This window comes from Entelurus aequoreus, linkage group LG04 (genome assembly GCF_033978785.1).
Source record: "Entelurus aequoreus isolate RoL-2023_Sb linkage group LG04, RoL_Eaeq_v1.1, whole genome shotgun sequence".
Classification (NCBI taxonomy): Eukaryota; Metazoa; Chordata; class Actinopteri; order Syngnathiformes; family Syngnathidae; genus Entelurus; species Entelurus aequoreus.
The window spans coordinates 50,086,497-50,230,675 of record NC_084734.1 but is presented as its reverse complement, the minus strand read 5'-3'; the positions used below and the strand labels follow the sequence as shown (position 1 = coordinate 50,230,675).

At 41.1% G+C, this 144,179-nt stretch overlaps 2 protein-coding genes across 2 annotated transcripts; one reads left to right on the top strand and one right to left on the bottom strand.

The window, feature by feature from the left end:
- Window positions 1-42,934: 42,934 nt before the first annotated feature.
- On the bottom strand, window positions 42,935-107,912 carry LOC133647880 (uncharacterized). The gene is made up of 2 exons (XM_062043613.1): window positions 107,690-107,912; window positions 42,935-43,256 (listed from the first exon to the last, which is right to left on the bottom strand). The coding sequence occupies exons 1-2, from the start codon at window positions 107,882-107,884 to the stop codon at window positions 42,987-42,989; spliced, it is 465 nt and encodes a 154-aa protein (XP_061899597.1). The 5' UTR covers window positions 107,885-107,912; the 3' UTR covers window positions 42,935-42,986.
- A 13,923-nt stretch (window positions 107,913-121,835) lies between these two features.
- On the top strand, window positions 121,836-138,913 carry dll4 (delta-like 4 (Drosophila)). The gene is made up of 11 exons (XM_062045147.1): window positions 121,836-122,220; window positions 122,296-122,547; window positions 122,720-122,777; window positions 124,395-124,658; window positions 127,306-127,366; window positions 131,047-131,177; window positions 131,369-131,538; window positions 133,786-134,005; window positions 134,733-135,465; window positions 135,577-135,685; window positions 138,124-138,913. Exons 1-11 carry the CDS (start codon window positions 122,173-122,175, stop codon window positions 138,127-138,129), a joined length of 2,052 nt encoding a protein of 683 aa, XP_061901131.1. The 5' UTR covers window positions 121,836-122,172; the 3' UTR covers window positions 138,130-138,913.
- The last annotated feature ends 5,266 nt before the right edge of the window (window positions 138,914-144,179 follow it).

Here is a 144,179-nt window from a genome sequence, read left to right as displayed (position 1 = left end):
TACATCATTCCTCTTTGGACCATTGCAGCCTTTAAGTCTAATGGAGGTAATGGCATCATCACTCGCTTCGTGTACTCTCAATGTGAAGGAGGTTTGCAGGCATTCCACACAGGCTACAAGAATGACAGCTCGCCTGGTGATTGTCTCAATTGCAGTTTTGAGGAAAAAGGAAAACACACACACACACACACACACACACAGGCCAAAGAGCAAACGGGGAGGAATCACTACATGTAAAATTCTCATGAGATGAGATGAAGACGAGTTGGGAAATAAAACATACTTTATATTTCTGACAGCCACAAAAAGAATGCATTTCACTTTGCCTTTAAGTTGACAGGGAAGCGTTTCTTACCACTTTTAACCATTAGACACTCAGGAAAATACAACAAAATACAGTTACAACACATATTCCAAATTACTACTACACTACTACGAGCTGGTTGACATCTGTCAGTCGTTTGTTGTGACGTTTTTGTTGTGATAAAATCACAAATAGTTTACATGTCCTCGCTTATCAACATTGTTGTTCTTATCAACATGAGACAAACACAAGGACAATAAAGCAAGGGTGAAAACGGAACGCTGCCATCAATGATCGTGTGTGTGCACACGTGTGTATGAGAATACACACACGCGTGTTTGTGCAGGTGTGTGTGCATGTTTGTGTGTGTTTGTTTACGGTGATGACAATAAGCTAAGTCATTGTATTTTTTGGTAAATACTGCTCAGGGCAGAACAAGAGTGAAAACACAGGTGAATCACCTGCAAGGAAAGGTAAGTGAAAATTCAGTTTTTCTTTCAGTATTTTTGTAGACAACAGCAGAATCTTTAATGTTTCACCCAGAATTTGTTCCAATCTCCAAACCAGTTCACTTGTAGACAATTATCTGTTTATTGTTCAAACTATTGCCGTCTGAAAATTTGTATTAGCTGTCAATTTTTAAAGTCACATCTTAACTGTCGGCTCACCAGGGCATAAGTTGCAAATATTCTCTGCCTTTCTTATCAGTAAAAAATATTGTTCATAAATTAAATTGTATTTTACTTGTTTTATTGTTTTGTCTTATTCAATGCATTTTACTTTAATATTTGGGGGTTTTGACCTCTTTTTGTTTTTACACATACCATATATATTTATTTACATGTACTGTATATGTAAGAGTATGTATGACTCAGATAGATATCGGCCCAATATCATCGAAAAAACGAGTGTCTGATGATATTTGCAAGCATTTAAAATGTTTGTAAAGTGGGACAGCCAATTAACATTTAATATCCTCCAATAAGCACACAAGGTTGGTCTTGTCTTGTATTTTAGTCAAGTCGTTTACAAAATGTAAACATGGTGTTGCATTCAAGTCGCATTGCAGCAGTGGTCGTGTTCCCAGGATGTAGAATGATAAAAAGCAGTTTGCAGGTAAAAATAGTGTTGTCGCTTGGGAAACTTGCGGGAAGCCCAAGGAAAAAGCTTAGATTAATTAAGCTTAAACGTATGAGGTAGCTCTAAACTAACATAAAACAAAAACAATATGAAAAAGCAAACAACAAACGTAACCGCCGCCAAAGGTGAACAATGGACCTGAAACCATAGGTAGGCAGACACCGGTATACTGTAAAAAGCTATCTGATTAGTGATCAGGAACAGATGAGCCTCCTGATCACCAATCAATCAGAGGCAAGTACCATTGATGAGCGCTTCTAATAATGAAAAAGGTAAAAAGGAGGAAAAAAAGTGCTGGCAACATAAATACATACTAAACATATGGAATGAATACACCAAAAACAGGACAGGTCATGACAAATGGGAGGCTAAAGGCACTATGAACCAGAGGTGGGACCAAGTCATTGCTTTGCAAGTCACAAGTAAGTCTCAAGTCTTTGCCCTCAAGTCTCGAGTCAAGTCCCGAGTCAAGACAGGCAAGTCCCGAGTCAAGTCCAAAGTCAAGACTGGAAAGTCTCAAGTCAAGTCACAAGTCCTGCATTTTGAGTTTCAAGTCCTTTCAGGTCCTTTTAACCACAGACTAATATTTTTACACAGATTGTGTATGCTTTTAAACCGCTGTATTTATTTATTAAAACAAGTGCATTTGAAATAGCAGGAAAAAAAATAGTACTGACATTGCAATTCATAATAGCACTATTAACCAGTCATTTTAATAGTTTAAACAATTTTAAACATTTAACTCATTCCTTTACAGAATAAACACATTTGCAAAAACAAGTGCAACTGTACTTATTTGTACAAAAGTGTTAACATTGTATTTCCATGGCATATTGCATTGTAACTAGTTCCACAGCAGTTTCTATTCTGTTCTTACCTTATCTCATTGATCTCATCTCATACTGTATGTGTGTTTATGTGTGCGTACACATGAAAAACATAACAAATACATGAACATAACAATGAACAGAGTTGTACTTTTTAGATGTCAGGGCCCTATGCAATATGTACACATATTCTTAATATAGTATACATTTTAACTGACCTTTATTTGACTATGTTTGTCTTTTTGTAGGTGGCTAAAATATGCGGTGCTGCTGACCGCCGTCTAACGTTATGTTACTGTGTGTGATACAATGACTAACGTAACGTTGTGTAGGTACCACATGCAACCCTGCTTAAAAAAATCACTTGACAAAAAGTATGAATAAGGAAGCAAACTGCAGTGGACGCAACATATTGCTGTGTTTGAAATGATGTTATAACCATAGACATCTTATAAGTAGACGCAGCATTGGTTGCTGTGACGCGAGCAAATTGCATCTTGAAATGGTGATGAGGAGCCGGCGAGCAGCCTAAACTGACAGTTGACAGGTAGAAAACAAAGATGCCGGGTTGGTGTTCAGCGTTTTCCTGCTCAAATGAGCGGACTGTTGAAAATAAAATTAAATCTGTTAAATCTTACTTTTCACAAGTAAGATTTAACATTAATGTACTTTTGGTTGTATTTTATGAAAATAACATTAATACCACCGAGTTAAGAAGGAGCAAAGATCTTCAATATTTGTATGTGAAAATCACAAACAAATCTTCTGGGGGAGGATGACGCCCCTACAGGGGTTTGGTTTACAAACTTTCAGCCCCACCTAAAACAAAATTCACTGATTATGATGCATTCTCATTTTAGGCAAAATATAAGACAATACTTTCTTAACAGTATAATTGTAACCAGGAATAAGTCTTCAACTAACAATATTCAAATACTAACATTGTTGGGTAAGACAGCATTTGGTTTTATTCTGAATCCAGTGAAACAGATTGGTGGTTTTAGCTGATATAAAGACTTTCAGGTGTTTATATATGTTTAAGTATTTGGCAGACGCTTTTATCCAAAGCGACATACATAAAAAATACATATATAACAATCACTGTAAACATTATCATTTAAGGGAAGAATGTAATACAAAATATCTATACAAAGTGTCAAGACAGAATAAACTCTCTGCTGCTGCAGCAACAGAGATACGGTCTATAAGATATATAGATATCTAATGTATTCATACATTGTTTATGTAGGATATACGCATGTATATATAACGTAATTATATTGTTTCTTCAACTTAAAAATAGCTGACCGTTTTTTCCCCCTTCTCTGGGCTTATATTCCCAGTTTTGATCTCGGACGTCTGGTCACTTATAGCATATAAGAATATTCTATTACTGTTAAGCAAACTATGAATAACAAAACATGTGTCCGTTATCATAGCTACACGTATGACAAAAAAGCGCGTGAAAATGAGTGGTATTCAGTGAGGTAAAATGAATTAAATGCGCTGACAGTTCATTGCTCCTGCCAAATGAATTGCACTGAGTGGAGCGGATCACCACTCCAAGATGGCGGCCCCGCGTCTCGTCTGCGCCAGTAAGCAGTAGCGCTCGATGCTGCGTCTACTTATAAGATGTCTATGGTTATGACGTTAGCAGTGAGTTTACAGCCTCACTGATTTAACTACACAGCAAATAAAAGTCATGTTACTTAGCCAATAAACGTTAGCTTAAATTCAAAACTTACCCTTCTTTGTGCAACTTCAAATGTCGAACGAAGTTGGAAGTTGTTGCGTCTCCGTCTGTAATATTCGAACTGCGTGATTTGCATACGGCAATTCGTTTTTTGTTGACCAAGTCGTAGTTTTTATACCCGAACGAAACCAACTTTGGTATAAATCTTTCTCACTGGCGCGTTGTTTGACAACTCTTGTTCATTGGTTGTCCTGCAATTTGATTGGCTGAATGCTGTGTGATGAAAACAATGTAGATCTAATTTGATTGGCTGTTGTACTGAGAGCACACACGCTGACACGCAGCACACACGCTGATAGACGGACACGTACAAAATGAAAGCTACGGAGCGCTCCCAAATAACTTTTTAAACTTTAGGTTTTGGAGAAAGTAGCAAGTCATGTCAAGTCAAAAGGCTCAAGTCCAAGTGAAGTCACAAGTCATTGATGTTAAAGTCTAAGTCGAGTTGCAAGTCTCTTTACATTTTGTCAAGTCGAGTCTAAAGTCATCAAATTCATGACTCGAGTCTGACTCGAGTCCAAGTCATGTGACTCGAGTCCACACCTCTGCTATGAACTAGCAGCTCCTCAACAGCTGCTAGTTCGGAAAAGTCTGCTGCCGCTCGCTGCTGCGAAAAAGCTAGGTACTATCTCTGCTACATCCTTACTGTATTGTTACACACATCATTACAAAATGTATATTACACCTGGAAGGAAGAGAATATTCCATCTCGGATGGCGATGAGTCTGCCTACAGGAGAGAGGTGGTCCTGGTGCAGCCTCAACAACCTGGAGCCGAACGCCCATAAGACAGTGGAGATGATCATGAACTTCAGGAAAGTCACAGCCCCACCATCCCCCCTCACCCTGATAGACTCTCTCACCCCCGTCTCCATCGTGGACTCCTTCCGTTTCCTGGGCACCACCATCACCCAGGACCTCAAGTGGGAGCCCACCAAAAGCTCCCTCATCAAGAAGGCCCAGCAGAGGATGTACTTCCTGCGGCAGCTGAGGAAACTTAAGGTGCCGACCGAGATGCTGGTGCAGTTCTACTCGGCCATCATCGAGTCCATTGACTGCAGCGCATCGTACGCGCTGCTGAGAAGGTTATTGGCTGCAAACTCCCATCCCTCCAGGACCTGTTCTCCTCCAGGACCAGGAGGCGTGTGGGTCGGATCACAGCTGACTCTTCTCCCCCTGGACACACACTATTCTCCCTTCTCCCCTCAGGCAGGAGACTACGGTCCATCCAGACCCACACCTCCCGCCACCTGAACAGTTGTTTCCCCTCGGCCATCAGAAATATGAACAATAACAACATCTGATAGCTCAGTTACAGCTCGTTTTATGACCTATTCTGTGTTATATGTGTTTTATGTTGCACGATTGCACCAAGAAAAATTCCTAGTTTGTGAACCCGTTCTCAGACAATGGCAATAAAACTATTTTGATTCTGAAGACAAATGGACACATTTCACCTTTGCACAAGACACATTGTAAACCTGGTGGCTCCGTTTTCTCCGGTAAAAATACAACCAATTGGAAGAGCCAACTTCAGACTAATCACCACACTGCAAAAACTGAAATTTAAGTAAGATTAAATATCTCAAACAAGGGTGATATTTGCTTATTTTCTGTCTGATAAGATAATTATTCTCACTAAGCAGATTTTATGTTAGTCTTTTACTTGTTTTAAGGGTTTTGGTCCTAAATGATCTCAGTAAGATATTACAGCTTGTTGCTGAGATTTTGAGACCTACCGTATTTCCTTGAATTGCCGCCGGGAATATAGTATTCGCCTGCCTAGAATTACAAACTCGCCAAACTCGTTTCGCAAAATAATTAGCGCATGCATGGCACTTCCGCCGGGTCAAATATGAGTCATTAAATGACTCTCGCCTCCTGGTGGTAGAGGGCGCTAGTGATCCTTCTTGCGACTACTAGTACTGCAGAAGACCGGTGCTGCAAAAGAAGACAACAAGCAGCAAGCATGAGCAGCAATCGTTTGCTTGCACTTTTACCATGGAGGATTACATATCTAAAATAAAACCGTTTTCTAAACTGGACTTTCAATCGAAGCAGAAGGTAATAATTAAAGGAATATCTCCAGAGACTTTTAAAACTGAAGAAAGATAAGGAAGACTGCCTTTGATCAGAAGCAGCTGCACATGGACTCATTTACAAGTAAAGGTAAGACCATAATAAAGTTTTTTTTATTAAATGTGCTTTTCATGATAAGGTAAGCGCCATAGTGAGAAGAGGTTTTAAAATAATTAGCGCATGCTTGCCCATCCCGCATGGTTTTGGTAAGCGCAGGAGTTAGAAGAGGTTTTAAATTAATTAGCACCTCTGCGGCTATTCAAGGAAATACGGTATATTGAGTAAAACATGTTTGAAACTAGAATATCAAGTGTTGCAAAGCTGTGTCATCAACACTCACAAGTATAAAACTACTTTTTAAAAGTATTAATTTCTTATTTCAAGCATGAAAAAAAAATCATGATTTTGACACAATTGTGTCTCATAATTAAAACAGATGACAGTCAAATGGACCTTGCTGTTTTATTTTCAATGAAACAATAGAAAATGCGTACTCATATAGTAGTACAGTTGGCACAGTACAGTAAACTGACAGTTAATATTTAAACATTTAACATTTCAAACAATTTTGAACAGAAATAGTTCATGCACATTCAGATGAATATCTCAAAATTACAATTAAAAAGATTTTGGCCGGGGGCCGGGCTGTATATATGCGCACTAATTGACTGAAAGAGTACGCACTTGGCGCGATGATGTCATGTTATCGATGGAAAAATAAATTTTTAGACCATATGATTTGTCTGAGCGGCTAGTAGACCCCGAGAGTAACAAGCGGTTGCCTTGTTGCCTTTCCATTAAGAACAAAAATTAGTTTTTAGTATAAGTTTGCTGGTTTCAAGAAATGTAATGCCGAGCGCATATCATTATGTCAAGATAATGGCACTAGCATTTACTTAATTTAAGAATATTTTTCAACATATTGAGCAAAAATGTCTCTTTTTTTCTACCAAGAAAAGTGCACTTGTTATTATTGAAAATATACTTATTTTAAGGTATTTTTGGGTACATTGAGGTTAGCTATTTTTACTTGTTTTGGAAAGTCTTGACAAGCAAAATGTTCTTGTTCTTTTGGCAGATAATTTTGCTTAGTTCAGTTGATCTGCCGTTTTCTTTTCTCCTTTGCCCCCTCGCCGGGTTATTCCGGTTCCGGTGACCATGGATGAGGTGCTGGCTGTCCAGAGTTGGGACCCGGGGTGGACCGCTTGCATGTCCATCGGTTGGGGACGTCTCTGCGCTACTGACCTGTCTCCGCTCGGGATGGTCTCCTGCTGGCCCCACTATGGACTGGACTCTCACTGTTATGTGGATCCACTAGGGACTGTACTTAGAGGGGGGGTTACCCACATATGCGGTCCTCTCCAAGGTTTCTCATAGTCATTCACATCGACGTCCCTTGTGTGGGCTCTGTGCCGAGGATGTCGTTGTGGCTTGTGCAGCCCTTTGAGACTTTTGTGATTTAGGGCTATATAAATAAACATTGATTGATTGATTGAAATAAAATACCCCTAATTTTTGTATTTTTTGTTCTTGTTTTTGAACACTGACTTTTTGCAGTGCATGACATTTACGCAACAGTAAGTAGGCCTTAAACTAATATTTCCAAATGATTCATACTGTACTGAATTACTGTTACTATTAAAGACAGCAGAGAAGGAGCAAGACTGCTTACTCTACCACTATTTTTGTCGTACACATAGGCGAGCTTGCCCAACAATCTAGAACAGGGGTGTCAAACTCATTTTAGATCGGGGGCCACATGGAGAAAAAAGTACTCCCAAGTGGGCCGGACTGGTAAAATCATGGCACGATAACTTAAAAATAAAGACAACTTCAGATTATTTTCTTTGTTTGAAAATAGTACAAACACATTCTGATATTGTACAAATCATAATGTTGTTTTTTTTGTTTTTTTCAATTACCTATTGCGGTTAATGGTATATATACTTTATTTGTCGTTATTTTTATTTTCTGAATAAATTGTGATAATGTTCATCAGTCAACTCATTGGTGTTAATTTTCAATCTATCAAGATACAAAACTTATATCAAAATCAAATGACAGTATGTTATATATGTAGTTTGATCATTTTCTTTGACTGATGTACTAACATAAGTGGTTTATTTTGTACATATGTAGCATCATCTACAAAGATACAGAGAATTGCTATTGCGACATCTAGTGGACACATTTAGAACAGCTGTTTCTCTCATTCAAAAATTTCAGGTACATTTTTGTACTTACCAAACTCATCCCGCGGGCCGGATAAAACCTGTTCGCGGGCCTGATCCGGCCCTCGGGCCGTACGTTTGACACCCCTGATCTAGAATAAAACTAGTTTTTTTCTTCATGTGACCATTTTAGTCATGTAAGCCTATTATTCAACATTTTTGCAATCAAATGCTTAATTTTAGCTAAAATAGTAACACACAATAAGGTTTAGTGTGAAATGTACTTATTGAGTGCAAGTCTTGCTCTGCAATAATAATTAATGAAAGTGATTTCAAGACAACTTCAAAGTCCGTTATACTTTATATTTTAGTTCACAAAATTTACTGTCATTTTAGTCGACTAAAACTAGACTAAAACTAGAATAATTTAGATGACTAAATTATTGCTAAAACTAAAATACATTTTCGTCAAAAGACTGTGACTAAAACTAAATCAAAAACAGCTGTCAAAATGAACACTGGTTTCCACATTCAAGTGTCAGGTAAACAAAGTATTGGTCTTGTCAGCAGCAAGTGTCGGCCTCGCTTCAGTTGAGTCAAGCGACGCATGGCCGCCTGCTCGCTCCACCGTATCGCTGCTCACAAACAATCCCTGCAGTAGCGCACACTTTGGGAGGCGGCAATAAAGACGACAAGATTGGACATGCAGGATGAAGGGATGAGTTGAGTGTGTGGTAGAACCAGTGTGCACATTGACACTGATTGATGACAACCCACATACAGTACAGGCCAAAAGTTTGGACACACCTTCTCATTCAATGTGTTTTCTTTATTTTCATGACTATTTACATTATAGATTGTCACTGAAGGCATAAACACTATGAATGAACACATGTGGAGTTATGTACTTAACAAAAAAAGGTGAAATAACTGAAAACATGTTTTATATTCTAGTTTCTTCAAAATAGCCACCCTTTGCTCTGATTACTTTTTCGCACACTCTTGGCATTCTCTCGGTGAGCTTCAAGAGGTAGTCACCTGAAATGGTTTTCACTTCACAGGTGTGCTTGAAGCTCATCGAGAGAATGCCGAGAGTGTGCAGAGCAGTAATCAGAGCAAAGGGTGGCTATTTTGAAGAAACTAGAGTACAAAAAATGTTTTTTTGTGTATCAAACACAAAAATAATTTTATAACAGTAGATGTTCTCAAGGGACTATACAATACAGAGTACACTTAGAAATACTTTAGAGTAGTCAGTGTACAGCTTCGTAGCAACATGAGTAAGAGGGAAGATAAGGTTTGTAACATTCAGTAGTTTCAGCAGTGATGTCATCATGACAGAGTAGAAGAATGTTTTAATAAAAATAATTCTGATTAATTCCATGTCCAAGAGGATGAAGTTAGTGTCAGAAAACTATCCCTATAAACATTTACACTATTTAAACAAGTCGACAGGATATTAAATGTATAGTGTAATACACACTGTACACTGACTACTCTAAAGTACATCCATGGGTACTTATATGTTTGTAGTGTAGGTCATGTTCCCACACAATGAATTAACAAGATGGTTCGACAAAGACAGACTATCTCTGAATTTCAGTAAAACTAAAATAAAGTTAATCGGTAAGAGTAGAAGAGAAAGTCAAACACATATACACATAGACAGAGTAGATATTAACAGAATAAAATAAATCATTTTTTGGGTGTTATTATAGGTGATAAAGTGAACTGGAAATTCACATAAAAATTATACAACATAAAGGAGGCAAGAAATATGTCAATAATGAATAAAGCAAAATATGTTCTGGACCAGAACCCACTGCACACTCTTTACTGCTCGCTAGTGTTACGTTATTGTGTAGACATATGGGGAAATAACTACAAAAGTACCTTACATTCACTAACCGTGTTACAAAAAAGAATAATACATAATGTTGGATACAGAGAACATATGAATCCAAAGTATTGACGTTCTATGATTTGGTACATTTGCAAACAGCTGAAATTATGCAGAAACATGCTACCCAAAAATGTACAACAATTATTCTCATCAAAAGAGTAGAAATATAACTTTAGAGAAAAATTTAACTTAAAACATTTGTATGCACGTACAACACTTAAAACCCTCAGTATATCAGAATGTGGAATTAAAATATGGAATGCCCATCCATCCATCCATTTTCTACCGCTTGTCCCTTTCGGGGTGGCGGGGGGTGCTGGAGCCTATCTTAGCTGCATTCGGGCGGAAGGCGGGGTACACCCTGAACAAGTCACCACCTCATCACAGGGCCAACACAGATAGACAGACAACATTCACACTCACATTCACACACTAGGGACAATTTTAGTGTTGCCAATCAACCTATCCCCAGGTGCATGTCTTTGATTTAAGTACTGAGATTGGTAGGGGGTGAGTTCAAACCCCGGCCGAGTCATACCAAAGACTATAAAAATGGGACCCATTACCTCCCTTCTTGGCACTCAGCATCAAGGGTTGGAATTGGGGGTTAAATCACCAAATGATTCCCGGGCACAGCCACCGCTGCTGCTCACTGCTCCCCTGTGGAGATGGGTCAAATGCAGAGGATAATTGCACCGCACCTAGTGTGTGTGTTGTCACTTTAACTTGAACTGTAACAAACGCAAAAATAAAAAAATACTAATATGATCCGATTTAAGAAACTGTTCAAATTGCAAGTGTTTACGGAGCACCATGAAGAAGAAGACTAACTTGTTGAAAATAAGATATTATTTAACTCATTAGGTGAATTATAACTGACATAACAATGAAGAGAACTGTTGTATTTACAATTATTTGATGTTTACAAATTGAGAACAGGACGTGAATATATGTGTTAGTAATTACTATGAAGTAAAAAAGGGGTAGGATTAAATGAGCTTTGTTCCTTCCTACTCCTTTTCGCACATGCTACAAAGAAGAAAAAAAAGAATAATATATCAAATGTGTCATGTATCATATTGAAACTGTAAACAAATAAACCTCAACTTTAACTGTATGTGTGCCGCAAATGTGTTGCAGTACAATGAAGGTGATGTAAATACAACAATGTGAGAAATATCAAGTAGTGCACTTCTTGAGTGACAGGAAGCTAATTGGACATAATTGATAGCTGCTGCTGTTTGTGTGTCAAAAAAGAGGCCATGTGTTGCACTAAATGACGAGGGGCTGCCTTTCTCCCACCGAATCAAACTCTGCTCAATGTCACACTTGAGCCTCAGGGAGGAAAATAACCCTGGGAACTGAGGACCCCCTTACGCCCCCCTCCCCCCGCAACCTTTTCCCCTCCTCCGATGAGAACGTCTCAATACTTCAAGTCCTGCATGAACCTGACTGCTTCAAAAACACGCTGCGTATAATCAACATGTCGCGTTTAGGCTCCAAAGGCCGCGATCAGTCGTTAAACATCATCACAAGTAACTAGCAAGCCCACCAAAGAACGCAATCATCCTCTCTGCCACATTTGTCGTTGCTTCCAGCTTTAAATTACACTTTTTTGGGGAGGGGGCGGGCTTAGAGATTTGAAAATCACTTGGGAGTACAGAAAGTTCACTTTCACAGTCCATTAAAATACCTACAAGACATTTACAAAGCAAACGGCATCAAAGCATACCGTTACTCTTTTATCAAAGGGACTTACGCCAAAATTAACCCCAAGTCAACTACACTCATTTATTCTGTGTTGTAAATAATGTGTGTGTTAGTGTGTGTGGGGGGGGGGGGGGGGGGGGGGGGGCTTTGTGGCTTTCAAACACCTGCTAGTAAGGCTAGGCTCCAGCACCCCCGCGACCCCGAAAGGGACAAGCGGTAGAAAATGGATGGATGGATGGACAAGCAGAGTCTCATGACAAAAAGGCAACAAAGGACATCTTCCACGTCTTTGCAACAAAGCAGTGACATCATCACAACCTGTGGAGCTCCTGACGACACACTTTTATTGTCATGACAACCAGCTGCAAACAGCTGCATCCAAATGAAAAAGTCCTCCATTATGCAAATGAGATTGTGATGAAGTTCTAACAGCAACAGACTTGGAGTGTGAGAAGTGTGATAAATATCATCTCCCTCACGTGTCTGCTCCACTTTTGAGTGAAGAGGCGCTCAAAGCCTCGACTTTCAAGTTTTTTTCGCCATCAGGCTTCTTTACACGTCTTAAAACGAAGCCCGGAGTTCTGCCAAATATCCATCAATCAGCTGCAGATGTAGAAGCTGTGAGTTTTCTTCAGTGAATAAGCTAACCTCGCATGATGCTAATGTTAAAATGAAATGCTAGCATGTAGCATGTATGCAAAAAGAAGTAGAATGAGAGTAGACAGAATGAAAAGATAATTTATAAATTACATTTATGTTGGAGGAGTTGGACGTATACTGACACACCTTCTCATTTCAATGTGTTTTCTTTATTTTCAAGACTATTTATATTGCATGACACCTGTGAAGTGAAAACCATTTCAGTTGACTACCTCTTGAAGCTCATCGAGAGAATGCCAAGAGTGTGCAAAGCAGTAGTCAGAGCAAAGGGTGGCTATTTTGAAGAAACTAGAATACAAAACATGTTTTCAGTTATTTCACCTTTTTTTGTTAAGTACATAACTCCACATGTGTTCATTCATAGTTTTGATGCCTTCAGTGACAATCTACAATGTAAATAGTCATGAAAATAAAGAAAACACATTGAATGAGAAGGTGTGTCCAATCTTGTGGCCTGTATTGTACGTCAAAAGTGGATCAAGTACAGAATAGCACTTGAAATAGAAAAACTGAAAATAGATATAGAAATATAGAAAATCAAAATAGAAATGAAATAAAACTAGACAAACAGCTCAGTAGCATTAAAGCTACAGCCACGTAAAATGGTGTGTTTTCAGTAGTGATTACTAAAACACTTTTAAACAATTTAAATACTGGCATCACTGCTAACACAATTCCAAAAAACTATTAACACTATATAAAATTCTTGACAAATAGCGTTATATGGGAGAATTATGAAAACAATGTTTTGATAGAACTATGTCAAAGTCAGGTATTTAAATTAGTCTATAAATGTTCTCATTCATCCAGGCCGCCAGGATCTAAATTAGCCAATTACCACTACATTTGTGTAAATTCAAACTAAAATATCAATGCAGAGTATTGAACATTGTAGTTACTTTGCAGGTGTACTTATAATAATAATAATAATAATAATAATGTTACCGTGTGGTTTGATTCCGAATCACAAAAAAAAGACAATTTGTCAGTCACAGAAGATGAGGTCATGAAAGAGGTCAACTACAATATTGTTGTCACTGTAACCATGACGACAAAGCCGGCCTCAATTAAGCAAGCAGGTGATGTTAAACCAGTCCTTCTGGATTGTACTTAAACCTCTTCATTTATTTTTCACTTTGTATATTATACAGCTGACAAAAAACATGCAGAACATACACAAAACATTTTAATGATAAGAAACATGTGATTGCTGCCTTGCAATGATGAATAAATTACATGTTCTATACACAACAACACTACAGTATTTAGTTCACATGACTTTTTCTTATTGGTGGAATTTTGTAAGGTTAACAAAAAAAATGAAGTTAGTTGTTGTGCGCAACCATCACAAAAGTCATTCTGTATAAAATAATAATTTGTTGAAGTGGATCGTTTAAATTGGCTGCCTCTCATCACTCATCTTTGCACCGTGTAACAACAGGCGCCAACTTCCAGGTTTACGTGAGGTCATAACAAATAGTGTGATTGATAACGCGATAAATGTGTTTTAATAATCACATTTAAAATTCCCCTTAATGTAATTGAATGCGGCAGTTTTATTACTGCCACACCTTGACTTTTTTTTTTACTTGAAAACAAATTAAAGTAATATAATATATTGCAGCCCCCAGAAGAAATCAAACAAAGTCTGACCTTATTATTAATTTACCAATCTTATGATAACAAATGGCACAATTCCACATATATATTGTATATTATATTATATATATATATATATATATATATATATATATATATATATATATATATATATATATATATATATATATATATATATATATATATATATATATATATATATATATTGTAAATAATTTCATTGTATTGTATTGTATATATATATATATATATATATATATATATATGTATATATATATATATATATATTGTAAATAATTTCATTGTATTGTATTGTATATATATATATATATATATATATATATATATATATATATATATATATATATATATATATATATATATATATATATATAAACATACACACACAAAATATGTATTAATCAAATAAAATATTCAGAAGATGATAACAGGCATAAAAAAAATATAATTTTTGCTAAATAATTTGATACATTGAGTTTACTTGGAAGTAGTTTGATGTGGATTTGCTCTTGCAGGTAAACAAACATAGCAGATGACTAAAGAGGACCTGTGAAAATTAAGAATACACACAATAACAAGTTTGGAGGCTTTTGCTGAAATAACTACACGCCAAACGCATGTCAAAATATCCAGTACCTTAGAGCAACTTGGTCAGTCAAACATATATGAGTACAAACAACATCTGGGGGAAATCAGCTATGAGTTTACAGTATATGCTTGTTTTCTATTTACCATATTTTCTATATGAAAAACTGGATTATAAATTGTGAAAACTATGTAAATATTTGTTTTTTAGCTTGTTTTTCCATTTGAATCCAACACTAGAAAAACAAATATACAAATGATACGCGGAAATAGTTTTCCCAAAGCTTAGTTTTTCTAAAGACAAAAAACAAAGAAAAAAAACACCTTTTTAAAATATCCATGTTCATGTGCATGAAGAAAACCTTCAAATCCAAAACGATGTCAAGCACTTTGAAAAAAACAAGCCAAAGCTGATAGCTTAACTCCCACTATCTTTTGCTAAGTGCTATTTTGCAGGCACATGAGAGCAAGGTTAGCTTGTGTCGCGCAGCAAAGTAATTGAATTCCTGCCTTGAGGCCATTTTGTATTAAGCCATGTTATTACTGCCACTCCTAAATGCACTTAGGTGGGCCGTCCAACGGGTGCATTTGTCAAGGCAGCGCCGCTCTTAAGGAGTATCACTTGGCATATTTTAGCAATGTGGGATTGTGGGCGAGCAGTTATTGTCGGAACACATTATTAGGGTGCTTATTTTAATACATTTTGAGGCCAAGAAAGGGGGCGTTTGTCCTTGTCTGGACAAGGACGGTGAATAAAAAGGTTTTTCAACTAAATGATGATTGCCGTCGACTTTCTCGCGTCTGCTGCTCCCCCTCCCGTAACCTTGGCGATGGCGCCAAAGCTTAGCAAAGAGTATGAACGACACGGGCAGTAAAAGAATATGAGAAGGATGTTGTTTCTTGCGATCATGTCCTGGATGTGCACTGGTCCCAAAACGGGCGTAATCTCATCAGGGTGATCAATAGCGGATGACATCATTAGGGTTGGAAACACACGTGCAAATAATTGTGTCTGCTGGGTGGAGGCCATGAGGGGAAGGAGGATGTCTGCTTTTTGCTGCTCATCATTGTCGCGTGGGTCTCTGAACATGACGCGCTCTCCAGGAACCACCAGCTGCTGGGATCGCAGCACACAGCAGACCTTGCTTTGAAGGATCAAGGAAAAAAGTCAACAAACAAAGTTCAAAAACCAGACTGGAAAACCAGAACGCATTTGTTTGGGAACTCATTTGAAAAGTCAGGAGGTTACTTCAACGACAAAATGACTAACATTTTCACGTAGACTTTCAAAACACCTTTTTGTTGGTTGATGCAGAACTTCACCATTGATGTCCAGGAATTGATTTTAGAGTTATCCACTGAAACTCTTCAAATGTCTGTCTTATTTTACTCTAAAAAATATAAAAGTCACATTGAACTCCTCAAAAAATATTTAACCCAATTTGCATTCATTTTGTACAACATTTATAAACTGCAGATGACGCATCTTAATAACACGAGTGAGTTTTTAAACATAGTATTAGCAAATACATACAATATATCCATCCAGCCATCCATTTTCTACTGTTTGTCCCTCTCGAGGTCGCGGGGGATGCTGGAGCCTATACCAGATGCACTGGGGCGGAAGGAAGGGTTACATGCAATATAACCACAGTGTATTTGTGCTAATAGAATGTGGATAAACAATAAATGTAACAACTAACATCAAATAGATAATTTAGGAAACAAGATTGTGCTGATGTTTTAATTAGGGGTGTGCCAATCCATTGGCCACCGATCAGTATTGGCCAATATTCATAAAAAAGTAAGTGATCACCATAGCCGATTTATGGCTAATAATACTGATCACAAACATTTATCTCCTCTGGCTGACATTGTGTGTATTTTTAGTCCCCCGGATGACAAATGACTTGCAGTTAATTATGTGTATCCATACACAGTGTGGAGACGCCCCTCTACAGCCAAAATAATGACCTACAAATAAACTGCATTTCTTAGTATCTTATCTATCATTATCACTGGAAGATGAGGCTTAACCTGTGTGAATTTTGTTGACTAAATATTTTTGTTATCGTCAAAGACTTTTTTGCCTTGACAAAATAAGTCCGATAACGAATGAAAACAAAAGCATGTTGACTGAAACAATGACAAAATTACAAAACCAGTGAAGTTGGCACATTGTGTAAATCGTAAATAAAAACAGAATACAATGATTTGCAAATCCTTTTCAACCTATATTCAATTGAGTATAATGCAAAGACAAGATACTTAACGTTCGAAATGAGAAACTTTGTTATTTTTTGCAAATATTAGCTCATTTGGAATTTGATGCCTGCAACATGTTTCAAAAAAGACTGAGAAAGTTGAGGAATGCTCATCAAACACTTATTTGGAACATCCCACAGGTGAACAGGCTAATTGGGAACAGGTGGGTGCCATAATTGGGTATAAAAGCAGCTTCCATGAAATGCTTAGTCATTCACAAATAAGGATGGGGCGAGGGTCACCACTTTGTGAACAAATTTGTGAGCAAATTGTCCAACAGTTTAACAACAACATTTTTTTTCATTTTATTTTTATTGACATCCAGCATCAGAAATTCCTATCCATTACATCATATTCACATACATCTTATATCTGTTGTCTGCCCTAAATGTCCAAATGTTTTTTGTTTATATCCCAACCATACCACCCACCCCCCCCCCCAAAAAGAAAGTAACAGCAAAAAAAAAAAACAAAGTAATATCTACAAATACAACAATTGAATAAACAAAAAATAAATGATAATACATTAATAATAATCAGAAATAAAATAATAAAAAAATATATAAACAGATACATATATGTATATATATACACACACATACACATATACATATACATACATACGTACCTGTACACATATAGAGAGTAATCCTTTTTTTTTTTTTGAGCAGTACAATCACTAATTCGAAAAATTAAAGTCAGGTTTATGGGGCGTGACAGAATTGACCCAGTTTTCCCAGTATGAAGTAAATTTGTCCAATTTATAATTAATAAAGGCAGTTATCTTCTCCATTTTATATATGTCCATTGTGATTTCCATCCATTGCTTCAAAGTTGGGCTATCCTGGGATATCCATTTCCTAGTAATGGTCTTTTTACAGGCCACCAGTAGGATATTCATTAAGTGTTTATCTTTCTTCAGCCAGTCCTGAGGTACATGTCCAAAAAACAAAGTTTTACTTTCAAGGGGTATTTCACGTTTGATAATATCCTGTAGAGCTTGGTGTATCTCTTTCCAATAGTCCTTTATGATGGAGCAGTCCCAGAAAACATGGTGGTGGTTTGCATTTGAATTCCCACAATTTCTCCAGCAGGCAGGGGAGTTGTTATCATAGTGAGACTTCTGAGAAGGTGTAGTACCAGCTCACCCACTTGGGTGAGCTGGTACAAGTCCATTGATATTTCCATATTATTGTCCCTCCTTCCTTCTCCCATTTTATTTTAATATATGAAGTTGAATATGATTTCATATTCAACAGACCCTTATACAAGCATGAAATACTTCTATCAATAGTTTCTGAATTGTAGGCTTTTGTAAACAATTCAATCAAACATATACTCGTCTTTGTGACACTTTTCACCTTCATATTAACAAAATGTCGCAACTGCAAATATCAATAGAAGTCTTGGTTTTCTAATATATATGTCCTTTTAATAGTTTCAAAACTATGCATTTTTTCATCTTTCATTACACTACATAAAGCTGTTATACCCTTAGATATCCAGTCCTTAAATCTTGAGTCTAATTTATTAGGTGTAAACTCTGTATCATAGGCACACCATTTAAGAACTGCAATATCACTCTCGAGTTTGTATTCCTTTATAATCATTTTCCACACTTTAAGGGTCCATTTCACCCATGGGTTATCAGTGTTATTTATGTGGGTCTGTAAATTGCTATCCACCAGGATTGCTTGTATGGGGATGGAGGGCATTTCTTTTTCAATAATTTTCCATTGAGCAATGTATGACGGGTTGCACCAGCATATCACTGCTCTCATCTGGGCTGCAAAATAATAATATCGGAGGCAAGGTAAACCCCATCCTCCCTTTTGTTTCACCAATTGTAAAGTTTTGAGACTAACTCTTGGCCTTTTACTTTGCCATATATACCTTGATAGCATTTTGTCCCATTCATTGAATTGGTTTTGGTTAATCTCTATTGGCAGGGTTTGAAACAGGTACAGCAATCTTGGCAGTACATTCATTTTGATGGAATCAATTCTAGAACTAAGGCTAAAAAAAGGAATTAAGTTCCATCTTGCTATGTCATCTTTTATTTTTTTATGTATGGGTAGATAATTGTATTCTGATAATTGTGTTAGATCTTTTGGCAAATTAATGCCCAGGTATTTAAAAGACTCTGTTTGCCATATCAAAGGGTAACTACTTCTGATTTCCCCTGGTGGGTTATAATTATATGAGAGTAGATGGGTTTTACCTATATTGATTTTATATCCCGATAGTTGACCATACAGTTCAAATGATTGTATTAATTTAGGGAGCGAGTATGTTGGGTGTCCGATGCAGACCAAAATGTCATCCGCATAGCAGGCCAATTTATACTCGCTTCCTTTAATCATGATTCCCTTAATATCTTCATTTTGTCTGATAGACTGAGCTAATGGCTCCAGATATAATGCAAAGAGTAATGGTGACCATGCACATCCCTGTCTAGAGCCCCTTTCTAGGGTAAAACTGTTTGATAAATATCCATTGACTTTAATCCTAGCAGTAGGATTGTTATATAGTGCCTGTATAGTTTTAATGATTGTATCCTGAAAGCCGAATTTATGTAGAACTCTGTAACGAAAATTCCAATTAACCGAATCAAAGGCCTTTTCAGCATCCACACTTATAACAATTGCTTCAATGTTTTTTCTTTGTATATGATCCATAATATGTAGTGTCTTTCTTATATTGTATTGTGTTTGTCGTTGATGTATAAAACCTGTTTGATCATTATGTATCAATATAGGTAAGAAATGTTCTAATCGTTTGGCCATAATGGAAGTAAATAATTTATAATCTACATTGAGAACCGATATTGGCCTGTAAGATCCACATTCAGTTATATCGAACAACAACATTTTTCAATTAGCTTTTGCAAGGAATTTAGGGATTTCACCATTTAAGGTCCGTAATATCATCAAAAGGTTCAGAGAATCTGGAGAAATTACTGTCCGTAAGCAGCGTGGCCGTGACCTTCTGCATACACAGACTTACTGTAAATCTAAAAAGGCGGCCACTGTTATTTTTACAATAAAATTCTGGCAACTGAGCTGCCACTTCTGTATCGTAAAATCTACGGTCACTATGTTTACAGTGCATTACTATAAATGGAAAAACGCGACCACTCTTGTCTCTCAGAAACGTCAACACAAGGTAACGTAGTAGAAATAATCCGGGTTAGTCCCAAAATCGAATCAAGTGTTTCGTATCCCATTTTGCACATTTTATGAAAGCTTAATGAACATCCGGCCATAACATTTTAAATAATTTTGCTAACGAACTAAGAAACTAACAACAACTGACAGACAACCTGATGGCAACGATTACATAACCTCTTGGCAGAGATAAATATGCAATCATACAAAGCAGGAAACTGAAACTAAAAGTATTTCACAGATAATTTTATCTTGAATACATTATATTTTTTGGAGACGCAAATGGCAATAAATCGGTGGAATGGCGCAAATATCACACACAACAACTTAACTTTTGTTACAAGAGGACATGAATGTTAGCAACACTAGCATAGCTACATGAGCTATGTGCTAACATTACACTTTAAATAGCACTGCCATGCATCAAACTCATTTCCCACAGCTGTAGCTGCCCGAGTGCTTTATTTTAAGACGTGTAGCAAAGACTGTTTTTTGTTTATGAAAACCCGGAACTACGACATTTAAGCAAAAATAGCCAACCTATCTTGTTTTGACTAAAGAGATTCCACATTAGGATTCTAACAAGAATGGGAAGAACAGAAAGAAAGAAGGGAAGAGCATGGTGTTTACCAGATGCTGACAGAGGGAAGTTGAATCTATGGTAGAAGAAGTGACTACCTTTCTTTGTTTTGTTTTTAAACTAACTCATAAAATTCACGCAACTGCATTGAACTGTATTTTTGGACGTGTGAGGCAACTTTTTTTAAAAGAGGTGTAAAAGTCGGGCCTTAAGAACGAAGCAGGAGAGGCTGGGGTGAGGGCGGCCCTTTGAAAGATCATCGAGGGCCCGCTGCGGAAGAGGCGGAGCTTAAAGCCCACCAATCACGGCCGGCTGTGTCTGACGCAAGCCAGGAAGCCACCTGATGTGAGAGGGGTCAGATAAAACGCAACAAAACCGACGGCCACATTGGACAGGTGCTTCCTCGGGCATGCACACACAAACACACACACACACACACACACACACACACGCACACGCACACGCACACACACACACACACACACACACTATATTAGGCTCAGCTGTGTCAGAGGCTTTCCCAGACACATACAAGTTGGTGTTAGGGGGTTGGAGGGCCAAAAAAAGACGGTGCACGCGCGCACGCACACACACACACACACACACACACACACACACACACACACAACACTTCTACCGGCAGGAAACTTTTGAAGAGCATTCTTGTCTCCTCCATGATCTTCCATTGCCGACAAACACACTAAAAAAGCTTTTTAAAGGAATGCGCTAAAAAAAGAAAATATTGAGTTTTACGTACGAGAGGGATTTGCAGGGCTCATCCTTCCTTTCTCGTTTCCTCCTTGAAAGGCGGCTTGAAAGCAAGCATCAAACAGCAGACTTCCAAACAAAGCAAAACAACATGTGAAGACTGCTAGAACTTAATTTAATAACACACATTTGGAACCAATCATTACTTCTGGACTCAAGAGGGCTGCAAGAAATGACAATAAAAAACTTCATTAAAAGTGTTAAATAAAAAGTGATGTGATTCACCAATTCCTTGGATGCCGCTCATAGCTTTATAGCTTAGTTTGGACAGACTTGTTAAGGAAGTGAAACATATCTGCGATTACAGCTGTTAGCACTCAACACTCAATTTATGCTAACACGGGATAAAAATGATTCGGGCCACAAATCAACGCAGCAACAATAGTTTTCCTTGAGGAGCCATCTGAACTTTTCAAGAGTGTCGGAGGGGGGAAACTTGTAAAAAGTCACAGCCAAGAATGTTCGACTGCTTTTGTACCAAAGCTAATTACGGAGCGAGCCAACGAGGGGAGTTAGCAGTAGGCTGCTTGGCGAGCTAACGCCAGCAAAGCCAGAATCAGTTGAGAAAAAGTGTAACTTTTTAGTTTTCTTGCCAATGAAAGCCGTCAAAAAGCAAAATAGTCGTTAGCGGTAGGATTGTAATAGAAAAAGTCAATAAGTTGCTAAAATAGCGTGGAAATTTTACAAAAAATGGTAAATTAGTTATACTTGTATAGCGCTTTTCAACCTTCAAGGTACTCAAAGCGCTTTGACAGTATTTCCACATTCACCCATTCACACACACTTTCACACACTGATGGCGGGAGCTGCCATGCAAGGCCCTAACCACGACTCATCAGGAGCAAGGGTGAAGTGTCTTGCTCAAGGACACAACGAACGTGACAAGGTTGGTTGGATCGAACCAGGAACCCTCAGGTTGCTGGTCCACACTCCCAACCGCACCACTCGCCCTAAAAAAAACGACCTATAATATTTTGAGAACGGCTATTTTACAAGATAATTCAGTTATAATTTAATTTGAATGTAATTTTAAGAGAAAAGTCAGATTTGATTACCGTATTTTTCGGAGTATAAATCGCTCCGGAGTATAAATCGCACCGGCCGAAATAATAAAGAAGGAAAACAACATATATAAGTCGCACTGGAGTATAAGTCGCATTTTTGGGGGAAATTTATTTGATAAAACCCAACACCAAGAATAGACATTTGAAAGGCAATTTGAAATAAATAAAGAATAGTGAACAACAGGCTGAATAAGTGTACGTTATATGACACATAAATAACCAACTGAGAACGTGCCTGGTATGTTAACGTAACATATTATGGTAAGAGTCATTCAAATAACTATAACATATAGAACATGCTATACGTTTACCAAACAATCTGTCACTGCTAATCGCTAAATCCCATGAAATCTTATACGTCTAGTCTCTTACGTGAATAAGCTAAATGATATTATTTGATATTTTACGGTAATGTGTTAATAATTTCACACATAAGTCGCTCCTGAGTATAAGTCGCACCCCCGGCCAAACTATGAAAAAAACTGTGATTTATAGTCCGAAAAGTACAGTTGTAATTTTAGAAAATTAAAGTAAAAACTGTGATGAAAATAGTCACAATTTTCTAATAAAAAAAATCGTAATATTGTGAAAGTCATAACTTTTATAAGAAAAACTCATAATCAACCAATCAAAGTGTATTTATAAAGCCCTAAATCACGAGTGTCTCAAAGGGCTGCACAAGCCACGACATCCTCGGTTCAGATCCCACACCAGGGCAAGAAAAAACTCAACCCAATGGGATACAATGAGAAACCTTGGAGGGAACCAACCCCATCCCCCTTGAGTGGAGACAAGTCAGCAGCACAGAGACGTCATCAACTAATGCACAGATGAGTGGTCCCAACTTTGAACAGCTAGCGCGTCATCTGTGGTCACCTAATAACCTCTTCACGCAGGATAGGGGGGCAGAGCAGAAAAGAGACGGCAGATCAACTGGTCTAAAATGGGGGTCTATTTAAAGGCTAGAGTATACAAATGAGTTTTAAGATTGGACTTAAATGCTTCTAATGGTGTAAGAACGTGAGTCGCAACTAGACAATGAAAGATGAAGAAACGCTTCATGAAAAATGATTGTTGTGAGAAGTATCAGATTTCATCGTTTGGTGGTAGATCACAAAAGTATAGTCACAATTCTACGATAAAAAGTTGTTATTTTGCAAAGTCGTAAAGACTGAAAATACTTACTCTGGCAATGTTTTTACCATCTTGGGGATAACGTGAAAATTGATAAAAATCAGAAAACGCAAACATCATCATAACTTTCACAAGAAAAAGTCTTAATCATACAAAATGTGTACTGTATCTGTGATAAAAGAAATGTCAATGTTTGAATATTTTAAAAATAAAAAGTTGTCGTAGGAGAAGATGAGTCATCATTTTATGAGTCGTGCTTGAATAATTGCACATTTAGAACGGTCATTGAATGATTGGCTATGTCGTTCGCAGCAAACACTGGGATTGTTTTGAGCTGTCTTTCGGAGGAAGGAAAGCGGTGTGAGAAAGTGGCTGTTTTTTCGGAGCGGACAGGAATTGCCCTCACGGTGCACGGTTCCTCTCCTCGCAGCGGGAACAATGCCGTTGCGTCACACCCCAGTGCTGACCCTCGCCGTTTCACATGGAAAAATGCTTGCAGAATTCCGCTCCCAGGCTTTGGAGACTTAGGCCCGTGAGCAGCGAGGGAGTGTCATAAGGCGAGGTAAAATGTGCCTTCGGGGCTCATTTGTTGCCATGACGACCACTCTTCAGGCTGATTAGTCAGACGGAGGCGTGGCTGCTTCGGCAAAGTGAACTCCAGATTGTTGCATTGTCACAACACCACACCCTGAAACGTTTGCTTGCCCTTCCCGCTTCTTTGTGTGAATGGTAATTAGCTTTTAAAACACTCCGTCATGTTGTGTCACTGTCTGCTCACTACAATGGACTTTAGCGCCACAACAAATAGGAGGCATGATAAAGAGCAAACGGATAATTATCAGGCCAATGTGAGGAATTATGACATGACCAATCCAATAAGACTAAACATGTTCTCTATTAAAGGGGCTGTTGGCAACATTTACACAAATGTCTAGAGGGCGCTAACTTTCCAGTGTTATATCACGCCCTCTTATGACCTCTTGTACGTAATGATGTAACTACGTACGTATGTAACACATGCACACGCATTAGCTTTGGGTGATGTAAGCTAATGATAGCAATTTGGATAGCTCGCTTTAGCTGTCATTAAATGTATATCCTATCATATCAGCGAGCAAGTGGCGAGGCAGAGCGCGCCGAAATTGACGCCGTAATTATTACCAGGTGTGTGGAGTGCCCAGCTGGGCACAATTTAATAATCATCTCCAACCGTGTAAAAGGGCGGCAGCCGGAAACGTGAGAGAGAGAGGCAGAGATCAGAGAAGAAGCCAGAGAGAAGCGGATGCTGAGCGAGAGCGCAAAAGAGCCCAAGGGAGACGACACACGCAGCTGAAAAGCTGGAGCGGAGAAGGAAGCAGGACACGGCAAGGCTGAAAAGCAACCCGGTAGAGACTTTTACTTATTGAAAAATAAAATAAGTCTAAACCTGCTCAACAATGTCCTTCCTTGGTGGTCCTGAGAACTTGCACGACATGAGGAGACTTTCACAGTATTATTACACAAACTTAGTAAGCGGTAAAAATATAGACAGTTTTAAAACAAATGTGTTCCGCTAAACCTCTAATGGTAACACGAGTTAGCCAATGGTGTCCTTGTTATATGTTTTGCTTGAAAAAAATATAACTGTGAGAAAGTTGGAAACAGTCCCTTTAAACCAATAAAAAAACAATGCTTAATTCAGGTGAGATTACCTATGGGCTACTGTGCTGGAGGTGGGTTATGGTGAACAAATCAAGTGCTCCTTTTCTCCTGCTTATTTACGTTGTAAACTTCCCCTGAGCTCATCACTGTAAACCAGGAGTGTCAAACTTGTTTTAGATCGGGGGCCACATGGATAAAATCTACTCCCAAGTCGGCCGGACTGGTAAAATCACGGCACGATAACTTAAAAATAAAGACAACTTCAGATCGTTTTCTTTGTTTAAAAATAGAACAAGCACATTCTGAAAATGTACAAATCATAATGTTATTGGGGTTTTTTTACACTTACATGTAAATAGTATTCTACCTTTATTTGTCGTTATTTATACTTTCTGAATAAATTATGTGATAATGTTCATCAGTCAACTCATTGTCGTTCATTTTCAATCTATCAAGATAAAAAAAATAATATCAAAATCAAATTACAGGATGTTATTTTAGTAGTTTATGTGTTTTTTGTTTTTTTTTACATATGTAGCATCATCTACAAAGATACAAAGAATTTGTACTGCAACATCTAGTGGACACATTTAAAACATCAGTTTCTTTCATTCAAAAATTTCGGCTCATTTTTATACTTAGCAAACTCATATCGGATAAAGCCTGTTCGCGGGCCTGATCCGGCCCCTTGGGCCGTACGTTTGCCACCTCTGCTGTAAACAAACATGGTGTCAATAAGTCAGTATATCATAAGTTATCTTTTAAAAAAATGCAATAAATATGTTTGCTAATTTGTACAGTAGGCCTGTCTCGATTCGATATGAATATCGGATTTCGAGCCAATATCAAGCAGTCCTGCAGTGTGTTTATTTGTGCTAATCTAGTCAGCCAGTTAACATCTAAATGTCCTACAATAAGCACACAAGGTTGATCAATTCCTGTATTTTAGTCAAGTCATTTACAAAAGGTAAACTTGGTAGGCTATAGGCTACTAGCTAGCAGCTACACAACAGCTAAGCACACAAGTTAGACATAATTAATAAGTGTCCTTAATTGAACAATATTGCTACGTAAAACAGCACAATTGTCAACATAAATAAGTATCAAATAATTATAGTTGCATATTACTTACACATACAAAGCCTTAAACAGAAGCGTATTAAAAAGTATCTAGTAACAAATGTGTCCGCATCATTCAACTTACAGCGACATCAGCTTAACTTCAAAACTTACTGTGGCCACTCGGTGTCTCAAAAAAACAAATTACCACTCCACTCCAACCTAAAGACAGCATAAGTCTATTCCAGGCGGTTAATAATAAATACTGTATGTTAGCGTTTTTCATACCTACCATTTTTTCTGTTTTACTAATTTCACTTGATCAAATCTTTTCTTACATTCTACACTATAAAATAATAAATGTGAAATTCCTATTGATATCGTATCGGGTCAATACCAGTAGTGGTCAATATTCCAATATTTGTATTGTATTCGAAGTGAACACCCCTGCTATTGTATTGTATATTTCAGTATAGTTTTTAAAATAATTGACAGCAGATGAAATGTAACATGTGATACTGCTCGTGCTTTGGTCTCTAAGAGTCTCGTTTTGCAAATAAAGTCAACCTCATCCAAGTGCAGCAGGCCACTTAAGAGTATTAGGTCATAATTCTTTTTGTACAAAACGGAGCTTTTTTTAACGTTTTTTATAGCCTCCCCTCCGGTAACGTTATACCCCCACTTTGGTGCGCCATAAACAGGTTTATACGCCTTGTGAACTTACAAACATCTGAAACAATCCTGATGAAACGACCTCTAATCCATTGGAGACAAATAAGTGATGTGTTCTCTATTGCAGCTTTTTGCTAGATAAAAAAAGGCTGATGATGCAAATACTGTATATCAATGTTTTATATGAAAGTTCAAATTTCATACATGGTGTATAAACATGTTTGCAGCCTAATGCATAAGCTAGTTGAAGTAGTACAACGAAACGTGCAGTGTTTCTTCAGGAATTTGTAAAAAAAATCACACTTGTCAGAAAATGTGGTTCACTTACAGTACAGCATCTGCAACATTGTGTCCGCCTTTCTCGACATATTTTGGGGAACTCCTTTACAAATGTCTGACTTTTATTGATTGTGAAGTGACCGAGAGAAAATGGTAAAAATAATACATGCCAGCTGGGTTTTTACAACATGCCTCAGAAGTACATACAGTACATAATGTACACTATGGAATTCATCATATTGGCAGCAACATGTCTGTCTATAAAGTCATTGAATCTGCAATAACTGTTTACTTGTTAAAGTTTATGGGATCGGGCAGATGCCCATTAAGTTTGAAAAGGAAACGCTTGTTAAGTTGTTTATTGCTCATTAGTTCTTAAATATTTAGTTTGCAGAAGTAAATGGATTGCTACTGTGTACACATTTACAGTACACAATTTCAAGCACTGATAAAACTTGGGATGTGGTAACAAAACAATACTATAGCAGTCTTTGAGAGGGTCAAAGGTTAAACGATGTCTTCACACTATAGTCAAAAATAGCTCACCTTGGTTCCCACACCGTAAACAACCATGTGATGTCAGCGATGATCCCAGGGCCAGGATGAGGCCAATACACAGGAAGTGGCTCAGCAGCAAGCTGCATCCCACAATCACGGCAACAGATAACCCGAAAAACCACAACAACAAGCATGCTAGCAACAGATTGTTTAGCAAAGACGAGCAAACAACACGACTTGTACGTAAACACAGAAGGTGCGGCAAACAACATTGACGCGATGTTCCGCAATGTTCTTTCAACTAGTCGTCTACGCCTGCAAACAGCTGGAGTCCATGTTTTAATTCAGTACAAACACACAGGAACGTTGGAACGCCAACCATTTGTCACGTTCCGCCCTTTGGATGACAGCAACGTCATAGAAATCATCTGCACGACATCCTTATCACCTCAGACGAGATGCAACGTACACTTTTACACTTAATTACATCTCAGATTAGAGGCGTACAAACTTTAAACATGTCAAGAACTCAAGAGTGACTATCAATGTCCAGGTTGTAAATCATGTGGCAACATCTTCTATGCTTGGGCTTATTCTTACAAAAATCTAGTTAAATTTACCACAAAGCTTTCGTACAAAAACAAACACATTTTGAGGCATAAAAGCTTTGAAGTCTTGGGCTTCTTGTGACTGTTAATATGCCATTTAGTGTAAACAAACATGGCATCGATCATGTGAGGCTCTTCACTGTTTCAGAGGAAGACATTCCGTGTGCTATTTGCCAGAGGTGGGACCAAGTCATTGCTTTGCAAGTCACAAGTAAGTCTCAAGTCTTTGCCCTCAAGTCTCGAGTCAAGTCCCGAGTCAAGACAGGCAAGTCCCGAGTCAAGTCCAAAGTCAAGACTGGAAAGTCTCAAGTCAAGTCACAAGTCCTGCATTTTGAGTTTCGAGTCCTTTCAAGTCCTTTTAACCACAGACTAATATTTTTACACAGATTGTGTATGCTTTTAAACCGCTGTATTTATTTATTAAAACAAGTGCATTTGAAATAGCAGGAAAAAAAATAGTACTGACATTGCAATTCATAATAGCACTATTAACCAGTCATTTTAATAGTTTAAACAATTTTAAACATTTAACTCATTCCTTTACAGAATAAACACATTTGCAAAAACAAGTGCAACTGTACTTATTTGTACAAAAGTGTTAACATTGTATTTCCATGGCATATTGCATTGTAACTAGTTCCACAGCAGTTTCTATTCTGTTCTTACCTTATCTCATTGATCTTATCTCATACTGTATGTGTGTTTATGTGTGCGTACACATGAAAAACATAACAAATACATGAACATAACAATGAACAGAGTTGTACTTTTTAGATGTCAGGGCCCTATGCAATATGTACACATATTCTTAATATAGTATACATTTTAACTGACCTTTATTTGACTATGTTTGTCTTTTTGTAGGTGGCTAAAATATGCTGTGCTGCTGACCGCCGTCTAACGTTATGTTACTGTGTGTGATACATTGACTAACGTAACATTAGATGTAGGTACCTCATGCAACCCTGCTTAAAAAAATCACTTGACAAAAAGTATGAATAAGGTGGCAAACTGCAGTGGACGCAACATATTCCTGTGTTTGAAATGATGTTATAACCACAGACATCTTGTAAGTACACGCAGTATTGGTTGCTGTGACGCGAGCAAATTGCATCTTGAAGTGGTGATGAGGAGCCGGCGAGCAGCCTAAACTGACAGTTGACAGGTAGAAAACAAAGATGCCGGGCTGGTGTTCAGCGTTTTCCTGCTCAAATGAGCGGACTGTTGAAAATAGGAATCGGGGGATTACTTTTCACAAGTAAGATTTAACATTAATGTACTATTGGTTGTATTTTATGAAAATAACATTACCACAGAGTTGAGAAGGAGCAAAGATCTTCAATATTTGTATGTGAAAATCACAAACAAATCTGCTGGGGGAGGATGACGCCCCTACAGGGGTTTGGTTTACAAACTTTCAGCCCCACCTAAAACAAAATTCACCAGCCGCCACTGATTATGATGCATTCTCATTTTAGGCAAAATATAAGACAATACTTTCTTAACAGTATAATTGTAACCAGGAATAAGTCTTCAAGTAACAATATTCAAATACTAACATTGTTGGGTAAGACAGCATTTGGTTTTATTCTGAATCCAGTGAAACAGATTGGTGGTTTTAGCTGATATAAAGACTTTCAGGTGTTTATATATGTTTAAGTATTTGGCAGACGCTTTTATCCAAAGCGACATACATAAAAAATACATGTATAACAATCACTGTAAACATTATCATTTAAGGGAAGAATGTAATACAAAATATCAATACAAAGTGTCAAGACAGAATAAACTCTCTGCTGCTGCAGCAACAGAGATACAGTCTATAAGATATATAGATATCTAATGTATTCATACATTGTTTATGTAGGATATACGCATGTATATATAACGTAATCATATTGTTTCTTCAACTTAAAAATAGCTGACCGTTTTTTTCCCCCTTCTCTGGGTTTATATTCCCAGTTTTGATCTCGGACGTCTGGTCACTTATAGCATATAAGAATATTATATTACTGTTAAGCAAACTATGAATAATAAAACATGTGTCCGTTATCATAGCTACACGTATGACAAAAAAGCGCGTGAAAATGAGTGGTATTCAGTGAGGTAAAATGAATTAAATGCACTGACAGTTCATTGCTCCTGCCAAATGAATTGCACTGAGTGGAGCAGATCACCACTCCAAGATGGCGGCCCCGCGTCTCGTCTGCGCCAGTAGGCAGTAGCGCTCGATGCTGCGTCTACTTATAAGATGTCTATGGTTATGACGTTAGCAGTGAGTTTACAGCCTCACTGATTTAACTACACAGCAAATAAAAGTCATGTTACTTAGCCAATAAACGTTAGCTTACATTCAAAACTTACCCTTCTTTGTGCAACTTCAAATGTCGAACGAAGTTGGAAGTTGTTGCGTCTCCGTCTGTAATATTCGAACTGCGTGATTTGCATAAGGCAATTCGTTTTTTGTATAACCAAGTCGTAGTTTTTATACCCGAACGAAACCAACTTTGGTATAAATCTTTCTCACTGGCGCGTTGTTTGACAACTCTTGTTCATTTGTTGTCCTGCAATTTGATTGGCTGAATGCTGTGTGATGAAAACAATGTAGATCTAATTTGATTGGCTGTTGTACTGAGAGCACACACGCTGACACGCAGCACACACGCTGATAGACAGACACGTATAAAATGAAAGATATGGAGCGCTCCCAAATAACTTTTTAAGCTTTAGGTTTTGGGGAAAGTAGCAAGTCATGTCAAGTCAAAAGGCTCAAGTCCAAGTGAAGTCACAAATCATTGATGTTAAAGTCTAAGTCGAGTTGCAAGTCTCTTTACATTTTGTCAAGTCGAGTCTAAAGTCATCAAATTCATGACTCGAGTCTGACTCGAGTCCAAGTCATGTGACTCGAGACCACACTTCTGCTATTTGCACTGAAAAGATTTTGTGAGGAGCAAAAAACCATCATGCTTTAACATATTTAACCTTATCAGCCACCTGAAGCGTCAATATCACCACACTCTCACACTATTATGTTAGATCCACTATGGACTGGACTTTCACAATATTATGCTAGATCCACTCGACGTCCATTGCACCGGTCGCCCAGGGCGGGGGTCCCCACATCTGCAGTCCCCTCCAAGGTTTCTCATTGTCATCCAATTGGGTTGAGTTTTTTCTTGCCCTGATGTGGGATCTGAGCCGAGGATGTCGTTGTGGCTTGTGCAGCCCTTTGAGACACTCGTGATTTAGGGCTATATATGTAAACTTTGATTGATTGGTTGATTGAAGTGTTTTAAAAGCCTACGAAGACTTCTGCTGCTAAACAAGCTGCTCCAAAGCCAGCCCCAAAGAAAGATGTACACAAACTACACTCAAATCTACCTTTTCAAAATAATAGATATAAAATAAGTTAATGGTGATTAGTATCAGGAAGTTATTTGTATCAATATTGGCTTGGGAAAAAAAAGTAATGCGCTGTACAACTTTATATAAACCTGCTCAGTGGACCTGTGGTTAGAGTGTCCGCCCTGAGATCGGTAGGTCGTGAATTCAAACCAAAGACTATGAAATGGGACCCATTACCTCCCTGCTGGGCACTCAGCATCAAGGGTTGGAATTGGGGGTTAAATCACCAAAATGATTCCCGACCGCAGCCACCGCTGCTGCTCACTGCTCCCCTCACCTCCCAGGGGGTGGAACAAGGGGATGGGTACATGCAGAGAGTAATTTCACCACACCTAGTGTCTGTGTAACTATTAGTGGTACTTTAACTTAATACCTTTTTGGGGAAATAGTCTATAACCCAAAAAATTGTTTTTAGGACAAAGTTACGACCACTGTATCGTTTACCAGCTTAAGATAATTTAACAGGTTGCACTGTAATTACTAAAAAAACATGTTTTGAATAGGTTCTTTTGACCTGAAAAAACACATCTACTGTTGGTTGTTTTTAATAACTAATCGTCCACCAACTGCAAAAAACATATAAATGATCCCAAAAAGTTTTGGCAAACCATAAAAGCTTCTTTAAATCATGTGACAACAAATAACTTTCCAAGTCCTTTAATTAATCAATCTGGTACTTTGTCTGATAAGACAACTATATGAAATTGTTTTAATGAGTATTTTGTTTCTGCCGGATCCTTGTTTGAGTCATTGAATCCTCAATTGTCAAATGTTGGTTTAACTAATGTTAATATACCAAATACACCACAGGCTGTAAATAGACGCAGCACCTGCACTTTTGAGTTCACACCTGTATCAATATCCGAGGTAAACAGTGCACTAAAGAGCCTGGACACAACTAAAGCAGCAGGACCTGACCAAATTGAACCCTTTTTCTTAAAATTGGCTGCTGATTTTGTTGCTGAGCCTCTCTCGCATATTTTTAACCTAAGTCTAACAAGTAAAATCATTCCAAAAATCTGGAAATCGGCCTTTGTTCTTCCCCTGCTAAAAGGGGGTGAACCCACAAATATAAATAATTACAGACCAATTTCTAAATTATGTATTTTAGCAAAATTGTTTGAGAAGATCATCAGTAACCAGCTAGAGGATTTTTTAGAATCAAACAATATTTTATCTCCATTTCAATCTGGTTTTAGAAAACAGCATAGCACTATTACAGCTGCTCTTAAGGTCTTCAATGATTTAATCGAGGCTGTAGACGGCAAGAAATATTGTGTCGCCCTATTTATTGATTTGTCAAAAGCATTTGACACAGTAGACCACAGTCTGTTAATTCAAGCCCTTCATCACGTTGGATTATCTAAAAATGCAGCTGCTTGGTTCACAGACTATCTCTCCAGCAGAACACAATGTGTACAGGTGGCTGGGACCACCTCTTCATTACTGGACATTACCAAAGGCGTTCCACAAGGCTCAGTGCTGGGGCCCATTTTATTTTCTATCTACATAAATAATCTTTGTAATAATTTGTCAAATGCAATGTACCATTTTATGCAGACAACACCATTATTTATTGCTGTTCAACCTCCATCACTCAGGCTTTTGAGTTCTTACAAGCTGCTTTTGATGTCATCCAGGCTCGCTTATTTGATCTTAAATTGGTTTTAAATACAGATAAAAGCAAGGTAATGGTTTTCTCTCATTCAAGGGTGCTACTGGAAAATATTCCAAATATTGTAACATCAAATGGAAACCCTATAGAGCAGGTCTTAAATTACAAGTACTTGGGTTTTACTCTTGATCAAGAGCTTTCATTTAAAGCCCATATTAACAACTTGGTCTCTAAGCTTAGGGTAAAGCTTGGTTTCTTTTTTAGAAATAAAAACTGCTTCTCTCTTAAAGTCAGAAAGAAATTGGTGACAGCAACTATCTTGCCTGTAATTGATTATGGAGACGTGCTTTATTTTAGTGCTTCATCTAAATGCCTCCAGTCCTTGGACACTGTTTTTCATTCAGCACTAAGATTTGTTACTGGCTGTCGTAGTCTCACCCACCATTGTCAACTGTATATGAAGTCAGACTTATCTTCATTGAGTGCACACAGATACACACATTGGCTGACTTTAATTTATAAGGCTCTTTTAGGTTTAATACCTCCATACTTGTGTACTCTGTTACAAAGAAAAAGCAGCTCTTAAGCATTACGTTCTAACAATTTGTATGTTTTAACTGTTCCTCATGTACGGACTGAATTTGGCAAAAGAGCTTTTGGCATTGCTGCCCCTATGGCATGGAATGAATTGCAGACGAAACTGAAACTTACAGAACTACTTCCATTTGGAGCCTTCCGTTCTGTCCTGAGGGACAAACAGCGAGAGACGTTTGCACGGTGCCTGTGTTTTTAAAGATGTAAATCTCTGTTGTTTTACAGTTCTCTTATGTATTTTAAAATGTATGTCTTAATGTATTTATTTTGAAACTGCTCTGTGACATGTGCTGTTGACCTCTTGGCCAGGTCACCCTTGTGAAAGAGATCTTGATCTCAATGGGTTTTCTTATCTGGTTAAATAAAGGTTCTAACTATTGCAGCCTCTGCTTGGGAATTCTGTATAAATGTGTTTAATTAATACCTAAATTAGTATTCGTATGACATGGCGCAATTTGCAAAGTGATGCTCATATTTGAATAATTTATTTTTGTGGGATTTCCTACTAAATCACATTCTAAAGACAACACAAACAAGCCTACCTAACGAGGGAATGGCAATTAAAGATGGTTGCTGGTCAGAGGAAAGGAATGGAAGGATGCTCGGACCACTTTGGTTTATTAAAAACACTAAAGCAATCAAATATGGTTCACTTAAGTCTACATTGGGTTTGAGGGTGGTATACAGGTATATCATCATTCCTGTCATTTCTGCAGCTGTAATTTCCCCCCAGCACTAGGACTACAGTACTGACCCCATTGGCAGCAGGAGAAGTGATGGGAGGATAACTTGAAAGACCACCTCAATGACTGTACTTCACACCTATAACACACGGCTACTGTCATCAACGCACTGCAGCCTGAACGTTGAAGATAAGGAGCTGTGAAAGATGGAAGGATGGGGGTGTTTGTGTCTCTTTGTGTGGGAAGGGGGTGGGTGTACGCGACAGAACGTCCTGAGAATGGTGAGTTTCTGAATGAGAACGTAGCTACAGAACAGAAACAATGGTCACAAAGCCCATAAAGGTTGACTTGATGAGCAGTCAAAATAAAGTTATTAAATTATTATTTTAGATCAGCAAATGTAGCAAACCTACAACGTCCTTCAAATACCTACCTTAAGTGGGCCACTTTTTTGATAACACATCCTTTAAATCAGAGTACCAGTAGAGTTGAGTTGAGTTGAGTTGAATTTGAGTTTATTTTGAACATGCGAGCATAAAACATGATACATCACAATTTCCCGTTTCTCTTGGAAAACAAGAGTGGAAAACAAGTTGACTTTATATGCTTTATTGTGTTTCATTGTATCCATTAAACTATATCCAACCGTATTTACAATCTGCAAAGTTTGTAAAAACACGGTTTAAAGATCACAAAATGCCACAAATTTTGTCAGCCATTTTGATTATTCCGCTCTAAATACCTTCGGCCATTTCCGGAGATTGACGTCACAATGGTACCACTTCTGAATTCTGACCATATTATCAGATCAGTCCAGTGGCGTGCCGTCACTAGAGGCAGGGGAGGCACGGCCTCACCTGCCATCATGGAAAGAAAAAAAAAAGTAAAAAGAAAAAAAACTTAATTAAATTGTTATATGTATCCAGTGATTATACTAAAGTTATTTTCCATTTAACTTCACCAGTTTTAGATTATTTTTATTTTTATTTTCACATTTGCCGTTCAAATACTGAGAAGAGACGGTGCGGTGATCAGCAGCCAGTTGAGGCACGTCACCGTGTGGTGCCTCAACATGGATTGTGCACAATGACTCGGCTAACTGCTGGCCTGCTGTGCAGTGAGACTGTATTGCTATATGAATTATATTATACATTTCCATAGTTTAGTTAGCTGAGGTATGTAATGTACAGTGTATTTTGTCAACAACTGTATGTGTGTAACGTATTTTTAGTTCTGAGCATTCATAAAACTCTGCTGCGAAGACACACTGTGTGAGGCTCATCTCATAACCCCGCCTCCTGGTGCCAAGCACGACGAGAGCGCCGCGGCCACACCAACCAAAGCCCACACCCAAACCCTCCACGTGCAAGACCGAATCCACCCAAAAAAAGTCACTTAACAAGAAGCCAAAAAGTGCAAAAACAACAATGCTCGCGCTGCAGGAGCCGCGAACGACCGCAGGGACACAACATTAGGTACACCTGCACTGCAGGTTCATATGTTTGTAAATCTGACTGTGATGATGCAGTCGTGCCTCACCAGACATTAACCTCACCGCACGCCACTGGATCAGTCATACTGTAAATACGCAAAAATGTAACAAACTAGTCTATCATTCACAATCTCTATATAAGACATGATCACATATGTTTTTCTTTTTCATGCATTCTAAGTCGTAAATGAATAAATACATAAAAAGTATAGTCACAATATAGCCAATGGGGGCTCTCTATTTTGCCCACAAAACCCTCTGTAACTATCCAAAACTCGCCAATAATACTCTTTATACATATCATGACCTGAATATTAACCAAATATTAGCAATGTTGTCATTATAAGCGCTAACACAAACAAACTATTTCTTAGCGGTGCAACGGTACAGACAGCTAAGTAGCGCTCTGCTGCTTTACTGTGAGCTGGCCGCGATGTCCTGCTGCTCGCGCATTATCGCATCTCGGCTCGTCAAAGTTATTCTACATTATAAATCATGCCTCTCATTTTGATATGTGGAGGATTTAGCCTTGAATCTATACGTTTTTCATCTGTGACAGTCAAAGTATACCCGGAGAGGGAAGCAAACACACACAACCAAAGACGGTGTCTGCAGGGAGACTTCCTTGTTAACCTTTCGAGTGCATCCTGATTTATTCTTCATATAAACAGGGAGATATGGAGATCCTATCAGTCATCATCGCAGTGAGAGCAGACATTGTACAGTAAGCTATCGTTTTATTATGTTTGTAGTTTGTATTTCTTGTTTAGCACTTAGCAATACTGCTTCATGATGCTTAGTGTTTCACTAAAGCTGGATCTGTTTAGCAGGACTTCTAAAACTTGTAGCTGATCCTCCTTATATTCAGGATAAAAAATACAAGGTTCTGGATCATCATTTTGCCCAAAGTGATCGTTGTTGGCTCTCACAAAGTCTGCACGATTTGCATTGTTTTAGGTGGGGGAGGGATCTGCGATTCCTACCTCTACGTCACACGATCACATCAATCAATCAATCAATCAATCAATCAATCAATCAATGTTTATTTATATAGCCCTAAATCACAAGTGTCTCAAAGGGCTGTACAAGCCACAACGACATCCTCGGTACAGAGCCCACATACGGGCAAGGAAAACTCACCCCAGTGGGACGTCAATGTGAATGACTATGACAAACCTTGGAGAGGACCGCATATGTGGGTAAACCCCCCCCCCCCCCCCCCCCCCCCCTCTAGGGGAGACTGAAAGCAATGGATGTCGAGTGGGTCTGACATAATATTGTGAAAGTCCAACACATCAGCGAAAGTCCAGTCCATAGTGGGGCCAGCAGGAACCATCCCGAGATGTCCCCATCCGATGCACAGGCTAGCGGTCCACCCCGGGTTGGGAGCAGAGTAGAAAAGAAAAGAAAAGAAACGGCAGATCAACTGGTCTAAAAAGGGAGTCTATTTAAAGGCTAGAGTATACAAATGAGTTTTAAGATGAGACTTAAATGCTTCTACTGAGGTAGCATCTCTAACTTTTACCGGGAGGGCATTCCATAGTATTGGAGCCCGAATAGAAAACGCTCTATAGCCCGCAGACTTTTTGGGGCTCTGGGAATCACTAATAAGCCGGAGTTCTTTGAACGCAGATTTCTTGCCGGGACACATGGTACAATACAATCGGCAAGATAGGCAGGAGCTTGACCGTGTAGTATTTTATACGTAAGTAGTAAAACCTTAAAGTCGCATCTTAGGTGCACAGGAAGCCAGTGCAAGTGAGCCAGTATAGGCGTAATATGATCAAACTTTCTTGTTTTTGTCAAAAGTCTAGCAGCCGCATTTTGTACCAACTGTAATCTTTTAATGCTAGACATAGGGAGGCCCGAAAATAAAACGTTACAGTAATCGAGACGAGAAGTAACGAACGCATGGATAATGATCTCAGCATCGCTTGTGGACAAAATGGAACGAATTTTAGCGATATTACGGAGATGAAAGAAGGCCGTTTTAGTAACACTCTTAATGTGTGACTCAAACGAGAGAGTTGGGTTTGAAGATAATACCCAGATTCTTTACCGAGTCGCCTTGTTTAATTGTTTGGTTGTCAAATGTTAAGGTGGTTTTATTAAATAGATGTCAGTGTTGAGCAGGACCGATAATCAGCATTTCCGTTTTCTTAGCATTGAGTTGCAAAAAGTTAGCGGACATCCATTGTTTAATTTCATTAAGACACGCCTCCAGCTGACTACAATCCGGCGTGTTGGTCAGCTTTAGGGGCATGTAGAGTTGAGTGTCATCAGCATAACAGTGAAAGCTAACACCGTATTTGCGTATGATGTCACCTAGCGGCAGCATGTAAATACTAAAGAGTGCAGGGCCAAGAACCGAACCCTGGGGAACTCCGCACGTTACCTTAACATAGTCCGAGGTCACATTGTTATGGGAGACACACTGCATCCTGTCAGTAAGATAAGACTTAAACCAAGACAAGGCTAAGTCTGACATCCCAATACGCGTTTTGATACGCTCTAATAAAATATTATGATCAACAGTATCGAAAGCGGCGCTAAGATCAAGAAGCAGCAACATAGATGACGCATCAGAATCCATTGTTAGCAATAGATCATTAGTAATTTTTGCGAGGGCTGTCTCCGTAGAGTGATTTGCCCTGAAACCGGATTGAAAAGGTTCACAGAGATTGTTAGACGCTAAGTGTTCATTTAGCTGCTGTGCGACAATTTTTTTGAGGATTTTCGAGATAAACGGAAGGTGGGACACCGGCCGGTAGTTTACCAAGAGATCAGGATCGAGGTTAGGTCTTTTGAGTAGAGGATGAATAACCGCTTTTTTGAATGCTAGGGGAACAGTGCCAGAGGAAAGTGATAAGTTTATAATATTTAACACTGATGGACCTAATAATACAAAAAGCTCCTTGATAAGTTCCCCAGGAATTGGGTCAAGTAAACATGTTGTTTGTTTTGTCCCATTTACACATTTTAACAATTCCTCCAATGTTATTTCATCAAAGAGAGATAAACTATTTTGGAGGGCAGTGTCCGTCGTATATACAGTCGTATCTGTGTTAATAGAACCCAGTTGTAGCTGAGATGCATTGTCTTTAATCTCTTTTCTAATGACTTCAATTTTCTTATTAAAGAAATTCATAAAGTCATCTGCTGAGTGGGTGGAGCTACTGGGAGGAGTCCCTTGTTGGGTTAGCGATGCTACTGTACTAAACAAAAATTTAGGATCATTTTTGTTGAGGTGGATGAGATTTGAGTAATATTTAGCTTTAGCTGAGGTAAGCATGCGTTTATAAGTTATTAAACTATCACTCCATGCTTGATTGAAAACCTCAAGTTTAGTCGCACGCCATTTGCATTCCAGCTTTCTACATGATAATTTCTGGGCTTTAGTTTCTTCTGTAAACCATGGGGTACGCCTTTTAGGGGCCCTTTTTAGCTTTAGCGGTGCTACACTATCAATGGTGTCGCGTAGGGCGTCGTTAAAGTTGTTAGTGAGGTTATCAATAGAGCCCACATAATTTGGGAATGGTGCCATTACCGAAGGCAGTAGGTCAGTAAGAGTCGTCGTTGTGGTAGCATTAATGTTGCGGCTGCTATAGTAGTTATTATTATTATTATTAGTTTGTTGACAATGAGTCAGAACTTTGAATTTTATAAGGTAATGATCGGACATTACTTTAGTGTACGGGAGTATCGTAACTTTAGAGGTGGTGACACCCCTGACAAGCACTAGATCTATCGTATTACCGTTGCGATGCGTGGGTTCATTTATTATTTGTGTAAGACCACAGCTATCAATTATAGTCTGGAGCGCCATGCATGGAGGGTCCGATGGGGTATTCATATGGATATTAAAGTCCCCCATTATGATTATATTGTCGGCGTGCGTCACTAGATCAGCAACAAACTCTGAGAATTCACTGATAAAGTCCGAATAGGGCCCAGGGGGGCGGTAGATAACAGCCAAGTCAAGAGGTAGCGGTGTGACAAATCTCATAGTGAGCACCTCAAACGAGTTATATTTATTATTTAGGTTAGGTGTAAAATTATAGTTTTCATTGTATATCAGTGCGACACCCCCTCCCCTTTTAAGAGGACGGGCAACATGTGCATTCGTATAGTTAGGAGGAGATGCCTCATTTAGCACAAAAAAATCGTCTGGTTTGAGCCAGGTCTCGGCGAGACCAACGACGTCAAGTTTGTTGTCTCTAATGACCTCATTAACTAATAACGTTTTGGAAGATAATGATCTTATGTTTAAAAAGCCCATATTATAGGTAGTGGGCTGTTTTGAGGATTGTTTGTTGAAATTATCCGAAGTAGCAATATTAATAATGTTGCGTTTATTATGCGTAGTGCACTTTAAATAGTTTCGACCATATCTAGGAATTGATACGACGGGAATTTTCAGATTGTTTGCTTGATGCTGCGATAAACTGAACGCATCATAGTTAGCCACCTCAGTACAATGTATGTCTGCCTCTGACTCGGTCACAAAAGAAAAAACATTATGTGAGTTGTGTTTTATTCTAAGAGAATTGCTATGTGTGCAGGGATTATCCAGCCTGGCGCCGGCTAGTTCTAGTTTAAATGACTTCTTACCCGGACACTCCACGCTTCTTTGAGGATTAGCTTTTCCCTTTGTTGTTAGCCCCGCTCGGCATCCCCGCTTCTGCTTCTGCTCACACCGCTTACGTCTCCTCCATTGACGGTCCCCGCTAGCACTTGACTCCGCTGCTACAAAGGCCGCTCGATGTAGCCCGCGAAGTATTCCCATGCTAGCGAGGAGGTCCACCATACATGCATCTTTCAGTCTATAACGACCCGATCTATCCACATCCAAAATTGTCTGTCGGTCGTATGTGATCACAGAGTGTCCACGCTTTGAGCCAGCCATGAAATTGACAGAAATGACGGGTGTTTTTTGCCAAATCGCTCTACACTCCCAAGAGCGTCTTCAAGCTGCTGCATTTCAATGCGCCGCCATTTTGAATACATGTCTGGCTTTCTCATTATCTCTCAAAATGGCTCGGTTATCTCTATGAGATTGATACTATTTTGATCATATCTATTTATTCGCAAACTTAGGTGTCATAAATCAGATATATATGATAGTTTCAATATAGAGGCAATTTGTTTTTCTATTCTACTAGTACTTTAAATGAGGGGTATCAAACATACGGCCCGTAGGCCTAAAACAGGTTTTGTCCGGCCCGCAAGATGAGTTTGCTATGTATAAAAATTAGCTGAAATTTTGGTATGGTGACGGTATGCAAAATGTGAATAGTTAAAATCATGCCTTGATATTTCTACACAAATAAAGGATTTTGATAATCTGCACATTTTTTGTTGTTCTTGTGACTGTGAACACATTTTCTGGGTGCACATGAATATGCTGAAAGAATATGTATTGCCTTCTAACTTCATGTGTCATTAATGAAATGAGTGCAAATTCACAAGATTTGTTGTAGATGATGCTACATATGTATACATACTACAGAAATAAAATTTGTATATCATATTATAACATCTTGTAATTAAAATTGTTTATTATTATTCCTTTAATCTTCCGATTGATTAAAAAATAACAACAATAAGAAAATTTAAAAACTCTGCCAGACTGAATTCCACCTATTTGACTGATGTGTCACAAATTGTTGGTGACGAACCCCAAGATGCAGAGAAGACAGGCTTGGTGCAGGAAAACATAATTTAATGTCCATAAAATAAAGAAAAAAACACAAACCAGGAACCAGGAACCAGGAACAGCAAAATTGGAAAACTGGAAACAGGATCCAGCAAACAGGAACTAGGAACAGCTAACGGGTAACTGGATATAGCTAAGGAAAACAAGAAGCTAGGAGACAGCAAACTACCCGGCGCCGCTGCTGCCCACTGCTCCCCAAGGGGATGGGTCAAATGCAGAGGACAAATTTCACCACATCTAGTGTGTGTGTGACAATCATTGGTACTTTAATCTTTAATCTTTAATCTTAATCAATAGCTATAAGGAACAGTTTACCGCTATGACGACAGCGACAAGGACAGGTAGTTATGACATCGACATTCACATCGACAATACTCCAGCACTGACTGGAGGTCAAAGCGGGTCTAAATAGCAGCTGGCTGATTGACACCAGGTGTGGCCAGGTGCCAATCAGCCGCAGCTGAGGGGAACAGCGCTCAGGGAGACTAGCAGGAAACTGAACCAAAATAGGAGCGCTTACAGGATATAAAGACAGAGGGGAAACCAAAACATAACTAAACTAAAAAACTAAACTGTCAGTGACAAACCTGACAGTAGCCCCCCTTCCCATAACGGATACCAGACGTTCTACAAACCCCCCCACCCACGCAAAAATAGTCCAAAGTCACGGAAGGGTGGAGGGAGGACAAGGCGGTGGGCCGCCAGGCCAAGTGTCCCCGCAACCAGCGGGGAAGAGTCAGGTGGCGACGGCAAGTAGAACGCCGCCGCAATTGGCGAGGCGGTTGCCCATGAAACGACCACATCCGTGGCTGACGAGAGGTTGGTGGCGCCCTCTGCTACTGGCCCACCGGAGAGGATGGTGGCGCCCTCTGCTGCTGGCCCACCGGAGAGGATGGCGGCGCCCTCTGCTGCTGGCCCACCGGAGATGATGGCGCCATCTGTTGCAGACCCACCGCAGTGGATGGCGCCCTCTGCTACTGGCCCACCGGAGAGGATGGTGGCGCCCTCTGCTGCTGTCCCACCGGAGAGGATGGTGGTGCCCTCTGCTGCTGGCCCACCGGAGAGGATGGCGGCGCCGTCTGCTGCTGGCCCACCGGAGATGATGGCGCCGTCTGTTGCAGACCCACCGCAGTGGATGGCGCCGTCTGTTGCAGACCCACCGGAATGGATGGCGCCGCCTGTTGCAGACCCACCGGAGTGGGTGGCGCCGTCTGTTGCAGACCCACCGGAGTGGGTGGCGCCGTCTGTTGCAGACCCACCGGATGATGTCAATGAGGGATTTTTAATCACTGCTATGTTGAAATTGTTACTAATATTGATACTGTTGTTGATAATATTAATTTTTGTTTCACTACTTTTGGATTGTTCTGTGTCATGTTTGTGTCTCCTCTCAATTGCTCTGTTTATGGCTGTTCTGAGTGTTGCTGGGTCAGGTTTGGTTTTGGAATTGGATTGCATTGTTATGGTATTGCTTTTATTATTTTGTTGGATTAATTAATAAAAAAATAAAATCCATCCATCCATCCATTTTCTACCGCTTATTCCCTTCGGGGTCGAATAAAAAATAAATAAAATATATACATAAATAAAAATCGATTTTTTAAAAATGAGAATCGATACTGAATCGTACAAAGTGAGAATCGCGATTTGAATTCGAATCGATTTTTTTCCCACACCCCTATCAGAAAGTATAAAATACAAAAAAGGAAGATAGAATACAGTTAACCGCAACATGTAAGTGTAAATAACAAAAAAAAAATTATGATTTGTACATTTACAGAATGTGCTTAGTCTGTTTCTAAACAAAGAAAACAATCTGAAGTTGTCTTTATTTTTAAGTTATCATGCCATGATTTTACTAGTCCGGCCCACATGAGAATAGATTTTCCTTCATGTTGCCCCTGAGCTAAAAATAGTTTGACACTCCTGCTTTAAATAAATATGTTTTTTTAGCATCTACAAGGTCTATTTGAACAATACAAATAAAGTAAAGACTTTGGCGGTCATTGCAATCGTGAAAATTAGGGGTGTCAATCTTGACGCTATAATAACAGGTTAACGTTTATTTTCTTCAAGGGCACTATTTTCTTCAACACACGATTGAAGTGTGTGAATCATGTATGGCCGTCGGCCTACACTATCACTCCAGCCACAAGCGAGAACAAATACAGCAGAAATGGACCAAAAAAAGTGCACAATGAACAACAAGCCTAACCCCAATGCTCCGTACACCGTGGGTGTTTTTTCGCTCAAGATCAAAAGACATGCCGAGGCATCACCGGAGCAAGTTGTGTCCCAAAAGCCGCCAGCAGCTACCTGCTCACAACCGAGGCAGACCACACCAGAAAGTCCACAACAAACATCTGGAACCACAGACATTACCAAATGGGTGTCAACTCCCCTAATCTATATCAATATTATAGGCGGACACTCAGATATTTTTCTACTGTCATTTATGGTAGTTGTGATAATTTGTGCTAGATCTCTATTGGTGTCCGCTCCAATATCGGTATCGTATTGGAAGAAAAAAAGTTGCATCGTGACACCCCTACTAAAAATGTCCGGACGTTTCTGTGCCGTAAGAAGAAAAGACACATCACCACAGCAATGCTTTTCATTGTGGGAGTAGGCCCTGGGAAACAACATGTAACAAAAAGGAAGAGCAGAAGGGAAACAAGAACCGCTCCCTGTTGGACAAACATGGTGGACGTGCACGCATTAACATGCACGCCTCCCCCTCCGGAAGAAACACCTTTATATAATTTAACATTCTAAGAGACTGCGTGGCTCGTACACCTCCATCTTGGAACTGATGGAAGGTGGGTGTATGATCAGGGTGTTGGCAGACTGCCTCACTGGAGCAGGTGCAACAAGACTTGTTGATAACAGATCAAGAGCTGGTTGAGATTTTTGGAAGAAAGGGGTGTGTGTGTGTGTGTGTGTGTGTGTGTGTGTGTGTGTGTGTGTGTGTGTGTGTGTGTGTGTGTGTGTGTGTGTGTGTGTGTGTGTGTGTGTGTGTGTGTGTGTGTGTGTGTGTGTGTGCGTGCGTGTGTGTGTGTGTGTGGCCATGTCAGGGTGGGATTAGAGGACAAGGGGTGCTATATAATCATATGCATTAGTGCGGTCCATGTCAGAGCTTCTGAGCAGCATCGTGGAAAATCCTCAGTGGTTTCCTGTGGGTCCTCATTATCAGACCTTGTTGATAGACCTCCCCTACCCCCCACCCGCCTTTCAACTTCCTGCCTCTCTTCCTCAACCTTTTCCCCCACACTTCCCCTCCCACACTCGGCTCAATCCCATGAATCACCGCTGCCACACGGAAGGCAAAGGGTCTTGGTTAGGGTGAGGGGTCTTCAAACAACCACCAGCTCGACTGATTCATCAACGTTAATTCACATCAATCAACAAGCGTTTTAAGCCAACATCCCCATCGGCGTCCGTCATATCGCTTTGTGACAGACATTGAGTCACTTTAGCATGAGCTCACTCCTGCTCAAGATAGCAGCTTGGATGGAGTTTGTCACATTAGTGAAATACTGACCAGACTTGCAGATTGTGGGTCACAGCTCACATCCAAATAACTCGCATCCAAACGAACATTAAAAGCAACAACACCACATGTGCACGCAGTTTGTTAATAAATACAAACACAACCAAGCATAAATTTAGTTTGCACCTGCAAGAAAGCAAATGACCCTCCGGGCCAGCAGGTGGCACTACCCTTGTTCAGGACTCAGAAAGACTTGATTGTAAAAAACATTTTGTTTAAAACATAATTCAAGTGAGCAATCAAATAAATTAATCCGAGAATTTAGCAGATCTTGTGCAAAATAATTGTATCATGTGGATCCTGTTCTGACAATAATTTACTAGAGATGAGGTCCTTTAAAAAAATGGTTTCTGAAAATTTTGAATCGAATCAGAATATAAATAAATAAGAATTGCTATTCGGATGTGAATACATTTTTTCAACATCCCTAGAATTTAAAAGTGGTGTCTTAGAATAGTCGACTATTGATTTTGGAGAAGTTTGATTGGATTATCAACCTTGCTGTTGAATTGTCGGACATTGAAAACACAGAGAGGAAGGGGAGTTGAGTACCCGAGAGGCTCTGCGTTCAACCGCTGTGTTTGAATGATGCTGCGAGATGGGAGATACACGGCCAGACTGGACGCGCTGCCGCCAGACCAGAACCCCCCATCGGACCTGGTAGGACTTGCGTCCTAGCTGTCGCTTGGTCCATTTCACTTCGACAGGTAGCCTCTCTCACAGTTCTCTTCTGGCAACGGTAATGATCCTTCCGTTGGTTCACCTACCCAAACCTTTTATGTTAACTCCTCTAAATCAGGGGTTCCCAAACTTTTTGCTTCAAAGAGCCAATGTGAAAATGTGCCAATGGGCTGCAGGCCAAATACAGTAATTTTAAGCGTACAGCACTACCATGAAAGAAAAGCTAACCCCATAACACCATATGTAAGGCAGTTGAGATCATCACATTTGATAGATGGCAACTAGTTAGCCATACGGACATGCCAACAATGACTGTGTGCTTGAATTATGTCAGTATGAGTATGTATTACATTTGGGAAGCCAACCTTAGATGAGCCAAACGAAACAACTCTGCTGGCCAAATATTCTCTATGCACCCCTGCTATGGATGGTCAAGTTTAAATGTTTTCTCTGGCCGTTAAGTGAACCTTGCCAAACAATATGAGTAGTTTGTTTATCTGAGAGTTTTAGCCTTTTTGAGGTGGAAAAATTCGCAAATGACATTCCTAGGTATCCCCATTACCTTTGCTATTGCTAGCGAACATGTTGCAAAACATGCTAGTATACCTGTTGTTAGTAAACCTCACTCTGTATTACCATAGAAATTTGCGCTGGATATTGGGTTGATAGCTTGGGCTTTTAGGTTGATGCCTAACACTCTCATCCGAAGGACTTTAGTTTGAACTCCAGGCGGAGCAGGAGCAGATGCTGGACCGGGCGGGTTACACTAGCATACAGAAAGAAAAAAAATGTTGTCAAAGGATTGTTTATTATGAGCAAAATGTAACGAATCAGATGTCTTCGACCAAGGATTTACAGCCGAAAACATCCTTTGAGTTTAGTCAATTGTGTATGGTTAAGATGTGTCGCATGATTGGTACAAAAATCGTATTTTAGTGGGGGTTATCTCAGGGTCTTGCACTTATGGCAGCCAATGCCCTCCTGAGATCTTACAATAATTGTGTCAAATTTGGCACACAATATTTGTAAGTAACACCCTGTACAATTAGTAGAATACTGATTTATCTTTACATGAAACAAACTTTTTGATGCAATAACAAAGCTTTGGAATTGTGTGCTTGTTGCAAACACTCTGTTAGAGAGTTTTCTTGCAGGGTTTAGTTTTGCATTAAAAAAAAGAAAATATGTGAGGTGAATGCATTTTTTTTAACAGAAGTGTCCTCAAAGGTATTGGGCACTATGTATGTTTAATGGAAAAAAATCCATGGACTCAGAAAAGGACTAAGGACTTTTTGTCCAACCTCACTGGGACCACTCGGGTTCCTTTAGGACCTTCCCAGGACCTAAATTGGTCCAATATGGACCTTGTAGATCAAACGTCTTCACCAAAGAGTCCAGAAACCCCAGGGGTTCAGCAGAGTTTGTGAAATTGTTGGTTGATTATACTTTTTTAAATATATTGTTTTACATTCCATCTGCAATTTTTCCACAAATGTACAGTTAATGTTTTTAAATACACATTAACATTGATCCAGCACAATGTGGTGTACTTTATGAATGACACCATAAAAACCTGCATACATGTCATTTGTACAAAACACATATTTGCAAGTACTTCATACCTATACTGCAAATCTAGAGTCAAATATTTGGGGTTTTACTCTTGTTGTGACTCTCTATTCATGACAATTTAGTAGAAACGTGTTCAAAAAATAATGCACAGAATCTATTAGAGAGCAACTTCCTACTTGCAATGTTTAAAATGTGTGGAAAATACTGAGTGAGCACATTGTCCTCTGTTACCAAGACAACATAAACAAGCACACCTAACAAGGAGATGGTAATTAAAGATGGCTACTGGTCATTAAACATGAGAGAGCTTCAAACCTCCTAATCTATTGTAAGAAATGAAGGAGGGGACAGAAAAAACACAACCAATCTTCGAAAAAAATTCCCTTAAATCCTTAAACTTTGTCATGTATGCACGGAGTAGATTGATGTATGCACTGATTCCGCCTTCCAGGGAAGCCCGGGCGGCCGCTGTCCTGTACAGGACGTGACACGGAGCATGTGCGGCGCGGCTGATAGAGCGTCCGAGGCCGGTGAGAAAGAGGAAAGCAAACAGAGCGAGGGAGGAAAGGGAAACACTTAGGTGTGCTTGATATCCTATCAGCACCCCCCTAGCCATCTTTGGGCATGGACAACAACAGCCTGAACGATGTGAAGCCACGTTTCAGATCGTGAATGAGAGTGGAGCTCAAATGGTGGACACTTAAAAGCTTTTGAGCGAGGTAGTAATCAGATGTTTAAGTTTCTTTTTGTTCTTGACAATGCTGCTCAGATGTTTGACAAAGCAGCGTAAGGGACGGTGAGGGGGAGACAAAACAAACAGCAATTAAGGTACTTTTTGTTTTTGTGATTGTGTCAGAAAAGACTTCATCATCCATCCTTTAGGAAACATCTGCCATATTGATGTGCGAGCCCCGGAAAAGACAAATTCCTTCTATCCCTGTAAAAACCTCCAGGTCTAGGCTGGTCTCACGTTTATCCATCAATCGCTGTGGCCGACACACAAAGTAGACACACAAAGTAGATTCAAACACACACACAAACTGTGTTGTTTACAGCACTGTGAAATATATCCCTATTAAACATTGATAATCTAAACACAGATAAACCTGTCCCTATCACTCGGCCGGCAGGTCGGGAATTCCAGACGGATCGGGAGGAAGGATACGAAGATATTTCTGAAGAGCTTGTGCCCATCCAGCAAAGAAACATTTTTCATAATCTGCAGCAAACACAACACACATTCCATTTGCCACCAAGATAACAATGAAGAGAGTTCAGGAGAGTCCTCGCCTTGTCTGACCAAATATCTCTGAATGTCCGCGAGACAAAGCAGACGGCGAAGGAGGGGTGACTACATCAGACAGATGGAGCAGATCCAAACAATAATGGTGGAAATTTATCGTGCACTCTTTCACGATGGGTGAAATGTTTTTTCGGTCGCCCTCAGGCAAGACTGGTCTCAGTATAATTTGGAGAAACTGTACCAAGATTACCACACTTGCTTCAAGTGACACGATGCTGATGTTTTTCCTATGATGTGACCCAGAAAAGCATAGAATCAAATATTTATATTTACATGTACAAAAAAGGGCCCTAATAATAATTTTTTGGAGGCGCCACACACATCCCCTATTACAACATTGTATTTATTTTTTTATTTGTGTGGAACATTTTCCTACCATTTGATTCTAACTTTAATGCATTGTTTGATTAATATTTTACTGCACAATAACATTCATCCATCTATTTTCTACTGCTTGTCCCTTTCAGGGTTGCAGGGGGGTGCTGCAGCCTATCTCAGCTGCATTCGGGCGGAAGGCGGGGTACACCCCGGACAAGTCGCCACCTCATCGCAGGGCCAACACAGATAGACAGACAACATTCACATTAACATTCACACACTAGGGCCAATTTAATGTTGCCAATCAACCTATCCCCAGGTGCATGTCTTTGGAGGTGGGAGGAAGCCGGAGTACCCGCAGGGAACCCACACAGTCACGGGGAGAACATGCAAACTCCACACAGAAAGACCCCCAGCCCGGGGATCGAACCCAGGACCTTTATATTGTTAGGCACATGCATTAAGCCCTGTCCACCGTGCTGCCCTATTGCAAATCCCACATTCTTTTTTTTCATGTACATTCTGGGTGTCTCATTACGTAAAAAACAGGTGGTCTAACATATATAATGTTTAGCATTCAATCAGACATTATTGTGATTTTTTTTGTATCAGTGTTCCTGAAAAAAGGGACCCAAGCACATATACTGTACAGAAGATTTTACAACAAACGCGTTAACGCATGTGATTAATAAAAATAAATGATCGCATTATCAAATATGAATGATGAATAATCACTTCCGGGTTAAGGTTTTACCCGGAAGACGTGCGCATTTTTTACAAAGTCTGTGATCACGATGAGAGGCGGCCAATTTCGCTTTAAAACAAACCTTGAGGACTTTATAAATGTGGAACTTGGATACAACCTATTTTGACATAAATGGAATGCTTACCCAAATAAAACATCCCTGGCCAGCTGGACCAAATGCACAACTGTCCATCGAGTGAGTCACACTTTAAATGTTGATCATGTTACACGCAACACGTTATGCTTGTATCATGACAGACAGCATACGCTGTCAAGCAAGCTGTGTACAAAAAAAATATGAAATGTGGGCTAATACTTTACAGCCACTGTAATATGATTGTTCAGGTTTTTCAGTCAGTACAGATTGGTGTCTTATTGCATTATGTTGTGCATTACAAACTCAAACGAGATTTAGAGGTAGAATTGATTGCTCCCTTTACCTGCATTGCTAGCCACCAATAAGGAGCCGATTTTTACGTTAGAATGCCAAAAAAACAAAACAACTTTTGTCTTCTTGTCTCTCGTAATGATTGTGAACAACAGGCAAAATTCCAAAAAAAAGTGCAGTGCCCCTTTAAGTGAATCATGCTTAACTTTATTTATTCATTTATTTGTCTATTTTTTTGTGTTACAGATTGAGAACAGGAAGTGAACAAATGTGTTCGAAAATGCTATGAAATGGAAAATGGGTATGATTAAATAAGTTCTGACTCTTCCTACTCCCTTTCGGACATTTTCAAATGAAAAACTAGAAATATGTGATGTACCATATGGTAAAAGCATGTTCAAAATAAACTGAAACCATAACCAGAAACATAATTTTGATTCCCCACAGGTGTTTTTTGTATCTTCTGTGGTGTGTTGTTCGGGTGTATGCATCATCATTGATTGGTTGGTTTTGATCCTTAAGAAATCAGAATTGTGTCACTTGAAGTGTGTGTAATGAATGCCAGCTCGTGTGTAAACCTCACTCCTTTAAGACTCATGCTGGACAAGGAGCTGACAGCTTTTGGCTTGTTGGCCAGTGTAACGCACCTGGTTCAGTCCCTGTTTCTGTTCCCTGTTTCTCAAGCTGCGGCAACGCGGACTGTCAAGGCTGTGATTGGCCAACTTGTCCAACACTATATTTCCTGCGTGTACAGAGGGCATACAACCCACCTCAGCAAGCGCCTTGTCCTCTCATTTTGTATCAACATTTGCAAATGACTGGTATAATTAGTTATCACATCAACGTACGTGGGGAAGCACAGTGACACAGGGGTTAGTGCTGGTGCCTCACAAAAAGAAGGTCCTGGGTTCGATCCCCAGGCTCTGGGTCATTCTGTGTAAAGTTTGCATGTTCTCCCTGTGACTGTGTGGGTTCCCTCCGGGTACTCCGGCTTCCTCCCACCTCCAAAGACATGCACCTGGGGATAGGTTGATTGGTAACACTACGTGGTCGGGGGGGGCGTGTTTGGGGCGGGGGGGCGTGGTTGGGGCGTGACCAAGGGCGTGGTCAAGAGGAGAGTATATTTACAGCTAGAATTCACCAAATCAAGTATTTCACATATATATATATATATATATATATATATATATATATATATATATATATATATATATATATATATATATATATATATATATATATATATATATATATATATATATATATATATCCATCCATCCATTTTCTACCGCTTATTCCCTTCGGGGTCGCGGGGGGTGCTGGAGCCTATCTCAGCTACAATCGGGCGGGAGGCGGGGTACACCCTGGACAAGTCGCCACCTCATCGCAGGGCCAACACAGATAGACAGACAACACTCACATTCACACACTAGGGCCAATTTAGTGTTGCCAATCAGCCTATCCCCATGTGCATGTTTTTGGAGGTGGGATATGAAATACTTGACTTTCAGTGAATTCTAGCTATATATATATTTTATTTTTATTTTTTATTTTATTATACATATAAATAAAAGACATACTTGAATTTCAGTGTTCTGCAGGCTATCCGGTAGGTGGCAGTATTGTCCTGTTTAAGAGTGTCACAACATTGCTGTTTACGGCAGACGAACTGCTTTACAGTAGACTAAACGTGACTGCTGTTGTTGTGTGTTGTTACCGCGCTGGGAGGACGTTAATGAAACTGCCTAACAATAAACCCACATAAGAAACCAAGAACTCTCTCTGCTTGTTGTACACTCTACTCTCTAAAAGCCGTAGATGTTATGACGTCATTGGGCAGGCAAGCTGCTGGGAAAGCGGACGTAAGAACGGCTGTCCCCACTCAGGTCCGCATTGAGCTGGAGGGGGCGTGGCCTCCAGCTCCGGCTGAATACCGGGAGTTTGTCGGGAGAAGGGAGGTTGTCGGGAGAGGCGCTGAATACCGGGATTCTCCCGCTAAAAACGGGAGGGTTGGCAAGTATGATTTTTTTAGCTTCGCAAAGCTGAAAATTACTAGTATTGTTGATCTTCTGTCTATCCTTCCAGTCAGGGTTTTTTTTTAATTTAGTTTCTATCTGCATTTGAGACTGATGCTATCATGTTAGCTCCGTAGCTAAGTTAGCTTCTATTTTTTTAGCTTTGCCAAGCTGAAAATTATTAATTGTGTATTTACATGTTCATGGTTTAATAGTATTGTTGATCTTCTGTCTATCCTTCCAGTCAGGGCTTTTTTTTAATTTAGTTTCTATCTGCATTTGAGACTGATGCTATCACGTTAGCTCCGTAGCTAAGTTAGCTTCTATTTTTTTTAGCTTCGCCAAGCTGAAAATTATTAATCGTGTATTTACATGTTCATGGTTTAATAGTATCAATCAATCAATCAATCAATCAATCAATGTTTATTTATATAGCCCTAAATCACAAGTGTCTTAAAGGGCTGTACAAGCCACAACGACATCCTCGGTACAGAGCCCACATACGGGCAAGGAAAACTCACCCCAGTGGGACGTCGATGTGAATGACTATGAGAAACCTTGGAGAGGACCGCATATGTGGGTAACCCCCCCCCCCCCCCCCCCCCCCCCCCTAGGGGAGACCGAAAGCAATGGATGTCGAGTGGGTCTGACATAATATTGTGAAAGTCCAACACATCAGCGAAAGTCCAGTCCATAGTGGGGCCAGCAGGAACCATCCCGAGCGGAGACGGGTCAGCAGCGTAGAGATGTCCCCATCTGATGGACAGGCTAGCGGTCCACCCCGGGTTGGGAGCAGAGTAGAAAAGAAAAGAAAAGAAACGGCAGATCAACTGGTCTAAAAAGGGAGTCTATTTAAAGGCTAGAGTATACAAATGAGTTTTAAGATGAGACTTAAATGCTTCTACTGAGGTAGCATCTCTAACTTTTACCGGGAGGGCATTCCATAGTATTGGAGCCCGAATAGAAAACGCTCTATAGCCCGCAGACTTTTTTTGGGCTCTGGGAATCACTAATAAGCCGGAGTTCTTTGAACGCAGATTTCTTGCCGGCACATATGGTACAATACAATCGTCAAGATAGGCAGGAGCTTGACCGTGTAGTATTTTATACGTAAGTAGTAAAACCTTAAAGTCGCATCTTAGGTGCACAGGAAGCCAGTGCAAGTGAGCCAGTATAGGCGTAATATGATCAAACTTTCTTGTTTTTGTCAAAAGTCTAGCAGCCGCATTTTGTACCATCTGTAATCTTTTAATGCTAGACATAGGGAGGCCCGAAAACAAAACGTTACAGTAATCGAGACGAGATGTAACGAACGCATGGATAATGATCTCAGCATCGTTTGTGGACAAAATGGAACGAATTTTAGCGATATTGCGGAGATGAAAGAAGGCCGTTTTAGTAACACTCTTAATGTGTGACTCAAACGAGAGAGTATTGTTGATCTTCTGTCTATCCTTCCAGTCAAGGTTTTTTTTAAATTTTGTTTCTATCTGCATTTGAGCCTGCTATCACGTTAGCTCTGTAGCTAACTTAGCTTCTATTTTTTTAGCTTCGCAAAGCTGAAAATTATTAACCGTGTATTTACATGTTCAGTCACTGTGAATGTCCATTTCGCGTTCTCGACTCTCATTTTCAAGAGGATATAGTATCTGAGGTGGTTTAAAATACAAATCTGTGATCCACAATAGAAAAAGGAGAGAGTGTGGAATCCAATGAGCCAGCTTGTACCTAAGTTACGGTCAGAGCGAAAAAAGATACACCCCGCACTACACTGTAGTCCTTCACTCTAAAGTTCTTCATCCACGAATCTTTCATCTTCGCCAAATTAATGGGGTAATCGTCGCTTTCTCGGTCCGAATGTCTCTCGCTCCATTGTAAACAAAGCGGAATTGTGAGGAATCCTTTGTCTTGTGACGTCACGCTACTTCCGGTAGGGGCAAGGGTTGTTTTTATCAGATACCAAAAGTTGCGATCATTATCGTCGTTGTTCTATACTAAATCCTTTCAGCAAAAATATGGCAATATCGCGAAATAATCAAGTATGACACATAGAATGGATCTGCTATTCCCGTTTAAATAAAAAAAAAATCATTTCAGTAGGCCTTTAAGATTGAATCCAAAGAGGTTCATTAGGTGTTCAAAAAACTATGCAATTTTGTTCTTCTTATAGCCAGACCTGTTTGTTTATTTCCATACCTGACGGTTTCGGCCACAACTGTTGCCTTCTTCAGAGGTTGTCGCGTGAAGATTTAGTTAGACAAAAATTGTGTCACAAATAAAATCTATTATTATTATTTATTATTGCTGGCGGGCATTGTGGCATCCTAATCTGTTCAGTGGTCCTTGAACGCACCATGAAAACACCTCCATCCCGTATTCCTTATTGTATAGAACAATCAGGCAGCTCTAACCCCATATTTATTGGCTGCTAAATGGAGCTGCGACCAAATGTCTTGCTAATCCCCACTGTCATTCTGATGTGCATTGTTGTGGCTGTGGCGTGCAGTGAGATTTATGAGATTTCGCAAATGTGCGCGTAATCACGTGATAAGGGGAATTGTAGAAAAGCGAACCACAAACAATTAATTCTGTCATTCTAGAGGAGCAGAAGCAAATAAACTCAGTCCTGCCATTCCGTTCAGTTCAGTTACCGGTCGTTAAGTTCATTTATTTATTTTATTTATTTAAAAAATCAAACAAAGGAATAAAATTAAAATAAAACTATCAACTTAACATAAAAAAAAAAATGAATTAAAAGGAGCAGAAAGATGTTAAAAATGTGTAATATCTGCTCCCTATTTTCACAAATACAAAAATTGACTTTCAATGTGGCGACTACAAAGCCATATTTTCATTGTACAACAATTAAACCATATTGAAGAAAAATTCTACTCAGCCATATTTTTTTCATCATTCTGATTTTTGTATTTGTTTTAATATAGAAAGAAATGTACACTGTTTTATTCCACTGTCAAGGTTGTTCCATAAACTAACACCTCTGATTGAAATACTTGTTTCCATTATCACTGTTCTAAATGTAAATGTATTAAAGATTTCAGTTACTAACAGATTATAATTACTTTCTCTTTTTACAAATCTGTTTTGAATGTTGTTAGGCAGAATTGTTGCATGTGCTTCATACATGATTTTTAAGGTATTATACTCTACCAGTTCATTCATTTTTTCAAATACATTTCACTGTTTGAATGGTGAGTTTATGGGTTGCCTGTATGCATTTCTCTTTTCTGCAGAAGGAAGATTGGATTTAAATACAGTATGTTTTACAGGCACTACCCCGAACTTCAATACAGTATGTTGGATATGGAACAATCAGTAAGTTATACAAAATAGACAATGCTTTTTGATTTATCAATTCCTTCACTTTGTGTTAAATAGCAATAGTTTTAGATAAATAGCCTTTGTATCATTTATATGTGATTTCCATGACAAATGTTCATCAATCTAGTGGTTAGAGTGTCCGCCCTGAGATCGGTAGGTTGGAGTTCAAATCCCAGCCGAGTCATACCAAAGACTATAAAAATGGGACCCGTTTCCCTCCCTGCTTGGCACTCAGCATCAAGGGTTGGAGTTGGGGGTTAAATCACCAAAATGATTCCCGGGCGCGGCGCCGCTGCTGCCCACTGCTCCCCAAGGGGATGGGTCAAATGCAGAGGACAAATTTCACCACATCTAGTGTGTGTGTGACAATCATTGGTACTTTAATCTTTAATCTTAATCATAACACCCAAAAACTTGATCTCTTGTGTTTTTTGAATCTCAATTTCTTCGACATATAATGAGCCATCCACACTTTTCCTACTACTGCAAAAAATCATAAATTTTGTTTTTCTAGTGTTCAAGGATAATCTATTCACATCAAACCATCTTTTATTTTTGATTAATTCATTTTCAACCACCTCTTACACATCTGTAATATTTTGTCCTGAAAAAAATAAGGTTGCGTCGTCCGCAAATAATATACACTTAAAGGTGCCATATGTAATAATTTCATGTCAAGACATCATTAAATGGCCCTGATATGTCAAAAGGCATTAATAAATAATGTTATTTTCGAATACCTTTATAACTGATAACAATAGTTCAGCTCATTTAAAAATTTGATTTACAGCCCCGAAATCTTGTTATTGTTTTCATTGCGATGCCCCGTCCTCGACCGTTTGACCAATTAAGAAGTCTGTGAGTGTGTCACATCCAGGTTGCCAGTTACGCACTGCCACCTTCGTCGAGCTACTATCACTGGTAAAGTTACTAAACATGTCAGACCGTAGTAAATCTAAAAGGCACCTTATGATTCTTAACTTATTCATGACAAAGCCAGCAACAAAACGAGGATTTGTATCGGGGATGCCTTTCAAAAATGGAAATGATTGAAGGCGGAGAAGATTTTTTCATCTGACGCCAAACTTGCTAATTTCCTCCTTGATAGGTAAGTCAGGCATTTACGTTTTCTTATTGCTTGTAATAAATGGAAATGGACATTTCGTATGTAAACTATATTGATCAATACAGTCTATGAGCTTGTCTAACAAAGCTAATATGTTCATGCAATGAATGATTAGCATGCTAGCCTGGTCAATGACACATTAACGGGGGAAATATATGCCCGTTAGCCTGTATGTCGATGCGTAATTGAACTGAGGGCAAAATATATTTTCGACAAATAAAACCTATGTGGATATGGGTAGTGTCAGTGCCTATTTCGTTCTCAATATGCTGATACGCTGAGGAAATGTGTTCCAACATTAGCACGGCTAATTGCGGTTTCTGGTACATATAAGGTGGTATTTGCTTGGCACAATATATTGCATTACATGTAATGATTTTCTACTTTGTGTATTGACATGGTAGTAGGCTATATGTTTTATGAGTAACTTGGTTTTTGCGTATTGTGGGTTGGCTCGTAGAATTGCACTCTGCACTGAAAGATGGTGATGTGCGTACATGGAAGAGAATGCAGTGTGTCAGGTTGGATGCAACATGGAGTTATGCTGAACGAAATGTGGCGATAATTTTACTGTTGGCCTTGACTTGCCATCGAAGTAGGCCTATGCGATATATAATATATTATTATATATCATTACATATAACATTATTTCGATGGTAGTCCGTGCGGTCAAACTAGACATTTTAGCAGGGTAATGACAACAATCTGTCCCGACTCCCGACAAAAATATTGCTCCGTAACTTTACAAATACATTTGGCTAATCGACATTAGTAAATGTGGCATAAATACCTAGTAAACCATCTTGCTAGAAGCATAAACAAGAGAAACCTACAGCGTAGGACTCGTCGATTGCCATTTGAAGTTTCTTGAAGGATTCGGATTCGGCTGCGTGTCTGGCAACCTCAGTCATAGAGAGTGGGAGGGGACTACAGAACTTTGACCGTGATTGCAGTACCATTTCTGACCACATTACTACATCTGGCTCCTTTAAACAGTTTGGAAACCATGGTAATTTGCGTACATGAGAAACAGTATTAAAGAGTCCAGTTGCGATCGATTGAATGCCCTGAGATGACAATGATCGTGATGAATGAGAACATTCATAGACGAGAAACAGTATTGGTCCAAGGACTGATCCTTGGGGTACTCCACAACTGATATTATGTAACAAAATGTATTCTGTCCTTCAGGTAACTTTTGACCCACTCATGAGCCACTCCTCTTATTCCAAATGTATACAGCTTGTCCAATGATAGCTTATGATCGAGCATATCAAACGTTTTTTGAAGATCTACAAAAATACTTGCTAAATATTGTTTTCTATCTATTGCAGTTGAAATGTATTATACCAAATCAATTATTGCTGTTGTTGTTGAGTGATTGGGACAAAACCCATATTGGCTATTACTCGAGATACGCAACAGCTGCTGAACGGCAACACCACGAAACGTCCCAAGCTTTTCCGTCCATCAATACCCACAGTTGGGCATCAGTGACTGCACTGACTTGACTTGACTCGTGGAAAAGTTTTGCCTTGCAGAACGAGAGCTTTATTTTTTGTTTGATTGTAGCAAGCACAACATGACAGTAACATCATCTCTGCCAAGCATTGTACCCTCATAAACACACACACTTCTCATTCAACTCCCGCTAACCACTCCCCTGTTTCTCCGGCCCCTGTGTCATCTGGTATTTGACACAGGACCCCATATAGCTGTTCAGGATATGCTTATTTGGTTTTGGATCTCCAGAACCAGCATGTCTTTTACATCTGAAAACCTTTGACAAGTTGACTTCTGTCCCCACCCATTAGGATGTTTCAAAGTGTAAAATATGATCCGCCTTGAACATGGAGTATTTTATTTTAAAAGTAAACCAGATAATTTATTGTATGTTTGTGCATGACTTCCTGTCCCAGAAAAGCAGACTTTAGCTAAATTGATCCGCCGTGTTGCAGCGACCAGTAAAAATATAAGCTCTACGTACATTTAGCACAGGGATGCGCAGTGCCAGGTGCAGGTGGTCCGCTAGCAATGGAAACTGACACACTGACTAGAGTGGAAACAGAAAGCCGTTATGCATACAGTGGAAATCCGGGGTAAGAGAGCACAGCTTGTAGGTTCAATATGCACATATACTGTAAATATCACAGTTGCTCAGATGGCAATGTGTTTATATGAGTTTCTTAATGAGGAAAGACATTAATGTCTTTTGTTTGCATGTTAGCATTTAAGCCAGCGAGCTGGCACCAGTCAGTCCACGAGTTTCTCAAAGTGCAGTTATCAATCGCGGTTTTTCTACAATTTAAGGCGGTAGTACTAGCTGTCCAGAGTTTTTCCACGGTTATCATTAATACCGTTTACCGTTACATCCCTACTTGGACTAGTGTATTCACTGGTAAAGACCACTGGTAAAGTTTTGAGCAAAGTAACATGCATTCTAGAAGAGCTGTAATAAAAGCAGTGCGGCACAAGGGTACACTTGCAGACTACAGCTCGTTTATTGGTTGGTTGGTTGATATAGATGGTAGTACCACGTAAACATTTCAATTGTATGATATAACTATCTCTTGTTCATATTGTACATTCAACGTCTTGACTGCAGTTAATGTAACTGCAGCAACACTTGTACTTTCAGGTAGCATTTTTACGTCACTTGAAAGAACTTTCACTTTACAAGTGATGAAAATAAAAACACACCAAGCTAGCCTAAGAGAGAAATGACATATCCATCTCTAAATTTATATGTGTGGACATGATCTAGGACAGTGGTCCCCAACCTTTTTGTAGCTGCGGACCGGTCAACGCTTGAAAATTTGTCCCACGGACATGATTGTATTCATAAAGAAATACAATCATGTGTGCTTATGAACTGTATCCCTGCAGACTGTATTGATCTATATTTATATATAATCTATATATTGACTTTTTTATGTTGATTTAATAAAAAAATTTAAAAAATGATTTTTTTTTTTTTAATTATTATTTTTATTTTTATTTCTTGTGCGGCCCGGTACCAATCGGTCCGCAGACCGGTACCGGGCCGCGGCCCGGTGGTTGGGGACCACTGAACTAGGATAAACCGTCCAAACTAAAAACAATTGTTATTGTTTTTAATTGACTTGTCCTTTTTGTATATATATTAATACAAAATAAGTGTTTTACAAATAAAAAGAGAAAAGATGAGCAGAATTGGCATTCATTTCAAACGTGTATGTATAGGTATACCATATAGTCATATATATTATCGGGATACACAATTAACTATATCAGGAAATCTAATGAATAAAGCTAAATATGTTCTAGACCAAAAATCACTTCATATTCTCTACTGCTCACTAGTGTTACCATATCTGAGTAATGGTGTATAAATATGGGGAAACAACTACAAATGTGCGCTTCATTCACTAACTGTGTTATAAAAAAGATCAATTAGAATAATACATAATGTTGGATACAAAGAACATACAAACCCTTAATTTATTAAATCGCAATTATTGAAATTCAATGATTTGGTGCATTTGCAAACAGCTAAAATTATGTACTAAGCAAACTATAACCTGCTACCCAAAAATGTACAACAATTCTTCTCAACAAAAGAGGAGAAATATAACCTTAGAGGAAAATGTAATTTAAAACATTGGTATGCTCGTACAACACTTAAAACCTTTAGTATATCAATATGTGGAATTAAATTATGGAATGGATTAACCAAAGAAATCAAACAAAGCACCAATGTGCAGGACTAATAGACTAAAAAACTCCTTTGTCCCACACGCCATTAGACTGTTCAACTCCTCTCTGGGGGGGAGGGGGGGTACTAGGATGACAGGGGATGCAAAACAATAACAGTGGAATACGTTTTCATAACATGGTCACTACTGCCTAGTTTCTCTTCTTATATTCTTATTTTACTGTTATATTTTTATTCTCATTGTTGCTTTTTATTTTTATTCTATTGTAATATTTTTCTATTTTGTTTCCATTTATACCCCCATTATTTACTTTTTACTTTTTAAATTCGATCTCAATTTTGTACACTGCTGCTGGAATTTAAATTTTCCTGAGGGAACTCTCCTGAAGGAATCAATAAAGTACTATCTATCTATCTAATATGATTCAGTTTAAGAGACTGTTCAAACTACAAGTGTTCACAAAGTACACAGAACAATAATTATGATGAACATCTTGAACCCTTTTTTTATTTAATTGAGACCAAGATTATTTATGTATTTAATATTTGTATGCTTACTATGGTATATTATTTATTTATTATTTATTTGTTCACTGTTCTGTTACAGAGAACAAGGAAATGGGATAAAAGTGCTATGGTATGAAAAGGGGTAGGATTAAATAAGCTCTGCTTCTTCCTACTCCTTTTCGGACTTGTTGTAATGAAACAACTGGAATTGTGTGATGCATTACGTTGTACCGTATGCATGTTCGAAATAAACTGAAACTGAACTGAACGGAGGATATCTGTTTTTGTCCATATCGCACTGACTTATATGCAGAAGAATTATCCACGCTTGAGTGAGCAGTCAGGTCTGTTTGTGTTGATACTTTTATATTGAAACACGTCATGACTAAGAAGCTAAGAAGTGCTGACTGAGAGAGAAATGCAATATGGTTGAGGTTTGTTGAGCAGTAAACAGAGCAGTGTGTCTATGTTTTTATATCAACAAGTGTTGCTCACACACACACACACACACACACACACACACACACACACACACACACAAACACACACACACACACGCACACACACACACTCAGACATCTTTACTTTTAAGAGTCTATCTTGACATTCTTGCCTTGAATTACACTCCATCTTGTGTCTTGAACTGTTTTTCTGAGGAGTTTAAATCCAAATCAACAGATCTGAAATACTCCCCCCACGCATTTACAAACCAGCCCAAAGTTTGTGGAATAAAAGTCATGTGTGGCGATAGGGAGGAGAAACGTCCCACAGATGAGGACCAGAAATGCTGGGCTTTCAATTCAAGCACTAAAGGCTAAACGTGCGGCAATCAAGAGCCAAGGTCACATGTCTGCACACAAACTCACATGTCTGCACAACACAACTGGATGTGCAAACATTTGTCCACGAAAGAAAATACACAAACTATTTTGTTTTGTTTCATTCCAGACTTCTCCAGGCTGAATGTATACAATCATGTTCTGTGTTTATAACCAAACAAACGCATCTGGCTGATGTTGTATCAACACACAGTTCAAATAACAACTTTGTGTATTTGGAACATTTAATGTTAGTTAACTGTTAGGTCACACTTTCATTTATGAATGAGGCATAAACATGCGATACTGGCATTGAGTCCGCATGCAATACGAGAAACTCCCCAGTTCTTTTGTGAATTTAGTGAAGTTTTGGACAAAAATGTGTGCATTAATTACAGTGATGGGCAGTAGCAAGCTACATGTAGCTAAGCTACGTAACTTAACTACATTTCCCAGTAGCTTGAAGGTAATTTTGCTACTTTTTTAACAAGTTTACTCTACTTTTAGACCCATGTAGCTTACATCAAAGCTACAGGCTACAAAGAGAGAAAATGTACTGTGAATCCAGGCCCAAAAAAAATTGAGAAAATACAATAACCTGGATGAACGAGAACATCCATACATACGGAGAAAATCCATGATGTTCATGGATCATGTTGGTGTTCGTATGATGAGTCACAATTGGCTAAGGTTAGGGCAAAACATTACGGACTGGCCAATCAGAGGCAAGATAAGGCGGGTCATTGAAACCAGGAAGCAAAATTATAACAGACACACACTCATGTCACATGACAATAAGGGAGTCAGAGACAGAGGGACGCTTCAAGCTGACTTAAGAAGAAAAACATACTTGAAAATGGCAGAAGGATTCTCTTCCGCAGATTAGATTTTTCCTTTAGTGGTGAAGATGACGTGCAGGAAATAATGCTTGTCCTTGATCGTATTTAGACTAATGTATGCGTTTAGAGAAAACAATGCCCAAAACCTTAGTTTTTAGTTGTTTAGTCTGTAAAATCTTACATTTTAATAGCTCCTTGGTCATCTTACCTCAACAAATCCAAAAAGTATCTCGTAGCATTTACTACTTTGTTGGCTGAAAGACTCATCATGTTGAATTGGAAAGCAACAGCGCCTCCATGCCACACCGGCTGGATTAGAGATAGTCTTTATTTCCTCAAATTGGAGCAGAATAGGCGGACATTGAATGGTTCTTCTTCAACATTTCTAGAAGTATGGGGTGCTTTTTTTTTTTAAATATGAAAATAAACCCAATAAACCCAACTGAAACGCCATGTAGAAATTTTTAAAAAGTATCAGCAAAAGTTGCGATGTGTTTAGGCTTATTTTTTTCAGTTACTTTGCATCATCATCGCAATCTGCAGTGATGATTTTTGTTGGTCAAGAGACGATAAAAGGATCATCATCACACATCTTTAATGTAGTTCACCTGCCCGGTTGAGCGCTCCTCATGCACAAATTAAATTGTCGAAAATGCCGATGATTGACCAAAAGTGCTTAGAAACTGCAGGGATTGGATAAACTTGCAAGGGGAATCAAAGTGATTGACTGAATTTGCATGGTTTGGCACAGTCCCAATACTTCCAATTCCTAGAGAAGGGTCTGCTCAACAACTTAATGGACAATTAGTGGATCACTTTCTCCCCAATGTTCTTGCAAAGTCGGTTAGCTTGATGGCAACTATGTTTTTTTAACTGATCTTTCCCAAATTGGACACACTTGTTCTTGTACGTCCTTTAAAAGTTTTTACTAAATCCCATGGTATAGTTCCTGGTGATTGGGCTAAATATCCTTAAGCAGGTTTTATGTAGCATACATTATGCTGTGTGAGAAATTTCAAGTTTAAGGGTCAAAGTAGGGGATTTAATAACAGTGCTACCACGTGGTGTGTTTTTCAGAAAAATAATAGCACAGTCAATACAATATAGGTGTTGGTTTTATCTCATTTTTAACTTTTTGTGTGCAGCATTTCAGGAGTAGAGGAAATAGCTTACACAAATACAAAAAAAATGTGCGTATAGCGCTCAAAGGAAAGCGCTTCACTTTTTCCACATGTTATGTTACAGATTCATTCCAAAATGGAATGAATTCATTTTTACCCTCAAAATTCTACAGACAATACCCCATTACGACAATGTTTTTTTTTAAATTCAGCCTATCCGATCCGAAATTATAACAAATAAAAATTCACATGAGCATAAGTATTCACAGCCTTTGCTTAATACTTTGTTGATGCCCCTTTGGCAGCAATTACAGCCTCAAGTCTTTTTGAATATGATCCCACAATTTTGGCACACCTACCTTTGAGCACTTTCGCCCATTCCTCTTTGCAGCACCTCTCAAGCTCCATCAGGTTAGAAAAGAAGTGTTGTTTTTCATCCAGGATGTCTCTGTACATTGCTACATTCAACTTTCCCTCTATCCCGACTAGTCCCAGTTCCTGCCATTGAAAAACATCCCCGCAGCATGATGCTGCCACTACTATGCTTCACTGTTGGGATGCCATTGGCTTTGTGATGAGCGGTGCCTGGTTTCCCCCAAACATGATGCTTGGCATTCAAGCCAAAGAGTTCAATCTTGGTCTCATCAGACCAGATAATGTTGTTTCTCAGAGTCTTTCGGGTACATGTTGGCAATTATTTTACTAAGAAATTGTTTCCCTCTGGCCACTCTACCATTCAGTCCTGATTGGTGGTTTGCTGCAGAGATGGTTGTCCTTCTGGAAGGTTCTTTTCTCTCCACAGAAGAATTTTGTAGCTCTGGCAGAGTGACTATCGGGATCTTGGTCACCTGCCTGACTAGACTAAGATGAATGCAGCAATGTACAAAGACATCCTGGATGAAACCCAACTCTTCCCATCCAATCTGATGAAGCTTGAGAGGTGCTGCAAAGAGGAATGGTCAAAACTGCCCAAAGCTTGTGGCATTGTATTCAAAAAGACTTGAGGCTGTAATTGCTGCCAAAGGTGCATCAACAAAGTATTTAGCAAAGGATGTGAATACTTATTTTTTGTTGTTGTTGTTGTTGTTGTTTTTTCAGTTTTAATACATTTTTGAAAAATAATTTTTTAAAAAAACTTTCATCATGTCATTGTGGGGTATTGTTTGTAGAATTTGGAGGACAAAATTGAATTTCTTCCATTTTGGATCAAGGCTGTAACATTACAAAATGTGGAGTAAGTGAAGTGCTGTGAATACTTTCCGGATGCACTGTAAGTGTTCAAAGCAAAAAAGGATTCACTAAAGTGTTAGCCATGATTCTAAAACCAGCTAGCTTTTCTAAGTTCTTGTGATGGACGGACACAAAAATGAGGAATTTCCTACTAAAAGTCGTGAAAATATTTTGTGTGTATTGAAGTTGAAGTGTGTCTTCCGATTTGGACGGCCAAGATCCATGTGTCGGCTCCGTGCTGAAAGGAGTAACACACGCACACACACACAGACACACACACACCTCCCATCGCCAGCTGGATCGGGGAAAGCAGCACTCGGGGAACAGTTGACACTCTGATCTCCTTAATGGTTACATCCTCCACGCCCGACACCAGAGACGGTGCAACACACCAGCTTTCTTTGCTTGGAAGAGGAAAAATATAAATTGCAACATTCCCTCGCACACACTCACACACACACACACACACACAAACAACACTCCAATCGCATACGCTATCTTGTTTAGCGCCCCCCTCCTCCTCCTTGTCCTCCACGCAATCAGAGGCTCAGAATAGGAAGCAGGGAGAGGAAGCGGCCCTGCATTCACAGGCTGGGAACAAGGAGAAGGAAAAACAGCCGGAACCTGGAATTTACGGAGGAAAAAACAGCAGCCATCCCAAAATACCCCAGGACCATCTCGACAGATAAACACTCTCATCCTTTTTGAGACCCTTTTTTTTTTTTTTGCTAGTTACGCTCCAGCGTCACGACGGAGGAAGCACTTTTCCTCTAAAAGCCATGCGCAACAGCCTCATTAGTAGACCCTCAGCTAATCAAGGCTGCAGCAGACCAGACACGCTCAGCACAAGTCTGGCCATGTGATGCCTTCCAATTACCTCGGAACTTGGAAGTTGGAGCTCGGAATGACGTCACAGTCGAGTTGTGAGCATTCCCATTACGAGGTCGGAAATCAAGATGGCCACATTCACAAAAGCTATTTTTGCGCTTGCCTTGTCTAATACAAACAACTTATTGGAAAAAATGTAGTCTTTCTGCAACCTTTAAACATGGGGGATGAAAGGGAAACACAAACACTATTGCTAGCAATATATAATGTATATACCACATAAAATAAACGTAGTTTACACTACAGTAATCCATCCATCCATTTTCTACCGCTTGTCCCTTTATTGGGATCGCGGGGGGTGCTGGAGCCTATCTTAGCTGCAATAAAGCGGTAGGCGGGGTACACCCTGGACAAGTCGCCACCTCATCGCAGGGCCAACACAGATAGACAGACAACATTCACACTCACATTCACACACTAGGGACCATTTAGTGTTGCCAATCAACCTATCCCCAGGTGCATGTCTTTGGAGGTGGGAGGAAGCCGGAGAACTCGAAGAGAGCCCACGCAATCCCGGGGAGAACATGCAAACTCCACACAGAATCGAACCCAGGACCTTCGTATTGTGAGGCACTTGCACTAACCCCTCCCCCACTGTGCTGCCCCACTACAGTAACGTTACCATTTAAAAACATCCAACAATACATTGTATATGGCTGATTTAGTGCGACAAAAACTAATGAGAAGTTCTAATAACAGATATTATAGAAGCGGATATCATTGTTTACGTCTAGAGCAGCCATCATTGAAACGAACTGGGGGGAAATCTGTCCTCGAGGGGCGTTCCATTTGAAATTCTGACTAGGAACTTGAAAAATGTTTACTTCCAAGTACAAATGGAACGCACCAATAAACTCAAAAAAATGTGGCATCATTCTCTTCTCTGACTGGTTGTAAACACAAATATATGTTTTCACTGGTGACTGAAACAGCATAAATAAATGCAAAATACAGCAAAAAGAAAACGTACACAACATAAGCGCTATGGGAAAATCTTCTCTTATTGGTTGCAAGGATGTAAAAGGAAATATAGTTTTGTAATGTGTGAAACAGCGCAAATAACATGAAGTAATATTATTAATTATCGGGTAATTCTACCAGGCTAGTGCAATAATAAATACAACCATTGATTTACTAAGTTCCAAATAACAGGCCCTAGACAGCGTGTGCAAAAATAACATTGTGTGTAGTATGAGTGGGCGTGTTGCATGTGATCTGTTAACAATGTGTGTGCAACGAAAAGTGTTGCAGACCGCCTTATTTGAATGAGGATTTCGCGTGCATGCAGGGCTTATTCCACAGAGGCGACCATTTTCTGCACATTCATGTTATCATGCTCCTACCTGTGAGCAATGTGTTGAACTGGCAGCACACATCTATAATCTGTAACATCTTTTCTGAATCGCAATCTAGACAACATAAACATATGCACACCGACACTTAATTCTGTGGGCGAGGCTGTGGATCACATCACCAGCGCATTTGTGTGTCTGGAATGACTGAAATGTAAAACAAATTGTACAATGAAAGTATTTTCATGTAGAAGATCTATTACAGAAATATATTTCCTAAATTTAAAAAAAATGAAAGACATTTTTAAAACAAAGAAAAAACGCCAGCAGACACCAAAATGCATCAATTAAATTAATTTTAATCCGCTCAATAAGTCACCGAGCAGCTATAAAATTATGAAAGGAAATTGCTGAATAGACGATATGTCTAATAATTTTTTTTTTCTGACGTGTTAAATAAAACGCAAAATAGGGTTCGCAAAACGGTGATGAGTGTTGATAAATCACAGTGCGCATGCTAAATAACTATAATAGTTTATTCTCCTCCCAGTATTGTGGGTGTTTTGATGTTCAGCATATATCTTGCATATTAATGAAGACAGAAACGCAAAATGGATTGAACGCCTTATTCTGCCTACTTAACAGACACAATCCTCTTTGCACACGTTCAGTAGATCCGCTTTGCGTGTGCTATCAGGTTTGCACGTGTTTTAGTACACACAAATCAGGCCCTATGTGTTATGATGTGTCATTCTATGTTAGAGTCTGTGCATCTCCTTAGTTTTGTGGCCTGTTATGTTTTTCAATGCTCCTTTGCTCCCTTGGTTTCGTTTTGTTGTTACCAGGTGGCTGATTAGCCGCACCTGCTTTCTGTTTGTTGATTACCGTCCGCACCTGTTTCTGCCCCTAATCACTCAACTTTATATTCTGGTGTTTTCCCTGTCTTAGTTGCTGGTCCATTGTTTGCTGTACGCTACAGTTTGTTTGTTGGTTTTGTTGTTTGTTTCATGCTACCTCTGTTCTCACTTTGTTATTCTTCATTCTACGCCAAGCGAGCACCAGTTTGTGTTACATTGCCTTGTGTATTGAAGTAAATAAATCTTCTTACCTGCACGCTGTCTGAGGTCCTCCGCATCTTTGTAATCGCAAATACTTCACAACATGCCAGCATACGACACTACGTGTCCCTAGAGCCCATTTACGAGCACGAAACATGAAAAAGAGAATCATGAGGCCTGATGCACAGACCTGCACAAACAAACAAACTTAAACACTTTCAAAATATCCCCCATTATGCTCATTTCAAAAAAATGTAAAAATGTGTCAAACGTAAAAAACTACCATCTCCCTCAATTGTTTGTCTTACTTTTGAGACATGAGGCCCTCAAACACTCAATTTCAAAGTTCCGTTTTTTAATGAACGAAAAACTTTATTCTCAAGAGCTTTGCTGTCCATCCATCCATCCGTCCATCCATCCATCTTCTTCCGCTTATCCGAGGTTGGGTCGCGGGGGCAGCAGCCTAAGCCATGAAGCCTAGACTTCCCTCTCCCCAGCCACTTCGTCCAGCTCTTCCCGGGGGATCCGAGGCGTTATTCTGAATCCAGTGAAACAGATTGGTGGTTTTAGCTGATATAAAGACTTTCAGGTGTTTATATATGTTTATGTTTAAGTATTTGGCAGACGCTTTTATCCAAAGCGACATGCATAAAAATACATATAAAACAATCACTGTAAACATTATCATTTAAGGGAAGAATGTAATACAAAATATCAATACAAAGTGTCAAGACAGAATAAACTCTCTGCTGCTGCAGCAACAGAGATACAGTCTATAAGATATATATATATATATCTAATGTATTCATACATTGTTTATGTATGATATACGCATGTTTATATAACCTAATCATATTGTTTCTTCAACTTAAAAATAGCTGACCATTTATTTCCCCCTTCTCTGGGATTATATTCCCAGTTTTGATCTCGGACGTCTGGTCACTTATAGCATATAACAATTTTCTATTACTGTTAAGCAAACTAGGAATAATAAAACACGCCAAAACATGTGTCCTTTATCATAGCTACACGTATGACAAAAAAAAACATGAAAATCAGTGGTATTCAGTGAGGTAAGATTAATTAAATGCGCTGACAGTTCATTGCTTCTGCCAAATGAATTGCACTGAGTGGAGCGGATCACCACTCCAAGATGGCGGCTCCGCGTCTCGTTATGCGCCAGTAGCGGTCGATGCTGCGTCTACTTATAAGATGTCTATGGTTATAACGTTAGCAGTGAATTTACAGCCTCACTGATTTAACTACACAGGAAATGTGGGCTCTGTACCGAGGATGTCGTTGTGGCTTGTACAGCCCTTTGAGACACTTGTGATTTAGGGCTATATAAATAAACATTGATTGATTGAAATAAAAGTCACGTTACTTAGCCATTAAACGTTAACTTACATTCAAAATTTACCGTTCTTTGTGCATTTTCAAATGTCGAACGAAGTTGGAAGTTGTTGCGTCTCCGTCTGTAATATTCGAACTGCATGTTTTGTATACGGCAATTCGTTTTTTGTTGACCAAGTCGTAGTTTTTATAAGAAAGCATCTGAGAGTGTGTCTGCAGCTGTCTCTCCTTCTCTGAAATCCTCTGCTGGGGATTTCAATAGCATAACTTTCAGCTACAGCATGATTGCAAAAGCCACAATACAAATGACAAAACACAATGATAAAGCTGCAACACAACTTTAAATCTACAAATAAATACAAGAGCTGAATCAAAGAGGAAGTTAGAAAGTAAGGGACCAATGCCCTCAACAGGGATGAGCTTCCTGCTGTTAACTATCTGTGTAGCTGCACACGCTTGAATCGAGTAGCGAGGGCAGAATAAGGGAGTTTATTGACAGTGTTGTGAGAAAACTGATGTGTTTACTTTGCAATTAAGTAAATGCAGTCTCAAATGAATATAACCTGCAGAGGCACTTTCTGACGAAATATCCATATTTTGATGTGTAGCGCCTGGACCCCTGTATCTGTGGCCCTCTTTATAATTGAATAGCCCTGCTCTAAAGGAACGGTACTCAAGTACAATTTTTGGTTACTCTACCCACCTCTGTTTATAATGCCCTTGAACTATAGTGGGACGACAACAATAATTGTGGGATAAGTCTATCCTATCCTATCCTCTAAAATGAGACATGTAATGGACTTAATGTCATATAGAAATCTCTGGCAATGCAAATATAAATGAAGTGATTCATTTGTCCTTCCTGAGGTCATTTCCTCTGACCTTTCCTTTCTAATTGATTCAATTTCCTTGGCAATGGCGTCCTATTAGGATGTCCTAATCCACACATGCAATATCCCTGACCTTTGTTTCCAAAAAAGAAAAGAATGTTTAAGGTTGATCTTCCACTGTGGAAACATTCTCTGTTGTAATGACGTCATCTGTTGAGCAGTAAATGTTGGCTGACGCATGAAGGTGACGCTCACTGAACAACTGTCAATCAAAAGCTTGTCTGCTGTCGAACAACACAACAAAAAAGGCACATAAAAAATTCCTTCTTGAAAGCAAGTCGTCACAAGTCATCAAATCACGCATGTCTTAATTAAGTTAGCAAAGCAGTGTCAAAGGTCACCATGTGACCACTATTTTGCCCGCAGAAGACGGCGTGTGCTCGGCTCCAGAATGACGGCGTTCTGAGTGGATCACTGCTCTTTCCAGCAGCACCAACAGAGAAGTTTAACTTCACATGCGAACTTAGGTTTCAAGCTACGTTATCAAATAAAAGCTTGAAAAGTCTAATGGGCCATTTTACTAAACCAGTGCTATTTCTCAAATAAGCAGAAACGTCTGTCGTTTTTTAACTCTAAATTTGATAAAAAACACATTGAACTGCAGTGGTGCCTCGAGATACGATTTTAATTGGGTCTGTAACATGGACTGCAACAATGAATCAATTAAATCAATTAGTTAAACTACAAAAAAGCTTCAATGTAAATTATGCTTCTTCAATTAATCATTTAATTTCCGGCCACTCCATGGCCGGAAATTTTAATTAACATAGTTTCCACATGGCCGCTGTAATGGAGCACCAGGGTGTGTGGTTGCCATAATTGTGTGGCAGTGGACAGCAGTTGTTTTATTGTTTTTTTTTAGCACAAATGTTAAAAGTGCAACAAATATTTAAGGTTATGGCAAACAAAATAATTGTTGTTTATTTCAACTATTTTTTCTTATATATGTAATGAGGCTTTAAAGTGTGTTTTATCTGATTATTTAAGCAAATTAAATTATATATTAGTCAATTATTTAAATGATCAATAGCTGCAGCCCTATCTGTGACACAGTTTGTACCTGGAAAAACCTGTACTGTGAAACAACTTTGTCTATTGAGATGAAATGAAATCAATTAAATTGGTGCTTGGTTCCCAAAATATCACAAATGTAACATGTTACACACCTTTAAATACAACTTTTAGATAACACATATACAATTAAATGTAGTACAAACAAGTACAGTTATTTCATAATGTAATGTAATACTATTGTACAATATTTACATTGTAGAGTGGATTCTTACAGTATCTCTTCCAGATGCTTCTATGTCAAAGACACCATTAACAGCTTCTCCATATTTTCATGCATAAATGTCCACCATTTAGATATTATTTTAACGTCCTTTGCTGGTGTTAGCGACTCACTCTGCTTCAGTACAATGCAGACTAGCAGTGCTACGCTTCAACTGCTTCACCAAGTTAGCGGACTTCATGTCATATTGTTGATAATTTCTTTCTTTAATTTAATAATAAATAATGATAAATGGGTTATACTTGTATAGCGCTTTTCTACCTTCAAGGTACTCAAAGCGCTTTGACAGTATTTCCACATTCACCCATTCACACACACATTCACACACTGATGGCGAGAGCTGCCATGCAAGGCGCTAACCAGCACCCATCAGGAGCAAGGGTGAAGTGTCTTGCCAAAGGACACAACGGACGTGACTAGGATGGTAGAAGGTGGGGATTGAACCCCAGTAACCAGCAACCCTCCGATTGCTGGCACGGCCACTCTACCAACTTCGCCACGCCGTCCCCATCATCCACTTCTTCTCAGCACTCTCCTTCACAACCACTTTCTTCCTTTCCACAGTTAGAAAAACTAAATGATGTCAATCTCTAGCTACAAGCTGAAGCCAGTGAGTAAGACCAGGGGCCGTATTTATCAAGCTTCTCAGAATTACTCGTAAGAAGTCTGCTAAGAGTTGACTTATGAGTAAAGAAATTCTTCGCTGAAAGCTGCACTTAAAAGTTAGTTATCAAGCGTCTTACTCACACTTTCAGCGAAGTGTAGGACTGAATCTTAAGTGTCACACTCAGAGCTGAATTACGACATTACTATGTGCCGTAAACGGAATTTTAGGTGACGTCATTTCTGTGTCCATAGAAATGACCAATCACGGAAGGGAATCCCTTGTCTAAGAATAAACAAATATCTTAGAAATATTTAAGTAGACAATGGGAGTGTATATTTTGACAATAAACTACAAAATAATACAAAACAAACAAACAATATTGGCAATGAATCAAAAATAAATGTTTCCTTTTCTTTCCAATTCATTAATTAGGCAACTAATTTCAAACTGGTGTAGGTGGCTCTATATATACTAGCCCACTGCAGCCACATGCAGAAATCAACATGGAATCGAAAAGAAAACCAAACTGGCGAGAGGAGGAGACACTGTTGCATTTTCCCAGTGGCGAGAAATCGAAGCATTGTGATGACCTTTAGTTCTGCTGTGAAAGCTCTGCTGCGTGATGTTGCTGATGAGATGACGCCCCTTATTAAATCTGTGACAAAAATAATACCCGCTCTGTCTAAACGATACCGTTTGATCAGCTGCTCGTCATCAAACAAAGCCAGGACATCCTTCCACTCCCTGAACGTTCGCGCACGTCTCTCTCGCCTCAGTGCCATCCCCCGCTGGCTACTCCTAACCACTTAGGACACCTCTGAAGGTCTCTTAAATATCGTGGAGAGTAGGAGTGATTTTTAGACTTAAGAAAGTTGATAAATAGCTTTTATTCTTAAGTTTGAGAGTAGGACTAAATTTCGCAAATTCTCAGGACTTAAGTGTAAAATGGCACTCTAAGACGCTTGATAAATACGGCCCCAGATGTTTTGGTTGGACCTTGCGGGGTTCAATGTAACATTCGCTACGCCAACTAATAGTAGGGAGGCTCGTAAGCTCAGTTTTTGCTTGCAAAACAATTAGCCAAGAAACTTCATATCTAGAAAAAACTTGATTTCATTTTTCTACAAGGTTCCTAAGGCACAGATCATCATCATATATTATTGGACCAAACAGAGCCATGTCTAAGCCAATAGTGTGGCTTTTTTCAGGTCTTAAATTCTTGGATTCTAAACTCAAGGTCGTTTGTAACATGGACCTGGTTTAAAGAGCATTGTTCCTTCATGTGGTGAAGGTTTTATTGGGGTTCAGTCACGGCCCGGGCGCACGTCTGTGCGCATTCATGTGTGCGCTGCGCTGAGCACACTTCCAGGGGTGCGCCAGGCGCGTGTCAGTCCGGCGGCAGCAAGCAGCTGCAAACAATCGCCAGCAATCAGCGCACCTGTGGCTGATCAGGGGACCTGCTTTCATAAGCCTGCACAACCTGTTATCCCGGGCCAGAACGTACCTACCTGTCCAGTACAGTAAGCCTAATTGTTGTCTCTATGCAAACCTGCTCTCTCTCTGTGTTTTCTCCCCCGTCATGTTTATTGTCCCATGTCCTCCTTGTCGTTCCAACAGCAAACCTCCGTTCCTGGGTGACGAGCAGTGCGTCTCGTCTCCCCTTGTTCCTTCTGCTTCCCTGACTGCTGCTTGACTCTCGACCTCCCGCCTGGACACGGACCTCTGACGTCTCACTACTGCCCCGACTACCTGCTTGTCTCACGGACCTTTGAGCCTGTTTTTCCCCTTCCGTCTCTCGCTCAACACTCACGGTAACACTCAGTTAATTCCCACACATAGTCGCGCACCATACACACTTTTGGATTTAGTCCCACTCCATTTCCCTTGTTTATTTAATATTATTATTTGTTATATATATACATAAATATATATATAGTGCATATATATTATTAAAATGCAGTTAAACAACGCCCCTACTGTCTGTGCTGTCTCCTTCCTCCTGTACACACAACAGGTTCACAGGTTTTTCGGCCCCCACCTTGCCATGTTTGTGCCGGTTTTGCATACCCCTGCACGTGCCTCGTTCATTGCGCACCATTATCTCCTGTTTAGTGCTTTTCTTTTACATCATGTGGACTGTGGGATTGATTGTGTTTTCCAGGTGTTTTTCCTGGTAATTCCCTCTGGCAGTGGCTGGGTTAAAACGTTTTCTGGCCTTTAGGCAGTTTGAGATTGCAATGTGTTAGTGTAGGAGGTGTCTGGGGTCCGTTAGTTGTTTTCTTTTGATACATATGACTCATTGGAGTAACAGGACTCAGTTTTTAGCAGATAATTATAATATAGGCACAAAGCATGCATGCTAATAGCCTGTTGACTCTAAGCACATTACATTTTTCTTTTTTTAATTAAACAAAACATCAACACAATACTTCAGGTAACAGAACTGATATTGTAATCATCTCAGTCATAGTAAACATACACAACAATCAATGAGACAACTGACTTTTGTTCTTCAATAGCCCACAGAGGATGTGAATGATGCAACTTCCTGTGTGGACCATGTGACTTGTTGAATATTCCAAATTTTTCAGAGGGGGTAATGTTGTTCTAGTTCTGCAGCTATCAATTATTTTAGTATGAATAGTATGTAATAGTTTGATCAATTAACAGAGTAATCGGATAAAACACACTTTATAGCCTCAATGCGCATTTTAGGGAAAATAGTTGAAATAAAAATTGTTTGTGCTTGCCATAACCCTCATTCTTTTTATCGAATAAATGCACATGATGAACATGAAACTTCACTTTTAAAATGAGTGCATTATTATTATTATTATTCTTATTTTAATCCGGTGTTCCCCACCACACAGATCACGGCACCCTTCACATCAATGCTCTCATGTGCGCTCTATTGCAATGGCCGAGTGGAAACTATGTCCGCATATTTAAAGTTCAGGGCACTCCATGTGCGATTAATCAAAACACTGGAATATAAATCAAAACTCTTTTTTTTTGTTTTTTTAAACAATCGATTTACATGCTTTATCATTGCAGCCCTACTGTGTTTCATTACACATTACCCTGAAAAGACAATCAAACTTGACTAGCAAGAGTAGGGGTGTCCAAAATGTGGTCTCAGGGCCATTTGCAGCTCGCAGCTCAAGTTTTGTTGACTTGCAGCATACTTTGGAAGAAAATCAGAGAAAAAAGAGCAAAAAGACATGATTTAATACAACTGAAATGTTGATACTAGTAACTAATAATATGTAGATGAAAGAGAAGAGAGTGTCATGAAAGAACAAGTGATATCCATGGAAATAAGAAGACTGACAAAGAGAAATTATAGAAAGGAGTAAGGAGTAAGCATTAGAAAGGAAAGAATAGCAATATTTACCCGCCTGCTATCATTGACCGTCTGCCCTCACTCGCACTGACCACTTGGAGAAAGATGACAGCGACTAGTCGGTGACAATATAATAATTTGGATCGTAGTAAATCAGGCCCCATGTGTATTAATTTAGGTTAATAAAATAATCACTTTACTACCGAAAGTATGTACACAAAAATATTTATTTAATAACTTTGGATGTTACCGTTGTACTTTTTGCCAGAGTTGTTTTTTTTTGCAGATTTTGTGTGCTTTAAAGGGAATATTGGTGAATTCCATTAGCAACAAAGTTAGCCACATCTTGCAAGAATCTTTTTTTTTTATGTTGAGAATGCACAAAACAAAACAAAACAAAACATCTGTGTTCTTGTCCAATATAACCATGATAGGCAAAATTCCCCCAAAAATGCAATTTCCCTTTAAATATATGTATAGCACTTTGTTAGCTTTTCAAACAAAATATATGCATCACAGCCAATTGTGCAAATTATACAATGATTTCAACTTTGACGCCGCCCGCCCCCATCACAACCCTGGCCATGCCCCTGCCGCCACAAATTGATTACTGGAAAGAGAGTCGACTATCAAGTTCTTGAGTAAAAGTCAGTGCTAATTGAAAGCAGAAAATTGGTTAATTATACATGTACACTATATTGCCAAAAGTATTTGGCCACCTGCCTTGACTCACAAATGAACTTGAAGTGCCATCCCATTCCTAACCCATAGGATTCAATATGATGTCGGTCCACCTTTTGCAGCTATTACTGCTTCAACTCTTCTGGGAAGGCTGTCCACAAGGTTGCAGAGTGTGTTTATAGGATTTTTCGACCATTCTTTCAAAAGCGCATTGGTGAGGTCACACACTGATGTTGGTCGAGAAGGCCTGGCTCTCAGTCTCTGTTCTAATTCATCCCAAAGGTGTTCTATCAGGTTCAGGTCAGGACTCCGTGCAGGCCAGTCAAGTTCATCCACACCGGACTCTGTCATCCACGTCTTTATGGACCTTGCTTTGTGCACTGGTGCACAGTCATGTTGGAAGAGGAAGGGGCCCGCTCCAAACTGTTCCCACAAGGTTGGGAGCATGGAATTGTCCAAAATGTTTTCGTATCCTGGAACATTCAAAGTTCTTTTCACTGGAACTAACGGGCCAAGCCCAACTCCTGAAAAACAACCCCACATCATAATTCCTCCTCCACCAAATTTCACATTCGGCACAATGCAGTCCGAAATGTACCGTTCTCCTGACAACCTCCAAACCCAGACTCGTCCATCAGATTGCCAGATGGAAAAGCGTGATTCATCACTCCAGAGAAGGCGTCTCCACTGGCGACATGCTTTACACCACTGCATCCCATGCTTTTGCATTGGACTTGGTGATGTATGACTTAGATGTAGCTGCTCAGCCATGGAAACCCATTCCATGAAGCTCTCTGCGTACTGTACTCGGGCTAATTGGAATGTCACATGAAATTTGGAGCTTTGTAGCAACTGACTGAGCAGAAAGTCTTTGCACTATGTGCTTCAGCATCCGCTGACCCCTCTCTGTCAGTTTACTTGGTGGCTGAGTTGCTGTTCCATTCCACTCTTCCATTTTCTTATAATAAAGCTGACAGTTGACTTTGGAATATTTAGGAGCGAGGAAATTTCACGACTGGATTTGCTGCACAGGTAGCATCCTATGACAATTCCACACTGGAAATCACTGAGCTCCTGAGAGCGGCCCAGTCTTTCACAAATGTTTGTAGAAACAGTCTCTGTGCCTAAGTGCTTGATTTTATACACCTGTGGCTGGGCCAAGTGATTAGGACACCTGATTCTGATCATTTTGATGGGTGGCCAAATACTTTTGGCAATATAGTTGTATGTTGAAATACATCAACAGCACTGACGCAACCATTGCTCCAATCCGACTCTTGCACTAGCTTGGCAGGTCTTCCTGCACAGACGTCTCTATTTATTAGTTTTACTTGTCGACATTTCACCCGTACAACATCTTATTCAAACAAGCACGCTGCAGCTTTAACCACAAACGCCTCATTTAAGACGAATACCACCGGGCAGCATAACAAGTAGACGTGTCGCAAAACCAACGTTTGCGGTCCCTGGCGTATGGCAGCCCGTGTGTGTTTGTGTGTCCATGTCCCATTGAGAGTGTTTGTACAAAGAGCCAATCGCAGCAAAAGACCTGACTCGAGCACATCCTGTTTGACTTGACCTCAGAGGATATTCTCCTTTCCCAAGCAAACAAACTGCCAGGATTTTTGGATCGTACCAACGTCGCAGGGGAAGGGAGGCGACGGGAGAGGACAGGAGCTGAAGGATAAATCTGGCAGGTATCCAGTGGCCACAAGTTTGCAGGGTGTACAGTTCAAATCCACGGAAACACGCAAATGTGTGACATTGTCGGCCATAAACCAGCTGAAATGTTGGACCTTGCCGACATAATAACGAGGGACAGGATTGTCTAATTATGTTAGAAAGTGTGCCAGGTTGAAAGGAAGTGAGGCTGAGCAGACAAGCAAACCTTTCACCTCAAGTGCACCCTACGTTTGCACCAATGGGATTTGTTAAACCCATTTTTAGGTCAAACCCTCCAAATTGGAGCTGATTATTTTCAAACATGTTATCTTCTGCTGCTATCACATTCGGTAGACTTCATGTATTATGCATAAAAAGACATGGCCGCCTCCTCTGATTAATCCATTATTAGGCTAAGTCGCCACAGCCCTGTGCCCGCGGCGTCCCTGCCGTCTTTTACTCGGCTAATGGCGCTTGCCGGGAGACGATCGGATTAACACTGCCGACTGACACTAATCTCATTGTGCCAGAGGATTTGAAAGAGACGGCGTGCGACTTTGCTGCTTCACTCTCTCACAAACATACCAGAGTGTCATGATTCGTGGTCGGATCATGTTTTCTTTAGTTATGTTCTGTTAGTTTTGGACTTCCTTAGTTGTTTTGTGCACTTCGGGGTTTGTTTTGGTCACCATGGGTACTATTTGGTTTCACCAGTCTTTGCTTAGTGTTCGGCCCGTTCACCTGCTGTTGAGCACTAATCAGAGAGCTGTTTATTTACGTTGCTCGCCACACTCGGTCTGACTTCCTTGTTTGCGGTATGCTATTGTTACGTTGGTTTATTCATGTTCTCGATTCCTGTGCTAAGTTGTTGCCTTAGCTTCCCGTGCGTTCGGCACACTTTTCTTTTGTTTGTTTCTGTCTTTTTGGTAGGGTGTATTATTTATGATTAATAAATCATATCCTACCTTCACGTTTTCGTCCGGAGTGTCCGTGTTGCATCTGGAGGAACGATCCCGCATAAAGATGCGACCCCCACGTGACAGAAGGAAGCCAGCAGACAGTTCCTTCGCCACGGACTCCGAGGAGGTGGAGAAAGGTACGTGGAGGGTGTTAAAGGCGAGGGAGGACATCGCTACACTCCAGTACCGGACGCGTCAGCGAGGACGGGAGTCGCTTCGCTACCGGGACGCGCCACTCCCTCAGACTCCTCCTACGGCACACAGCACGCCTCAAGCAGCCCACTCTTCCCCTCAGTTGTTTGGTAATCCTGTTACACATTTTGCCAAACAATTTTCCGATTGGGCTGTGAGCCAAATGAACTCCGGCAACAACTTCGCTCCATCCACTTTTGATGACATCACTCCGCCCACTTCCGATGACATCAGAGACCAGGACCTTTTTTTTCAATCTTCTAACTCTTTCTGTCAACCGCCTCCTAAAGACTTCATTCCAAAAAGAAATATTATCAGGACATTTTTTCGCTGTTTAGATTTAGTCAACCCTAGTCACCTTCTGATTTTCGGACTCCGCCCCTAAGGACTCTAGTCCCGCCCACGACATATTTTTTTCCTCCTGTCCTCTCACACAATCTCAGGTGGGGGGGGAATAACTTCCTGGACAATTTAAAGGGGAGGATTCTACCCCCCTCCTGACCTCCCTCCACCCACCCCTAAAGACTGTTCCAGACCGCAAGGAGCGCGTCTGGTATCCGCTTTTTGAGGGTGAGGCTGGTGCCGGGAGCTGTGCTAGTGGGGTGGCTCAGCTGCGCCCAGCCAGGCAGCAACCTCCGGCCCGTCCACCACCACCAGTCCATCGGCATGCCAAGCCGCAACCCCGAGCTAGGCAACCTGCCCCAAGCTCATGGCTAACCTCAGCCCAGACGCCATCCTCGGCTAGCACCAGTTCCAGTTCCTGCTCTTCGGCTGGCACCAGTTCCAGTTCCTGCTCCTCAGCTGGCACCAGTTCCAGTTCCTGCTCCTCGGCTGGCACCAGTTACAGTTCCTGCTCCTCGGCGGACACCAGTTCCTGTTCCTGTTCCTCGGCGGACACCAGTTCCTGTTCCTGCACCGAGGCGAGCACCAGGTCCTGTACCAGATCTACGCCAAGACCCAAGCTGGCAAGACCCCACGAGGTCTGCTGCTGCTTCCACGCCTGAATCGTCTGCTGCTGCTTCCACGCCTGCCTCGTCTGCGTCTGCCTCCACGCCTGCCTCGTCGTCTGCTTCCACGCCTGCCTCATCTGCTGCATTCACGCCTGCCACGACGACGACGCACTCGCCTCCTCATCGGCCACGGATGTGGCCGCTCCATGGTCGTCCGCTGCGCCGGGTGCGCCGACCTCCTCGTCAGCCATGGATGTGGCCGTTCCTGGGTCGCCCACCTCGTCAGGTACAGCAGCGTTCTACGCGTTGTCACCACCTGACTCTGCCTCGGTGGATTCGGGGACTCTTGGCCTGACGACCCACCGCCAAGTCCTCCCTCCGCCCTCCCGTGACTTTTGACGCTGCTTGTTTTTTTTGGTTTTTTTGGACATCTAGAATCTGCCCTTAAGACATCTAGAATCTGTCCTTAAGGGGGGGTGCCACACATCAGATTAAATAAGGGAGACCCACCGCTCATTGTGACATCTTTTCATCGACTAGCTGCCACTATACTGTTTCCATGGCAACCGCAGTGTGGTGAAGGATTATAAAAGTTGAGTGTCATAGTAGACTGATCTTTACAGGATTGGGACCAACAACAAAAGTTTATTTTACCCGCACAGTGCAAGATGTCTGCTGAGACTTTCTCTGTTGCAACATCACCCACACCCACAGACACACTACAATATGACCTAAGACCAAAAGAACGTCACCTTCTTGGCAAAGTTGTAGATGATGACGTTCATGTTGCCACAGTGGAAAGAACGGGGTCAGTGCTGGCACGTTGTTGTTTGGAGTAAACAAAGGAAAATTGAGAGAGCAGAAAGCAACGTTCCAAAGCAGAACATGGAGGAGAAGCATTAGCATGATGAGATTTGAAAACGGGAAATTATAGTCCAAAAAAAAAGAAACATCCAAAAATTGGAGACTTGGTTAGGGACACCACCTCAATATTTTATCATATAGTCAAATATATATACACTGTATATATATACTTTGTATATATATATGTATATATTACGTAGATGAAAAAGGCTGTTTTTGTAACACTCTTAATGTGTGACTGAAATGAGGGAGTTGGGTCGAAGATAATACCGAGATTACAGAGTCGCTTTTTGTAATTGTTTGTCAAATGTTAAGGAGGTTTTATTAAATTAGTGCTGGTGTCCAGCAGGACCTATAATCTGCATTTCCTTTTTCTTAGCGTTAAGATGCAAAAAGTTTCTGGACAACCATTGTTTAATTTCATTCAGACACGCGTCCAGGTGACTACAATCCGGCGTGTTGGTCAGCTTTAACAAGGGATTATTGCACTGTGCTGTAGAATACCTTAGTGATGATACCGTTTCTAGACAGCATACTGCGCATCCTTTTCCTTTCGTGCATATAAACCTTTCAGAACCGTCACTTTACAATCCAGCGTTGATCAACTTCCATCAAAAACGTCCGTGGGTTGTTCTCTACACCTGTAAGTCATACAAACGACAAACACAGCCTAGAACTTTCTTTCATGTCACTGACTTCCTGTTGGGAGCACGCAGAGGTGGGGATAAAAAGTGATCTCGCTCCTCCAGGGGCAGCTCGTAAATCCCTCCTTCTGGGCCGAACGCTGGCGTCATCAGCAATCTGCAGCAGCACATTGACCTGGCTCCTTAAATCACAGTTTTTTATGACTTTTACGGTATCGAAGCCAAGCTGCTGCAGAGCAAACAGTCATCAGTACAACAGGTGGTCTGTTAAAGATGACATACTGTACAACAGAGACAATACTGGCAAATACACTTTGCACATTTTTCATTTTTGCAGCATTTAACTTCAGAAAAATAGTTTGTAGTGGATATGTCTTGATCCTATATAGATATCAGATATCGGTGCGGTATCAGCAAAAAAAACAAGTAGCGAATTATATCGGCTTGCATCTAAAATCTGATATAAGGCTCCAATATCCGATACAAGCAGTCTGCAGCCTCCAATAAGCACACAAGGTTGGTCATTTTCTTGCATTTTAGTCAAGTTATTTACAAAAAGGTAAACATGGTAGGCTTGGAGCTAATAGCTACACAACAGCTGAGACCGCCTTCCTCATTCGAACGGAAAACTGGGCCCCCCTCCTGGTGACTGACGACCACCACCAACTCCTCCACACCAAAGTCTGCCGAAGACTAAAATGCACTAAAACATCTTTAAATTGCAGCATGATTTTGTAACAGTCCACTTTTTTCTTAATATCCTGAAGTTTAGCATATTTAACTATTTTAACACCATTAAAACATCAATTTAAAACCCGAGATCTTCTGGTTTGCACTGCAAGTACGAATGACGTCCGCTACGGAGCCACCCGCAGTAATGTAGGAAATGTTTTTATTCCTATTAAAATTAGTGACAGAGCATGACGTGGCCAGGAATTTGTTTGGGGTAAAATGTTATATGTAGCACTTTGTCATTCAATAATTTACATTTTAATGTGCTTCTTCACGCAAAATACCCCCCTCCACACTGATTGCTAATCCCTACGCAGAGCGTGTGTTCTGCATTTAGGGTGGGGCGGCACCTGACTGACGCAACGACATAATTATACCGACAGTATTTCACATCAATTTCATTCAGGTGGAAGCAACATTAGTTACATCAGTATGATTTAATGTCAATGTTATGTTGACAGCACATGTCGGATCGGATAATTATGAAATTAAAAGTGGACTTCTTTGCGTTACTATTGGAGTTGTAGCGGGCTGTGCATGACCAAAGATTGTATATTGAGAGAGGATCATCTACCTCATGGTGATGTACAGCGCACACGATGTCCTACACAAAGTACATTTACAGTCAGTCATATCGTCATTCTTTTGTCACCTAAAAATATTACAGAGGACATGACATCTGTGTCCTCAATGGTAGTTACGGACATGGTTGCAAGGATCTGTACACAATTCCTGAAAGCTGAAAACATCCCAGTTCTTACACGGCCAGCATACTCACTGGACAGGTCACCCATTGAGCATGTTTGGGATGCTGTGGATCGGCATATAGGACAGCATGTTCCAGTTCTTGCCAATATCCAGCAACTTTGCACAGCCATTGAAGAAGAGTGGACCAACATTCCACCGGCAACAATCAACAACCTGACCAACTCTATTCAAAGGAGATGTGTTGCACTGCATGAGGCAAATGGTGGTCAGATACTGAGTGCTTTTCTGAAACCCCCCAGACCCCTGATAAAGCAAAACTGCACATCTCAGAGTGACCTTTAATTGTGGGCAGCCTAAGGCACACCTGTGCAATAATCATACTGTTTAATCAGCATCTTGATATGCCACACCTGTGAAGTGGGATGGATTATCTTGGCAAAGAAAATGTGCTAACTAGCACAGATTTAGACAGATTTGTGAACAATATTTAAAAATAATATGTCTTTTGTGTGTATAGTAAAAATTTTAGGTCTTTGAGTTCAACTTGTGAAAAATGGGAGCAAAAACAAAAGTGTTGCGTTTATTTATTTTTTTCAGTATATGTTTGCAGTGCAATGCAGTTATGTCATCATCTTGTGAAGACCACACAGATCCATGACTGTTTCTATTCATTACAGTTACACTCAGATGGAAATAATATTTATGTAGGCAGAGCGCAGACCTTTTACATGGCACTCACTATACATCATATCATAATTTATATCATATCAAATACATCATATAAATGAATACAATCAATTAGCATATTAGGTGGGTGAGTTAAGCAAGGTTTTTTTTTATGTTACGCAAACACGGCGCAACGGAGTAAAGTCAGATGGCGACTAAAGACCTGTCAGCGGTCTTTTGAGGAGGAAATATTGTTGTGTAACAAATTTTTGTGTGGTGTTGCTTCCTTATTTGTGATTAGTCCAAGCTGATTATCACATCTTTATGGGGCTGAGCAATATGGAAAAAAAAAATCTGATCTTCATTAATGTCAATATTTTTACAGTGTTTTTAACCAGTCAGTTTTATAGCATCTGTACTAAAAAACAAACGAACTAGGGATTCAGCATTCAGCATTTTATTAACATTCTAAATGAATAAGAAATAAATTAAATAAGGAAAAGCACATACAAATGTACCAATAAAATTGAGTTTACATGTATTAAAATACAAGATGCATCAGTTATTATTTCAACACTTGTGCTCCAACTATAGTTATAGAAGTTGCCCAATTATCATGAACTTACCAATGAAGATGTTTAATTCGTTGTCGCGTCCACAACTGATTGCAGTAGTAGCAGGTGCTTTTCACACAGCTTTATGGCGACCATATTCACAAAAGAAACATATCAACTAACACGCAGAAGTCATTTGGAAAATGTTCGACTCTGTATTTTAGAGTAAGTTTGGTAGTTTAAGGTGGGCATGTGTCCCAAAGGCAAGCACAGAAATGGCCACAGATTGGTGCACCGTGCAGGGCGGCCATATACAGGTATAGAGTGCTGGCCCTTTGGCCGGCACGGCTCCATGGAGATGAGTGTTTGTCTAGTACATGGTAAATATGTTTCCTCTTTTCCTCTCATTGACAGCATCTGAGTCACATTACGATGATTTCCGCGACTTTCTGCATTTAGATTCTGTTGTTAGCAAATATTGATTTCGTCCGCAATTCCAATGACACGTAAATCTATGATTCTGTTTACTTCCGCGTACTCCAATTGACTGTTCCGCCATGTTTTTTTAATGCTTTGCAACGGCACCTGAATGAATGTGAGAGCGGGCTCGTGTCATAATTACGACGGGCAGCTGGATAAAAAAGTACAGATAGCAGTACCATTAGTCCAGAATTTTCACGGCCCGCTTGGACCGACCAATTAGGAATCGGTACCTAAAAATACCGGTACTCTGTATACATCCCAATCTGCCACTATTATCTGCGACTGCAAATCACTCATTGAAGCGGTCAAGAACCCACACCTGACCAATCCAGATGTGATAGCCCCACATCAAAAAGAAGCTTGTGGTATGGGTCCCCGGCCACTGCAATTTACAAGGAAACGAGCTAGCTGACAAACAGGTGAAACTTCACTCTGCAGGGACTCAACCAGACACACAAGCGGACGTAGCAAAATACACAGCCTTCATCCATCGTGAGTTTAAACCTTCCCCAATCCAGCACCCCTAATTAAAGCAGGTTTTTATCAAGTATTTCAACAAGAGGCTCGAAGCAGAAAGGCTGACCTCACAGACCTAATACGTTTCCGGAGAGGCCACCATACCTCCTTACGACAGAGGCAACACCTGACGAGAACTACAGATGATCCACGCTGGAGACTGTGGCGAGGAATAGGAATCTGCTGAACACCCTTTGCTACAATGTCCTGCCTTTTTGGGAGATCAACTGCGCCATCAACTTGGAGAATCAATGGACAAGCTTGTCCACCATCCACATGGCAATCTAGCACATCTGAGGACTATCGTCAGGCGCCTGCGGTGATTCAACAACAACTCCACAACAGCTTAGCACACAATAGCACACAAGCTAGACATACGTAATAGGTGTCCTTAATTGAACAATATTGCAGTCTACAATAGTACATTTGTCAATATAAACAAGTATCAAATAGTTGCATATTACCTACACATACAAAGTCTCCAAGACAGAAGTGTATTAAAAAATGTTCAATGACAAAAGTTTACGCATCCTCTTACTGCGTCACAATCTTAACTTCATGAAATACTGTGATCACCAGGTGTTGCCCAAAAAATTATTACCACTCCACTTCCACTTAAAGACAGCATAAGTTCATCCCAGATAGTTAAAGGGGCTGTTTACAACATTTACACAGATGCCTAAAGGGTGCTAACTTTCCAATGTGTTTTACACAATATATCCCGCCCTTTTACGGCTCCTGGGACATAATGACGTGTCTAAGTACATACGTAACATGTGCACTCGCATTAGCTTTGGGTGTTGTTAGCTAATCATAGAGATTTAGATACCTAGCATTGCTGTCATTGAATGTATATTCTATCATAACAACACGACTGCAAATTGATCGTATGTACGTATGCGTGCTCCATGCACGCACGTGTTGACGATACTGGGCGAGTGACAGCCATAAACACTAATCATTTTACAGTAAAAAAAAATATTGCATAGACTTTGTAATTGTGAAAAATATAGACAATTGTCACACAAATGTGTTCTGTTAAACCAAAGGCATACCAAAGACTATAAAAACGGGACCCATTACCTCTCTGCTTGGCACTCAGCATCAAGGGTTGGAATTGGGGGTTAAATCACCAAAAATGATTCCCGGGCGCGGCCACCGCTGCTGCTCACTGCTCCCCTCACCTCCCAGGAGGTGATCAAGGGTGATGGGTCAAATGCAAAGAATAATTTCGCCACACCTAGTGTGTGTGTGACAATCATTGGTACTTTAACTTTAACTAATGGAAACATAAGCAAGGCGGTGGTATATTTTTTGCTTTGAAAAATGTTACTTAGAGAACATTTCAAACAGCATCTTTAATGATGATTGTTCTCTGTTTGGCTAACTTCCCTTGATCAAACCGTTTCATTCCACACTACCAAATAATAAAAGTATGTATGACTTCCCCACTGATATCAGATCAATATCCGTATCTACCAATATTCAAGCTCCTATATCAGTATTGTATCAGAAGTAAATAATACATCCCAAGTTTGTATTATTGAATGTGCATTGGTTTTTAGTTTGGTTTTACCTTACACAAGCACTTTGTCACAACTAATAACTCCTTGAAAATTTTTAGGTTTATTACTGTAAATACTCCAATTATCAGTTCGTATCTGTGTCTCTGATAATGTGTGATTAACAGCAGCAAATAACCCCAGAGGTCTCTCATTAGGTCAAAAAACATTGGCATCAACAGTTGCGGCTGTAGGCAACCTATAAGGACTCCACAAAATAGCTGTAATTGCCTTCGAAGTTGGATGAGTGATCAGCATCCATCATATTTATCTAGCTTTGAATGCACTTTAAAATATTGCTAGTCAGCTGTTGTGTTCCACTTGTGAAGTTTACTACCGACTATAAGAGCTATTAATGCCATCAGAACAATCCCCTGGCAGTATTTTTTTTGTTTTATTTACTTATTTATTTACTTGACAGGGACAGTACAATTAAACATTGCTACTCATAGGTAACCGATGTCAAAGTGCATAAAACCTCTAGCCACCGGCTAATTGGCAACCCTCGTCCCTGGTTAGGCTTTTAAAGAAAAGTGAAGAAAGGTGAAAAAGACATAGAAAAGGATTAGGACATGTACAAATAAAAATAAATTAAAAAAGAATAATTGGCCCCATTTGTCCATACTACATCCAGTTCTAGTGCTCACACTTCTGATTTTCCTTAAGCCACGTTTTCAGTTTTGTAGAGGAACGTTTAATGTCTGACTGTGACTTTAACTGCGGTGGCAAAATGTTCCACAGATGTGAGGCCTTCACTAAGAACGCATTCTGACCCAGAGTCGTCCGGCACCTTTTCACTCTACAGCTCCCACCGACTGCAGCTCGAGTGCACACACCTTCACTACTGTATCTTTATATTTCTTTACACATTACATTAGTGGTAAATCCATTAGGACACTTAGGAAATAGCTTTTTAAAAGGATAAATGTATAAAATTATCAAAACTCATCATGTTATATTTCTCGATAAAATGGCAGTAATGATGTTTCATTGGTTTTAGGTCAAATATATTTAGTGTTTGTTACAGAGGCTTCACTACACATTTTGTGGCCTGTCCCCAGACGATGGCACAATAAGACATAGAGGATAAAATCATTGCACGCGTGATAAAACTCAATAACGCTCAGTTTCGTATCAAACAACTGTAGTCCATCAGGATGCAGAACATCAGGTTTTTTCTGAAACGCACTGCTGGAAATGTGTCGACTGCAAACAAGAATGCAAATTACAACCTCCTCCGTCGTGGACATCAAAGCATGTACACTAAACCCGCTCGAGAGGGAAGCAGACATCTTAATCCAAGCACGGTCCCAGCTCCAGACCAGGTCAGAATAGCACGGCAGCAGCTGGTCCGCCACAGGCTCTCTGGTTTCGAGGCCCGAGCGTGTAACAAAATGACACGTTTAAGTAAGGGATGTTCTAAATAAGATCGCAGCGAGCATCTAATGACAGCAGCTTGACTTCAAACCCTCAGCGCCATTGTTTCTTCTTCTGCTTTATGCTTCAACTGGAAGAAATTAAATTGTAAACAACATTCAGACCAAAAAAAATGTCATCTACACCTTGCACTTTCAGTACAAACATTGGGCATTCAAAGATAACAAGTCCCACTTTTGATTTAAGCATATTTCACCAAAAAACATTACATTTTATCACCTTATCGTTATCACCATTCAGCGTTATTAAGTACACAGGCGAAAAAAGGTTGAAGCTAGCGCTTATGTTAGCGAAAACACTAATTAGTTAGCGACAACTACAAAATTAATTTTAAAAACACCAGCTGAAGGTTGTTTTATTGTTCACTAGTTAGTTTAGTGTCTACTTAAACTATATAACTACATGTATTTAACTTGTAAAGTACAAGGCTACAATTAGTTTTCAAAAGGCTGCTCGCTTGCTAGCTAACTAGTTAGTCACTTGGTTAGAATTCCATCCATCTTCTACCGCTTGTCCTTCTCAAGGTCACGGGGGTGCTGGAGCCTATCCCAGCTGCATACGGGCGGAAGGCGTGGTACACCCTGGACAAGTCCCCAGCTAATCACAGGGCCAACAAAGATAGACAGAGAACATTCACATTCACACACTGAGGCCAATTTAGTGAATTCCAAACGATAAACCTGTCATGATATGTAGTCTGGATCATGTTTTTGTTATTTTCTGTTAGCTTTAAGACTAAAATAGTTCCTGTTTTTGCACACCCTTGTTTGTTTTAGTTTCCATGACGACTTATTAGTTTCACCTGCCTCATGTGTTCGGGACACGCACCTGCTCCAATCAAGAGACTATTATTTAAGCCTGTCTTTGCCAGTTAGTCGGCCTGGCGTCATTGCTCGTGTCATGCGATTGTTTGCTTCATGCCTTGCCAAGTAATTTTTGTTTGTTCATGCCACAGTTAGCAAGTTAAGTTTATGCTAAGTGTTAGCTTTTGTTTCCTGCGCTAAGTTGTGCCTTCGCCTTGTGCGCCTTTTTTGTTTGTACCTATTTGAGAGTCAAGATTAAATATGTTCCTACCTTCAAGTCCTGTCCGGAATACTCCGTTTGCGTCCTGGGAGAACAAACCTCGCAGTAAGCTGCGAAACCCCTCCCCCCCCCGTTATGACAGAATGACGGCAGCTATCCGTTCTTCCGCAACGGACACTAAGGAGGTGTTACGTGCTATGGAGCACCAGGACCTGATGTGGGGTCCTAATGTCAAGTTGATCCCCATCAGCTCCGTGTGGCCCGGGGACGTTGCCGCGCCGCCACAGTACCAGACGCGCCGTCAAAGACGGAAGCAGTCCAGAAGGGCTTCTCCTCGCCGTCAGGACGCATCGCTCCCGCAAGCCCCTCCTCCTCCAGACCGAAGCAAGCGGCAGGCAGCCCAGCCGCCTTGCGGTGACGTCACCCGGTCCTGGACCAGGATTTATTTTTTCTTAATTCTGTTTTTCTTTGTCAGTCACCCCCTAAATACTTTAAATCCCAAAAAAACATTATCAAGACATGTTTTTGAAGATTAGAGCTAGTCAGTCCAAGCCACCTAAATTTCATGCTCCGCCCCCCAAGACTCAAGCCCCACCCACGTCACGGACCTTTTCTTTTTGTCCGCCCACATATACAGATACAAAAATACTTTTTGGACAATTTAAAGGGGAGGATTCTAACCTCCTCCTGTCCTCCCTCCACCCACCCTTAAAGATGGTTCCAGACCACAAAAAGCGCATCTGATATCCGCATGTGCTAGTGGGGTGCCTCAGCTGCGCCCAGCCAGGCAGCAACCTCCGGCCCGGCCACCACCACTGGTTCTTCGGCATGTCAAGCCACAACCTCCAGCGAGGCCACCTCCGCCAAAGTCACGGCTAGCAACACTTCCTGCTCCACGGCTAGCAACCCTTCCTGCTTCAAGGCTAGCACCCCTTCCTGCTTCAAGGCTAGCAGCCCTTCCTGCTTCAAAGCTAGCACCCCTTCCCGCTTCAAGGCTAGCACCCTTGAAGCGAGCACCCCTTCCTGCTTCAAGGCTAGCACCCCTTCCTGCTTCAAGGCTAGCACCCCTTCCTGCTTCAAGGCTAGCACCTCTTCCTGCTTCAAGGCTAGCGACTCTTCCTGCTTCAAGGCTAGCGACCCTTCCTGCTCCACGACTAGCGACCCTTCTAGCTCCACGGCTAGCGACCCTTCCTGCTGCACGGCTAGCAACCCTTCCTGCTCCACGGCTAGCGACCCTTCCTGCTGCACGGCTAGCAACCCTTCCTGCTCCACGGCTAGCGACCCTTCCTGATCCAAGGCTAGCACCTGTCTGTCGCTGCACCACGGCTAGCTCCAGTCGCAGCTCCACGGCTAGCTCCAGTCGCAGCTCCACGGCTAGCTCCAGTCGCAGCTCCACTGCTAGCTCCAGTCGCAGCTCCACGGCTAGCTCCAGTCGCAGCTCCACGCCAAGCTCCAGTGGCAGCTCCACGCCAAGCTCCTCGCTAAGCTCCACGCCAAGCTCCACGCCACGCTCCACGCCAAGCTCCACGCCACGCTCCAGTCACAGCTCCACGCCAAGCTCCGGTCGCAGCTCCAGTCGCAGCTCCACGCCAAGCACCGCCTGCTGCACCACGCCAAGCGCCGTCTGCTGCACCAGGCCAAGCGCCGTCTGCTGCACCACGCCAAGCTCCGTCTGCTGCACCACGCCAAGCGCCATCTGCTGCACCATGCCAAGCGGCGTCATTTGCTGCACCATGCAAAGTGCCGTCGTCTGCTGCCCCCACGCCTGCCTCGTCATCTGCTGCACCTGCACCTGCCTCGTCGTCTGCTGCACCCACGCCTGCCTCGTCGTCTGCGGCTTCCACGCCTGCCACGCCGACAACGCACGCTGCTTCCACGCCTGCCACGCCGACGACCCGCCCTGCTTCCACGCCTGCCACGCCGACGACGTGCCCACCTCCCCGGCAGCCACGGATGTGGCCGTTCCCTGGTCGCCCACCTCGCCAAGTGCACCCACCTCCCCGTCGGCCACAAATGTGGCCGTTCCCGGGTCGCCCGCCTCGCCAAGTACTGCGGCGTTCAACGCGTCGCCGCCACCTGACTCTCCCTCGCTGGTTGCGGGGACATTTGGTCTGGCGACCAACACGCCAAGTCCCCCAACCCCCCCCCCCCCCCCCCCCCCCCGCCCCGTCGCCCTCCCATGACTCTTGATCTTGCTTTTTGTTTTGTTTTTGGACATCTGGAATCTGTCCTTAAAGGGGGGGGGGGGGGGGGGGGGGGCACTGTGATGGTCTGTGGTCTGGATCATGTTTTTGTTATTTTCTGTTTGTTTTAAGACTCCGAGGGTTAAAAAATAGTTCCTGTTTTTGCACACCCTTGTTTGTTTTAGTTTCCATGACGACTTATTAGTTTCATCTGCCTCGTGTGTTCGGGACACGCACCTGCTCCAATCAAGAGACTATTATTTAAGCCTGTCTTTGCCAGTTAGTCGGCCTGGCGTCATTGCTCGTGTCATGCGATTGTTTGCTTCATGCCTTGCCAAGTAATTTTTGTTTGTTCATGCCACAGTTAGCAAGTTAAGTTTATGCTAAGTGTTAGCTTTTGTTTCCTGCGCTAAGTTGTGCCTTCGCCTTGTGCGCCTTTTTTGTTTGTACCTATTTGAGAGTCAAGATTAAATATGTTCGAACCTTCAAGTCCTGTCCGGAATAGTCCGTAAGCTGCGAAAACTCCTCCGTTATGAAAAAACCTCAATTTGCTGTAACAACATTAAGGGAGGAGGTTATGTTTTGAAAGCCGCTGGTTGGTAAGTACATACTTAAACTACAGGTATTACTACCTGTATTTAACTTTGACAATGTAAAAAGCAAGGCAACAATTTGGGTTTTAAAGTTAGTCAGTTTGTTAGGTAGGTAGGTAGGTAGGTAGGTAGGTAGGTAGGTAGGTAGGTAGGTAGGTAGGTAGGTAGGTAGGTAGAATTACAAACTATATACCGGTAGCTCAATTTGCAACAACGAGAGTAAAGTGAGAAGTTACGTTTTTGTTAGTGAGTTACACTTACACCATTTAAATATTTAACTTTCCCAACCAAAAGCGCAAAGTTACAAAAGACTAGAGCATATGTTTTGATGGCCTGAACTTAGTTAGTCATATAGTTTATTAGTGAATTAAATTTGCAAAGAACGTGCCAAGTAAAAGGTTGTTTTTAAGGCCTTTAGTTAGCACATTGGTCAGTTAGCAAACATTTGCTATGATGATAAGGTTTATTTTAGTGCATGTTGGTGTGGATCCAAATTAAAGTTTGGTTCACGGAAGGTATTTCAACAAGTTGCAGTTACAGCTAGGGATGTATATTGTTAGGATTTAATCGATACCGGTATTAATCAGTACTTGTATCGGTACCATATGTAATTGGTGTAAATAAAGATGTGGAAAAATGCATTTTTATTAAAATTGTTATTAGCTTTATTACTTTTATTATTGTTGCTTCCTTATTTGTGATTATTCCAAGCTGATTATCATCAAATTCTAGGGCTGGACAATTATGGCAAAAGAAATTGTCCCATCTCAATGAATATCAATTTTTTTACATTGTTTTTAACCTGCCAGTTTAAAGGCATCTATACTAAAAAACAAATGAACTTGGGATTAGTTCAATCAATCAATCAATGTTTATTTATATAGCCCTAAATCACAAGTGTCTCAAAGGGCTGTACAAGCCACAACGACATCCTCGGTACAGAGCCCACATACGGGCGAGGAAAACTCACCCCAGTGGGACGTCAATGTGAATGACTATGAGAAACTTTGGAGAGGACCGCATATGTGGGTAACCCCCCCCCCCCCCCCCCCCCCCCCCCCCCCACCCCTAGGGGAGACCAAAAGCAATGGATGTCGAGTGGGTCTGACATAATATTGTGAAAGTCCAACACATCAGCGAAAGTCCAGTCCATAGTGGGGCCAGCAGGAACCATCCCGAGCGGAGACGGGTCAGCAGTGTAGAGATGTCCCCATCCGATGCACAGGCTAGCGGTCCACCCCGGGTTGGGAGCAGAGTAGAAAAGAAAAGAAAAGAAACGGCAGATCAACTGGTCTAAAAAGGGAGTCTATTTAAAGGCAAGAGCATACAAATGAGTTTTAAGATGAGACTTAAATGCTTCTACTGAGGTAGCATCTCTAACTTTTACCGGGAGGGCAATCCATAGTATTGGAGCCTGAATAGAAAACGCTCTATAGCCCGCAGACTTTTTTTGGGCTCTGGGAATCACTAATAAGCCGGAGTTCTTTGAACGCAGATTTCTTGCCGGGACATATGGTACAATACAATCGGCAAGATAGGCAGGAGCTTGACCGTGTAGTATTTTATACGTAAGTAGTAAAACCTTAAAGTCGCATCTTAGGTGCACAGGAAGCCAGTGCAAGTGAGCCAGTATAGGCGTAATATGATCAAACGTTCTTGTTTTTGTCAAAAGTCTAGCAGCCGCATTTTGTACCATCTGTAATCTTTTAATGCTAGACATAGGGAGGCCCGAAAATAAAACGTTACAGTAATCGAGACGAGATGTAACGAACGCATGGATAATGATCTCAGCATCGCTTGTGGACAAAATGGAACGAATTTTAGCGATATTACAGAGATGAAAGAAGGCCGTTTTAGTAACACTCTTAATGTGTGACTCAAACGAGAGAGTTGGGTCGAAGATAATACCCAGGTTCTTTACCGAGTCGCCTTGTTTAATTGTTTGGTTGTCAAATGTTAATGTTAAGATCCGCTGCTCGGATCACAGTTTGTTTACTTTTTAGTGTCACGTGTGTTTTCAGCACCTTGTTTCTGTTTCTGTTGCCATGACGGCAGATTGTGCTCACCTGCCTCTGGTTAGCGTTCGGGACGCGCACCTGTTGCCCGAGCGCTAATCAGAGGGCTATTTAGTCTTTGCCCGGGCCTCACTCGGCCTGGCTTGCTAATTTGCTTATATGCAACAAGTAACGACAACTTCGATTCCCGCTAGCTTACACGCTATGCCTTTTTTGCTTACTAGCTTCCACGCTAGTCCCTTTGTTTTTTTGTATTCCGTGCTATGAGCACGTTTTTGTTTTTCCTGTCTGATTTATTTGCTTAAATAAATCATTTTCCTACCTGCACGCTGTGTCCGAAGCCGTCTGCATCCCTGGGAGAAAACCTCGCACCACGATGCGACCAGGTCGTTACAGTAGCAAGCCAGCAAGAAAAGGTTCTCCCGCAGCGAGCATGATGGAGGAGATGGACGAAGGTGAGTGGGAGGTGTTGCGAGCGATGGAGGCGGAGACGCTTCGCTATACCCCTTCGGAGCGCCAGGACCTGATATGGGGTCCTAACGGAAGGTTGGTCCCATTCAACTCCGTATGGCCCGAGGACATCGCCACACCCCCGCAGTACCGGACGCGTCAGCGAAGACGGAAGCCGACCAAGAGGTCTTCACTTCGCTGCCAAGACGCGCCACTCCCTCAGACTCCTCCACCGGTACACAGCAAGCTACATGCAGCCCAAGCTTCCCCTCCTCAGATGTTTGGGAACCCAATTGATCACTTCGCCAAACATTTCTCCGACTGGGCTGTCAGTCACATGGACAGCGGCAACAATGACGTCATTCCATTTGCGCCCCCTGATGAGGTAACTCCGCCCACTTCAGATGACGTCAAAATTCAAGATTATTTGTTTCCATCTTCTACTCCTTTTTGTCAGCCGCTTCCTAAGGACGTTAATTCTAAAATAAAACATTATCAGGACATTTTTTTACAAACCCGCTCACCAGGTTTGTCAATGTCCTCCAGGACTCAATCTCCACCCCCAGTGACTATTGCTCCGCCCACTGCGCAGAATTTTTTTCCCTGTGTTTCCACCCAATCTCAAGTGGGGTGTGAGAATGGACATTTTGGACATTTTAAAGGGGAGGAGTATACCCCCCTCCTGACCTCCCTCCCCCCACCCTTGAAGACGGTTCCAAACCGCAAGGAGCGCGTCTGGTATCCGCTTTTTGAGGGGGGGGCTAGTACTGGGAGCTGTGCTAGTGGGGTGGCACAACGACGCTCTGCTAAGCCGCAACCTCCTGCCCGGCCACCGCCACCAGTTTTTCGGCGTGTTAAGCCGCAACCTCCTGCCCGGCCACCGCCACCAGTCCTTCGGCGTGCTAAGCCGCAACCTCCTGCCCGGCCACCGCCACCAGTCCTTCGGCGTGCTAAGCCGCAACCTCCTGCTCGGCCACCGCCACCAGTCCTTCGGCGGGCTAAGCCGCAACCTCCTGCTCGGCCACCGCCACCAGTCCGTCTGCGTGCTAAACCGCAACCACCTGCCCGCCACGACCGGTTTTTCGGCCTGCTAAGCCGCAACCGCCAGCTAGGCCACCTGCACCTAAGCTAGCGCCAAGTCTAAGGCTAGCACCAGCTCCACCACAGGTTCCAGTACCTGCACCTCGGCTGGTTCCCACACCAGTACCTGCACCTCGGCTGGTTCCCGCACCAGCACCTGCTCCTCGGCTGGTTCTCGCACTAGCACCTGCACCTCGGCTGATTCTCGCACCAGCAACTGCTCCTCGACTGGTTCTCGCACCAGCACCAACTCCTCGGCTGGTTCTCGCACCAGCACCAACTCCTCAGCTGGTTCTCGCACCAGCACCAACTCCTCAGCTGGTTCTCGCACCAGCACCGCCTCCTGCTTCGGCTGCCACGACAGCGACTCCGGCTGCCACGACAGCGACTTCGGCTGCCGCGACAGCGACGACGATGCCACCTCCTGCTGCGGCTGCCACAGCAACGACGACGACGCCGCCTCCTGTTTCCACGGCGATGGCGACTCTTTCTGCTGCCACGGCGACATCTGCTCTCTCCTCGTCTCCGGTGGGCCTTCCCAGGGTGCCGCCACCTTCCTCGCCCTTATCGTCGTCTCTGCGACCTCGAGTGGTCCGGCTGCGCAAGCGGAAAGCAGGTCCCCGCATGCAGCCCTCGAGGTCAGTGAAGGGACGCCAGTGGCGCAAACAGCAGCGACACCCAAGACTTTGTTGCAGGACTCAGAGGCTGCTGAACTTCTGGCGCCACTCACGCCCACCTTCTCGGCGGCCACGAATGTGGCCTTTCCGTGGTCGCCCGCCTCGCCAGCGGCGGTGGCGTTCCATTCGCCGCCGCCACCTGACCCTTCACCGGTGGATTCGGGGACACGTGGCCTGGCGACCCACCACCAAGTCCTCCCTCCGCCCGCCCTTGACTCGTGAACTATTGCTTGGTTTTTTTTGGGTTCCAGTTGTTTTTTTGTTTTCAAGGGACATCTGGAATCTGTCCTTTTAGGGGGGAGGGGGGGGGGGGGTACTGTTAGGATCCGCTGCTCGGATCACAGTTTGTTTACTTTTTAGTGTCACGTGTGTTTTCAGCACCTTGTTTTTGTTTCTGTTGCCATGACGGCAGATTGTGCTCACCTGCCTCTGGTTAGCGTTCGGGACGCGCACCTGTTGCCCGAGCGCTAATCAGAGGGCTATTTAGTCTTTGCCCGGGCCTCACTCGGCCTGGCTTGCTAATTTGCTTATATGCAACAAGTAACGACAACTTTGATTCCCGCTAGCTTACACGCTATGCCTTTTTTGCTTACTAGCTTCCACGCTAGTCCCTTTGTTTTTTTGTATTCCGTGCTATGAGCACGTTTTTGTTTTTCCTGTCTGATTTATTTGCTTAAATAAATCATTTTCCTACCTGCACGCTGTGTCCGAAGCCGTCTGCATCCCTGGGAGAAAACCTCGCACCACGATGCGACCAGGTCGTTACAGTAGCAAGCCAGCAAGAAAAGGTTCTCCCGCAGCGAGCATGATGGAGGAGATGGACGAAGGTGAGTGGGAGGTGTTGCGAGCGATGGAGGCGGAGACGCTTCGCTATTCCCCTTCGGAGCGCCAGGACCTGATATGGGGTCCTAACGGAAGGTTGGTCCCATTCAACTCCGTATGGCCCGAGGACATCGCCACACCCCCGCAGTACCGGACGCGTCAGCGAAGACGGAAGCCGACCAAGAGGTCTTCACTTCGCTGCCAAGACGCGCCACTCCCTCAGACTCCTCCACCGGTACACAGCAAGCTACATGCAGCCCAAGCTTCCCCTCCTCAGATGTTTGGGAACCCAATTGATCACTTCGCCAAACATTTCTCCGACTGGGCTGTCAGTCACATGGACAGCGGCAACAATGACGTCATTCCATTTGCGCCCCCTGATGAGGTAACTCCGCCCACTTCAGATGACGTCAAAATTCAAGATTATTTGTTTCCATCTTCTACTCCTTTTTGTCAGCCGCTTCCTAAGGACGTTAATTCTAAAATAAAACATTATCAGGACATTTTTTTACAAACCCGCTCACCAGGTTTGTCAATGTCCTCCAGGACTCAATCTCCACCCCCAGTGACTATTGCTCCGCCCACTGCGCAGAATTTTTTTCCCTGTGTTTCCACCCAATCTCAAGTGGGGTGTGAGAATGGACATTTTGGACATTTTAAAGGGGAGGAGTATACCCCCCTCCTGACCTCCCTCCCCCCACCCTTGAAGACGGTTCCAAACCGCAAGGAGCGCGTCTGGTATCCGCTTTTTGAGGGGGGGGCTAGTACTGGGAGCTGTGCTAGTGGGGTGGCACAACGACGCTCTGCTAAGCCGCAACCTCCTGCCCGGCCACCGCCACCAGTTTTTCGGCGTGTTAAGCCGCAACCTCCTGCCCGGCCACCGCCACCAGTCCTTCGGCGTGCTAAGCCGCAACCTCCTGCCCGGCCACCGCCACCAGTCCTTCGGCGTGCTAAGCCGCAACCTCCTGCTCGGCCACCGCCACCAGTCCTTCGGCGGGCTAAGCCGCAACCTCCTGCTCGGCCACCGCCACCAGTCCGTCTGCGTGCTAAACCGCAACCACCTGCCCGCCACGACCGGTTTTTCGGCCTGCTAAGCCGCAACCGCCAGCTAGGCCACCTGCACCTAAGCTAGCGCCAAGTCTAAGGCTAGCACCAGCTCCACCACAGGTTCCAGTACCTGCACCTCGGCTGGTTCCCACACCAGTACCTGCACCTCGGCTGGTTCCCGCACCAGCACCTGCTCCTCGGCTGGTTCTCGCACTAGCACCTGCACCTCGGCTGATTCTCGCACCAGCAACTGCTCCTCGACTGGTTCTCGCACCAGCACCAACTCCTCGGCTGGTTCTCGCACCAGCACCAACTCCTCAGCTGGTTCTCGCACCAGCACCAACTCCTCAGCTGGTTCTCGCACCAGCACCGCCTCCTGCTTCGGCTGCCACGACAGCGACTCCGGCTGCCACGACAGCGACTTCGGCTGCCGCGACAGCGACGACGATGCCACCTCCTGCTGCGGCTGCCACAGCAACGACGACGACGCCGCCTCCTGCTTCCACGGCGATGGCGACTCTTTCTGCTGCCACGGCGACATCTGCTCTCTCCTCGTCTCCGGTGGGCCTTCCCAGGGTGCCGCCACCTTCCTCGCCCTTATCGTCGTCTCTGCGACCTCGAGTGGTCCGGCTGCGCAAGCGGAAAGCAGGTCCCCGCATGCAGCCCTCGAGGTCAGTGAAGGGACGCCAGTGGCGCAAACAGCAGCGACACCCAAGACTTTGTTGCAGGACTCAGAGGCTGCTGAACTTCTGGCGCCACTCACGCCCACCTTCTCGGCGGCCACGAATGTGGCCTTTCCGTGGTCGCCCGCCTCGCCAGCGGCGGTGGCGTTCCATTCGCCGCCGCCACCTGACCCTTCACCGGTGGATTCGGGGACACGTGGCCTGGCGACCCACCACCAAGTCCTCCCTCCGCCCGCCCTTGACTCGTGAACTATTGCTTGGTTTTTTTTGGGTTCCAGTTGTTTTTTTGTTTTCAAGGGACATCTGGAATCTGTCCTTTTAGGGGGGAGGGGGGGGGGGGTACTGTTAGGATCCGCTGCTCGGATCACAGTTTGTTTACTTTTTAGTGTCACGTGTGTTTTCAGCACCTTGTTTTTGTTTCTGTTGCCATGACGGCAGATTGTGCTCACCTGCCTCTGGTTAGCGTTCGGGACGCGCACCTGTTGCCCGAGCGCTAATCAGAGGGCTATTTAGTCTTTGCCCGGGCCTCACTCGGCCTGGCTTGCTAATTTGCTTATATGCAACAAGTAACGACAACTTTGATTCCCGCTAGCTTACACGCTATGCCTTTTTTGCTTACTAGCTTCCACGCTAGTCCCTTTGGTTTTTTGTATTCCGTGCTATGAGCACGTTTTTGTTTTTCCTGTCTGATTTATTTGCTTAAATAAATCATTTTCCTACCTGCACGCTGTGTCCGAAGCCGTCTGCATCCCTGGGAGAACACCGCGCACCACGATGCGACCCAGTCGTTACAGTTAAGGTGGTATTATTAAATAGATGTCGGTGTTAAGCAGGACCGATAATCAGCATTTCCGTTTTCTTAGCGTTGAGTTGCAAAAAGTTAGCGGACATCCATTGTTTAATTTCATTAAGACACGCCTCCAGCTGACTACAATCCGGCGTGTTGGTCAGCTTTAGGGGCATGTAGAGTTGAGTGTCATCAGCATAACAGTGAAAGCTAACACCGTATTTGCGTATGATGTCACCTAGCGGCAGCATGTAAATACTAAAGAGTGCAGGGCCAAGAACCGAACCCTGGGGAACTCCGCACGTTACCTTAACATAGTCCGAGGTCACATTGTTATGGGAGACACACTGCATCCTGTCAGTAAGATAAGAGTTAAACCAAGTCAAGGCTAAGTCTGACATCCCAATACACGTTTTGACATGCTCTAATAAAATATTATGATCAACAGTATCGAAAGCGGCGCTAAGATCATGAAGCAGCAACATAGATGACGCATCAGAATCCATCGTTAGCAATAGATCATTAGTCATTTTTGCGAGGGCTGTCTCCGTAGAGTGATTTGCCCTGAAACCGGATTGAAAAGGTTCACAGAGATTGTTAGACGCTAAGTGTTCATTTAGCTGCTGTGCGACAATTTTTTCGAGGATTTTCGAGATAAACGGAAGGTGGGACACCGGCCGGTAGTTTACCATGAGGTCAGGATCGAGGTTAGGTCTTTTGAGTAGAGGATGAATAACCGCTTTTTTGAATGCTAGGGGAACAGTGCCAAAGGAAAGTGATAAGTTTATAATATTTAACACTGATGGACCTAATAATACAAAAAGCTCCTTGATAAGTTTCCCAGGAATTGGGTCAAGTAAACATGTTGTTTGTTTTGTCCCATTTACACATTTTAACAATTCCTCCAATGTTATTTCATCAAAGAGAGAGAAACTATTTTGGAGGGCAGTGTCCGTCGTATATACAGTCGTATCTGTGTTAATAGAACCCAGTTGTAGCTGAGATGCATTGTCTTTAATCTATTTTCTAATGACTTCAATTTTCTTATTAAAGAAATTCATAAAGTCATCTGCTGAGTGGGTGCAGCTACTGGGAGGAGTCCCTTGTTGGGTTAGCGATGCTACTGTACTAAACAATAATGTAGGATCATTTTTGTTGAGGTGGATGAGAATTGAGTAATATTTAGCTTTAGCTGAGGTAAGCATGCGTTTATAAGTTATTAAACTATCACTCCATGCTTGATGGAAAACCTCAAGTTTAGTCGCACGCAATTTGCGTTCCAGCTTTCTACATGATAATTTCTGGGCTTTAGTTTCTTCTGTAAACCATGGGGTACGCCTTTTAGGGGCCCTTTTTAGCTTTAGCGGTGCTACACTATCAATGGTGTCGCGCAGGGCGTCGTTAAAGTTGTTAGTGAGGTTATCAATAGAGCCCACATAATTTGGGAATGGTGCCATTACCGAAGGCAGTAGGTCAGTAAGAGTCGTCGTTGTGGCAGCATTAATGTTGCGGCTGCTATTGTAGTTATCATTATTATTATTAGTTTGTTGACAATGAGTCAGAACTTTGAATTTTATAAGGTAATGATCGGACATTACTTTAGTGTACAGGAGTATCGTAACTTTAGAGGTGGTGACAGCCCTGACAAGCACTAGATCTATCGTATTACCGTTGCGATGCGTGGGTTCATTTATTATTTGTGTAAGACCACAGCTATCAATTATAGTCTGGAGCGCCACGCATGGAGGGTCCGATGGGGTATTCATATGGATATTAAAGTCCCCCATTATGATTATATTGTCGGCGTGCGTCACTAGATCAGCAACAAACTCTTAGAATTCACTGATGAAGTCCGAATAGGGCCCAGGGGGGCGGTAGTTAACAGCCAGGTGGAGAGGCAGCGGTGTGACAAACCTCATAGTGAGCACCTCAAACGAGTTATATTTATTATTTAGGTTAGGTGTAAAATTATAGTTTTCATTGTATATCAGTGCGACACCCCCTCCCCTTTTAAGAGGACGGGCAACATGTGCATTCGTATAGTTAGGAGGAGATGCCTCATTTAGCGCAAAAAATCGTCTGGTTTGAGCCAGGTCTCGGCGAGACCAACGACGTCAAGTTTGTTGTCTCTAATGACCTCATTAACTAATAACGTTTTGGAAGATAATGATCTTATGTTTAAAAAGCCCATATTATAGGTAGTGGGCTGTTTTGAGGATTGTTTGTTGAAATTATCCGAAGTAGCAATATTATATAATGTTGCGTTTATTATGCGCAGTGCACTTTAAATAGTTTCGACCATATCTAGGAATTGATACGACGGGAATTTTCAGATTGTTTGCTTGATGCTGCGATAAACTGAACGCATCATAGTTAGCCACCTCAGTACAATGTGTGACTGCCTCTGACACGGTCACAAAAGAAAAAACATTATGTGAGTTGTGTTTTATTCTAAGAGAATTGCTATGTGTGCAGGGATTATCCAGCCGGCTAGTTCTAGTTTAAATGACTTCTTACCCGGACACTCCACGCTTCTTTGGTGATTAGCTTTTCCCTTTGTTGCTAGCCCCGCTCGGCATCCCCGCTTCTGCTTTCCGCTCACACCGCTTACGTCGCCTCCATTGACGGTCCCCGCTGGTACTTGACTCCGCTGCTACAAAGGCCTCTCGATGTAGCCCGCGAAGTATTCCCATGCTAGCGAGGAGGTCCACCTTACATGCATCTTTCAGTCTATAACGACCCGATCCATCCACATCCAGAATTGTCTGTCGGTCGTATGTGATCACAGAGTGTTCACGCTTTGAGCCAGCCATGAAATTGACAGAAATGACGGGTATTTTTTGCCAAATCGCTCTACACTCCCAAGAGCATCTTCAAGCTGCTGCATTTCAATGCGCCGCCATTTTATACTAATGGTTGGGCTATCAGTTATTTTTTTAACCAGCCAATTGGAGTCGACCTTTAATAGATTTACCGGTCAATGGAATCACGGACGGAATCAATATTTGCTAAAAACAAAATCTAAATACAGAAAGTTCAACATTTTATTAACATTACCAGTAAATAAAAAAGTAAACTAAATAAGAAAAAGCAGAATAATACAAAAATGTACCAATGAATTTTAATTTACATGCTTTCAAGTAAAAGAAAGCACACACATAGATGCATCAATTTTATTTTCAACACTGGTGGTCCAACTATAGTATTAAGCTTACAATGAAGATCAGTGGTCGAGTCCACAACTTCCTAGCATTGGCAGTAGTAGCAGGTGATTTTTGCACAGCTTTTGGAGGACAATAGTCATCAGTTTTGCAAAATAAACATATCACCTGACACGTAGAAGTCATTTGGGAACAGTTCGGCTCTGTATCTTGGAGTTAGTTTGGTAGTTTGAGGTTGCCGTGTGTCCCAAAAGCAGGCACAGAGATGACGAGAGTGCTGGCCCGAGCTGACCAGGCTCCATGGAGGTGAGTGTGTGTTGAGTAAACATCTCAGTCACATTACGGCAATTTCCTCAACTTTCTGCATTTAGATTTTGTTTTTAGCAAATATTGATTCCGTCCGTGATTCCATTGACCGGTAAATCTATTAAAGGTTGACTCCAATTGGCTGGATAAAAAAGTACCGATAGCCCAACCATTAGTATAGAATTTTAACGGCCCTCTTGAACTGACCCAATCAAGAACTGGTACCAAAAATTACAGATACTCGGTATACATCTCAGGTTACAGTCCACTTGCATTGAGGCCAAGTGGGACTGTGATCCACCTGATTCGGCACATGGATCCAGTGTTTCCCATACATTCATTATTCATATAACGTAAACACATAAGCCACCTGGGCCCTCATATATCAAGCTTGCATACACACAAAAACCAGCACCACGCCGTTTTTCACAGCAAAGTTGAGCTGTATCAACCGCTAACAATCTTCAGACAATACAAGGAAATTGTTCAATGTTATTTACTATGCTAGAAGTCTCCCTTATCCCACAGCAGTATGTACTGTTGATGCGGAGAAGGCATTCGACCGCATAAACTGGTCATTTATGTTTTGCACATTACGTAAATTTGGATTTGGAGATAATTTTATACAATGGATTAAGATGCTTTATACAAGACCCATGGCATCAGTCAAAACCAATAATCATATTTCAGAACCTTTTTCGTTAAAAAGAGGAGTAAAACAGGGATGTCCTGCATCTGGATTATTATTTATTTTGGTTATTGAACCCTTAGCTGCAAAAATAAGAAGTGAAAATAATATTCATGGTATAAAAATTGGCTCTCAGTATAATAAGCTATCGATGTATTGTGACGACATAATTCTCTACCTGTCACATGTTAACTCGTCTCTTCACTATATCAATAATGTCATCACTGAATATGGCTGTTTATCAGGGTATAAAGTCAAATGGGACAAATGTGAAATATTAGCACTTAATAAACACTGCAAGAAATCACAAGTTCAGAACTCCAAAATTAAATGGAAAGAGGCAGAAATCATATACCTAGGAATACATACTACACCAAACCTTTATGCAAGTAGAGATCTAAATCTCAAACATTTAAAAAATAAGATAGAATCCAAAATGGAACGCTGGTCACGTCTCCAAATATCACTTTGGGGTCGGGTGAACATAGTAAAAATGAGTATACTGCCAGCAGTTAATTATATACTGAAAATGATGCCTGTCCTAATTAATAAAAGTTGGTTTAAGAAAATACATACAATGATATCACATTTTATATGGTGTGGAAAGAAGGCCAGATGTTCATACTTAAGGTTGTCTTGTACACAAGATAAAGGAGGACTACAATTACCAAACTTCTTACATTATCATATCTCCTTCGGTTGTGAATAAGCAAGCCACTTATTCCATTCTTCTGCAGATAAAGACTGGATCAACATAGAAAAAAATATGTTAATGAATTTGGACATTGATGTGGGGAGCTTATATTATATTAAAAAATACCTAATGAATTGAGGCAGAGCCCAATAGAAGCCACCTTTAACATTCTAAAACTGTGCCAGAAAATACTAGGAATCAACCCAATGACATCTGTAAATCAACCGCTTTGGTACAATCCTAATATTATCATTAATAAAAATGTGGTTAAATGGACAACATGGAAAGACAGAGGTATTACTAAACCTCATCATATTATTAATAAAAACTCTTTTACACCGTTCAATGATTTAGTTGATCAATATAATGTACCCAGAAATTTTTTTTTAAATTTTATCTCTTTAAAACTGCGCCAGTCCAGAGGTCAAGTTTAAACTCAGCGACGACGCCTGCTGTGGCTGATGAGTCCGATGTGGGAGAGGCAAACACGGCCGCATTTACTGCAGATGTAGCTGGAAGGCGCAACTGCAGGAGCTTCTCTTCTCTTTCCATATGCATAATAACAAAAAGGGCAATATTTAAAAAATGGATAGCTTTTGATAGTCCAACTCATACTGACTGGTACACACAAGCTGTGGAGATGATATCAGTAGAACAAACTGCATTTAGTTTAGATAATAATGAGTCATATATTGGAATATGGGATCCATTATTTAAATTTGTTTCAACTATTAAATGAACCAAAATATGACTTATTATATCTTTGTGGAAAATATTGGACACTGTGTTGTCAAGCTTGTGAGATGTGATGCAAGTGTAAGCCACTATGACACTATTGTTCATTTCTAATTTTTTTATTATTTTTTATTAATGTTTTTAATGATAGTATCAATGAGTTTTTTTTTAATCACTGCTATTTTGAAATTATTAGTAATATTGATGCTGTTGTCGATAATGTTCATTTTTGTTTCACTACATTTGGATTGTTCCGTGTCATGTTTGTGTGTCCTCAATTGCTCTCAATTGCTCTGTTTGTTGTTGTTCTTAATGTTGCTGGGACGGGTTTGGTTTTGGAATTGGATTGCATTATTGTGGAATTGTTGTGTATTGTTTTGTTGATTGATTAATAAATTAATTTAAAAAAAACAAAAAAAAACTGACGTTGACGTGGAAATGTGTGCTGCCTCATGGCAAATTCATAGCTGCTGTACGAACATTTGTACAGGTTGTGGATACCTTAGCTACACACATAAGTGATGCTAGCTAACAGTTCACAAAAACAGTGCAAACGTTTACTCCTCAGACTGATTGATGTGCACATCAGAGACATATGAACAACTCCCCCCTTAGGTTCAGTCTGCCCTGGTTGCAGCGATTGTCTTTTCTAACATTTGTCTGTTTTGGCGATTTACATCCATTTTCTTTTTTACATTGTTCCTGATGCACAACTATTTATTTATTTTTCGCCTGTGTTCAGTTCTCTGAGACAAAGCAATGACAGGCTCACAATCGCTCTGCCATTTGCTCCAAACAGAAGAACGAATCACCTCCTATTCATTTCAATCAATCAATCAATCAAAGTTTATTTATATAGGTTTCTACAAGTTTATGGAATATCATTTAGCATAGGAAGGTATGTATGTATGTATGTATTTAAGCGAGGGAACTTGTCACAGAGTGTTGGTGACGAACCCCAAGATGCAGAGAAGGCAGGATTGGTGCAGGAAAACCTAATTTAATGTCCAAAATAAATGTAAAACACAAACCAGGAACTAGGAATAGCCAAACTGAAAACAGGAACCAGCAAACAGAAAAACTGGAAACAGCTAACGGCTAACTGGATATAGCTAAGAGGAAAACAAGAAGCTAGGAGACAGCAAACTACAAATAGCTATCAGGAAGAGCTTACCGCTATGACGACAGCGACAAGGACAAGTAGTAACGACAGGTAATAATGACATCCACAAGTATTAGCGGCATCGACAAGTATTAATGACAATCACATCGACAATCATTAGCGACAAGGAACCAGGGAGAACTGGAGACAGAAAGAAGTCCATGGCATACAACGACAGCAACAAGTATTACAATGACAAACGACAATACTCCAGCACAGACTGGATGGCAAGGCAGGTTTAAATAGCAGCTAGCTGAATGACACCAGGTGTGGCCAGGTGCCAATCAGCCAAAGCTGAGGGAAAACAGCACTCAGGGAGAAAAGCAGGAAACAACCAAAATAAGAGAGCTGACAGGAAACAAAGACAAACACAGAAGAAAAACTAAAACATAACCAAACTGTCAGGGACAAGACTGACAGAACTAACTCTAATGCATTGAGTGCCTGCCACTTAAGAGTTCCGGGAGTTCCAGTCTCCAAGATGATCAGTCGCATTTTTTTTTGCTCCCACTGTGGCATCCAAACAAAGGCTCGTTTGATTCCACACTTTCTCCTTTTTCTATTGTGGATCACAGATTTATATTTTAAACCACCACGGACTCTATACCCTCTTAAAAATGACAGTCGAGAATGCGAAATGGACAATCACTGTGATTTATATCTCCTCTGTAATACATCGGCGAAGCACTTGGGTTTCGGAGGTAACGCGATCATCTCGGGCCTGACTGCTGATCAGTACATGCCCCTGACTGAAAGGATAGACCGAAGATCAACAATTCTACTATTACTTCTAATCTCAGGAGACACTGAACTAAACCCTGGACCTGTAACCACCCGGTTAATGTTGTCCCGCCTGGCGAAGCCTAGCAATACTGTTGCTAACGACGCCAAGGAAACTAACTTAGCTATGGGACCTCGTCGGAGCTATGCTAATAACATTAGCTCTCCACCTACGCCAGCCCTTATTTGCTCATCACAACCCGAGCTCACCTGTATTCCAGCGGTCGGCGGCTCGACGGAGGACTTCACCCCGATCATCGATGCGGCCGGCGGCCCGGACGGCGCGGTGGCTACAGTAGAGACGGCAGAGCGGAGATCCTCACAGCCTCTCCCCGGTCCCTGACGGTCGGAACCGCGGCACCTGGACCCGTGGCCTACACAGGATACAGGGGCTTCTTCATCCATCCCTGGTCTTTGTTCTCAGCCTCACCAAAGCCCGCGAAAACAACTTCCATACCCCCCCTAACTGCCTCCCCCCCCCCTCTCCAACTCCGCCCATCACCAAAGCCAGCGAAAACCAATAATAACCCAGTAATAACCTCAAATCACTCCTTTCAACACTCAAAAAGCAATGCAATAAATTAAGAAATAAGACAACAAACCTGACTAAATCCTTTTAAAAAAATTACATTAACGACAAAATAGAGGAAAAGACAAATAAGCCACGTGAGCTCTGGAAAATCCTCAACAACCAGCTTCCTGGCTGCAGGCAGAAACTTAAAACCAGACTCAACAACATCAGCATCAAGGAGGGTGACTCCCTCATTACAGACAAAATGGAGATAGTAAGCAGACTTAACACCTTTTTCACCAGCATAGCCACAACTCTAGTCAACAAGCTGTCCCACCACTCTGGTCGCTTTGGTGTAGAACACATTAAAGCCTTCTACAGAAAGCTAGGAGTATCCAACAACAATTTCAAATTAGAAATGGTCTCAGCTGACGAGGTGCTTAAAAAATTGAGTGCGCTCCACCCAAACAAGGCCACCGGCCTTGACAATATCCCCTCTAGATTCCTCAGGGACTCTGCCACCACCATTGCCCCAATCATCACACACATAATAAACCTCTCAATTACACAAGGCCAAGTACCAAAAGATTTCAAGATAGCAAGAGTAACTCCCCTCTTTAAAAAAGGAAGCAAATTAGAACCTGGCAACTACCGACCTGTTTCTATTCTCAGTTCCATTTCGAAAGTAATGGAAAAAATAGTTTATGAACAGGTCGATAGTTACCTTGCCATTAATAAACTCATGTACAAATTCCAATCCGGCTTCAGAACTAACCACTCCACTGACACATGCCTTCTCTATCTGACCGACCACATCAAACATGAGGTGGACGCGGGCAAATACTGCGGCATGGTCATGCTGGACCTTCAGAAGGCCTTTGATACCGTTAACCACGCTATACTGTTGGATAAGCTCAGAGCAATCGGATTTGATAAAACCTCATTGAGCTGGATGCAATCTTACTTGGAGGGGAGGAAACAGGTGGTAGAGGTGAACGGCACCGCCCCCCCTCTCAGTAAGCTGTGGAGTCCCCCAAGGCAGCTTTACTTTACTGTTCCTAATATACATAAACGACATGTCATCAGCATGCGACTGTGAATTTTTCCTGTTTGCGGATGACTCTGCCCTGCTGGTATCCGGCAAGGACAAGTCACAGGTGGAGAAAATCCTCAGTGCTGAACTCTGTAGAATTTGCACCTGGCTCGCTGACAACAAGCTATCCATACACTTGGGTAAAACGGAATCCATCCTATTTGGGTCCCACATCAACCTTAAGAAAGTCAGTGACTTCACTATAAAAGTGAGTGACATTGTTATCACCAGGAAAGATGAGGTCACCCGCCTAGGTTCCATTCTAGAGGCTAATCTTTCCTGTGATAAAATGGCAACCAAGGTAATCAAAAAGGTCAACCAATGAATGAGATTTCTCTATAGAATCTCCTCTCTGGTCAACAAAAGCACCATGAAGATTCTAGGGGGAACTCTCATTCAACCCTTTTTCGATTACGCATGCACCTCCTGGTACCCCAGCACCTCCAAAACCCTCAAATCTAGACTCCAAACATCCCAGAACAAGCTAGTCAGATTACTTGTAGACCTCCACCCCAGATCACACCTCACTCCTACCCACTTCTCCAAAGTGGGCTGGCTCAGGGTGGAGGACAGAGTAAAACAACTTGCACTGAGCCTAGTCTATAAAATCCTCTACACCTCCCTGATACCGAAGTACTTGTCAAACTACTTCCTTAACGTAAATGATCACCATAACCACAACACCAGGTGGAGCTCCACTAACCACGTTAAACCCAGATTCCGATCTAACAAAGGTCTTAACTCATTCTCCTTCTCTGCCACATCAATATGGAATGCACTCCCAACAGGTATAAAAGAAAGGGCATCGCTATCCTCCTTCAAAACCGCACTAAAAGAACACCTCCAGGCAACTTCAACCCTAAACTAACACCCTCCCTTCCACATCCTACCTCCCCGGATCGTAAATAATCAAATGTAAATAATCAAATGTAGATACTTATTCTTATGCTTTCTGATCTCTCTCTATATATATGTCCACTACTTGCTGTACATATCCTACCAAGTCAGTCCTGCACTGTTGCAATGTCCATTTCTCTGATGATGCAATTGTTGATGACTGAAGTGTTAAAAATCACCACACCCCAAAATTGTATATAATGTAAATAATTCAATGTATATACTCTGATGGTGATTATCTTGTGTGATGACTGTATTATGATGATAGTATATATCCGTATCATGATTTAAGTGGACCCCGACTTAAACAAGTTGAAAAACTTATTCGGGTGTTACCATTTAGTGGTCAATTGTACGGAATATGTACTGCACTGTGCAATCTACTAATAAAAGTTTCTATCAAACAATCAAAAGCCCTAAATCACGAGTGTCTCAAAGGGCTGCACAAGCCACAATGACATCCTCGGCTCAGATCCCACATCAGGGCAAGGAAAAACTCAACCCAATGGGCTACAATGAGAACCCCCCCCCCCCCCCACACACACACACACACACACACACACACACACACACCTAAAATTGAATCCTTATTAACAATAAAGAAAACAGAAAAAGACCAAAAAGATCAACTTACAAAAATGAATAACTTTATAAAATTGTTGTAGTCCGTAACAAAAAAAGATTTAAAGTGCATCAATCTGCCTGAAATTGAAAAAAAAAAAAAAGTATCCATATTTGAGCTATGGACATTTTTTGGCCAACTGGAACCGTTTGATACTGAAAAATAAAGTTAAATCAACGAAATAAGTAATAATAAATTCAAGAGTTTACTTCTTCTCCCCGTGACTGCGTGGGTTCCCTCTGGGTACTCCGGCTTTCTCCCACCTCCAAAACATGCACCTGGGGATAGGTTGATTGGCAACACTAAATTAGCCCTAGAGGTGAATGTGAGTGTGAATGTTGTCTGTCTATCTGTGTTGGCCCTGTGATGAGGTGGCGACTTGTCCAGGGTGTACCCCGCCTTCCGCCCGAATGCAGCTGAGATAGGCTCCAGCACCCCCCGCGACCCCGAAAGGGACAAGCGGTAGAAAATGGATGGATGGATAATCAGCAACATTAGCTCAGGAGATCAATATATAGAACATTTATAAACTACAAAACAAAAAATATATTTGTGCAGATTTTTTTTTTAATCAAAATGAGGAAGTCAGGATTAATGGCTACACTGAGCAAGTTTACTGCATCACACTGATGAAACATGTTCCCCGGGGTTAGCAGCGCCTCCCTGGCATCGCACACCCCCGCACCCAGCGCCCCACCGCCCGCCCCACTATTTGAGAAGGACTGATCTAGCTGGTGCTTTGTGTGTCTAAATCACACGTTCAAAGCAGATAACAGATGTGATGACAGTCAAATAAAGAGCAATCACTTTCCCCTACAGCAAAGAATGTTATCAGCTCTGCTCGGCAACTAAAAACTGTTCTGTCACACCTTTTACTGCGCTTCCATGGCAGGTAGTCGGCAGACACTGCCATAAAACAAGTCGATAATGCTATTTGCTCCATAGTGCCAGAGAAATGAGAAGAAGCGTGAAGAAAAAGCACACAATATGCTAAATGATGGATGAGCAAAGATTATAAGGAAGGTTTTTATAGTCAACAACAGGAAAATTAGCAGCTGATGGAGTCTAGTATGTATATATTTAGAAAGAGAAGAGCATGCAGAAGCTATTGTGCCCATGTGGACTCATTGGGGACACAACAGGTGTGTCAATAGAAGCCCAGCAGCACTCGGCCCGCGTATAAACACAATAAATCTTCTCCATTTTCACCCCCAGCAAGGCGCATGGCTACGTAGAACAACTACACAGGACAACAGTCAGAGATCAAACAAATGCTTTTTTGTGACTTTGAGGACGTCACAAAGGCATACATTTGTGCTTTGACGGATACAGTCTTTCAAATCCATTATATTGACAAAGTCGCGCCGACAAAGACACAATTTAGAAAAACAGGCTGGAAAACTAGCTTGTTTGCGCTATAAAATGTTGCTGTGAAAGTCATGCATGTTACACTTTACTGTTAACAAGCAATGTATCAGCGCTTTTAATGCTGAGTCAGCGGTTTGCGTCTTACCAGGGATGGGAAAAAGATATCCATATGGCGATTTTTTTTCTAACCATAAAAAATTGATTCTTTAATTTTTAACATTGACAAAAATTTTACGTTTTTTTTTTTTTACTAATATTTAGGTCAAATTAAATCCGATGACAATTTCCGCACTTCTGCTCCAAAAAGTGTTGCTGTACTGCTACCTCGCTGAGCGTGTGTACGTGTGAAAGCGGGGGCACGTAGGCTTGCGGTAAGTACTCTGGTTTTGGCCTGATGGGGCTGGATGGGTGTGCTTAGGTCATAGTTGGTGGTGCAGGTGGGGCTTGGTGGGGTGGCCTTGGGGTTGGCGGTGTGCCCTCCATCTCGTGGGTAGTTGGGCGAGGGGCTGGTTAGCCGACCGAACCAGGGCGCCTGCAGCATTCTTGGTTTCTGCGGGTGACGGTACTGGGGGTGTTTTGCGCTGACCTTGGCCTACTGCATGTTGCTGACCTCGTTGGGTGGGTCGTGGTGGTTTCGGCGGTCTCCGGGGTGGAGGGAGTTGGTGTCTGGGCGGCATGTGTGTCGTTGCGGCAGCCCTGGGGGGTGCGCTACACGGCCTTGGGGTGGCAGGACCCACGGTGGGGCTGGGGGGTGGTAGTGTGCGTGTCTTGCGGCGGGGCTGTGTAGTGTCGTGCACTTGGTCGGCCCCTGCCAATATTGCAACCCCACGCTCTGCCGCATTGCCCTTTGCGCCCGGTGTCATGCCGTCGTCTGGGTGCGGTCTTGTCGGGGAATGTCCCTTGGGGGATGGGTGGCCGGCGACCGGACCAGTGGGATGGGGGCTGGATCGGCATATCCTCAGTGGACAGTGGGTTCAAGGAGCTGGATTGCTCCCTGCTTTGCTGTTGCTGCCGGCTACTCCTTGATTCTTGATGTGGTGTCGCCATCCCGGATTTGTCATGCTTAGGTAAGGCGCGATTCTGCCTCTATGCTTGCTCACTCCCCCTCTTGCCCTGGTTATGTGTTGTCTTTTTTCTTCTTATTTATGTTTTTATAATTTATTTATTTTTAAGTTGGAGGCTGGAGTTGCCCGCGGCCGGGCAGTGTGTCTGGGGCCACTGGGTCCCGCCGACGGTTTGTTCTGGGTGCCCTGATCGGTGGTGGTCTGCTGGGTCTATTCCCCGCACATCTCCTTTCTGTCAGTGTGCCAAGTGGCATGTGGCAGGCTGCGCAGCGGCTAGATCATGAGACCGTGGCCTTGCTTGTGTCTAGTAATCTCAGTTTTTCTTGTGTTTTTTCCTTTAGGAGTGTGTGTGTGTGTGTGTGTGTGTGTGTGTGTGTGTGTGTGTGTGTGTGTGTGTGTGTGTGTGTGTGTGTGTGTGTGTGTGTGTGTGTGTACCTATTTTTCTTTTTTTGTTCTTATTATTAGTTTACTTTTTCATCATTATCTGTTGTGTTTTTAGTGTGTTCCTGCCTTCTCTTTTTTTGTCTGCACCTGTTTTAGTGATTCGTCCTCGGCGAGGGGCGGACCTGGTGACACACCTGCTCACAATTAGCCCGCCAGTATTTAGGCTCGTCACCCACAGCTTGACCTTGCTGGTCATTGTTTCCTGTACTGCGCACGTGCATGTGCCCACTTCGCCTCATGGTATGTTGCTTTCCCTGTCCTGTTATTGCTAAATTATTATTTTTGTTCCCTAGCCTCCCTGAGGCAGCAAAGACTTTGTGCAGTGCTTGGTGCACCCTGGTTGCCCCTCCTGCCAACCACTGAGGAACCTGTTTTGTTAATATTCATGGTGTGCACTTCTGCCCCATCGCCTTTTGTTGTACCTTTTGGACTTATTAAATTCATGACTTTTTGTATTTTCAAACTTGCCTCCCGTCTCTGCATCCCGGGGTCTCCCCCCTTGACCAATTCATAACAATTATCATTTATTTATTATTCTTTGTTTCTTCTTTTTATCCCCTCCCCTTCCCCAGATTTGTGCCTCGAGACAATCCTTTCGACTTAATTCTTGGTTTGTACTGTCAAGTGTAGGACCTTATGTAGACAGGTGTGTGCCTTTCCAAATCATGTCCAACCAACTGAATTGAACACAGATGGACTCAAATTAGGCTGTATAACATCTCAAGATTATCAGTTGAAATAGGATGCACCCGAGTTTACGTTTGTGTTTCATGGCAAAGGATGTGAATACTTTTGCAAACGTGATTTCTTAGATTTTTATTTTTAATAAATGTTTTTAAAACTAAAAAAAAATATTTTACAATGTAATTTCATTTCATTTTAGAATAAGGCTGTAACATAACAAAATGAAAAAATTGTGAATAATTTCAGGATGCACTGTATATCTGTGAATAATCATGATTAATTCGGAATTAACTACAGACAAAATGTGATTTTTATAGGTTAAATATTGTTTGACATCCCTAATTGTATCATTATTTATAAACCAAACAACAAATTGTGAGAATCGTGTTGAATCGAGGATTGATTCTGAATCAAATCGTCACCCCAATAATTGAAATCAAATTTAATCAGGAGTTGTTGTAGGATTCACATTCCTAATTATTAGTATAATGAGTTTTCACATTTAAGGATACAAACAGCCTTTCTCCGATTATTGCCTGCTTCCAATTAACAACCCGTCCTCTTCGTACTTTAGAAACAACACAACGAATGCGTCACATCAATAAAGTGCTGCAGACTTTACAAGAACAGGTTGGAAAATTGGCTTTTTTCTCTCTGAACAGATGACTGAAAACAGCGGGTACGGCCGCCATATGGTTAATGAGAGGGATTTAATGACAACTTCAAGCAATCATGTAATGAAAACACACACAACACACGTACAGTATACTATATATCTACATCTATAAACACATTACACACATACGACTAGTGCATTTATCTATATCATCGGAAAAAACTAGCATGACCACTTTTGTCATACTGTTCAATGACTATGTCTTTAAATATATGTATATCAAATAAACCTTTTACACAGTCTTACCTTAGCTAAAACTAATTATTACTCCAATCTCATCCACCGTAATAAAAAGTATCCTTAAAGGCCTACTGATATGCGATTTTCTTATTCAAACGGGGATAGCAGGTCCATTCTATGTGTCATACTTGATCATTTCGCGATATTGCCATATTTTTGCTGAAAGGATTTAGTAGAGAACATCGACGATAAAGTTCGCAACTTTTGGTCGCTGATAAAAAAGCCTTGCCTGTACCGGAAGTAGCAGACGATATGCGCGTGACGTCACAGGTTGTGGAGCTCCTCACATCTGCACATTGTTTACAATCATGGCCACCAGCAGCGAGAGCGATTCGGACCGAGAAAGCGACGATTACCCCATTAATTTGAGCGAGGATGAAAGATTTGTGGATGAAGAAAGTGAGAGTGAAGGACTAGAGGGCAGTGGAAGCGATTCAGATAGGGAAGATGCTGTGAGAGGCGGGTGGGACCTGATATTCAGCTGGGAATGACTAAAACAGTAAATAAACACAAGACATATATATACTCTTATTAGCCACAACACACCCAGGCTTATATTTAATATGCCACAAATTAATCCCGCATAACAAACACCTCCCCCCTCCCGTCCATATAACCCGCCAATACAACTCAAACATCCGCACAACACACTCAATCCCACAGCCCAAAGTACCGTTCCCCTCCCCAAAGTTCATACAGCACATATATTTCCCCAAAGTCCCCAAAGTTACGTACGTGACATGCACATAGAGGCACGCACGTACGGGCAAGCGATCAAATGTTTGGAAGCCGCAGCTGCGTACTGCGTTACACATACAAATTAAACAAAATGCTTATGGCAACATTCTGGTTGCGTACTCACGGTACCGCGTCTGTGTATCCAACTCAAAGTCCTCCTGGTAAGAGTCTCTGTTGTCCCAGTTCTCCACAGGCCAATGGTAAAGCTTGACTGTCATCTTTCGGGAATGTAAACAATGAAACGCCGGCTACATGTTTGTGTTGCTGCAGCCGGCCGAAATACACCGCTTCCCACCTACAGCTTTCTTCTTTGCTGTCTCCATTGTTCATTGAACAAATTGCAAAAAATTCACCAACACAGATGTCCAGAATACTGTGGAATTTTGCGATGAAAACAGACGACTTAATAGCTGGCCACAATGCTGTCCCAAAATGTCCTCTACAATCCGTGACGTCACGCGCAGGCGTCATCATACCGAGACGTTCTCAGCAGGATATTTCGCGCAAAATTTAAAATTGCACTTTAGTAATCTAACCCGGCCGTATTGGCATGTGTTGCAATGTTAAGATTTCATCATTGATATATAAACTATCAGACTGCGTGGTCAGTAGTAGTGGGTTTCAGTAGGCCTTTAAGTTAAGTTAAAGTTAAAGTACCAATGATTGTCACACACACACTAGGTGTGGTGAAATTTGTCCTCTGCATTTGACCCATCCCCTGGGGGAGCAGTGGGCAGCAGCGGCGCCGCGCCCGGGAATCATTTTGGTGATTTAACCCCCAATTCCAACCCTTGATGCTGAGTGCCAAGCAGGGAGGTAATGGGTCCCATTTTTATAGTCTTTGGTATGACTCGGCTGGGATTTGACATTAGTTTAACACAGTAGCATCCCTAACCCAACAAGGTAATTCTCCCAGTAGTTTCATCCACTCGGCTGATGAATTTATGCAATTCTTTACTAAGAAAATTGATTAGAAAGGAGATTAAAGATAACACGGCACAGCTCCAACACAGTTCTTTAAACGCAGATATGAATGTATGTACTTTGGCAAATACTCTCCAAAATCTCCCTCATTTTGAAGAAATAACATAAGAGGAACTTGTAAATGTGACAACAAAAACATTATGTTTACTTGATCCACTTCCTGCTAAACCTTTCAAGGAGGTGCTTGTAATATTGGGACCATCAGTGCTAATTATTATTAACTTATCACGTTCCTCTGGTACTGTTCCCCTAGCTTCAGAATAGCGGTTATTTATCCTCTGCTCAAAAGACCTAACCTCGATTCCGACCTCCTGATAAACTACCGGCTGGTGTCGCACCTGCCCTTTATCTCTAAAATCCTTTAAAAAATGAGTTGCACAGCAGCTAAACAAACACTTAGTGTCTAACAATCTCTTTGAACATTTTCAGTTCGGTTTCAGGGCAAATCACTCTACTAAGACAGCCCTCGCAAAAGTGACTAATGATGTATTGCTAACTATGGATGCTGATGCGTCATCCTTGTTACTGCTACTTGGTCTCAGCGCTGCTTTCGATATCGTTGATCATAACATTCGATTAGAACTTATCAAAACACATATCGTTATGTCAGACTTAGCCTTTTCTTGGTTTAACTCCTATTTTCGGAGCATGTTAAGATAATGTGCGGAGTTCCACAGGATTCGGTTCTTGGTCCTGCACTCTTCAGCATATATATCTTACACAAATACTGTGTTAGCTTTCACTGTTATGCTGATGACACCCAACTTTACATGCCCTTAAAGCTGACCAACACGCCAGATTGTAGTCACCTGGAGGTGTGTCTATATGAAATTAAACAAGGGATGTTTGCATCTTAACGCTAAGAAAAAGGAATTGCTGATTATTGGTCCTGCTAGACACCGGCACTTATTTAAGAATACCACCTTAAAATTTGACAACAAAACAAAGTGACTCGGTGAAAAATCTTGGTATTATTTTCAATCCAACTCTCTCGTTTGAGTTGCATATTAGCAGTCTTACTAAAACAGCCTTCTTTCATCTCAATAACATCGCTAAAATGTGTCCCATTTTTTTCACCACCGACGCTGAGATTATTATTCATGCGTTTGTTACGTCTCATCTCGATTACTGTAACATATTGTTTTCAGGTCTCCCTATGTCTAGCATTAAAAGATTACAGTTGGTACAAAATGCGGCTGCTAGACTTTTGACAAGAACAAGAAAGTTTGATGATATTACGCCTACACTGACTCACCTACACTGGCTTCTTGTGCACTTAAAATGTGACTTGAAGGTTTTATTACTTACGTATGAAATACTAAATGCTCTAGCTCCATCCTATCTTTTACGTATGAAATACTAAATGCTCTAGCTCCATCCTATCTTGCTGATTGTATTGTACCATATGTCCCAGACAGAAATCTGGCATATTAGTGATTCCCAGAGCCCAGATTCCAGATTCCAGTTCCAGTACTCTAGAATGCCCTACTGGTAACATAAAGTAATGCTACCTGGGTAGGAGAATTTAGGTCCCATCTTAAAACTCTTATATACTCTAGCCTTTAAATAGACCCCTTTTTAAAACAGTTGACCTGCCGCTTCTCTTTTCTGCTCTGCACCTCTCTCTTTATCAAGTGGCCATGGATCAGTTTCAATGGAGGGGGCGCTAGCTGTTCCAAGTCGGGACCCGGGGTGGACCACTCTTCTATGCAACAGTTGGTGACGTCTCTGCACTGCTGACTTGTCTACAAGCAAGAGGATCCCTATGGCCTCCCTATGGACTGGACTCTCACATTATGAACCGTACCCACTCGACGTCTATTGGGGGTGTCCCCACCTCTGCGGTCCATACTAAGGTTTCTCATTGTTCCCGTTGGTTTGATTTTTTTCTTGCCCGGATGCGGGTTCAGGACCGAGAATGTCGGTGTGGTTTGTGGCACTTGTGATTAAGTTGTATATAGATAAATACATTTTGATTGATTGATTGATTGAAACCTAAATAAGGTAGATTGTAGAATAAAGCAAGGGCTGGGTGCATATATGTGTGTGTGTGTGTGTGTGCGTGTGTGTGTGTGTGTTTGAGTGTGGTTGTGCGTGTATGTGAGCTCATTTGCATACAGCTGAATAGTGATGTGCCCGCACACTGTGCACCCGCATGAAGGCGAGAGCGGGGACACGCGCCTCAACAATGGGGAGGAAGGGTCAGCGGGAGGGATGAAGGGAGGGAGGCTGCTGTTAAACTGTGTCACGCCCTAAACAAGGTATCCACACGCCATCAAAGAGTGGAATTAACAACACAGGATTATACACCTGCACACATTCCTTATTATTATGATGATAATGAATATGAGTCAGGTCGAACTGTACAGTAAATGCAACAAACCCTTATTTATTATTATCAATGTCAACTGCATGGACATATAGATATTGCAAACTCATGAAACACTGCTGACATTTTATATTCATACAGTAGTATTGTTTTTTTTCTTTAAAATGCATTATTGTCCTATGACTAATCAGGTAAAACTGATCTTTATGACTTATCTCTCCTGGAAATATAGAGAGTAGCAAGCTATAAAGATGAAAAAAGGGCAACAAGTAATGGCAGCTAAAAGTATATATATATATATATATATATATATATATATATATATATATATATATATATATATATATATATATATATATATATATATATATATACATACACATACTGTACATATATGTATATATATACATATACATACACATATACATATACATACATATACATACATACATATACATACATACACATATACATATACATATATATATACATATAAATATATATATATATATATATATATATATATATATATATATATATATATATATATATATATATATACATACATACATACATACATACATACATACATACATATATATATACAGATATATATAACTACATAAACATATATGTATGTGTGTGTATATATACATATACAGTGTATATGTAATATGTATATATGTAAACACAAGGTAGCTAGAATTATATATATATATATATATATATATATATATATATATATATATATATACATACACATACTGTACATATATGTATATATATATATATATATATATACATATACATACACATATACATATACATACATATACATACATACATATACATACATACACATATACATATACATATACATATAAATATATATATATATATATATATATATATATATATATACATACATACATACATACATACATACATACATACATACATATATATATACAGATATATATAACTACATAAACATATATGTATGTGTGTGTATATATACATATACAGTGTATATGTAATATGTATATATGTAAACACAAGGTAGCTAGAAATATATATATATATAACTACATAGACATATATGTATGTGTGTGTATATATACACATATATGTAATAATATGTATATATGTAAACACATGGTAGCTAAAATTATATGTATGTATATATATATATATATATATATATATATATATATATATATATATATATATATATATATATATATATATATATATATATATATATATATATATATATGTAGGTACAGTATGTATGTCTATATACGTTTATGCTGTAAATGAGCAAATTTGATAGCCAATTTATTGTGGGATTGAATTTGTCATCACAACACATTTAAAAGGGGATAATCTGTTATGGTTTGCTGAGGCAGATGACGGCAACTGACACCAGAGGGATGTAATGTTCAATGATTTATTATATATATTCACCATATATATATAGTAATCAAACAATATAATATAAACTAAGGAAATGGAGTGTGACAAAATCCAAGAGTGTATGGTGTAAGACTATGTGTGTAGATTAGCTGTTGCGTGTTACCGTAAATGTTGAACGAGAGCGAAGGAACACGGAAGTCCATGGGACAGGCAGGTGATCCGGGCGAGAGAAAAGCGTCAGAGTCCGAGTCCATGCGAGGGGGTCGAGAATCAAAAAAAAGGGCAGTCCCAATGGGACAAAAAGGTGACGAGACGCACAGCTCGCCAACACAGGAACAAGGGCAGACGCTGGAAAGACAAGGAAGAACAATGAAACACGGGGGAACACGGAGAGATCAGGACAGAGAGCGAGCATAAAGCTGGGTATCGGCTTACGGTACAGAAGACTATATTCCGGCCCGGCATGCCAGGTTGTGCAGGCTTATGAAGGCAGCTCCTTCATTACAGGCAGGTGTGCTGATTGCCGGTGAATGATTGCAGCCAGCGGCTGCTGCAGGGCGGAGACACGTGCGGCGAGTCCCTGGATGTGCGCGGCTGTGGGCGTGTCCCGAGGTGCGACCAGCAGAGCGCCAGGATGAAGGTGCATTCCAATGCGCCCTGGCCGTGACATAATCATAAATGTACTTGATTGATTAAATTGAAAACAATAAATGCAATATATTTACCGGTACCTCAAGAAATATTGCATGCATTTTTATGCATTTAATCAGTTTAATATTCTCTAAATCAAATGTTTGTATTATTATAGAAATGTTTAGCTAAATCATTTTTATAATAGTCTACATCCACCAATCTTATGTTTTCGATTATTTATTCAATTTGTGTGTGTTACAAATTGAGCAGAGGAAGTGAACAATACATTTGTAAGAAATGGCTGTGAATTGGAAAAGCGTTCTGATTAAATAGGCGTGTAATGAGAATTTAATTGGAAATATGTGTTGTACCATATTGAAACTGTATGCATGTTCGAAATAAACTAAAACCTTAAAGATAACCACATTTAAAACCATAACTTTGCGCATAAGAAACAAAAAAAAAGAAGATAATAGATGACGCAGTGTGCACATATTTAATGAGCATATTTGCAGTTGGGTTCACGGGGAAGGAGGAGGCTGAATATGTAAGAGACAAAAAAAACGTAGAGTGGGCGTGGTCCTGGGCTGTGGTGATTGGCAGTTGACGTAATGAGTTGTCTGGTGCGAGTCTATAAATAAGGGGGGCCGCCAGCCGTGGCTCCCATTAAAGAGGAGAGCTCCGTGGACACAACGTGAACTCCAACAATATTTTGGGAGGGAACAAAAAAAGTACAACAAGACGCCCCGCGTACACGCTGCAGCGGAGACGTGCACGCCTGTGGAGTACAGTGCCATGCGAAGGGGGGCTGCAGGAGGCGGAGGGGGGCCGAGCTGCTTGGATATGTTGTCACATTTGGATAACTTTTGAGACATCAGGAGCTGCAGGAGTGTGAATTTTGAAGGATTTATTCTCTTTTTATATTTCAATTCATTTTATTTTACCTTTGGAATAAAATTTTGTGGGGGGGAGGTGTCATATTGGCTGCAGAAGGATGGCAGCTTGGGTCACCTTCACCTTTGCATTCAGCATCATAGTACAGGTATGATTGAAAGAAAGGACTGAGCTTCTTTACTATTTTTTTTTTAATAACATTTTCTATATCTATATCTTGTAGGTTTTTGCCTCGGGTGTTTTTGAGCTGCACCTCCATGATTTTAAGAACCACAAGGGTCTGCTGGCCAATGGCAAAGCGTGCAAGCCCACCAGCTGCAGGACTTATTTTAGGATTTGTCTGAAGAACTACCAGGCTGTGGTCTCGCCAGGGGACTGCATTTTTGGGAGTACCAGGACTGCAGTGCTGGGCTCCAACTCCTTCAGTGGCACACCCCCTGGTCCCATCCAGATCCCATTCAACTTTGGATGGCCGGTAAGAGGACTGACTTGAATTACTTATTGTAGGCTTTATTTTGGTTCCTATCATCCTATTGGGTGTTATTCATTGCACTCAGAAGCCTTGCAGTTATAATAAACTAATTATTGACAAAAATGATTGTTTTATTATGAGGTACAAAAAACCCTCTCTTTGTTTCTCTCTTTAGGGCTCATTTTCTTTAATCATTGAAGCCTGGCACTCTGCTCATGGAAATCTACCTGTAGGTAAGTGCAGTGCTTAACTTTGGCCACAAGAGGGAACTCTGGGTGCGCGCTAACACTTTCTAAAGAAGGATTCCATCTTCTAAAAAGTCAAATTTAGCCTTTTTTTAATTGTAATTAGTTTGAAACCAGTAAAAGCAGATATTGAAGAGTTCATGAACACTTTTTGGAATCTTCTCCTTACTTTTCACACATGCGGACATCTATTTAAGCTTTTTGTTGTGAACTCATAGACACCTTCTTCATTCTTGTGCTCAACACAATTGAACTTCCTGCGGTTTATTTTTGGCGTGGGAACGAGTCGTGGGCTTTGGTGAGAATATGCAGAGGCTGCCAAGAAGCCCTGACTGCATCTTCCTGTATTTTACACCTTACTCTGTTCCGCCCTTTTGGAAGACGGGACCAGGGCCTGGGAATGTTTTTGCCGACGGAAAAGAAAGAGGAAATTTAAACCTGAGTTTATCTTTCATCTGGGCTGTATAGGATGTGATAAGGGATGCAGCTTGCCACTGGGCAGATTAGTCAAGTGGAATGAGGTGACGTTTGAAAGTCCCACAATTTATGATACGCTCACATGGGAAGTAAGGAAATCATTGTACCTTTAATCATTGTACAATTATTGAAATCGTTGTACCTGTAAGAGGTACAACGATTTCAATAATTGTACTATGATTGTATCTTTTAAGGGTACAATGATTGTACTGCAGGGAAAGGCAACTACATTGTTTTGGGGGCCACATTACCAGAAAGCTAAGGACCGGGGTCTGGACTTCTCCCTTCAGTATTTTTTTTATTTTTTAATATAAAGGAGAACTAGCGTCTTTTACAGTAGACATTTGATTGTGCTCTATTTACAGGAGCACTCTGCTGTTTTAAGGACCTTTTGCAAAAAATATAGTCAAAGATAATTTGTATGACAGCATTTTGGGAATCTGCTGCAAAAAATGTGAGTCTCACAAGTTTTGAAGTGAACTCGTGGGCTACCAGTTGAATAGCCAAATAATGAAAAAGAAAGAACCTAAAATGGAACCTTGAGGAACACTACTAATATAACTAAAGAAGTTGAACAAATAACTTCTGACTGAAGTAAAGAAGCTACAGCAACACCTTAGCTACATAAATCACATTACGGAAACAAATGTAACCGCTAACAAGGAGAGGACTGAAATGGGTACCTTGAGGAACTCCTCATTTGTGCAAATCACAAGTTTGGCCCCCAGTGTTTTCTTCGGTTTGCTAGCAAGGTTAAATGTCAATGCAAAGATCTGCCAATGTGTTTACAGTGCACCATGTTCCTCTATACAACAAGACTACTCTCGTGTTTTTAGGAATTTGCTACAAAAATGTTTGTCTCCCGAGTTTTAAACTGAACTCGTGGGCCGGTAGGGTGTCATTGCTGGGCTAGACTTTGCCCCCAGATTGCAAGTTGAATAGCTTTGTTGTACTATTTTTGAATTCATTGTACCTTTTAAGGGTACAATAATTTGCACATTTTTTTGTATTGTGGTGGTTCTGTAACAAAGGTAGAAACTGTTGAAGAGTCCAAAAACAACTAACTTACCTTCAAAATGATGTCTCTAACAGAACCACAACTCATTCCAACCCCTTTTCCATTTTCAGACAGCGACAACCAGGACTTGTTAATCAGCATTTTCGCGATCCAAAGACAACTGAGTGTCAGCACCGACTGGTCTCAGGATACACAGATGGCCGAGCAGACGGAGCTGAGGTATTCCTACCGCTTCGTCTGCAACGACAGCTACTACGGGGAGAGCTGCTCTAAGAAATGCACGCCCAGGGACGACCGATTCGGACACTACACCTGCACAAGAGATGGACAACTCACCTGTCTGCCTGGGTGGAAGGGGAAATACTGTGAAGAACGTAAGAGATCAGCGAGTACTTCTGTAATTCTTTCTACTGGTACTTTTGTTACTTTTGTTTTCTTGGTGTTATCGTGGACTTGTGCTAGTGAAAAGTCAGAGTGAGTTTAGAGTTGTCCTTTACTTTGTGACCCAGGGTCAGTATTTTTGAATTATCTCATCTAGGAATTGTTTGTATTTTACCTCAGTCTTATCTTTAATTTCGGATATGATGACTGCGAATCGACTTTTACCTGCGATATTTCTGCAACAAACACATTTTTGCAGTTTTCTACAAACTTTATTTTTTAAACCTTAAACCAGTTTTGGTCTAACAATCCTGCCTTGGTCTTAGTTTTGACTTCATAGTAATGCCTCAAAGTCTTGGTTTCATTTTTTTGTTATTACAGCGTTCCCTCTATTATCGCGGGTGTTGAATTGCCACAAAGTAGGGACGGTTTTTATTTGAATGATATTATATAAATAATATATGCATGCAATGTATTTACAAACCCTCCACACATCCATCACACACTCTTGTAAATACTTCCTATGCTCTTAAAACATTTCATACACTCTAACAGCTCCGTAAATTCAACATGAAAACTTCAATGGGTACTCAACTCTCAATGTTACATAGTGACCCCAAAAACCAGAACCCATGAAAAATGTATTTACTCCTACAAATCTCTTGAAATTTGCTGATTTTAAACTTCAGTGTGTGTATTATCATTACCCAAATTCCAGTTATCTTTGTCATTTTGCATAAAATTCCTGACAAAATATGCTCCAAATGGTCACTCTGCATTGTAAAAGGCAAACTTGCATACGTTATGCTGTCTCCAAAAATGAGCTTGCACTGCAGTGTATGATTTGTTGGAGAAATAGTCTTCGATGCGAGATGTATTTTACTTGCTTTAACAAGACATGTTGGGGAAGAATATTTTTCCAATATTTAATGCACAAATTCCACCTGTATACCCTGAAAAAATATATATATTTAAATCAACAGATTAATTCAAAGATTTTTTGAGTGACCCTTGTTTTAAAATCCACGATGCACTCTGACCGCAGTATGTGAACTGCGAAGTGGCAAGGGAACAACAATACTACATCCAATAAGCAAACAAGGTTGGTCTTTTCTTGTATTTTAGTCACGTCATTTACAAAAAGCAAATGTGCAGGCTATAGGCTACTAGGAGCTCGACATACGTAATCAGTGTCCTTAATTGAACAATATTGCAGTCTAAAACGGCACTTTTGTCAATATAAAAAAATAATACAATAATTATAGTTTCATATTACTTACACATACAAAGTGTCCAAGGCAGAAGCGTTTTAGAAAGTGTCCAGTAACAAACCTGTCCGCATCATTCAATTAACTGCATCATGAGCTTAACCTCATGAATTATTGTGGCCAATCACCTTCAAATTAAAGACAGCATAAGTCCATTGCAGATGATTAATAATAAATAGGTTAATGTTGTTCATATCTACCATTATTCTGTTTGACTAATTTAACTTGATCAAACCTTTTCTATCATTTCACACTACAAAAAAATAAAAGTATGTATTCTTGTTGATATCATATCGGATCAATATCGGCAAACACTCAAGGCTCCAATATAGATATCGTATCGGAAGTAAAGAAGTTAATAAATACAACTTATCATTACCGAAATCTTTTTTTATTCAGGTCACAAAAAGGGGATATGTTTTTCTTTTTACTTTCTGTTGTCCGTAGTTATATTTAGGCCGTCGCACCCAAAAAGGAGGGAACGGGAAAACCTGGAGGCCCAATGCCATTTGTCACCCACCCCCAACACTACTCTTGAGGGTCCCCCCTTTTTCTACAGCATCAAATTAATCAAAGAGTGGTGCCCAGAGAGTAATCACTACCATGTGTTGGATATACGCACGCCACGGGCGACAATAGGTCTGTCATCCATGCTATTTAGTGGTCAAAGAGAAATGAACTTGCCTCTATTTCGAGCAAAATTCCAAACATATGCTGCAATTATGAGAATCATCCTTCATGAGTGACTGGAGCATACATACATACATGAGTAAAAAGTTTGAATGAGAGCAGTTGGAGGTTCCAAGCTTTTGCGTGTGTTGGACATTTGGAAAGGACAGGTGTGCTTTTACCTGATACTACTGCATTATTTACCACAATACTGGATCGCTCGTGCACTGTAACCCAATCCCTGGGAAGAGGCGGGGGTTGGGTGCACGCGCATTGCTAAGAGTTTGCGCGCGTGCCGCACACGCCAAGGTTAATCACGCTGCTATTATCCCGCCACGCGCCGCAGAGTGAGCATGTGCGTGCGTGGTGCTAGCAGCAGCAGCTGCAAATATGGCGGCAGGAGCGACAAAAACAACAATAGTGACAGCTGTCTGCTATTGAGAGCGAGCATCTGTTGCGGGCTAAACTGGCTGCGTTACCGTCAGCCGCTGCTGTAATGTTTGAATTCACCAGCACAAACAACACCCCCGTGCCCCCCTTCATAAAGGAGTGGAAAAGTGAGGCCTCAGTTTGATGCAGGAAACAATCCTGCTGTGTTATTTATAAAGACAACACCCTTAGCCATTCAAAATTTGCTCTTGCGATATTTCGCATGCAATAAGAGATGCATTTTGATGGATTATTTCATTTATTTGCCCTGCAGCGATCTGTCTGGAAGGCTGCAGCGAGAGGAACGGCAACTGCTCCAAGCCTGGCGAGTGTGTGTAAGTAAACAGGTCATATTATTAGGTACCGTGCACCCACACAATCTGATGAGCACAGCATCCAAATGTTATTACTCCTTATTTAGGAACAAAACAATCACCACTTTCAAAAACATTATGATGCAGAATATGTAACTGACTTAAATAAAGTGTGGTCTGGCGGCCATTTGCAGCACACTACTCTTTTTTTTTTATTGGCCCGAGGCATATTTAAAGAATATTTTAACGTTGCTTTTTACTATTACTCAAATCAGAGCTGTAGGCTGTTTTTCTTCTTGAAATGTATATTGCAGCGCTTTACATATTTTGACCTACATTGGACTGGGATTAGCGTGGTTACTAAACAAAGTAGCCCCCCACATTCTTGATTTTGTCCGCACGTGGTTATCGTTTGTCCAATCTTTTTCCACTAAGGGCCGCAGACTTTGGAATCAAATGATGCTGGGCCATTTTGATAGTTTTCACTTTCAAAACCAATACAACATGTACATTGTCAGTTCTGTGTGATTAACATTTCAACATTTTCTCATTACATTACAACTGTTTGCTCTTTTATTCCACCTTTTATGGGGTTTTTTTGTCACAGCATACTTAGAATGTGTCTTCGGCCATATAAAAAATATCTTTGGACACCCCTGTCCTAAAATGTAGGTGTACCTCATGTCTTATATCCTAATTATCTTTACAGTGAATAATACTGTAAAACAAACTGTAAATTTTACGGTAAAAAAAAAGTCACCTGAGTCGCCAGAATTTTATTGTAAAATTGATGGTGGTTTTCCACAGAATTACTGTAAATTGAAAAACGGTAACACTATTTTTTTTACCTGAAAATTTTGGCGACTGATCTGCCTGTTTTTTTACTCTAAAAATTACTATTGTTGCGTTTACAGTGTACAGAAAGGTTATGTAATCTGCTTTTGCGCCCCCATTATAATAAAAAGAACGTCATTGAATACTCTGCCTCCTGTCACTGGACGCCTGACAAATTCTTAGCTGTATCATATTGTTGCCCTCTTTTTGAGACACACAAATCCATCATTACCCAACAGAATGAGGTTAAAACCCTTTCGAATGCCAGGGCAGCATTGTCATCATCCTCATCATTAAGCCGCTCCCACGTCTCCACACACTCAGCATAGTAAAGTTCTGCAGACCATAATAGCATTTGATGTTCTAATGAGAAATGTAAATTGGGAATTGAGGCATACCAGTGTCACCTGTTCAAAAAAAACCCTGGGAACCAGCATCCTCTGCAGTGAATGTTTAGTTTTTGGTGTATTTACTTTGTCAGAGATACATATTTTGGAAAGAAATAGCCAAGTTACACAAAACTCAAACGTCAACTGCAAAAAACACTAAACTTGTAGCTGTTAGTATTGAATACATGTGTTATGAGTGATTTACTGAATATATGGGTGCAGTTATGTTAGCCTATGTGCTGTTAACACAAGTATACTGTAATAAAACTATCAATGTGCCGATTGATCAGCCACCGATCAGTATTGGACAATTATTTTGAAAAAGTATGTGATTGCAATTGCCGATTAATGCTTAATCACAAACACTGATCCCCACTTGTATCAATATATATATATATATATGTATAGACACACACAGTATGTGTATACAGCATGTGATTAATACAAAAAATGATCGCGTTAAAATAAATAAATCAAAATTAATCACACCCTTTGTAATGATCGCACATGATCCCGGAAGTCGTCGCCTATTGTCACAACGTTCTAAGATGAGTGAGGAGAGGCGGCCAATTTCACTTCAACACAATCCGATAGAACTTGTTTTTCTTTTCTTCGGCTACAGCTTTCAAATTGCATACAAGAGGTCTTGTAAGGTTTGAAAGCGTGATAAGCGCTTTCATACGGCAAATGTGAGTTTTTGGGGGCACAAACTTTGGCGACTGTGGGGGTGTAGTCCTTAACTGTGACATTGTGTCATGTTAATGAGGAAGCTGAGCTTGTTCAGACACGACTCCCTCAGCCGCCTGCAGTTTAACACACGAAAATACTAACTTGGCTTACATTAGCAGGTCTGGTGACGCACCTCACGTGACCCACGGTGGCCTAGAACGGATAACCAAGACAATTCTCACAACAGACCACAACTCTTTAATCACTAATCTTCCCACAGGATATGAATTAGAGTTCCTTCAGCTGCCAGACCCTTTATACATAACTTGCTATATACTGTACCCATTTTAAACAACTGACAGGGTGTAAAATACAATCTATTCAAGATGTGTAATTGACTCAGCTTATTTTTATTGCATCTAAAGCAGGGTGTCAAAATCATTTTAGATGGGGGGCCACATGGAGAAAAATCCCAAGTGGGCCGGACTGGTAAAATCATGGCACGATAACTTAAAAATAAAGACAACTTCAGATTGGTTTCTTTGTTTAAAAATAGAACAAGCACATTCTGAAATTGTACAAATCATAATGTTGTTTGGGTTTTTTTACACTTACTTGTTGCAGTAAATAGTATTCTCTCTTTATTTGTCGTTATTTATATTTTCTGAATAAATTATGTGATAATGTTAATCAGTCAACTCATTGGGGTTAATTTTCAATCTGTCAAAATAAAAAAATTAAATCAAAATCAAATTACAGTAATTTATTTATGTAGTTTGATCATTTTCCTCGACTGATGTACTAACATCATGTGGTTTATTTTGTACAAATGTAGCATCATCTACAAAGATACAAGGAATTGCTATTGCAACATCCAGTGGACACATTTAGAACAGCTGTTTCATTCAAAAATTTCAGGTTAATTTTTATACTTAGGAAACTCATCTCGCAGGCTGGATAAAACCTTTTCTCGCGCCTGATCCGTCCCTCAGGCCGTACGTTTGACACCCCTGATCTAAAGGATGCACATATGATTCTGTGATGTGTCTTTTTCTTTTTTAAAAGAAGAGTAAATGTAGATCTAAGTTCCGTACTGCACATTTAGGAGTGTGTTTACTATCTGTACCTTGTTTGCAATATTATTGCAAATGCTTTCAAAATGTGCTCTTGATTACATTTTGACAACAAAATTGCATTTGTGTTCATATAACCAAATTTGAAATATGCAAGAGAGTAATAACTCAAGAGTGGGATTAATCTGATTCAAAAAATAATCACTTGACAATATGTATATACTGAGATATATATATGTCCCTTATTTTTTTTCTATCCCCTTCGGCTGCGCCAAAAACTAAATATATCCAAACATTTAATAAAGTCAAAAACAAATAAGGCAACAAGGGAAGTATACCATACTTAAATGTAAATTAAATCTGTACAGCATATTTGGGCATCTACATAAACAATATTATTTGCCTGAGCGGCTGAACGGGACAGATTATTTTTTTCAATTTATTTTTAACTTGGGACGTCACGCGGGCCTGATTACGTGATGCTGGCGGGCCGTAGTTTTGGAACCCCAGATGTATAACTTGTTGTGTAGCTAAATTAAGCAGTCACCGCTGAGTGTGATCTAGTACAGCTTGTATTAGATTGTGCAGCTGTACCGAGTGCTTTGGCGAGTGAGAGTCAGCTGGTTGGTGGACTTTTCAACACACAACTGTGAAAAACAAATCATAAAGTCAAATAGATAACAGAAGCACATTAAAGACTGGAGTATGACAGAGTGCATTTTGTTGCACCCTACAGGTGCAGAGACGGCTGGCAGGGCACCTTCTGTGACGAGTGTAAGAAGTACCCAGCCTGCAAGCACGGCACCTGCCAGCTGCCATGGCAGTGCAACTGTCAGGAGGGCTGGGGTGGCTTATTGTGTGACCAAGGTAAGGACAGTGCAGTTTTAAAGACCCCCCTTATGTTGCCAGCCCCGTCTTATTAGTTGGATTACCGGAAGTGCATTAGTTCAATTTCCGCCTGGAGCGTCCTCTCACTTAATTACACGTATTCAGGATGGATAACTTTCTTTCTAACTGCAAACAAACACTCAAACCTCTCCTTCTTATTGTTTTGCAAGACTTAAATTTCTGCACGCATCACCATCCCTGTGTCAACGGTGCAACCTGTATGAACACAGGCCAGGGCAGCTACACGTGCACATGCCTGCCAGGGTTCACGGGGGTCAACTGTGAGCTGGAGATGCAGGAGTGTGACAGCAACCCCTGCAGGAATGGAGCGATATGCACAGTAAGTCCTTTTCATTCATGTTTGCACACAAAAGGCTCTCTTTTCGTCAAAGTGTAAAATAAAAACCATTGCAAGGCTGTCGACTGTATACCACAACAGGCGGTGGTGCCTGAACACTTAACCATATTTTAAGTTATATCAAGACAGAAAAAAGTCATTTCTAGAACTGAAGTTGTCCATTCTTCTATTTTCTATACTACTTGTCCACATTATGGTCGTGAGTGAGCTGGTGCCTATCCCAGCTGACTTTGTGCGAGTGACAGGGCACACCCTGGAATAGATAGATAGATAGATAGATAGATAGATAGATAGATAGATAGATAGATAGATAGATAGATAGATAGATAGATAGATAGATAGATAGATAGATAGATAGATAGATAGATAGATAGATAGATATATATATGGATGGATGGATGGATGGATGGATAGATAGATAGATAGTACTTTATTGATTCCTTTAGGAGAGTTCCCTCAGGAAAAATTAAAATAGGGTGTACCAGTCAATCAGATGGCACATGTAGACAAATGACCATTCACACCGCTGACTAAGAAACATGTTTTGCTAATGTGGGTGGAGATAGAGTATAGAAAAACAAGAATGGGGAGAAAAGGCAAACTCTACACAGAGTTGTTCCAATTGATAAACAATTGCATAATACGACACCTTGCTTTGAAGTATTGAAGAATGAGTTATGGGTTGTACTTGTACAGCGTTTTTTTACCTTCAAGGTACTCAAAGCGCTTTGACACTATTTCCACCATCACCCATTCACACATACTCACACACTGATGGTGGGAGCTGCCATGCGAGGCCCTAACCACAACCCAAGGGTGAAGTGTCTTGCCCAACAGAGCATCTAGGGGCCTTATTTACGAACATCCAAATACCACGCACTAAACAGCGTGTGCAAAAAATAAAATAGTGTGTACTGTGGGTAAGTGTGTTTCATGTGATACACTAACATGGCATGTGCAATTGAAAAGTGGTGCAGACTGCCTTATTTAAATGAGAATTTTGCGTGCATGCAGGGCTTTCACCAAGCAGACAGTCATTGTCTGTACATTCATGTTATCATGCTCCTGTGTGCGATGTGTTGAACCGGCAGCACACATCTATAATTTGTAACACTTTTTTTTAATCGCAATCTAGACAACAGAAACATATGCACCTGACACTTAATTCTGTGCGCAGCTTTGGATCGCATCACCAGCGCATTTGTGCGAATGACTCAAACGTAAGAAAATGCACAATAATATATGTTTTATCATGTTGGAGAGGTATATTATAGTAATATATTTCCTAAAGTCAGCACACATCAAAACCCAAACTTAAATGAACTCATTTTAATCAGCCCCATAAGTCAACCAGCAGTTATAAAATAATAAAAGGAAATTGCTGAATAGACGATATACTGTATCTAATTTTTTTTATTCCTGACTGTCCAAAATGTTGACACATACTCGTGGAACAGAGGATTCTCATCTGTCCATCATCTCTTTGCAGTGCAAGCACTGATCCTGCAGCCCTGTGTGGAACTGTCAGTTTGCACGTCCTTCTGACACGTGATACATAAAAGGCTAAATAGCGCTCGCAAAACGATGATGAATGTTGATAAATCGCATTGTGCGTGCTAAATAAATAAATGTGCATCGTCTCCTCCCAGTATTGTGAGGGTTTTGATGATCAGCATATATTTTGCATATTTATGAAGACAGAGACACAAAATGGATGCTTTCCCTTATTCTGCTCACTTAACAGACTCAATCCACTTTGCACACATTTAGTAGATCAGCTTTGTCTGTGCTATCAAGTTTGCACGTGTTTTAGTACTTGCAAACCTTTAGTAAATCGGGCCCCAAGTTCACAAAAAATGTGGTTAAGTAATTTCAAGGTTTTTCTGGTCTTGCTTTCGCACAAGTTTACTAACGCCAGAAAGTTACTTTTCAGTGACCTAAAACACAATTTGTACATGGATGGAAAACCTACATTAGGCAAACTAGAACATAAAACTAGACAAAACACTAGCAGACCTTCACCAAGTTGGGACAATGACAGAATTCTAGACCATGATCAAGAAGTAATCCAGTCCACCGAGTTTCCGACCGTAAGATCAAACAAAACCTGTGACCTGTGCTGCTACCAAAACAAACAAATAGATTATGTTCTGCACTGGAAGAACAAGTTTACATAATTTGTTTCTATGGATGTGTCCCAAGTCTAAAGTTTCACCTGTATCCCCCCAGAATCTGGAGAGTGGCTACATGTGCGCGTGTCAAGAGGGCTTCGAGGGTTCGCACTGCGAGCACAGCCTACTGACGTGTGCTGATTCGCCCTGCTTCCACGGGGGCAAATGCTGGGAAAAAGACAACGGGCGGAGCTACATGTGCGAGTGTCCCCGCGGCTACACCGGACTCAATTGCGAGAAGAGAGTGGACAAGTGCACGTCGCTTCCCTGCGCTAATGGTACGACCTTCCTCCTTCTGATACCCCACTCCCTCCTCAGATTCCTGCGACTGGAAGCTGTGCGGAACAACAGGAATTTCTGGGAACTGGGTGTCCATTGTCCTCCGTATAAACAGTCAACGGCTCGGAGCTGAAGCTTGTAAATGTCACAGCAGCTCACAGCGGTTGTTGATGAAAGCTGAGGACAAATATCTTGTTTGACTCGGGTGGAATTGTTTTTTGTGCAATCACAGCTTTGTAGCCATGGTGCTGATTTGATGCAGATGTGTGAACTGAAGCCGTAAAATTTGGAAAACTGTAAACTACATGGATGCTCTATAATTAGATATAATCAAATGAGTTCCCTTGAATTATCTATACCAATGGTAACAATTTATATATTTCTAATTGTAGAATTTGGTGTGAAAGAACTAGAGAGCCGTAACCTAATGAGTATCAAATTCATACAAGCTACAACGGCAATGTTGAGCTGGGCACAGTCGGACATCTTGTAGCAAGTCTTGCCAAAAAGGGACACCACCAATGGGGTGTAACTGGGGTGGTACCCACAAAAGCTCCTGCTTGGGAACGTACCTTTTATCTTTTTGGTCTTAGAAATGAGACAAACTTAGTAGTCTAATAATTAGTTCTGGGGCACATTAAACCATACCTTAAGAGACTCCTATGTACCCCCGTTTCCAACATGTGTCTTCACAATTGTTAACCTGACTCTTCCTTTCCCCTGTAGGTGGTCAGTGCCTGATCCATGGTGGCATGCGTATGTGCAGCTGCCGTGCAGGATTTACTGGCCAGCACTGTGAGATCAACATCAACGAATGTGCGGGCAACCCATGCATCAACGGCGGCACCTGCCTAGACCGAATCAACGACTACACTTGCGCCTGTGTTGAAGGCTACAACGGACGCAACTGCGACAAAGTCCTTAATGAATGCCCTCTTCATCCTTGCCTTAACGGTGGTGTTTGTACTGGCGTTGGTGGGTCCGGCAAGACCCCAGGGACCTGCGTCTGCCCCCATGGTTTCACCGGTCCAAGCTGCGAATTCTTCGCCGCTGTGACTTCACAAGTAGGAGATATTCAAGACGGCTTCCAGTGGGCGGCGGTTTCTCTAGCCGTGGGGCTGGTGGCGCTGCTGGTCCTGCTTTGCATGGTGGGCTTGGCCTTGAGGCACATCCACAGGCAGGCCCAAAGGCAGCGCGACGACACAGAGACCATGAACAACGTGTCCATCACTCAGAGGGATAACCTGATTACGGCGTCACAGCTGAAAAACACCAACCAGAAAATGAGCCTGGAGGTGGACTGTGACTCTGAAAAATCTAACTTTATCCATAAAAACTATCACTTAGACCCCTATAGCTCAAAAATTAAGGAGTTTAAGGACGAGCGGTCACAAGAGGACATAAGTCGTATTTATGACAAGTGTTTAGAAGAGAAAAGACCCTTGAGTAGAGTGTGCAGGTAAGGAAATATCTACTGGATTATGCAACTCCTACTGTTGTTTGTATACGGTTGACACATAAATGGATGTATTTCCTGTTTGTGTTAAAGCCGTATGATTTGTGTCTGCAGTGAAAAGCCAGAGTGTAGAATATCAACGATATGCTCCTCCAGAGACTCCATGTACCAGTCGGTATTTGTCATAGCCGAGGAGAGGAGGGAGTGCGTCATAGCCACCGAGGTAAGCCATGGCACTGTCTGGAAAATTAGCAGGAAAAGAGGTGAAAGAGACTGTTTGAAATAGGTCTGAATTAAGCAGAGCTTGAGTCTGTTGGGAGAAGAGTGGTAACATCTGTTCTATTGCTCATCTCTTCTATTGTTTTCCCTTTATGATAAAACTGCTATGTGAGCATTCATTGTAATCCTTTGAGTGTGTCAATTGCAAATAAATATATAGCACAACAGGTAGAGAAGGGTATCGTTTACATGTTAAGCACCAGATAAGTACTTTTGAAACAGTGGCCGAAATAATACTTAAGAAATGGAAAAAATACAAATCTTTGTTAAAAAAAGGCCTTTTTATTGTGACAAAATGTGATGATGTTTATGTTGAACTGACTAGTAATTTAAATATCAATTAAAATCCAAAAGAATTTGTCAGAATTATTGCAGCAAAAGACAACACAGAAAATGTGCAATAAACGACTTGCTTGTGTGGCAATGTTGATGCTCACATTTCCGGGGTTTGTGAATGTACTTTGCTCACTGTGACCAGGATCTGTGCATGTATCTTAGGGCTGCTGTGGGCATGTTATGGTTGACAATAAAGTAAAAAAAATGTTTATAAAAATAAATGTGCCTTAACACTTACACAATATCACCGTCAATCACTCATTGTAGGTGGCTGAGTTGGCATTTTTTTAGCATTGAAATGAGGCATTGATATCTACTTCCTTTTTCGGACTGGGAACTACCGTTTACGTCGGCATTGGTGCCATTATGGAACTGATTTTTGCGACCATCCCTTCTAGCTTAACATTAAAGCCTGTGTCTCTTGCTGAAGTTGGTTGGGGTCAAGACAGAATACGTCTGCTACATTTTATAGAAGACATCTTGTGGTAGGGTTCTAATAAAACTGCCATGTTAGCATAATCCCTGTTTAGAAAGTATGCAATTGCCCAGATGATCGCCTCTATCCTATGAAAAGATACTAATAATAGGCGGGACAAAGAACTATGACAAAGAAAAACAAGTTCTCTCTGTGACATAGTGTCAACAAGTCACAACACAACACTCCTTGTTTGCGCCTGCGTTACTTGCTCTACACTACGCATGCAACATTTTATTCTTAGCTCCTCACCTTTTGTTTATTTGTTTGTGAACAAGATTGTACCAAAACCGAATTTCTGGCAACTCTAGAGTGGTGGTTTCTAGAAGAGGAAGACTAGATTTTGATTGAGGCTGATTTTTGGTTCTCTTCAGTGTTGTTTTATTGGCACATGCTGCTTTGATTCTCATTGAATAATGTTTGAATGTTCAAACCATGTAGGCATAAACAGGTGGACCTTTGACTCGTAGATTTAAGTTCTAATCGCAGTTGACATGTTTTCTGTGACGGTGTGGTGGGCTGTCCAGTAACCGGAGGGTTCCTCCATCCCAGTAACGGATTGTCTCCTTAAAACACTTTACTCCCATATTCCCTAGGGTTGCCTACAGATTGATGCTTCACTGACCCAGATACTAAACTATGACCCGGATTTAGTCCTAGGGCCCCGCACGATTGCTGCCGACTGCTCTTGAAGAGGATAGGTTCAATGTAAAGACATTTACATTGTACAGAGATTTTGCAGGCTTTTTTTTGTTGTTATTTGTTGCGGCCTATAATGCCTAAATTAAGGGCAGCTTTTTCAGAAAAACAATGCGCTGTTTTAAGGCTTGTTTTATTAACTTGTAATTTTATGAATTTGTTATCAATGTTTTAAGTGTTCCTCGTAACGTAAACCTAAAAGAAATCACAGGATTTCAACAAAAATAAAGCAAATTCTGTATTGATGTTTTACTCGTTTATTACCACAGACTTCAAAGTAAACACAAGATGGCAGTAAAATAACATACCCTGAGCGCATTGTCAAAATACTGTGGTATTTTAATTATTTATTATAACAATAATGTTTTATATCATTATTGTAATAATTATTTATAATTACAGAAAGAAACCCCAACAAAGGCTTCCTTATTGTTTTCTGTCTGCTCTGTCATCCACATGTTGCAGACATTTTCTGTTTGTTTTACACTTGAAAATTGTTTGTCCATCTTAAACATTCATTTATGCTCACATTTTAACGCTGCTCAGAATTCTATTGGCAAAAATTACGGTGATTGGTCAAAATGTGCGGGAAGTTGCAGACTTTTGACAAAGTTGTGAGGCCGCCCTTAATTTGCTGGGATGAATTGGTGCAATCACAATATTGCAAAATCCCGGAGGGACTGACTGTACAGTATATGTGACCAACATCAGATCGTCAGTCTGCATCATTCAGACACTCGAAGCAATCATCACAAAATTCAAACCACAGTCACGGTGTGATGACAGACAGAAATGAAGACACCAAAAACACTTGCTTTGACAGGTTGTGTTGAATTGTGACTGACACGGTCCTCTTATTTTCCCAACTGCAGGTTTAAAACTGTGAGCGGCGTAGGAAAGAAGACACACAATCGAGGCAGAATTCGACATTCTGGATTGTTTACAAATGCAGAGGAGAAAAGACCTGAGGGTTTTTAATGTCCACTGCTGCACTCTGGAACACTTAAGCCTGCAACAAGGTGTGAGCAGTGGAAGAACATGAACTTATCTCCTGGACTTGTCCATAGGAGGTGAATGTGGATTTTCCCGCCGCTCGTTTCCTGGCCTTGTGTGATAATCACTCTTACCAGCCAACCAATCAGTGAAAGTTGCCTGAGATTTTTTTGATGCCGTTATGAAAAATCCAACCCAACTTCTTCCCCAAATAAAACATCCAAGCGCTCCAGCCACCTTCTATGCAAAAAGACCTAGGATGGAGAGCCACAATTCTACGTCACAAACACTGAGAGTAATGAATGTCTGAAGCGTCGTCTGCAAGAATGAAGATGACATGCAGCCCAAGTTCACTAGAAGCCTTAAGAGTGGGAAGTGTGGTTCATTTGTGCCCTTTTGTCTCCTCTTGGATTGTTTGCACTACAAAAAAAAGGGTTCAAGGAGTCAATTTGGAGAAAGTATGCATAGAAGGTTTTCTATGCAACACAAACATTGCCTGCCTAAGACAAATTTCACAACCACAGAACTACTCTTGTTTTTTTAAAGTGATTATTTCCAGAGTTTAATTTAAATATGAAACTTTGCTATTTGTATGTTTTATAATATTATTTTGTATATATTGCATATTTATAAGGACCAAACTTCTGAGGAATAAACTTTTTGTGAAAAAGTTTTGATCGGTAAAATATGTTGGGTTTTTTTCCAAAAAAAAAGAAAAGGACCAGAAATGATGATCACATGTTTTGTATTTACTGCTTTTCTCTGGAGGATCTCTTTTAATGTCAGCCCAGATTGGACAAATGCGACCTGGCTTGTGAAAATGAATCCCAGCTGAATGTTTTCAGACATCATCACCACTTTAAGTCATTCCTCGAAACGCCTTTGGCTCTTATCCCACCGTGTATTATCCCCCCCCCCCCTCGGCCTCTCAAATTGGCTTGAAATTCAAATCCGTTTCCACGGATACCGCACCCCCTCGAGCTGGAAATGATGAAACAAGCTCAGGCACTGGGGGGCCAGAGAAAGAAAGGGTGGTAGTCCCACCAGCACTTCTCATAATGCTCTCACGCACGCGTCACCATAAAAACAGATGCCGCAAGGGGGGCCCATTAAAAAAAACAGCAGCATATGCCAGCCATAAAATAACACGCGTGCACACTCCCCAACTGCCGGCCTCCCCCTCCAAGGTTAAGAGCGATATTTCACTACCCGTTTCAGTACCACCCACTCGGGGGTAAACAAAGCCAGGAGAGGGGCCTGGCACTGGGGGTGTCACCTCACCAGAGGGGAAGGGCAAAGGGGCTGGGCTTTTTAGACCAGATGGGAGGCAGTGCCATAAATCCTTCAAAAATAATAACAACATCCCCATTTTGTTGGGGGGGGGGTCATCCCTCATCCCTCATCCCTCAGAGTCGTGTTAAGTCTTCATCCTGGACATCCGCTTCCTCAAAAGTCCTCTCCTGCCTCCAATTAACAGACATCACGCGACAAATAACACCCGCTAATCAGCAGCATCCCGACTGTTTGGAATGGACTTTTTCCCCTCACGCGCATCCTGTTGGCCCGTGTCCTTGTTTTTAATGGGGACAGAGGGGAAAGGAGCAGGAAAACTAATCAAATCAATTGGAATTAACTGTAAAACTACACAACAGAAACGTTATTATCCAACAGAACATTACACAGTATTCCCTCACCAATTCGAGGTTCACGAGTGCATAGCAGATTTCTTTTGTATCATTTTAAGTATATTTGAGTACATTGCAATTTGAGTATCTAATCAACTCTTCATGCTAAGATTATGCAGGTTTTAGAGTGTATTAAGTGTTTTAGGAGCATTAGAAGTGTTTATAACTGTGTGTGTGAAAGCTGTGTTAAAGGCCTACTGAAATGAAATTGTTTTATTCAAACGGGGATAGCAGATCCATTCTATGTGTCATACTTGATCATTTCTCGATATTGCCATATTTTTGCTGAAAGGATTTACTAGAGAACATTGACGATAAAGTTCGCAACTTTTGGTCGCTGATAAAAAAAGCCTTGCCTGTACCGGAAGTAGCGTGACGTCGCAGGTTGAAAGGCTCCTCACATTTCCCCATTGTTTACACCAGCAGCGAGAGCGATTCGGACCGAGAAAGCGACGATTACCCCATTAATTTGAGCGAGAATGAAAGACTCGTGAGTGAGGAACGTGAGAGTGAAGGACTAGAGTGCAGTGCAGGACGTATCTTTTTTCGCTCTGACCGTAACTTAGGTACAAGGGCTCATTGGATTCCACACTTTCTCCTTTTTCTATTGTGGATCACGGATTTGTATTTTAAACCACCTCGGATACTATATCCTCTTGAAAATGAGAGTCGAGAACGCGAAATGGACATTCACAGTGACTTTTATCTCCACGACAATACATCGGCGAAGCACTTTAGCTACGGAGCTAACGTGATAGAATCGGGCTTAACTGCAGATAGAAACAAAATAAATAAACCCCTGACTGGAAGGAAAGACAGAAAATCAACAATACTATTAAACCATGGACCTGTAACTACACGGTTAATGCTTTCCAGCCTGGCGAAGCTTAACAATGCTGTTGCTAACGACGCCATTGAAGCTAACTTAGCTACGGGACCTCACAGAGCTATGCTAAAAACATTAACTATCCACCTACGCCAGCCAGCCCTCTTCTGCTCATCAACACCCGTGCTCACCTGCGTTCCAGCGATTGACGGAGCGACGAAGGACTTCACCCGATCATCGATGCGGTCGGCGGCTAGCGTCGGATAGCGCGTCTGCTATCCAAGTCAAAGTCCTCCTGGTTGTGTTGCTGCAGCCAGCCACTAATACACCGATCCCACCTACAGCTTTCTTCTTTGTAGTCTTCATTGTTCATTAAACAAATTGCAAAAGATTCACCAACACAGATGTCCAGAATACTGTGGAATTTTGCGATGAAAACAGAGCTTCTTCTTCTTCTTCTTCTTCTTCTTTCGTGTATCGTCTTCATATGTCCATATTCGTGTCGTGTAGCCACTCCCTCGTCTCAGGTCCCACTTGGAAGAGGCCCTCCTCTGAAGGTGGTCTATGCCGGGGACAGGTGGTGATGATGTGGTCGGCAGTCTGCTCAGGTTTCCCGCACTCACACGCTGCACTGTCTGACAGAAAACAGAGCTTTTTGCACTGGATACAATGGTGTCCGAATACTTCCGTTTCAACCATTGACGTCACGCGCATACGTCATCATACATAGACGTTTTCAACCGGAAGTTTCGCGGGAAATTTAAAATGTCACTTTATAAGTTAACCCGGCCGTATTGGCATGTGTTGCAATGTTAAGATTTCATCATTGATATATAAACTATCAGACTGCGTGGTCGGTAGTAGTGGGTTTCAGTAGGCCTTTAAGGTGCTTATAAAGACTTTAAATGCTTATAATATTCATAAAAACCATAAAATAAACCGTGTCTCTACTTTGCAGAAATTCTTTTACGACGGTGTGGCGTGATGATCGGGAAAACACTGTAGCGTCAACTATTGACTGCATGTATCACATCATGCTCCTGAACGACCACTTGTTGCTTAGCAGACTTAGGGATCAATCCGATTTCTCCTTCTTCTCCCTTCTCCCTTCTTCTTAACCCTCCTCATTGGCCTCAAGAATCTAAGGCCATGGCAAAGTGTTAAAAATACTCCCCAAGGAATTCGGACGTCGCTCGAGGTTTTGCAACGTCATCAACCCTCACTGTTTGCCGGTAGTTACATAAAGCAGATGTGGCAAATGTTTGTTTACTTTCAAGATGCCGCCACACGGTATGTTCGGCTTTGCTTTGACTAATTTTTTTCTTGCACCAGTCTACTATAACAAGAAAACCTACCTTTTTGTTGTTGTTTCTGAAGCGGATCCTTGACATGTGTCCCCTAAGAAAAAAATGTATCCGATAGTTAGTTATGCCGTTACACGTTGGTCTCAAATGTTTTTCCAGACACACACCGATGGCAAAGGGTAAATGCATCATACAGGCTTTTCAAAAACATGCATTATGTTTTCTTACTAATGAGGCAGGAAACGAGGAACGCCGTGGTGTTCAGAAGCAAAAACCTACGGTAAATTCAATCGTGTTGCTGGCTTGTTGTAACGGTCAGTGAAAACATACGATAAACAATTCAAAACGTGGCTTATGTGGCTGTGCTGTCTATTCTTTCTACATTGATCAAACAAATAATATAGTTACAGCTGTTTTAGCTAAATATACTGGAACTTGATCGTTTTAACAGGTGATAAAAAAATACAACAAACAATGAAAAAATAGCCAATATTTACATAGAAAAGCTATGGAACCTGAAAAGACTGTACACGTTTTTGGATACCCGTCAATCTTTAATTTGTTCAAAATAATGTTTTCACCCAATCGGAAAGAATGTGAACAGAAATAATATGTGGGGCAGGGTCAAACGTGACCATCATAAAACCTCAACTGTATAAGCAACATTTCAACTGCCTGACAGAGACATTGATCACAAGGTACAACGCATGATAGCCGTTAGTTAGCTAGCGGCTAATACTAGCGTCTAATGTTAGCAGCTAATGTTAGCGGCTGATTTAACCGTCGAGATTTGCACACTTTTGGAGACTGTATTAGAACATGTAGATATGCTAATGCTCCGCCCTGCGACCTCTGGGTCGCCACGCACTTTACAGTCAGGCACGTCCATTGTGTTATAATCACAGCATCCTGTTTGTGACCCAGTGACATCACTTCCTGTTTCCTGCCTGATTAAAACACATACACATGCAAAAAAAAAATGCACGACACGCTGTCCAACTGATATTCTAACGCATGGTGTTTTGTTTTGTTTGGTTGTTTTTTTCCCAGGAAGCGACGTCAAAACAAGCCAGCGTGCAAACAAGCGACTAATCAGTTCCAGCGAGTTACGAAAACAGAAAGGCTGTGCAGTTTCCTACCTCACTTGTCCTTTAAATACCATAAATACATGCTGCACTTGCAGGCTTTCCACTATCACTGAGCGTCAGTAACACACACCACAAAATTAGACCCACCTGCACAATAAAACAGTTTGAGTGTTTTAGTGTTGATGGTTTAGTTATTTTTTCTGCAGCAGACATAAACAGTCCAATGTGTTACAATTACATTAAATATCAATTTGCATTTCCATGCAGTTTTAAGAAGGCCCACTTCCTGCTATCGCTCAAGTTCAGTTACAGATTAAAATTAATATTTTAAAATGTTGCAATTTTTCCCCTTTTAGAAAATGCCAAAACATCAAATCGTAAGGTTCTTGCATTTTGGCGTGAGCAGTTTCGAATGCCTCTGTTTGCGGGGTTTTGCAGTCTGGCTATTTGGTGACGTCACAGCGAGGTGGACAGAATTATTTGGACTTTGAGGAGCTCCTCCCCCCATTTCAGGCTACAAAAAAACACAACAAAGGTTGGAGAAAGTATTATTTTCATCTTATCTTGGCATGTGCATAATAACAGCTTTTTGTATCCAGGTCTGAATCAATTGTAGAATGCGTAGCAATACCTATGTTTATGAACTTTATTTTCAACTGTGTCTGGGAAAAAGTAACGGTGACAACTTGAAGATATATATTTAAACGGTGTACATTTTCAAAAGATAAATTATGGTTATTTTGGAGAAGGTAGGTCAAGGTTTTCTTTGCAACCTGGGAATGCCTCCACAAACAAACATCTTGCAGGTATACTGAAAAAGAGGGTTATAAAAGTGACTTTGGAGCAAAAGTTACACCAAAAGCATATCTGATACGTATTTTCTTAACCATTGGGCAGGGCCCAAGCAAGCGCTCCCTAGAGCAGTGTTTTTCAACCACTGTGCCGCGGCACACTAGTGTGCTGTGAGATACAGTCTGGTGTGCCGTGGGAGATCATGTAGTTTCACCTATTTGGGTTAAAAATATTTTTTGC

Bases quoted from the DNA above. Each gene is read 5' to 3' on its own strand.
- LOC133647880 (XM_062043613.1), bottom strand. From the start codon at position 107,884: ATGGATGAAGAAGCCCCTGTATCCTGTGTAGGCCACGGGTCCAGGTGC. The intron at 43,257-107,689 runs GTGAGCTCGGGT...GGTCTGCAACAG, and splicing joins CGCCGACCGCTGGAATACAG to ACGGCGCCACCCACTCCGGT.
- dll4 (XM_062045147.1), top strand. From the start codon at position 122,173: ATGGCAGCTTGGGTCACCTTCACCTTTGCATTCAGCATCATAGTACAG. The intron at 122,548-122,719 runs GTAAGAGGACTG...TTCTCTCTTTAG, and splicing joins CATTCAACTTTGGATGGCCG to GGCTCATTTTCTTTAATCAT. The intron at 134,006-134,732 runs GTACGACCTTCC...TTTCCCCTGTAG, and splicing joins GTCGCTTCCCTGCGCTAATG to GTGGTCAGTGCCTGATCCAT.